Source organism: Calypte anna, chromosome 20 (genome assembly GCF_003957555.1).
Source record: "Calypte anna isolate BGI_N300 chromosome 20, bCalAnn1_v1.p, whole genome shotgun sequence".
NCBI lineage: Eukaryota > Metazoa > Chordata > Aves > Apodiformes > Trochilidae > Calypte > Calypte anna.
This window is the reverse complement of record NC_044265.1, coordinates 4990018-5111913: the sequence shown is the minus strand read 5'-3', so window position 1 is coordinate 5111913 and position 121896 is coordinate 4990018. Positions and strand designations below refer to the sequence as shown.

At 51.1% G+C, this 121896-nt stretch overlaps 4 protein-coding genes across 13 annotated transcripts; 2 read left to right on the top strand and 2 right to left on the bottom strand.

The window, feature by feature from the left end:
• Nucleotides 1-4603: 4603 nt before the first annotated feature.
• On the top strand, nt 4604-10832 carry EMILIN3 (elastin microfibril interfacer 3). Its single transcript, XM_030463222.1, has 4 exons — nt 4604-4782; nt 7504-7626; nt 8173-8408; nt 8938-10832. The coding sequence occupies exons 1-4, from the start codon at nt 4604-4606 to the stop codon at nt 10830-10832; spliced, it is 2433 nt and encodes an 810-aa protein (XP_030319082.1).
• A 3523-nt stretch (nt 10833-14355) lies between these two features.
• Nucleotides 14356-22791, bottom strand: LPIN3 (lipin 3). Its single transcript, XM_030463036.1, has 19 exons — nt 22597-22791; nt 22189-22284; nt 21192-21418; nt 20862-20969; nt 20327-20447; nt 19769-20165; nt 18852-18951; nt 18572-18741; nt 18396-18489; nt 18113-18182; nt 17462-17569; nt 17024-17079; nt 16620-16749; nt 16239-16387; nt 16006-16092; nt 15224-15376; nt 14821-14932; nt 14619-14722; nt 14356-14497 (listed from the first exon to the last, which is right to left on the bottom strand). Exons 1-19 carry the CDS (start codon nt 22786-22788, stop codon nt 14356-14358), a joined length of 2616 nt encoding a protein of 871 aa, XP_030318896.1. The 5' UTR covers nt 22789-22791.
• A 7446-nt stretch (nt 22792-30237) lies between these two features.
• ZHX3 (zinc fingers and homeoboxes 3) lies at nt 30238-75823 on the top strand. Of its 9 annotated transcripts, none has more exons than XM_030462815.1 (6): nt 30238-30323; nt 30917-30990; nt 45922-46028; nt 46831-46934; nt 65754-68683; nt 70078-75823. In XM_030462815.1, the coding sequence occupies exons 5-6, from the start codon at nt 65911-65913 to the stop codon at nt 70086-70088; spliced, it is 2784 nt and encodes a 927-aa protein (XP_030318675.1). In that variant the 5' UTR covers nt 30238-30323; nt 30917-30990; nt 45922-46028; nt 46831-46934; nt 65754-65910; the 3' UTR covers nt 70089-75823. The 9 variants fall into 9 exon arrangements, with proteins under 9 accessions (XP_030318675.1, XP_030318677.1, XP_030318674.1 ...); XM_030462817.1 differs by having other exon boundaries at nt 46804-46934; XM_030462814.1 differs by having other exon boundaries at nt 46796-46934.
• A 461-nt stretch (nt 75824-76284) lies between these two features.
• PLCG1 (phospholipase C gamma 1) lies at nt 76285-117246 on the bottom strand. Of its 2 annotated transcripts, none has more exons than XM_030463198.1 (32): nt 116990-117246; nt 101323-101475; nt 100138-100231; nt 99627-99674; nt 95159-95243; nt 94291-94374; nt 93947-93969; nt 92810-92882; nt 91682-91783; nt 90842-90960; nt 89964-90049; nt 89531-89651; nt 88944-89112; nt 88394-88516; nt 87408-87509; nt 86999-87186; nt 86510-86710; nt 85958-86077; nt 85511-85691; nt 85112-85189; nt 84543-84646; nt 84187-84283; nt 83997-84063; nt 83259-83416; nt 82648-82744; nt 81965-82189; nt 81013-81161; nt 79027-79141; nt 78678-78839; nt 78263-78351; nt 77493-77677; nt 76285-76941 (listed from the first exon to the last, which is right to left on the bottom strand). In XM_030463198.1, the coding sequence occupies exons 1-32, from the start codon at nt 117189-117191 to the stop codon at nt 76899-76901; spliced, it is 3843 nt and encodes a 1280-aa protein (XP_030319058.1). In that variant the 5' UTR covers nt 117192-117246; the 3' UTR covers nt 76285-76898. The 2 variants fall into 2 exon arrangements, with proteins under 2 accessions (XP_030319058.1, XP_008504562.1); XM_008506340.2 differs by having other exon boundaries at nt 76289-76941; nt 83997-84066; nt 116990-117191.
• Between the last annotated feature and the right edge of the window lie 4650 nt (nt 117247-121896).

The following is a 121896-nucleotide window of genomic DNA, read 5'->3' as shown; positions in this document are numbered from 1 at the left end:
CCTTGGGAGTGGGGCCAGGGTCTTGTTCAGAACAAAGCCTCAGCAACTTCCAAACAAGGCAGATGTTGTGATGTTGCCTGGGGTTCTGATGCTACTGGACCAGGACCTGCATCTCCTTCCTCTTGAGACCAGGAGAAGTGGTCCATGCCCAGCGTGGAGCTGGGATGTGGGGATCCAGCAAGATCTTCCAGCCCTGCAGCTGAGCCATGACCATAGTGGGATTTCTTGAGTTCAGTCTGACCTGAGAAGTGAAGCAACTGGAGAATTTCAGGCCCTGGGAAGGACAGTGCTCTCCTTGGGCTGGTATCTGCTGTTATATTGCTGCAGTCCTGCTGCATTTGGGACATGCACCTTGCCTGCCAGCTTGGGCAAAGTGGTGTCCCTGTTCCTTGCTGGGACCAGGGAAGCATCTTTGGGATAGCTCCAACCCCTTCTCAGGGGCTCCCAAACACCAGATCCAGCCCTGGGTGAGTCCTATTGGAATTGCACCTGGGAAAGCTGGGCTATCCAGAAATCTCCCTTCCTGGCACAGGCAGAGCCCCACTGCCAAGGGAAAAGGCCTCTGTGAGTGCCAGCTCAAGGAATGCCTTTGATCCCCTGGGAATCCTCAGGGAGAAACCCTGCCTCTAAATCGAGGTTCTCTTGCCTTGCCACTTTGGGAAATGAATTTGTACGTGGAAAAACTCAGACTGTGAGAGACTTGGGAAGACATCCAATCCATTTCCCTACCCCAAATTGGTCCTGACAGATTTTTTTTATATCTAACCTCTCCTTTAAAAATCTCCAGATGGCTCTTCCAGGGCTATATTCATCTTACTACCAGATATTATTTTTATTATTCCTATCCGTCTTATACTTCCCTTCCTGCAATCTGCTCCTACCCTGTGGCAACACAAAGGGGCAACTCTCCCTTATCATTGCACCCACTGCACCCACCTGCCCAGCCTGCCAGGTGCCTTTCCAGCAACATTATCTATTTAAAGCTCAGGAGTAGGGTGATCCTGGCTAAGAGCAAGTGGAGCTGAAGAGCCCCTGGACTGTCCTGTCACTTTTCCTCTTTCTGGGATGGCCCTCGGGAAGCTTTGGTGGTGTGAGAGCTCACATGTTCTGTTGTGAACATCCAATGTTGTGCAGGCACCAAACATTGTACCCAGGTGGGAACAGGAGATCAGGGGCTGATGGCTTGTTGACCCATGAAGGAAGGCAATTATTCATCTGATGAGGTTATGCAGGTGTTAATTAAAAAGCACGGGAAGAAGAACAGGTCACTGTTTGGTGTCACCCGCTCGTGAAATGAGCCTGGCTGGGAGTCACTCAGCCCTCTCCAGGAAACAGAGCAAGAGAAGAGCTGCTGTAGGATTTCTTCTCTTGCTCTCATCTCCCCAGCTAAGCTCCTGTTTCTGGGTACCTCCTGGGTGCTGCACAATGTCCCTGTTTTTTTGGCCAAATCTCTGCTGCAGCTTTAGTGGAGAAAAATTTCTCCCTGTTTATTCCTGGCCTGGCTTCCAGCATAGCTGGGCAGGGGTGAGAGATGGAACCAAAATAATCAACTCCTGGCAGTCCTGGTGGAGAAGCAAGCTCCCTTGTCACATGCCAAGCTGATGCAGGAGATCCTCACACGGAGGGACACAGCCTCCCAGGTCAGCCACACCTCTGGGTGTCCCTTGATTGGCTCTCAGGTTTGCCCAGCATCCAGCTTTGATCAGCAGCTCTGATCCCACCTCCTTTACTCTTCAGCCAAAGCCAGGAGGAGAAGCTGAGCTTTTCTCTGAGAAGCACCAAGGGTTGGTGTTCCGTGACCCAAAGCCAGCAGGTCTGCAGAGCCTCCCAGCTGCAGTTCAGCAGCAAGGTCCTTCCATTCTGCTTCAGAGCCTGGTGCTCAGCACATGCTGCACAGCTCTAAGGGCTGGGGCTTGGCATAGGCTCTGTTAGCCCCTGGGACATGCTCATGTCAGGAGGATGTCCTGATAGGAAGGAGTCCTCTGTTTCTTCTCCACATGAGCACTTCTCCAGAGGCAGGATTCTGTGCCAGGCTCCACATGGGCACCTTCCTGTGCCTGAACAGAGCATGGGCTGTGGTGGGGACCAGCAGCAGCAGGGCTGAGCATCAAAGAGTCAGACCCGAGCTGCTCCCTGAGAAGTGCAACTTAACGAATCCCAGTTTCCTGCCACTCTGTGTCTCATGTTTGGATTAGCTCACAGCTAATAAGGCACATGAGAGTTTTTCCCATGGTTTGGGGCACTCATAATGTCTCTCTCCTGTGTGGATTCTTTGATGTCTTATAATAGAGTTGACGAGGAATCCACTTCCTCAGTGGGGACCCAAGTTTGGCACTCTCTTGTCTACCCAGATGCCTTTTTTCTCATAAAACAATTGGACAATAGGACAACAAAATGAAATTCAGTCTCTCCAAGGATCCTGCCTCACTATGAAATCTGGCAGAAAGTGACCCAGAGGTTCAAAAGTAGGATTGGACAGCAGGGCCAGGCAGTTGGATGCACACATGCACCCACACCAGTGCAGTGGCTCCCACCTCCTTCCCTTTCACAGCCAGGCTATTAAGAATGAAGCAGCACCCTTAACTCTGCCTGTCATGCCTGTTCATCACAGCTCAGGTTTTGAGGTCAGAACCAAGGGTTCTTTCTGAAACCATGCAACACCAGATGTTTTTTCCTGAGGCCTCAGACACACATGTGCAGCACGCTGTTGTTAAAACTGGCTCATACTCCCTGTGCACAGGGGAAAAAAATTAAGGCTGTGCGGAAGGTTAGTTCTCAACTTTGGCATCCAGCATCAAACCATGCAGGCTAGGCCGACTTTTGTTTGTTTTTATAGAGCTGCTTATAGACCATCCCTCCTGCAGCATCCCAGCGGAGCGAAACAATCCCATGCACCAGCTGGATGAGCAGTGCTCCGGGTGCTACCCAGTGGACCATCTCAAGACCAGAATGCAGCAGCCACCTCTGGAGCACAGCCTGACAAGCACTGGGCAGCTCTCAGCAACACCCTGCAGCAGATTGCAGCGAGACAAGGGAGCAGCTTGAGAGGATACACTGCTGCAGTACTCAGACTTCCTCCTCTTGGTTCTCCGCCTGGTCTTTCCAGCCTGCCTCCCATGGGTTTTTCTTCTCCTGCTAATGTTTCTGTATTCGCCTCAAACTGAGCCAAAGGCTCCTTCTAGCTGAGAAAGGCCGTTTGTCTCCATATCTTATCACCTCTGTCTCAGTGTCAGCCCCAGCCTTGATGCCTCCTTCCCCCAGCAGCAGGTTTCGCTCCTGCACTTGGAATCCCTCCCAGTCACCCTTTCTCAACTGCTTCCTTTTTTTCCTCCAAAAGAGCTGGAGAAGCACTGCACACCTTGCTGTGGTGCTTCCCTGCCTAGGCTGACTTGGGGCTGGCCTCTGCCAGTTGGGGCAGGAGCTGTGTCAAACCCCTGGTGTGGACTCGGTGGGATGCCCAGGGGTGTGAGTGTTCCTGGGACAGTGGGATGCTCAGTCCAGGTTCTGCTTAGATGACAAAATCCCTTGCTCCCTAACATGGCTTCACATCTGCAGATCTGCAAGATGACCTCCACTGGGTAGCAGCAGGAATGATACTCCTCTCCCAGACTGCCCACTGCTCCTGCTGGGGGTCTTCTCCCTCTCACCCAACAGCAAAGGCCTGCTGTGGATCACGTCTTACATTACCATGGTTAATGGTGCTGTTGGGGCAGGGTAAGGTGCTCAGCACCCACTGCTGGGGGCACCTGTGGGCGGGGGCATCAGCGTGCAGGTTAACGGGGTAGGAGACCCGAACTTGCCTTCCAAAGCCACCAAAGGAAAACTGCACTTGGCTGCAGAAAATCCATGGTCTGAAGGAAAAGGCAAGGGAGTCCCCTCTCTCTCGTGGAGCCAGGAACTGGCACCCAAATCAACTCTGGGGGATGGATGTCAGCTCCAAACTAGACCTTCCTGCAAAACCCAGGTGCAGGGTTCTCTGGTCCCCCGGTAATCCTGGGTGCATCAGGCTGGTGCCAGCCAAGTGGCTGACAGCTTTCCCTCTCCAGCAGTGAAGAGATGGGGTCTCTCCAGCCTTTCCCTCAGTGGGGTGAGGTAGAGCAGTCTGGGGGGTGCATCAGTGCGGGTACTCCGCGGCTCCAACCGCCCCTGCACCTGCTCCTCCCACCCGGGGCCCGGCGAGGGCAAGTGGGAAAAGGGGCGGCTTTGGGGGTCGGTCCGGGGGGATACATGCCCCCAGTTCAAGACCCCGTCCAGCCCCTCGGGGACCAGCAGTGCTCTCCTCCCCGGGGAGGAGCGGGGGTCGAGCTTCAGCACTGCGGGGGCTGCGCGGAGGGGGGGGGTAAGGAAGCGGGTGGGGGGGTCGTCTCCCCGCCCGTGGGGCCGGGGGTCGGTGCCGGTGCCGGTGGGAGGGCGGGAGGAGGAGCGCGTCCCGCCCCCGCCGCCGCCCTACAAAAGGGGTCGGTCGAGCTGAGGAGCGGCGTGTGCTGCCGGGCAGGGCCGGGCAGGGCAGGGCAGCGGGCGGTGCTTCGGTCCCCTCCGCCGAACCGTCCCGGCGGGGCCCGCGGCCGCCCCGTCCAGCTTCGCCGCCGCCGGGCCCGGGACCATGCGCCGCCGCGGAACCCCGCTCGCCTGCCTCTGCCTGGGGACACTGCTGGCCCTCGCCGACGCCAAGGGTTCCTTCTATCCCCCCGCAGCCCCCCTGCCCTACGGCGGCAGGTACAGCCTCTACACGGCCGGCTCCAGCCCGCAGCTCGGCCCCGGCAAGCCCGTGGGCAAGCACAAGTAAGCGACCCTCTGCGCGCATCCGTCCGCGGCCGCGCAACCCACCCGGCGGGACCCCGGCTACCGGCATCAGCCCCGAGTACTGCCTGCCCGGCGGGGTTTCCTGGGCACCATCTCCCGCCGGGCATCCCCCATCCCTTGCCTGGCACAGGCCGTGAGCACCGGGTACCGGCCACACGTCTGGGCTCAGCAGACGGAATCCCCGGGGTCACCTCTTGGTGGGTACCGAGCATAGGGGTCCTCTCCCTGGGTATCTGCCGTGGGTATCCCTTGCCCCACATCTGACCAGGGACTGGTGTCCCCTCGTGTCTCGGTGCCCACCCTTGGTGTGGAACCAGTCTTGGGATCTGCTCGGTGCAGGGGAATGCGGGGTTTGTATTTCCAGGAAGGGGGGGACACGGGTGTACTGCAGAGCCGTGTGGGACGGGGCTGGGGTGGTGAGGCTGGAATGGGCTGGGATGCCCATCTGTGCGTGTGGGGGGGGGGTACACAATACCTCTCTGGTTGACATGGGCATGGCATGAAAATGCAGGTTGCTTTGGAGGGAATTTACCCATTTGCTCCTAAAGCATAGGCTTACTAGGGTTTAAATATCTTTTCAAGTAACCTGGAAAGCTCAGGCAGATGAGGAATGGATAACTAGAGACTTTTTCCATTAAATTGCAATTGGGGAAGGGAGCGGGGGGAGCTGGCTTCCCTCCCTCCTTGCTGGGTAGAACCATTTCTGTTGGGCTGCTTTGAAAAAAGGAGGATGTGGTGTTATGAACAAGCTGAAATGAATAAAGTAACGTTCGAGATGAACAATACTGGCAGTGCCAGTGAGAGCTTTCCAAAACCCGTAACATTTTCCAGCTGCTCACTCTTAAAACATCAGGCTGGAGCTATAAAACTGCTAGCCACAGGTGAGTGAGAAGGAAAGGGGTTTCTGAGAAGGAGAGTGAGCCAGAACCACCCTAAACTAAGCAGTCATGAGCAGACACTATCTATTAGTAGGGATTAATAGATCTGCCCATGTTGGCTACTAGCTTCATAAGGGTTTGCACTGTGTTTGTAATCAGATCTCAGATTTCCAAATAGACGGAGATTCTGAATTTCCACATGCACACACAATGTCACTTGCCTCCAGCTAAGAAAAGTGGCTGCCCTTCCCTCTGGTATGGCCACCTGCACAGATAAAGGACTCTCTTTTGGAGGAGCAGGGAGCAGCCTGCAGGGAGGATGTGTTGGGGGTGTGGGGTTCTGGGGGTCTCTGCTGGGAGGGATCAGGGAACACTTTGGGGTGGGAAGGAGGATGAGCCTGCTCACACCTTGCTGCTTCACCAAGGGAGTTCTTGTCCCACATGAGCTGTTGGAGGCAGAGGAGCCTGAACCAGGCACTGGAGAGGTTCTTGGTGGGCATTAACTGGGGTGAGGGGTCTCGTGTGTCTTCATGTGTTTGCTGTTTGGGTTTGTCTATCCTTCACCCATCTATCCCCATACTGGATGAGGCAGAGTCCTGCTGCTCTATCCCCAAAGACTGACAGTGAAGGTGCTGTACACACACACACACACACAGTGCATGCTCACTACCCCAAGCAGGAGACACCATGGTCCTTCTCAAACACTTCTGATCCTCTGAGACTGTCCCAGTCCTTTCCCTCACCTCCATCTGCTAGAGATGTCTGAACACCACCAGGCCATCATCATGCCAAGCCCCTGAGGCCCTGCAGCTCATTCTCTGGCCAGCCCCGAGGCTGCTCTCCTCAGGCCACACATTGGTGATGCCAGGAGAGTCCCCTGCTCCCCAGCTTGTGGCCAGGCAGCAGCTGCAGCTCACACAGAGAGAGCCAGGTTCTCCTGCCTCACTGAACACCTCCCTGCACCTGCAGCTCATGCCAGCCCATCTGGTCAGTCCTGCTGACCCTCCATCTCTGCCTCAGCTCTGCACTGTGTGCCTGTGCCCTCCTCTTCTCCCGCTCTGCCATCTGCCAGGTGCCTGTGCCCTTAATCCCTGCCTTGCCACACATCCCTGCTGTCTCTGCCCCTATGGACCAAGTCCATCTGCTCTGGCTGGCAGCTCTGCCTTCAGCTGGACCAGCCTTGGAACAGCCATCTGCTCCCACCTCCTTCCCACACAGCTTTCCTCCCAGCCAGCTCATCCTCAGTGCCCAGGTTTGCTGCGCAGTGTGGGAGAGGTTCTGTGCCTGGAGCTCATCGGTACCCTGTGGCACCAGCTGCAGGTCTGATGGCAGGAGAGAAGAGGCTCTGCTCCTTGCTTTTCCTGTCCAAGGGATCTGAAGAGGTTTCCAGCCTCCGTCCAGCTTGGCATCTGTCCCTGCCTCTGTGCTGTTGCAGCTCTGCAGAGCATCCAGCCTGCATCTCCGCTCCCTCGGCTGATCGTAGCATCACATTTCCTTCAGGTGTGACATTACCCACATCTACATTCACAGGCTTTTGGGATGGTCCTGGCAGCACTCCAGGAGCTGGAGGAGAACACACCATCCCTGCCAGGTGCTGGCTCTCTGAGCCAGTTGAGTGAAGGCAGGTGAAATCTGGGGTGAGCTGAGTGGTCCCTTCAGCTCCTGCCCTGCCAAGACCTTGCTGGCAGTGTTAGGCAGAGCAGGTAGACCTGCCTGCAGATAGCTTGATAGCTAGGTGATGATCTGGTTCAGGAGATGATCTGGTCCAGGAGATGATGGTCCTGGGCAGGGGGTGACAGTGTCCCATCGTGCTTCTCCCTAGGAGCTACTGTGCCTACGTGGTGCAGCGCAACGTGACGTGCACGCTGCAGGACGGGGCTGAGAGCTACATCAAGGCTGAGTACCACAAGTGCAGCTGGGGACCCAAGTGCCCGGGGAAAGTGCTGTGAGTACAGGGGACACTGGGGCTCGGTTTCCTTCTCCTAGCTTCAGGTCTTGGCTCTCCTTGGGCTCCCAGCCCCCCATGCCACCCTTCTAATCATTGAGCCCTATTTTGCAGCAGGCAGTGAGAGGGACTGAGGGCTTTTCCTGGATGTGGCAGTCAGTGGGAGGGCTGGGAGAATGCAAGAGGGGATGTGGCAGGAGGGAGAGGGAGCTCTGTCCCTCATCAGAAATAAACCAGGACATGATGGGAAGCTGGGGGTTGCACACGTGCAGGGAAACATTTTGTCACAGCCCTGAAACTTAGCAGAAAGACAGCAGTTAGGTAAGAGCCTAACCAAGAGAGGGAGGGGACAGAACCTGTGGCTGGGCATGACTGAGGGCTTTCTGCCTCAGAAAAATATTTCCAAAGCTCTCTGCCATCTCACTAGTGCTGAAGGGAAACACAGCCTCACACCCAACGGGACCCATGGCCCTGCTATTCTCTTTTGCTTGACTTGGGTATTGCTTCTCTAAACTGTCTTCTCTCTTCCTCCCTTCTCCTGGAAAGGTACCGCACCTTCTTCAGACCCAAATACAAGATTGGCTACAAGACAGTGACTGAACTAGCCTGGAGGTGCTGCCCAGGCTTCATGGGAGAAGGGTGCCATGACAGCCCGACTGACCAGCCCGGCCTCCTGCCTCAACATCCCAGCCCTAAAGTGCCTCCTGGACAAAAGATGTTTCCAATCCCCAGGCTTCCTCCCCACCCTGACCTCTTCCCAGGACCAAAGAAGAATCAATATGGTGAGATCTTGCTTCTGCCTCACATCCCCAGGTTACCACACCACCAACTCAGTCTCAGTCCAATACTTTCTCCTGCAGCATGGGGCATGAATTTAACAGCCCTTCAATGGGTGACCTCCTTTCTGATCAGAGACATTTGATTGCTTTGAGGATCACTTGCTTTTCAAATCTAGTTTCTTTGAAAACATTCTGCTTGAAAATCACTTTTCCTCCTTACTTAAAAGCATTTTTACATTGATTATGGGGTCAATAGACAGTGTCTCAAGATAAAGCTTCCCTGGGCTTTTCTCATTACCTGCTGTTGCACTTGGGAGCAGAGGATTTCATCCCAAGAGGAAAGAGGGTTTCTGATCAGCATAAGAAGAGGAAAGGAGGAAGGGTGGATTGATATTTCACCGAAATAGCATTAAGAGAGAGGCAGGAGCTAATGTTAGTATGGAAAATAAGTTCCCTTGTTGGCTATCTTCTAGATTTGAGTTAAAGGAGCACCAGACCTGACTCTGCCCTCCCTGTGTCTTTCCCTGTGCAGGTAGGAAGCTGCCTGGTCTCTTTGGGGACCGCCTGGACCGCCTGGAGGAGGAGGTGAGGCGCCTTTCCCAGTCCTACGACAGCCTCCACACCATGGTGAGCAGCCTGGGGGACCGCCTGCGAATGGCCATCCAGGAGGACACCACCAAGATGATCGGCTCCTTGATGAACAGCCCAGGCACGCCTGACTCCATGGTGGGCTTTGGCATCATTCCTGACGGCCTGGTGGACGTGGCAGACAAAGCTGATATCCCCACCTACCCTCCTGTGGGGGAGATCCTGACCAAAGTGACGGAGGTGAGCGATGTGCTGAAAACCAAGGCGGATTTGCTGCACGAGGTTCGTGGAATGGTCCTGGACCACGATGGGCAGATCAAGCACCTTCTGGAGTCAGCCCGGCCCTCGCCCCTCACCTCCATCGATCTCCTGGAGGAGTACGTGGACACACGGCTGAGCAACCTGCGTGGAGAGCTGCTCGACGGCTTCGAGAAGAAGCTGGGGAAGATCCAGACCATGTGTGATTTCCGGATCCAAGAGGTGAGGCAGCAGTGTGAGGAGGAGAAAGCTGCCAACCTGCGGCTGCAGCAGACACTGGATGGAAAGGAGCTAGAGATCAAAAAAGAGATCTCCCAGCTGGAAACCCAGATCCAAGGGCTGACAGTGGTGGAAAGCTGTTGCAGCAACTTGGACTACCTCACTGATCGCATGAACATCCTTGAGAAAGGCCTTCACAGCATCTCTGAGTCTCAGAAGAACTTGCACTCAAGGCTGGATGGAGAAATCTCCACTGTCACCCTAGGGAACCTTTTTGAAGGGCGCTTTGAGGACCTGGAAGCCCGACTCAATGCTACAGAGGGAGAAATGGGAAGCTGCTGCTCCAGTATAGAGGACAGCATGAGAGGCATGGTGGTGGCAGAGGTGGATGGCATGAGGACCGCTTTCGAAGACAAAATACAGACTCTGGAGGACAGGTTCATGACCATCGTGGGAGAGCTAAACAACGTCAGTTCTCCTGTGGGCATGGATGGAGTGGTGGTGCCCGTGCTGGAGGGGGAGCTGGCCAGCATGAAGAAACGCACAGACGAGACTCTGGAGGTGTTGCAGAATCGCCTCATCACACTGGAGAGCACTTGTTCCCTGGGCTGCACCTCTGCCTCCAAAGATGTGGAGACCTTCCGGACAGAGATAGAAGATTGCCAGAACAAGAATCAGGACCTGCTCCTCCGGATGGACAGCAACTACGACCTCCTGCGCAAGCTGAACGCCACCATCCTGGAGATCCAGCGGCGAATTGAGGAGGAAGCATCGGGGGCTTTGCAAGGGGAGATCACCTTGCTAAAGATCAACCTTAACACCGTGAGCAAGTCTCTGACTGGGCTCAAGGACTCTGTCTCCCAGTACTCGGACACCGTGACACACGTCAACTCCTCACTGGATGAGCACGAGCGGAAGATCGAGGATGAGGTCCACTCCATCCAAGAGAAAGTCAACAACCAAGGCTCCCAGCTCTTCTTCAGCAACCGACGTGTCCTGAACCTTAAGGGAGATTTAGAGCGACTCAAAGCCAGAATTGTCAGTGACTTGAGTTCCTGCAAGAGCGTGGCCCATGACCTGCAGAAGGAGATCACTCACTTTGATGACCGGGTGGCACGGGTGGAGAGTGTCTGCAGCAGGTTGGGTTCTGTCACGGGGAGCCTGGATGGCATCAGGGATGAACTAGAGAAACACACAGGCAGTCTGTGGGACTACATGGACCACATGAATGGGACCCTGGCTGCCCACTCTCAGGAAATAACAGGACTGAAGGACAACCTGCTCGACTGCCAAGCCAAGGTCTCGGAGCTGGCAGAGCAGGTTGCCCACTTGGAAGAGCAGGCGGAGGGGAAGCAGCATTAGCTGTGCCCCCACATGCTTCTTCCTTCTCCTCATGAAGGACAGGATTAACTTATATCACACAAACTCGCTCCAATGTGACAACAGCTCTTGGGATAATTTTTTTTAATGAAAAGATAAATTAAAAGCTGCTACACCCTCCCCCCTTTTTATTTTTTTTAAGTCTTGGTGCTCCCACTTCTCCCTAACTTTGCCTCCCGATGCTCAGCAGCTGTCCTGACCCTGGAGCAGCAAGCTCACTGCCTCCTGCCTGGGGGTGGTGCTTTCCCAGAAAGACAATTCAGGAGGAAGCTGGAGGCAGGAAATTTTTAAATTTTATTTTTTGTGGATCTATCGCCTCTTGAAGAAAAAAACCAAAACAAAAACAACGAACACCCTGTAGTTGGCAGTTGAGGAATAGAGTTTCTCTGACCTAAAGACCTCCTGCATCTTAATCCAGGGACTGAGCAGAGCCAGGGCTCCTTACAGGGAGCAGAAACTCAAGGCAGGAACTGTGGATTTCAAAGAACACACGTATCCACACCTCCCCGTGGGACCTGCCTCCCCCTCTCTCAGACGGCAGCTTCTCATGTATGGAAAACCCATTTACACTGCTCACTGCTCCATGCAAACACACATGGCTCATGGAGCACAGGGGGATAGGCATTAGGAAAACACACATATGCATATATATTTATATATATAATGGATATTTTTTGAACAACACGTTGTTGTGGTGTTCATCCAGTTGCAGTTTCCTCTTCCTGCCCTTTGCTGTATTTTGAAGCACCTCCCTGAGCAGCATCCTACCTACTGTGCTAATCCCACCTTGCTGTGCTCTCTGGTCCCACTTGGGGTCAGAGAAAATCTGTCTTCTCCGAAGACACATGTCTGTAGGTCCCTGCAGAGACCAATCTGGCCCTGGAGCAGTCCTGTCCTCCAGCTCTGGTTCTCTCCTGGTGTTTTTGCTTAAACTGTGAATGTGGTTTCCCTGCTCCTGTCCTGGGGCAGGAGAGCTGGAGCTGGGCCAGGGGGTGACCGTGAGGATTCAATCACTTTTCCTGAGTGCTGACTTTTCCTGTCTGGCAGCAAGATCCTGTGTCCTCCTCCCTTCCTTCTGAGCCTGCTGGGATACCAACAGCCCCAGGGACTTGCACCAGCATGGAGCATGGGTGAGGAGGATGGCAGGGCACTGCTGAGAAGACCTCTCAAGACTGGTTTCCTGTGAACAAGCAGGTTGGAAAAGGCTGTATGTGTTCCTGACCAACTCCAGCCTTGCCCTGTGCAGCAGACACCTGGACCATGCACACGACCCCCTCCTCTCCTAGGGAGCCCAGGACAGACATCCTCAGCTGCTCAGCCAGTGGATGAAGAGGAAAGGATGAAGAGGAAATTCAAGAGCCTCCACCTGACCAGCTCTGGCACTTTATAGCAGAAGATATTTTTCTGTCAGCTCAGTGACCCTTCAGCTCCCACCCAGTGCCTATCCCCCTCACTGGGTCATCCTTACTTTTCTATACCATGATTCCCCCCCTGGTCCCACAGAGGAGCAGCTCCATGCTCCAACCAGCACAAAGCAGCAGCAACTCCCAGCAGAGCTACATCTGGGCAGCTTTCCTTCTCCATAAAAACTGGATGAGCTCCCTGAAACAGCAGCTTCCAGGCTGATCCCTGTGGTCCTCCCCACCGAGTCCTCCAATGGGCTGCATCCTGTTATCCTGATGAGGAATAGCTCCTTCCCCTGCCAGAGGAACGTGGGCCATTAGCAACACAAGCAGGGAGAGGGGACCAGGCTCCCCCCAACTCACTTACCCTTGCAGGCTGCTGTATGCTCACAGCCCCAGAATCTGCTCTCACTTCACTGGGCTTTACTGGTCTGGACCTCTGCTGCAGCTGCTGAGAGACTTCTCCAGCAACCTCCAGCTGCCTTTGGGCATCCTGCAAAACCTGCTGTTAGACAACAAAACCTACTTTTCTCACCTACCAGCCCACAGAAAGATTCTTATACCAGCTCTCAGTACTTTGCAATGGGTCAGGGAGCCCTCGCTCCCCCCTTTCTGTCCTCTCACAACAGGGAGAAAGAGGCTGCAGCAACCAAAGAGAAAACAAAGCCATGGGCCAGCCCCCCCCCCTGCCCAGGGCTGGGTTAGAGAGCAGCTCAGCAGCTTCCTCCAGCACAGAGGGAGCCAGGACTGGCCAGAACAGAACTAGGACAAGGAAGAAGTCTGACCTTCCAGAAAAATGGTGCTATGTTTGGACTGTTCCTGACTAGTCACTTGAAGCTACAGGCAGTTTGCATTTCAATTCTCAGCTATCCATGTTTAAAGAGTGAAAGGAACTTTGTATGAAATTGGGTTTTGGTTTTTTTGTTTGTTTGGGATTTTTTTTTTTTTTTCTTGCAGAGAGCAGGAGATGGTGCTTGCGTGGTTGTCCCTGCACAGGCAGCTTTCCCAGGCAGTTAACAACTGATCCTGTTTTGTTTTTAAAACCTTGTAAATTTGTTCAGATTTTGAAAGCTGAAAGACTGTACTGGAAAAATAAAGTATTTTTTGCTGAGGTTTCCAGGAGCAAAATGACTTGTGTGGCTTTATAGAAAGCAGCATAAGCCCAGGGTGGGGTGAAGGCAGGGAGCTAGAGCAAGGAGGCAAGTTAAAGAAGAGGGGGCAGGCAAAGTAGGGGGAGAAAGTTTACAGACACAGTGACCAGGGAAGGAAAAACTGAATGCCAGACTCCTGCCCACAGTGTTCTGTAATTAGAGCAAAGAGCTCCTGGAGCAGGGGCAGGAGCCTGCTGCACCACAGCTGCCCAGGAACAAGGTCCTGCCGTGGCACAAAGCTGTGGCAGCCTCCTGGCAGGAGAAATTCCCCCCCCCTGGGCACATACACAAAGCCAGGGTTGGCTTCTTGTGTTAAGACTGTTTTGCAGCATCACCTGAAGTCAGTAGGCAAAAAGAAAACAAAGGAAATAAAATTTTAAAAGCCACCTTGGCAGGAGGCTTTTACCCATGTTTGTAAAAGACATGGACCCTGATACCCACTTCCATGCAAAGGACAAGAGGCAGCCTAGGTGAAGACAGTTTATTGCTATTAGTGAGGAACACTCAAAACCCAAACAGGTTCCATCCACCTCAATGAGTTGTTCAGCCACAGGACAGCTTCACATCAGCTACCAAAACCTGCAGGTAGCTGGACTGTCTGGGAACACTGGTGATACTGGAGGTAGTAACAGCTATGCCAGCAGCTCATCAATAAATAAGACAGTGACCCACCATCAATCTTAAAAAGAGCATCAGACTTTAAAGATGAGGATATTAAGGAGACCCAGATTATTGCAGCTTAGTAAATGGAGCTTTTGTACAGTCAGAGCTCCCTCTTACCCCTCTTTAGCCCCCTGAGAATGGGCGTTTCTATTGCAGAACATGACCTGTATTACAAGTGCAAAATGCCTGAGCAGCAAAGAGGGAGGAGGTGCCTGGAGCATCCAGTCCTGGCAGAGGACACACAGGAGAGTCCTGAGTCAGATGTCCACAGGAAAGGGGACATCCAAGTCAGAAGACATCCAAGTCAACAGCAGGCAGTGGAGGTCTCCAGTAGGCAAAGTGGCTGTACTCTGGACACACCAAAGCAATGCTCCCACCCTGCCCCATGGGAGGGAAGATCAGCTCCACCACCTCCGACAGCCGCTCGTACCTACAGGGTTAAGAGAGAAGCCACAGTGGGGTGTAGTTTACTTTTTCTGTCCTATGAAATGCTTCCCTGGGTTAAAGCTAGTTTAACCCAAAAGGTGCAGAGGAACAAGCAGGTCACTTACGTTGACTTGTGGTTCTTTGTGAGCCCCTGGATCAGCTCTCCCTTGGGGTTGACAGTGAATATACAGCTCTCTGGCAGGCCCACCTGCTTGTAGGCATAGACATCCTGCCCCAGGAAAGCCAACAAGCTGTGAGAGCTGCAGGAAGGCACCACCACTGTCCCCAGCCTGAGCTCTCTCCCTCCTTCCCAGGAGACCCACTCACATTGGCTCTGTTCCCAAAGGCTGCATAGAAGGGCAGCTTTGGGGCAAAGAGGTTTTGGATGTCCATCAAGCAGGCAATCTTGAACACCTCTGGCTTCTTCTCAATCACCTCCCTGCAGCACAAGATACATGCACAGAGCAGCAGTCGGTGGCATCAGGGGGCCAGGACTGCCTTCAGAAGGGGTCTGAAGGGCAAAAGTGATTTTGTGCATTGCAGGAGCTTCACCATGAAGCTCCAAGGAGGGCAGGAGCTGATCTGCCTCCCTGCTGCCTCCCATGGGGGGTGTCCTGCACCAAGAAGCCTTCAACTGCTTCTGGCCTTAAGGCTGAGGCATCCCTCAGCATCCAGCTGGGAAAGGGGGCACAAGAGGTGCAGGGCTGGGCAGGAGGAGAGGACACAGTACCTGTGGACAGCAGAGAGGAGGCTGCTGGGGGCGAGCAGGATGGGGCCCTTGGGAAGGACACAGCCTTGCTCGTTGACCCATTTGAGGTAACCCTTGGTGATACTTGCCATGCCGATGGCTCTGGCTGAGCAGTAGAGGAATTTGTAGCCGTTCCTGGAGGGAGCACAGGGAACCCCTCTGAGCAGGGTCCTGGGCAAAGCATCCCTCCCTCCTCCTGATCCTCCAGACAGGAGACCTCCAGCAGCCAGCACGGCTCGATGGGCACCTCGGGCAGGGGGACACGGTGGCCGGAGGCAGCCAGGGCAGCCCCAACACCCCGGGACTGCCGTGTCGCCCCTCCCGGACCGGGCCGAGCCATCCGCGGAGCCACAGTGCCTCCTAGTGGCCACGGGTGACAAGGAGGGAACCGAAAGCCAGGCTCGGAGGGGACGTATCTGGACTCCCAGAGAGGTGACCAGCACCCAAACGCTGGTTGGACAGTCCCCCCGCCCCCCCCCGCCACAGCTGCACAGCGACCCAAAGGCATCGAGCTGTGCTTCTGGGGTGTCATCCTGTGCCATCCCATCTCCTGCTGAGCTCTGCTGCATCTCCCCAAAGCCTCCACCGACACACGGGAGGGCAGCACCAGCAGCTGCTCCCAGGGAAAGCCCGTGCCCACACATCCAGGCAGCAACTGGCAGCAGAAAACCTATTTTGGCCAACATGGGCGAGTAACAGCCCCAACCCTGTCTCTCTCTCTCTCCTCCCCACTTCCCCTTGGCCTCTGTTGATCCAATACCTACAGGTGGATTTTGTGGAAGAGTTTAGCAATCCCATGATGAGTCCAATCTTTTCCCAGATGTGGCAAGATGTGCCCAAGAGCATCTGACCTAGAAGGAATGGAGAACAGATTGGACTGACCCAATCTGGTGGGTATCCAGAAGATGATGTGGTTTATGGTCCCTCCTGGCTGCTTATGCAAGCCTTGAAAAGACTGAGGGGAGCAGGGATGTGGGGTAGGAGAAAAGCCCTTTACCTGGTGATGGTGCCATCGATGTCAGAGATCACCACTTTGTCATCCCAGTTCCATAGGTAGATGGTGGCCTCACAGCGGCAGGTGCCCTGGTACCGAGTTGTCACACTGAATGCCACCTCATTGGGGCCATCCTGCAGATTCAGCCTTCCCTGGGGCAGAACAGAAGAGGTGCAACCAGACCCAATTCACACCACTCCAAGGCTTGCCAGAGGACAGACCACCACCTGGCCAGACCAGAGACCCCTGAAAGGGTGGGCACCCAGGGCAAAACACTTGGATGGCCTAATAAAAACATGGTCAGGCACAGAGAAACCCTCGTTTAAGGGTTGTCTCACCCCTAACACATGGAAGCAGGCAGGGAAGGAGGAGTTCAGCACTCACGATTTGTTCAGAGGAGAGTCGCAGGGATTTCTTGTAGGTTGGCTGAAATTTCTGTGTGAAGGCATCCACTGCCAACGTGTCCCCAAGGTACAGGGGCTCCTCATCACTGGATGACACCTCCTCCTCCTGCCTGCATGAGGAAGGGAATAACACAATAGCTTTCCTCTGCAGACCATGGCCTTCCCCATGAGCACCAAGGGATATCTGGAGGTGACCAGGACAACAACCCACCCACACCAGGGAGCAGCCATGGGGGAGTTTGGCTGAAGTGGGGTAGGCCAGAACATTAGAGCTTTTTGCTACATTAAGTAGACTTGGGAATAGCTGGTCATTTAGGAGGAGAGGAGATTAAGAGCATGCACAGACTCCCAAAGACAGCCTGGGAGAGAGGGACTCACCTCTGCTGCACTGCAGAGTCACACTGCAGTGTCCCCACTTTGGTGTTCCCTGGCCTCAACTGCTGCAGACAGAGAGCAGTGTCATGAGCACCTCGGGGACAGGAGGGGCTGTTTGAATCAGCAATACCAGAAGAAGTGACAGTGCATACCCCTGTCCTCCTGAGGGCATCACCACATGGAAGAGCAACCACAATCTCACATTGTGGTGGGCCAGGGAGAGCAGCAAGCACATGTGGTGCTTGGGCTGTGGTAGGAGGGACACAAGGTCTACTTGACAGCATTACCAATTCTTGGTAACATCTGTTAATACTGCTTGGGTGTTACAGAAGTCATATTGCCACCAAGTCCCTTGGGGCTGCTCCCATACTCTGTTCTCAGGCCATGCCCAGGACCCTGCTGCCCACCCCTGCCAGCCACCAGAATTACTCCTGTGCCCAAAGCCACCACTGCAAACACCTCTTCTGCTGGGAATTCTCTCCTTCTCCTCCAGGAAAACCACCATTTGCTGCCTTTCTTGGGCATCTTCTCCTTCACCAGCTGGTCAATGGCACTCTGTGAATGTGGCAGAACATGGGATGTAGTCAGTCCTCAGCCCAGGGAGGTTCAGCTGCCAATAGGCTCAAAAGAGCCTTGCCTGGTAGGGTTTCCCTTGCATAATTATTCAGAGGATGTGTTGACTTCTGCCTGTGAGCCGAGATGGTTTGAGGGTGAAGGGTACAAGAGCTCATTTCCTACATACATCTTGGAAAGAAGATCTGGGATGCCTTATTTCATACAATCCCAGTCAGGTCTACAGAGCCCTGGAACAAGCTCATGCAGTCCCAAATCCTCCAGCTAACCATGGCTCTGGTTAGCTTTGTACAGATACAACCATCAGAACAGAAATTTTTTAACAAGGAAATCTCTGTTCTCCAGGTATCAGTGGTACCCAGGTATCTAAAATCCACCCTGAGGTACCTCTAGGGCAATGGAATGTTCAGCTCTGCCTCAGACTCCCTGCAAAGCCCCAGATGGACACCTTGGCCTCTTGCAGCCCCACTGCACTCTTCAAACCCTGCCAAGAAGTGTGGCCAGAAAACACATTGTGCCACTGACCTCAGAAATGTTCCTCTGGAAAGCCTGCAGGGACAGGACCATGGGAGCAGCCACTGCCCAGTTGTAATACCTGGAAGTGAGAGGGATGGAACATCACCACTCCTGGAGTGAGGGCTATTTCCAGATCACCATTCTGCACCATGACCAGAAGTTCTCCTCCCACAACTACTGTGGGATAATCACTGTTTGGGATGAAGCTTCACTCCAACAGGAATGTTTCCATAGGGAAAGTGGCCACAGTGGTCATCTTGGGATGAAGCAGCAGGGAGAGCAAGCAACTCACTTTTTGTTGAGCAGTATCACCAGGTTTGGGTCATCGATGAGTCCTGGATTCTCAGCAAACTGCTGGTAGGAGACCATGTGTTCCATGAACTTCTCTGGTAGGACAGAGGCCGTGTCATGCTACTGGTGTACATAATGGGTTACAGGACAGCAGGTTCCCCCTCCCCTCCCACCTACCCTGAGAGATCTGCCTGCTGTCCCCCAGGCCTCCACACAGAGACAGGGCAAGTGTGGGCATCAAATCTGAGCCAGAGTCCATGGAGCTGTGAGCAGGCAAGTCAGGTGGCAGCTGGACACACAGAGGGATGCTGGGGTCTACCACAGGCTTTGAACTCTGCTCTGTGTCACTGCTATCAAGGGGAGAAATAGAGGCAACATCAGACAACAGCTGTAGACATCCATCTATCCATCCTTTGCTCAAGGAGGCCTGAACTTGGCCAGCTGTGGCAATCCATACCTCCTGGGGAAATAGAGAGCTACCTGCTCCTCATCCAGGTTGGAGAGGTCTTCCAGGTAAATGTCACTGGGGCCCAAGTGAGGACTTCTCTTGGTGGATCCTCAATGCACAGACAGAAGGGAGAGAGCTTAGCTGAATCACCTTGCCAACCATCTCAGCATCTATAGAGAAAGCTAACAGCACTTTGCTCTATCATATAAGGAGGGAATCTCTTCTCCTGCTTGAAAAGCTGCCTTAAGTCAACAGCAAGAGAATGACCTCAAGACACCTGCACTGCCATGAGACCACTTGCCAAGAGGACACAAAGGACAGGCCAAAGCCCTGCCTATGTTCTGCTGTGACAATCTGAAGGTGCCATTTGAAGTTGATGCCATGCAAGACAACACTTGGATCTCACACTTCATACACTAAGGGATCCCAAACATCTCTTGTTCAGAAAAATTATTTTGTGCTGAATTTATGCCAGAAGAACGAGGTTAAGATAGGTAACAAGATGAAAGCCCTGAAATACACTACACCAAAGGAGGACACACATGCATGCTTCTCTGTTTAATTTTTCACCTGACTTCTTGTCACACCAAGGGTTGCCAAACACTTCAAGTTAAGGCATGGTCTACACTGCTGGGAAATCATCTAAGTATGCAAAAGGAGAGATGCCCAAGGATGGACTTCAGGAAATGTCAGGCAAGAAAACTTCCTGGGGAGCTGGGCAGTCACTGAAAGGAGGAAACCTGAGGAATGTCCCTTCAAAGTAAAGAAGCTGGTAGCACACGAAGAGGGCAAAGAAAACATGTCACACCTTGGGTATCCAAGAGTCATGAAGGAGTTACACTGAATGAACAACCTGGCCATTCACCCAAGTCAGAGACATCTCTGGACTCAAGCACTGCTTCCAGCAGCACCAGTCACCCTCTCACCTTGTCTCCTCTGGCTTTCCAGCTGGGGTTCAAGGCCCACTTGCTCCAGAGCAGTAGCTGCCTCAGAGGGCTCCACATCTGGCTGAACCTCTGGCTCAACAGTCCAGGCTCCCTCCCGTTTCTCCTGTGGGGCTGAGGAGCCCTTCAACAAGCTCTGTGACCCCTCAGGAAGGGGGACATCCCTCAGCCTGGGGACTCCATTCCCACCCTGGGGTTTGGGTGCTGGTTCAGCAATAGGCACAGCAGAGGAGCAAGGTGCACCCTGGTGTCCTGCTGGGCTTGGACCTCCTCCCACTCCTCCAGAGGTGGCAACAAGATGGGTTGCTGGTGTCACAGAGACAGTAGTAGCAAAGGTCTTCATGAACTTGGCTGGTTCAACTTGTTCCAATTTATTCATCTCAAAGGAAGCAGAAGAACAGGTCTGAGGATGAGAGGTTGCCCAAAGCATCAGGCAGAAGAGAATAACTCCTCCACGACTGCCATAGCCTTCTCCATTTTCTGCAGGGCTTTCAGATCCCCCCTTTCCCACCAGCTACTAGAGAAAAGTAAGAGACTCACCTGAGGGAGCCTTCCCCAGTTCCATTGCATGTGAGCTTCAGCCCCAAGAGCAAAGCCCTCCTGAGATCTGACCTCCAGCTCAGAGTCACTTTTGGGAGAAGATGGATGGCTCAGGGTGAGGCTACAGGAAGAGAAGGGAACATTGGACCTTATCTACCCCGCAGGCCCATTCTTTCCCATCACTGCAGGGACATTTAGTGCCAAGAACCCTGTAAGGTTGTTTTCCCATAGGGTTGTTCTGCCCCATAGGTCTGGCTTACAAATGAGCAAGATCTGAAGTTGAGATCTAAGGAAGCCAATGCCATCAGCTGCCCAGAAGCAGCTCAGAAGCAGAGACAGGAGATCCCTGTGCACACAGGCTTCTTGCATCTGTGACCATGGCCAGAAGTGTCCCCCACTGGCTCTCGTCTTTTCTTCAGCCACATCAGGTCAGGTCAACCCTCCTCTCCCAACACTCCCAAATCCCTTTCCAGCCACAGGGCACGTCCCCTGCTCTCACCAAAGCCAAGCAGATGGCCTTGGCTCTGTCGCTCACCTGTTCACAGAGGTCAGCTCCCCATCAGAGTAAGGGTGCATCACTGGGGACTGCAATGACCCAATTTCTTCTTTGGGGAGATCAGCAAAGGAGAAATACTCAGGATGGCTGCAAAGGAGGAAGGAGATCAGTTACACTGCTCTTGGGCACCAGCATCCTCACCTGCAGAGCTGGCAGTACCCAATGTCACCATTTCCACTGGGGTTCTGCTCCCCAGGAGATTGGCCTCCAACTCAAAATACTTTCCCAGGGTTCAGTACTGCTAAACATCCCCAAGTGAACCTACAGGCTTGACCCACCACATCTCCCTCCCCAGACCAAGCTGCTCACCTGGTCGTTGGCAGCTTGCATGGCTCCTCCATGGACACCTCACTTTTGGTGTCCCCACAGCATTCCAGTTCAGAGTCTGACACCTCCTTTCTCTTGGGCTTCCTCCTGTGTCTCCTCCTCTTGCGTAGGGTGGTTTCAGGGCTAGAGGGCTCCTGCCTATGAGAGGCATCCTCCAGGCTCTCCTCCCTGGGGATGGGGGATGTACAGAGGTGGGAGGGGATGCTCCTCTGAAACAGGGATGGAAGAGCCCCTCAGCTCCAGCATCCTCCTTTCCAAGCTGGCAGCTCACAGGTGCCTCCTGTGCAACATAAGCCACCAGTGCTACCACCACCACCACCAAATCCTCAGCTTGTGGAGGATTTTGTGGCTAAGCCCAAAAGGAGAGGCTTTTTATGTGCAGCATGCTAGTAAAAAACCCAACAAAACCAAAACCATTCACAGGCTAAAGATTTCTTTAACATGGACAAGGAGAGGCAGGCAGGAGGTGGCACCATGAGACCAGAATTGCAAAGGTTGCAAATGGGATTTGTCTCTAGAGTCCTCTCTCTGCTCTCAAACCCAGCCCAAGCTAGCAACAACCACAAGTCAGCCTGGGAGAGAGCTGCCAAGATTTCTGGAAGACACAACTGGTCTCATCCTGCTTCCCAGTAGAGCAGGCAGCCTGCCACAGCATCTGGCTTGTGCTCATCCCTGTCACAAGATCCCCCAAGAGGCCAAGCTCCAAGATATCTGCCTGGCTAGCCAGCAGCCATGCCCAGGGAGGGAGGACAGTCTGGGATGCAGATATTTGGTCTAATGCTCCCTCTCAGGGTGTTCCACTGCTTGGATCCTCCTGGTTTCGAGGTCCATTGAGCAGGAACCTTTGTGGACACTCAAAGCATCAGAGAGGATAATGGAGTCACTCTGGGGCAGAAGAGCAGTCCAAATCTGGTCCTTCCACCTCAATGCTGTTCTTCCATGTGGTCACAGCAAGACACAGCACCTCTACATCACCAACCTCGTGCTCTTCCAACTCCTGGACAAAGAAGGCCTCTCCGTTGTCACCCAGCTTCATGTGCAGGTCCACAGTCTCCCCATTGATTTCAATGTCAACCTGGCAAGGGGCAGAAGAAGTCACTGAACCCACTCACCTGTCAGCATTCAGGAAGGCACCTCCCCAGGGAGAGGACACAAGCCTGACAGCCATCCAGCCTTTGAGGCAAGGGACCCACTCCCAGTTGCCCTGGAAAGCACATCCCTCCCTGGAAGAGGATGGCTTCCATTTGGGTCATCCTCTCCAAAAAACTGACAAGCACCCGTTTCAGTAGAGCTCCCGTTCTTCTCAAAGTTCTTCCCAGCTTATGGAAGATCCTAGGTCTGGAGAGACCAGCGAGGAAGCACAATCCCAGGGCAGGCACCCACTCACCACCTTCTCCTTGGAGCGCAGGACACCCAACTTCCCGAAGCGGACGTGGAACGGGGAGCACTGGAAGGAGCCATTGGGCTGCCTGACCACCACCACATCAATACAGCCCGTCAGGGTGCTGGGGTTCAGGCCCTGGTACAGCTCCTTCACAGTGACAAAGACAGTCTCAGCAAGCTGCCCCATGTAGTTCATTGTTTGAGACTGCAAACAAGAAATGGGAGTAGAGTCAGAAGGAAAACAGGGCTCCAGCAGCTCAGTTCCCTGGGAGTTTATTCTAGGAGAGGCATTTCATAGCCTCCTCATGGGGGACATGTAGGCTGCTAGGGAAACTGAGGCAAGCACATGAAAGGTCTTGATGGAGACCAGCCAGGGTGCCTCTGAGCACCAGGTAACAGGGCAGAAGCCAGGACACTAGTTATTCCATCCAGCTTGGAGGAAAGAGACCTTTGTCCCTGGGAGACACCATCACATTTGCCCCAAGAGGGCAAATACTGCCTCACAGAAACACTTTGCAAGCAAGCTGTCAACATCCTCTTCAAACAAGAATTTGGCTGGCAGGAGACCTCCTGCCCTGGACAACCATTAAAAAAAAGCCTGCAGCAAGAGAGGTGGGAAGTCTGAGGAGCTGCTACACACACACACCATACGCTCATTTTCAACCAAGCACACACCCAGGGTTTCCCACTCAGAGGGGAAGACATCCCACCTAGGCACAGAGGCATTGCTGATCACCCAGACACAGCCCTTGTTCCAGAACCTCCTGGCCTTCATGGCTGAACACCTGACACCATCGTTCCCAGGGAATCCCAGGACTCTGCAATGCCATTTTCACAAGGCATTGTGAGGCATTCTGAGGCTGCACAGCTCCTGGTTTTCATTAGCAAGAACCCATGGAAGGAAAGCCCTGCCTGCTTCCTGCTCATCCTCTAACATTCTCCAGCTACTTACACAGTTCCTCTCCACTGTGCTGGACTCACAGCACAGCCATGCCTCTGGCCACATGAGGTGGCACAGGGACTCCAAACAGTTCTTTGCAGCCCACCACTGGCAGATGCCTCCTGCTCAATGCAACCAAATCCCAGGAGCATTTTCTTAAGGACCTGTGTCTGGGTTTTGGTGTTTCTCCTGTCCTCATTGCTCCATGCCCATCACTTGGCATCAGCAGGACAAGGTTCTTGGTGTCTGCATCACACCAGAGGCTGGGCCCAGCACCCAGAGAGAGGGTGAGAACACAAGGTGACCACTTCAGAAAGACCACAGGTGAAGTCAAGGTAACCTCTTGTGCCAGCACCATGATCATCCCTGGGGGCTCTCAGCATAGCCCCCACCACACACCCAACACAAGGGGTGGTCATGAGAGTCACTTCCTTACCCAAAGGGACAAAGGGCAGGTGCCACCTGACGAGCCCTCAGCTCCAGCAGGCACCAAGCCTCTCCCATCCTTTTTGCAGGAGCCCAGCCCCATCCCATTCCCAGACATTCTTCTGGGCAGGCTGTCTGCATGGGGAGACAGTCTCAGCTCCACACTGCATCCCCCCCTGCCTCTCCCCGAGACCTGGGATTGAGCCCAAAATCCAGACATCCAGGGGAAGGGGGGGGGGGGGGCAGGGAAGTTCTGCCCAGCTCCCGAACCTTCGGTGCTTCCATTAGCTCCGCTGCCAGTGGGACCAGGGTCACGGGGCTGCTTCCCAGCCTGCTGAGCCCAGCATTCCCAGGCATGGCTGCCCTCCAGCTGCCTTCCCCACCATGCTACAGGGGCTGGCAGCGAACAGGAGAGAGCTCCTGGCTGGAAAGGGGTGGGGATTTTCAGAGAAGAGAAACCATCCAGCTGGCCCTGATACTCCCAGAGCAGCAGTGAAGGGCTCCTGGCTGGGGTGGACATTGAGACAAACCTGAAAAAGTGCATAGGGAAACTCCCAGGCAGGAGGAAGAGCGTGGCTCTGGGAGAGCTTTCAGCTCAGGGATTGTGAGTCCATGGGGGGTTGACCCAGGACAGCTGGACGAAAAAGCTCAGACTTCTCCCAACTCAGTCCCCTCACAGATGAAGCAGGACTGTTATGGAGGTGAAGGGTAAGTTACACTCTAGAGAGAGATTAATAGGTGGAGTGGCAGGAGAAAGGGTTTTCAAATACACCTCAGGGACACAACGCCATATTCAACAAATAAACCCTATAGAGGAATAGGGGGTGCCCTCCCCTGAGCGCAGACACAGCAGGATCACCAGAGACCTTCACCCCCCCAAAACAGCAATCCTGCCCCAGGGAGGCAGCACAGCTCACACCCACCTCTCCAGCTAAAAGCCTCCCAAAATACACCAGACCTTTCACTAACACCACGCTGCTCTGCTCAGAGGTGGCACAAGCCCCCGGAGCAGGATGCCCTCCCCCCTCTGCACAGCCCCACTCCCCATCCACCACCTCCCCCAGGACTTTCCCCATTACCTGGGCAGCTGCAGAACCCCAGAACCTCTTCAGCCCAGAAGCTGCTCTCTGGCAGCAGTAACACTGGCTCACCCTCAGCTCCTCCTCTCCTTCCAGCTTCCTTCCTCTCACCTGAGCAAGGGGAGGTGTCCCAAAGAGCACCCATCACCACCCCTGCCTCTTGCTGAGCCTATGAGGGCTCCTGGATGGGTGGATCTGGGGAGGGAGGTGACACCTGCAGGGAGCAGCTGGGTCTCATTACAGCCACCTTATTTGCTCCCAGCACCTCCCAGTAGAGCTGCTCACTGGTGGAGACCCTTCCTTCCTCCCTCCCTCTTCTCCAGCCCCCCATTCTGCAAGGCCACTGCAGCCTGACCCAGCAGGCAGGAATTTCCAGACAGTCCTTGCATTTCCCAGACCAGATCTCAGGGTACAAACTCTACGAAGCTCCAGCTCTCAGGACCCCAGGGGAGATTGAGCCCTCTGGAAAAGGGGCCTGCAGAGGCTGAGTGTGTAGCTCTGGGAAAGATTTGCCCTTTAAAAGCTGCCTTGCAAAAGCTGGAGAGCATCCTCATGTGGCCTTGGTGGAGCTGAGCCGAGGCCAGAGGGGGAAGTGTCCTGCTAGGAAGCCTCTGCCTGCTTATTTTTCCCTCCTCCAGAGGGCTATATAGACTTCTACAGGTTCATATGGACTAGGACCACGAAGGGTGGGTAGGGTGATAATTGCTGTGTTGCTCACTTAATTGCTCCTGGATGTAAGATTGCATGCACCTTGGCCAGATTTTGACTGAGAGGGATGTGGAAGTTACTGGTGTACAATGAGTGGGGCAATAATGGCTGGGACACAGCTAATATCACCCACTCTCCTGCAAAATCCTCCAACGTGGCTGCTGTGCCACGCTGTACACCCCAGGGAGCTGTCTGCTGCACCCACCCTGGGCATCCCCCAACCAGAACTCTCCCACCCATTCCATTTTTCATCCCCAAGGGGAAAGGTCCAAAGCACTCAGGCTGGTCAGAGCTCCTTCCCAGGTCTTACCTCCTTTGTGCCTCAGTTTCCTCAGCTGTGCCATACCAGTGAGGCTGATAGCAGTGGGAGGCACAGAGATCCCCCTGTGCCAAGCACAGCCTGGACACCAGGTCCCAGACCCAATATGGGAACTTCCCTAAAGACTGTGACAAATCAATTAAGGAAGGAAGCCTGTTTTCCAGCAGCTTAATATTTCTGAGAGCTCTACCCCTGGGTGAAATTGGACCAAAAGCAGCTATTGTGGGTGGCCAGGCACAGCTGCAGTCCCCAAGGAGGGTGGGCTGGCACCAGGCAGCACTTGCTGCTGACCCCAGAGGGGCTCATGGGAAGCCTGGGGTGGGTGGCTGCCACCATGGTGTCACCATGGTCAGGTCACCAGACACTCACACCCTGTGGGGAAGGAGCCTGCTGGAGTCTAGACACCTCAGAATGTTACATCCCAGGTGCTTTGTCCTTGTCACAGCATCAGGTTAGTGCTGAGGGATGCCACTGGCATGGGTCTCACTCAGAGCAGTGGTTTATACCTTGCAAACCCCGAGGCTGGAACAAAGACCTCAGGGCTGGAACACAAAAGCAAGGGCTGGAGATGCCTGGTATAAAATGCCACAGAGGACATCTGAGCAGAGGGTATTTTCTTCCTTAGCCAGTTGAATGCCCCCTCAGCTGAGCACAGAGAAGGAAGGCAAAGTTCGCAGGTGCACATGTAGCTGACTCAGGTAGCTCAGCCCCACTGTGGCTCCAACCCCTCACCCTCCAGACATGGGTGAGCACTCGGCTCTCCAGCACCCTGCAGAAGGAGCATTCCCCATCAGCTCCCTCTGGGGCTGACTTTTCCCACTGGCCCTTATGCTCAGCTCTGGACAAACCAGGCTTTGCTTGTCCCCCCAGCAGTATGGTGACTTCCATGCCTCTCCTTACTAACCTACAATCCAGCCCCAGGGTGTTTTACTTACCTCTCCTTTCCATTTTTCTCATCCAAAAAAACTTAAGACACTTTTAACTGCAAAGCCACACAACTCTTCTGATGCCCCTCTTGATCCCCCTTCTTTTCTTTTGGAAGCTGAGCCCTGCAGATCCATCACCCCCTGGGTTTGTAGCACTGAACACTCCAATTTCTCTGTGCATCCTCCCCCCCAGGAGCTGCTCCAACAGGGAGAGGTTTCTCCCCGTTTGGGAACTCCCCAACCCACAGATGGTTGCAATGAGCCTTTGCAAAACGAGACTGCTTGTTTTATTGGCCAACTGAGAGGCAACACTTTCAGCTCCTTGCATTCCAATGGAAAAGCCAAGCTCACACCCGTGGGCTGCATCCCTGGTGCTCCCCACCCCTTCGGGTGGCAGCCTGTGTCCCACACCAGGTACTGGTACCAGCATGGCCCCCCAGCTCTGCCCCTGGTGCTGTCTGGCAAGCTCTGCCGTGCCTCCTCCCTGGCAGTGCTGCAAGCCACGATCCCAGCATTTCCAGTGCCTCTCCAGAAAAACTCCATCACACTTGGCAGTTGGGAGCACCCCAGGCACTGGCTGCCCAGAAGACTCCTAAATTTTCCTCTGTCCCACAAAAACAAGTCGTGTCTTCAGTCTCAGGGTGGGAGAGGGGACAAGCTGTGTCAAAGACAGGCTTGTTTTTCCCCCTCTCTGTAATTCAACAGCTGCTGCAGATGAGCCAGGACACAGCCAAGTCTTCAGCTGCCTCCAAGGTGGGGGTTGATGTAGGTTTTGCCTCCTCCCTCGGTCATCAGATTATTTCTCTGGGATTTTCCCAGCTCTTAAGCGTGCCTTTGAGAGGCCTAACAGTCCCCCAGGACACTTCTTGAATCAGCCCTTGCTCTCTGCTTCTTCATTGGCCTGGGGTGAAATGTCTGGAGGGAGGATGGATGACCCATCTGCTAGAGAGACCCAAGAAGCCAGCAAACCCTCCTGCCTCCATGCTGGCTGAGACCTGACACAGCTCAGCTCATCAGAGGTGCCCCAGAGGAGCAAGAACCTCTCCCAGACAAGAGAGGAACTGATTCCACAGGAAGGGTCTTGCTTTGCTGTGCTGACAAGCAAAGCTGGGGCTGGGCTGGGAGCAATCCTTCCAGCCATGGGGCTCAGCTGGAAGCTGGGGACACCAGCACTGTGGATGGGTGAAGCCCACCTGCCAAATCCTCTTGATTTGATCCACAGTGAGCTGTGTTCTCCTGCTTTCCCAGACTAGAAGGATGCTCCAGGATCTCATTGCTGTGGGGCACAATCTGACAGCCATTCACTAGGCTCATTTGTGAGTCTTCCCATCCTTTAACTTCACCACTGACCCCCTTATGCTGGGGTTTTCCCTAAGATGCCATCAGAACCCAAGGCCGTGATGCAAAAGGTAAAAAGGCAGGAAGGCTGGTGGAGCTTCCTGCCCCTCTCAGCTGGCCAGGCAAAGGCTCCCGTTTTCTTCTTTGTCAAAAAAGAGCTCCAGAGTCTTGGGAAAGGATTGATTCAGCAAAACAGGACAAGAGGCAGAAACACTGAGTCAGCACAGCTGGGTGGGGTGAAATTCCCATCCCTTTTAAGCCACAGGGAGCATAGCCCAGGTGTCCTGCTCCCTCAGGGATGGTGACAATTCCTGGAGGTCCAGCTGGTCCGAGTGCTGGCCCTGGAGCCAGGAAGACAACAGGAAAACAGCGGTGCTGGGATTTTTTATTTTTGCTTTGTTCCCATTCCCAGAAAGATGGGCCTGGCTTGTGATGGAGTGGGTGGGAAGCCATTTTGCCTGCAGAGGAGGAAATGCCATCCTCAGTCACCAGTCCCAAGCATAGAAAAAATTGAATTACAGCTGCAGAACCAGTGGAAAACCATCCGTTCTGGTCTATAAACACTCTCTGCTGATTCGGCTCCTAGTTTCTGATCTGTTAAAAGTTCACATTTCTTCTGTAAACACAGCGGATTCAAGGTTGATTAAGAAGAAAAACCAGAAAGCTACAATTCCCACACAGAACCACGGCTCACAGAGAAAGCCAGCCAGGCTCTAAAACTGGGAGAGCTGATAGCCTTGAGCACTAAATGGTCCTGAAAAAAAGAGTCTCCGAACTGAGAGCCCTCATCTTTTTTGTCCAAGTTGCCAATAATCCCGCCAAGACCAACACTTTCAAACCAACAACTTCAGATAAATGTCACCATATTTACACCAACGTAACTGTGAGCTGGGTCTGACCATTAGCTCCAAATCCAGGAAAAGCAGAATGACGTTCACATTTAGGCAGCTGGAAAATCTTTTATCTTTTGTCCAAAGCTGGAGTCTTATTTCAAGACAGACAATGTTTCCAAGCCACACATTTTTATTTTTTAAAAAAATATTTGGTGCTCTATTTGATCCCAAACCTGTTCATCACATGCTACATACTAAATACAGCCAAAGCCCTGGGGTGCCATGGTTTGGCCATCCTAAGTGCATCTCCCCAGCCCGGGGAGCACAGCAGCGCCTGGAGAGGTTCCCCCCGCAGCTGGAGCCCCGGAGGCGCAGCAGCTTCCGTCCCGCACCGGCTGGAACAAACCCGCACCCCGGGGAGCCAAGGACGTGGAGCAGGAAGGGGCCGGGAGCTGCAGGGAAGGGGCAGGGTGTCCGTGGGTGCTGGGACACAGCGCAGAGCTGCCCACCCGCGGGCTGTCCACACCCGGGAGGGTCTTCCTTGGCTTTTTTACGAGCACCCCCTGCACCCTACCCCGCGTCTGGGTGCACACTCATTGTCGCCCCCCCCGGCGCAGGGTGCGTGCAGCCGGCTCGGACGGACGGACGGACGGACGGACAGACAGACACCTGCTGACCACCGCCGAGCTGCCGCTCCGCGCACACTCGCAGTGCACACCCGCACACCGCACACCCGCGGTGCACACCCCACACCCGCAGTGCACACCTCCACTGCCCTCTGCCCCCTCCCCACCGCCCCGGGTGCCCTCCCGCCCCCCCCCCGCCTCTCCCCTGCCCGCACCCCGCGCGCGCCACCCCGCCACCAACCGAGCCCCGCGCAAGCGCGTGCACCGCCCCGCACTGGTGACGTCACCGCCCCCCCTCCCTCCCCGCGATGGATCCCGGCTAATGCCGGTGTGTGTCGCGCCCGCCCGCCCCACGCTCCCCACCCCCTAGCCCCCCCCTCCCTCCCGCCCCCCGTCGATGCCTGGGCCCGGCGGCGCCCGCCCGGCCGCCCCGCTGCGCCCACAGCCCCGCCCGCCCCGCGCTCGCCGCCGGGGTCGGGGCCTCCGCCGGACCGTACCGAGCTCAGCCGCCACGGCGTCCCGGGGACCTGCCGCGGGTGAGTGCCGACAGCCCAGAGCGGCGGGGAAGGGTCCCTCGCCGCCTCTCCACCCTCACCTCCCCGCACCGCCGAGGTCCCGCCCGCACTCTCTCCCCTCGTCCCGCAAGGTCTGCTCCCGGTGACCGCGGACACCGGGCAGGTGCCAGGGGCTGGGCGGAGGGACGAGGCGCTTCCACAGCCCTCCCCCGCGCTGCTAGGCACCCACCCGGGGGTCGGTACACGCGTGTGTGTCCCACCCCACTCCGCTCCAGCCCTGCCGCGGGCCGGGGGCTGTCGGGCTGAGGTACGCTGCCCTTCGCTGCTGTCGGCTCGCCGGCGATTAATATTTGCTTTCAAATAATTTAAATTAAAAATCTGCCGGCCGGCCCGGAGCTGTGCCAGGGCTGCCCGAGCCCGGCCGCCTCTTCTTCGGGCCGGTCTAGGCTTTTGTTTTTATTTTACTCGGGGTGCTCAGAGGAAGCCAAGTCTGGTTTTCCAGCTCTCGCTGGCAGCTTGCTGCGAGGAGCGGCAAACCTCACTGGCGTCGCGGGTGAGGATCAAGGGGTTGGTCACGGCTTTTTTTTTTCTTTTTGTGGCTCCCGGTGTTGCAGCGATACTGGGGTGAACGTGCCCGACCTTGGGGTGCAGCGGGCTGGGAGCAGACGGCATCTCCCTCATCACACAGGTAGGAGCAGCCAGCGGCTCCCTGCTAAGGGACGTGCCCGAGGAAGGCCGTGGCGGAGCTGGGGCTGAACCCCAGATCGCTCCATCCCGATTTCCCCTTCGGTGCTTTTCTTGCCTGGCTGGGGATGGAGGTTTAACCTCGCACCCAGGGGCTGCCGGGGTAAAGTCCTGCCTGGGCTGTGCCAGCTCCTAATCAGGGCTCTTGGGGTGGCAGCCAGGCGTGTGGCCAGGTGCCAGTGGGCTGAGGCCCGGAGGGTGCTGAGCGGTGGCTTTGGAGAGTTTGGAGAGCAGAGACGTTTGGGTAAAGGGGATGTGGGCACAAGCCCCTCGGGTATGGGGCTTCTGTGGCTGTATCTGAGGAGGGACTGCACAGCTCGGGGCTTGAAACCTCATCCTTGGGTTTTGGGCTGAGGGGATGTGTAGTTTGTGCCCTCAAAACTCAAGCAATAAGGTTTTTCTCCAAGGGGTCCTCTTCTGGTTATGAGATGGGAAACGTTCAGGGGAGAGGTAGGTGGGATCTTGTTAGGTGCTCTGATGTGCCTGAGAAAAAAAGCAAAATACAAGTTCTAGTTGAGGTGGGTTTTCCCATTTTTGCTCCCCCAAGGAAGTGGTCTCTGCCCGGCCATGGGTTTTGCCTGGTGTGGGAAGATGGTTCTGGCAGGGCAGGGAGAGTTTTGCTGCTCTTCTGCCTTGCCACCTACTCTGGCTGCAGCCAAGTGTCCTGATTCTCCACGGATAGGAAGCCAGAAGTTTGTTTAATTATGTGGAACAGCTTATTTTAAACTATTTTCTCTTTAAGAGATGAGGAGGAAGAAAAAAAAAAACACACAAAAAAACCACCAAACCAAAAAACCCTACAACCAGAAGATCAAAGCATTTTATTTACCATAGAAGAAAACAGCAATTTAATGATAACTTGTATTAAATGTGTTGGGTTGATGACCTTGATGTATTTTACAACTCGGGCTGCATAGTTGAGAAGAGGGAGCAGGCTGTTGCAGTCTGTTTATTGTTTCCTCTTAGTTCATCCCAGTAACTCGCAGCGCACGGATGCCCACGCAGTTTTAGAGCCCTGACCCACCTTTGGGGGTGGGAAAGATGAGGCCGTTGGATTTCATTTTGCTTCAGATAGAGCCTAATCTGTAGCTTGTGTTAATTGCATTATTGAGGGGGTTTAGCAGAGCTTTTTCTGACAGGGCTCAGCCTCCACAACTCTTGCTACTGTAAGAAAGCCATAGTAACTTGAAGCCCTGAAGTGTCTCTCAGGAGTCTCTGTCAATAGCATCCTTGTTTCAAAGCCAGCCCTGGGAGGGCTGCTGGCTTTTGTTGGGGAGATACAAGGAGTGATGCTGGCAGCCTGGAGAGGGGGTGCCTGGAGCAGGTGAGCTGGGATGGTGATAAGAGCCATCTGGGTTGTCAGTGGGGGGAGATTTAAACAGCTCCAGTTCTCCTTTATACAAATGAGTCCCTGTGCTCTGCAGGAAGGTTTTCTTTCTATTTATTCCTTCTCTTCCTCCCCTCCAAAAATGTGGTGCCCTTGTGTATGCAAGCTTTATCATCTGGGTTACTATGGTGTTACTATGTAAAAGCAGCTTGTCTGATAGCTCCTGGAATTATCCACAACTTGGGTTTACAGACCAGCCCAGGGGCACAGGTCAGTGTTTGTCCCTTGTCAAGCAGTTTGTGTGGTGGGACAGGTCTGGAGGCAGCATTGCTCTCAGGGCATGGCTGTGGCTTGGTCCTCCTGGGACCCTCCTCTGGGTTGCCACCCTCTGCTCTGTGTGGGGCTGTCACACTCGTGTGTCACTTGTAATCCTCAATGTGGGGCCATATCCCAGGCAATGAGTCCTGGAAGACCCACCGGGGTTCATCCCTCCCAAAGGACTGGGCTGCCTGCACCCTGCCGAGCTCACCTGGAAAAAGTGCTGGGAGCAGTAACAAATAATTGTGGGTCTGTGGAAATCTGTGCAAGCAAAAGATGGGAGCAGATTTCATCCCCCGCACCACTGTCCTGCTTGCCCCCTGCCTCCCATCTTCTGCAAGCAATCCCTCGTGGGCTGGCTTGTTGCTGCTCACTCTCCCTTGTTCCCCATCTCCTGGTGGGTTTGTTTGGTTTGGGGTTTATTTTTTGTTTGGTTTTGTGGTTTTGGTTTTTATTTTTTTTTAATTTTTGTTTTTTCCTTTATGTCCTTACCACCTGATTTGCATGTATAGAAGCACGAGGGAGACTCATTCTGTGGAGAGGTCCTTGGCTTGTACACTGTTAATGTAAATTACTGTCACTCTTGTTTTTGCAGGGAGCTGGCATGGCTCTGAAATAGGGAGTTTGCTTGAGGGAGCTGAGCCCAGGGCAAGGTCCAGGTTCTCACTTTGATGATTTTCCCCTTGTGTTCTTTGAATCATTCTCAGAGGTGCCTCACTCCTTGCATTAACCAAAGAGGAAGCAAGCTCTGAATGATAGTTTGTAACTTGGGCACCTGTTCCAGGTGGAATGAATCTACAGAAGCTAATTTGGAGATCCTGCTTGCTGGTGCTTGAGATCAGGTAGTTGTGGTGAAGGTCTTCAGCATCTCTCCCTTTTGCAGCTGTGATGACTTTTCTGCTTCCTTGAGTAGGAGTGGGGTGATGTTTCTAATCAAAAAGAAAAACGTCTTGTACCTCTCTCTCTCTTTGGTTTTTAATTTTTGCACTTTTTCACTTTCTGGACAAAGAAAAAGAGAAGCCTTGGTAGGGTAAGGACTGCAGTGGAGTTAAGAGGGACTGGTGATGACACAGAGCACAGGAGCAGAGCTGGTGTGGTGGGGTTGTCACCAGATGCAGCTGTGGCTCATCTCTGCATGGAGGACGTTCTCATGGGTTTCAAAGGTTTTGTCCCTTCCTTTCAGAGGGACACTCTGTGAAGGTACCCTCTCCTTTTTCTACATGCATGATAAGGAGACATTTAACTGAACTCCCTTTTCATCTGCATATGCTTCACTGCTTATTCCTGCTTGGGATTTTTTTAGAAATAAAAGAATTGGAGAAGGAGCCTTCTGAACTGCATTCAGTTCTGGTGATGGCTCTTGTAATGTTCCTCCTACTGAAGGCGAGTGCAGCCCTTGCCTCTCCAGCCAGGCCCCCCATGTGTTTTAGCACTGGCTTGGGGGAGAAAAAAACCCAAAACAAACAAACCATGGTGTTAAGGTTGCAAAAGTTTCCATTATAGCTCCACCCAAATGCTCCTGCCCAGCAAAAGAAAATTGGGTGATGGGGCATCCTTGCCTCCTGTGCCACCAGGCTGCTCAGGGGAAGGGAAAGAGATTTTTGAGTTTTTTCTTTAAATAGGGAAATGCTTGAACGGGCCATCTCAGGCATAGGGTGGGGAGTAAAACCTTGAATTTGTCTGGCAGAGTGTGCTTAATAAAGAGCCTGGGTAGGACAGGTTTATATAGTGAATGCTTTAAAATTCACCGAAGTAAGAGGCAGATGAATCAGTTGAAAGAGGCTTCCAGTGAGGCCAGGTGGCTCTTTGCTCTTTGTGTCAGCATCTTTTGACTCTTTTTCTCTTGTATAAATGTCTTGAGGTTGTTTTCAGGCTGTTTTGTCCTAGGGATATCATGGGGATCACTTTTCTCCCATGGGAAGGACTAGAAGTGAGGTAGTCCCTCCTGGAGCCCAGCTTGTTGTGCGGGAAACTCACACGTCCTTTGCTCTCATGCTGCCATAAATTAAGACATTTTCGTGTAACATTTATAAAACTTCTCTTTTGGAAAAAGGCGAAACAAATATTGATTTCCCTAAGGTGTCATACTGGTATTGCACGAATACTTCTTGAATTGGTAGTAATTTTTTTTCCCCTTGTTTCTTTTTAAGCGTATTTGGTGCTTTTTTCCAGTGGGATGGAGAGACACATTAAAAATTGTATATAATCAGCCCTGTTGGTCTCTCTCTTCACCAAGAGATCTGCATCTCCTGGGGATTTGTGCTTTACAATTGCAGTGCTGTAAATCAGAAGGTGTGACACTTTTTTCTGTATATCCTGCTGCTTATCAGAAATCTGGGGGATTTTTTTTTGCTCTCCAGAGGAGTTCAGGCCAACGGGGAGGTCAAGTGCCTAAATCAGTTTAAAACCGAACCCACCAGGCTTCAGCAAATCTTAACAAAATGGTCATACTGGTGGTTTGTTTTCCCGTTCTGCAGCCCCAGCCGTGGTGTTGCTGCTCTCCCTCAGAGAGGGAAGTCCAGTGGTTGTATTCTGTGTCCCCCAAGTAAATAGGAATTAGATGCTACCTGTGTGTCTTCAAAGAGAGATGGGAGCTTCTCATCTGCTCTTAAAATGTTTGAGAGAGGAAAAAATTAGGCTTGAGGCTATGGATACTTGATGCTATATCTCTTCACCTCCAGATCTCTTCAGCATAGGAGTAGCAAGTGTCTTTGCTGCTGTGCATGGGAGTATTTGTTGTATCCTTTATGTAAGAGGACATTCAGATGAGGTTGTCTTGGCTGCTTTTTGATAGGTACCATATTTAATGGTATGAGGTCCTGGGTCAAGGATTCAGCTGTATCTCTGTCTTCTAGTGCCTATGCAGAGAGCAGCCCTCAATCACTTGGAGACCTTCCTGTTGTCTCCAAGGCCTTCCTTGGAGCACTGGTGGCACAAGGGCCATTTCAGCTGCTGATGTGCTGAGCTTTCTCTTGCAGCCTGTGTCATCCCTTCTGGCCCTGGTCACTCTTGTAGAGGTGGTCACTTCTAAACCAGCACCTCAGGCATGGTGCCCATGGGCTTTGGAGACCTTGGTGGGCGGATGTGACACCAGTGAGGCTTCTTGACATGCAGTTTTTCCTAGTCCTGTCAGGATGGGTGTGTTTACTCTTTGCATTAAGGCTAATTGGCTTAATGTGTGTTCCTAGTTGTAGAGTGAACATTAGAGATGGGTCATCCTGAAGTGTGTGCAGGAGGTTATGCCAGCGTGTATTTTGTTTTGTTTAGTGGGATATAAAGCAGTCTCCTCTGAGTCGTATCCTGCTCTTTATTTCTTTGCTAGGAATCCATTTCCATGTCAGAAAATAATGTAAGACAAGAGGAGTGTCTCTGATCTGTAGAGACAGGACTACTTTAAAAACAAAAAATCAACCCTGAGCCATGCTAGCAGAGGGGAAGCAGATGTGGTCTGGCCTGAGAGCAAGCAGATGAATGTGAATATTTTATTAAAACCATAACCCACCTGCTGGGCACCTCTCCTCTGGTCCTGCGAGCACTGGGATGCTCAGTGGATGTTTTACACAGCAGCCTCTGCTCCCTGCTCCCCTGTCTGGCATTTTCCTGTTGCTTTGCAGGCAGGAAAGATGGGAGCCGAGCGTGATGTAGCAAGCACAGCAGTTTGCAGGTCCTTTGCCTTTAGCTGTTTTCCCTGCACAGCTGATGCCTGGTGGTGCTCAGCTCCCCCAGCCTGGATTCATGGTGCTGAGCCCTTTGCTGCTCTGCCAGGTGCTGGAACTGTTCCTGGAGGTTGGAGATTTGGCAGTGGCAATCACAGTAGTGCTTACAAAAAGCACTAGAAATTGAGGTGCTTTGGAGGAGGTAACTTTAGAGCCAGTGCACTGGAGGTTGCTTATACAAAACCCCTCTCCAGTAAATTGTCATTGCTGTGTCCATCTACACCTAACCCTTTCCCAAACTCTGTTTGCTGCTCCATGCTCTCCTGATTTTGCTGGTGTCTTCTTGCCAACCTTCACATTTGGGTCACAGCAGGCCCCTGATCCTCCTCTGCCTTACTGCAGGGGTGCTGGGCTGGTGGCTGTTCCAGCTGAGGGTGAGAAGGAGCCCTTGGTTTCTGGGGTACCCCCCAAGAAAGAGTGATGCGAGGCATACACAGAGCCCCTGCTCTGCTCAGTATGCATGAACCAACAAGCTTGCTCTGGTTAAATGAGGTGGTAAAAAGTATTTGAGATGAATGTAGCAAAATTAAGGATCTCTGGTACCTTCTACAGAAGGTCTCCATCAGGGACTTGTGCTTAGCTGGCAGACCTGATGACTAGAAAACCCAGTCACTGACAGTGGGTGTTGTGGAGATGTGGTGCTCTGTTCTTCTCACTCTTCTGGTGTGAGGATGAAGCCACTCAAGTCCATCAGAACTTCTGAGGGGGCTGAGGTCATTATGGGACATGTCTGCCATTGCCATCTCTGCTCCCTGTGTATGCAAACCCCTGTCTTGACCTCAGCACAGGGCAGTGTTGGCAGTGTTGGATATCTGGGCTTGGCCATGGGGCTTATTTCCTACCCATAGGGGAGTTTGCCTTCTTAGTTACAAACACTGGCTAAGTGGAAGAGGGTAGGGTTGGCATGAAGCATCAGGGGATGCTGTGGAAAACAGGGATGGTGATGAAGATGGAGATTTGCTTTGCCTTCCCAGGGTGTTGTTGCTGTTCTGCCCCTGACACATGGAAATGCTGTCTTGTGCATCTGTTCTACTGGGGTTGAGTTTGTCAGGTCCTTGTAGGCATGAAACTGGGAAAAAAATTAAAAAAAAAAACCACCAACAGAAATGTTGAATTTAAAATGGCATTGATTTTTTTTTTTGTCTTCTAATTTAATCAATTCCCTACTGTGCTGTAAATTCTAAATGTGAATGGGAAATAATCCCACCAGCACAATAATTAGCATGTAACCAGCAGATGAAGAAAACCCAAACTGCTGAGCTGATTGGTGAATGCTGACTATTTTCTGAAATAATTTCAATAATCACATCTCCCATTAAAAAGAAGACAGGGCGGGGAGGAAGTCTTAAATTTTCCTCAAGCTCAATGTAGCAAAAAATGGTATGTGCAGTGTAGCTGTTCTCCATGTGATTATAAAAGGAGATGAGGGAGGTTCTTGACACTGAATTGCAAATACAAAGTACTGTAATTTTGCAGCTGGGAAACTCAATTTCAGTTGCTTTTAGGGGGGAGAGGGGTGGAGGAAATAGAAATTGTAAGTCAAATATGCATAATTGTCTGTAGGTATTGTAACAGTAAATAGTCTATTGGAAGAAGAAAATATTCCCTTACAGTGATGCAAAAATACATCCACTGGAGGCATTGACATTTGGTTCAGCATTAGGAAAGGGGCAATTTAAGAGCAGTCCAGGAGCTGGGCACTCTCTTACCACAGGAATCTGCAGCTCTACTCTGCCCTGCCTTCTGCAGCTGCTTTTTTTGGCCAGTTCTGGTGGGCAGTCAAATAAATCCTCTCTCCATCTTGGTGCCCCCATGGTGTCATGTCCAGACAGCATCAGGAAAGGTCACCTCTGCAGAGCTGTACCTGGCAGGTGGTGTAATTACACACCTGAATTCCCATTCAGTATTAGAAGAGATGATTTCATCTCCTATTGATGTTTTTTTTTCCTTCCTTGAGCAGCCCTCTCCATCTCCTGGCCATGGCCACCTCACCCTCAGGACTTGTTTCCCAACAGCAAAGCAGAGACGATGCTGCTACCAGGTGCTGAGCCAGAGCATCACTTCAAAGATGCCTTTTCATTCCAGTTTGAAATTAATTTTAGCAACATTTGCTAAGTTGTGATGTAGCATAGTGCTTGTAGGCCTGAAGACATTTTATTTAGAAATGGAGGGGCTGGTCTGCTGACACCCAAGTGCTGCATGAGAGCTGAACATGCTGCCTGGAAAGGTGAAAAATCCCACTGGGTTTGATGGAGCAACTTTTATCTGAAGGAGTGTGCAGGATGAGGGAAAGAGGGGTGCCTGCAATGGAAAACACTCTGGCATCACTCTGGTGATCCAGTGTCCTCTGTGTTTTCAGCGTGGGGGATGAGAGCTGCCCAGAGTCACCCTGGGCTGTGAGAGCCAACAGGGAGACTGGGTCCCAGTGAGCATCCCTGATCCTCTCCCTCCCAAAAGCTCAAGATGTGGTCATGTTGTCAGGTGTTATTTAAAATGAAAAAAAAAAAAAAAGGGCCAAGTGCTTTGAAAGAGTATTTATTATCTTATAACTCCAATCTGGGGGCTCTGTGGGAAGGTATGCAAGCTGATCACCACTATATTTGCTTTGAATATTTTCCCAATGTTAGAGACAGTCCCAAAGAAGTATTGCATTGTTTCATTTCCCCTCCACACTTCATCTTTTTCTAAAAGTGAAAGCTAATGTCAACAATCCTACAATAACGAATAAGTGAATGTGCACATCCTGCACCCAATTAATTTTTTTTCTTTTTTGTTAAAAAGCAGGATTGAGCTGGTAATGAACTATAAGCTCTGGATAAAAAAAAATGTCTTTAACCACCTCACTGTTGGCTTTTTCTTTTTGCCTTTTTCAAATGTCATTAATCAAGTTATAGGCTGAAAATACTCTTGCAAAGCATAGCCCAGGAGAAAAGTCACTTGAGGTGAGTAAACAAGTTGGCTTTTTTCTTATTAAAGCCAAAAAAAAAAAAAAAAAAAAAGGCCAGCTGCTGCTATGTGTGTTAAGGGTACCTTAAATACAGAGTGTCCTTCAGTGCTGACAGGCATCCCAAACACCTTTTATAATAAACCACTAATTATAGCTTAGTGACTCCATAGGTTCTCTGGATCAGCTTGGGAATATTGCACTGAAAACCAGGGAGGATATTTATATTTTCTGTGACTGATGGATGAACCAGATTTAGAGTTGGACCTGGGGAACGTGGTACATAGTGTTGTATTTATAGAGTATTACAGAGTTGTGCTTGCTGCTGTACGATATAATTTTGGGGTTAAACTCTGCATTTTGGAAACTGTTTCCCCAATGCATCAGTGTGGATTCCAAAATCCTGGCCCCAGCTGGGCTGGTTGGAAGAGGGTTTGGCTGGTGGCCAGCTCCTGCAGCCCAGCACCATCTCCTGACATCTGACACTTGGATTAAAACCAGAACTAGGGACTTCAGTGAAAATCCCAGCTTTTTACAGAAAAAACCCAAACCTCTAGAGTTTCGTGGTTTCCAGAGAAAAGCTGGGAAATGGGAATTCTTGGGCAGAGAGGGGTGGGGAGGTCCACTCCTCTCACTACTCTGTGTTATCATGGGTGTTTCCCAGTATCCCAGTCTGGGAGCTGGGGTGTTCAGGGCTTGACTTGTAGTTTTAGAAGTTGGCATGGCTAATCCTGGCAAACTGATTCTTTTCTCCTCCGTTTGTTTATTTATTTCTTCCCTCCTTCATTTTAATACCATCTCCTGGGAGTTCCCAGCTGAAATCTATTCATTCCTGAGATGTTTCTTTTCCCTCGTGCTGTGGATGCTGGGTCTGGTTTGACTGTGGTTTGTTTCTGGCACTGCCAGGAGGAGCAGCAGGACAGAAGAGCTGGGCTTGCTGTTTGGGGGGTGTGTGTGTCCTGGCAAAGCTACCCTGTAGGTCTTAAAATCTTGCTGGTTGTGGGCTCAGCCCTGCTTCCCAGGGAATGGCAAAGCTCTCTCTGTCCCTGCCACCAGGGCTTGTCCTCCTCCATCAGGACCCTTACATCCCTCAGGCTTTGATGGACCTGGCTTGCTGGGCTTCTGAGTCACCCTGGGGTCTTATTTCCTTTTATATTTCCCTTGCAAACTTAAATTAGAGGTTTGTGAGACAGCTGATCTGGTTGGGGATAACAACAGACAGCTTCCAGCTGGTGCAGGAGCTTTTGGAAAGCTCTGGAATGTGCTAAAGGATAGGGAAGAGACTACAGGAGCAAGGACAGGGAAATGTGGGGGCTGAGGAAGGGCAGAGCAAAACTTTTTTTTTTTTTTTTTTTTGGCGGGGTTGTGTGGCTCATTCACAGACACATAACCTGTCTAGGCAAGCAAAGCATCCCTGTTCAGCTGAGCTCCAAAGTCCACCCCCAGGACCTTGCTGGCTCTGCTCCCATGTGTGTAGCTGAGCCCTGGCTGAAGCCCTGATGTAGCTCCAGGGATGGCAGCTCTAATCCAGCCATTGCTAAGCATTTGTTCTGATGGTGCTTCCAGGGCTGAATTTCACAGCATCCCCTTCCAAAATATTCAGAAGTCACCAGTGGTACTGCAAAATCCTGCAGCTGGATCAAACCAAGTGGTAATCCAAGATTCCTTCTGCCTGGACCTTGAAAACTGGATCATGTTGCACTCCTGCTTGAGAATTTTCCTCCAGCATCATGTTTAGACACTTACCTTTCTTTCTTCTATTTCTCCCAGATGAAATCTGAGATTTTCACAACCCCAAGAACTGAGGCTTCTCTTACCTGTTGCTCTCAGCAGAAGCATCTTTTCTTTCTCCAAATATTTTGGAGCTCGTGATAAAATTGTGAGGCTTTGGCAGCGCCACTTTGGGTGCTATTTGTGTGCCAAGCCCTGCTGAATGCCTCTTTTATCGCAGATTTGTAACAGTAGCTGTTGGAGGGGGAGCTTCACAGGAGAAGTGCTTTCAGAAGAATGCTTTTATAAAGGAACACTGTCCTGGAAAAAAAAAAAAAGTGCTTTATGGGGGGGAATAAAACCCAAACAACAAGCCCAACATTTTTCTTGTGTTCGTGTTGAAAAATTTTCCCATTAATTGGAAGAATAAGGTTTTGCTTCCATTTCTAGATGGTTTTGTTTCTCCTCTGTACAATTGAGCACCAGGCATTTATTATTTTTTTTTTTTCAAGGGAAAAAAAAAAGAAAAGACACTTCAATTCTGAGTAAGAAATGCTGAAATCCTTGTTCTGTGTAACTCTCCTCAGCTTGAGCCCCAGTCAGGTCCCTGCAGGACATGGGATGGGGACCCAGTTTGCTCAGCCAGGGCTCAACTGTAGCAGGAAGAGCAGTGATGGGGCTGCTCATCCCTTCCACCTCAAGCAGAAGGAGACTTTAGAGAGAAGACAAGGGGGGGGTTCTGAACAGCAAAAGTAGTGGTAAGAGATCCCACTGACCCTTTGTGCCCACTGTTGAGTCGAGCTCTTTCTGTAAGAGAGAGGGGTGTTTCTCAATGGCAGAAACACAAAATTTGTCCCCCTGCACAATTCCCTCACAATTGAAAAAAAAAATTCATGGGGAAAACCTGGTTTAAAATGTTTTAAATGACACTGATGTCTGAAAGTGTTTTGGCTGCTGTGTTACAGCCAGCACCCAAGGGTGCTCTTGCTGAGCATCCCCCACAAGGAGAGGGGGTGTGTGCAGCAGTTTCCTTTATTTTCAGTTTTGGTTTGGATCATCAGTCTCTGTTCTGAAGTAGTCCTTGCTCTCTTTCCCATCTCTTTGGCACAAAAGCAAGAGAATAAAATATTAGAAGAAGAATGTGATTATAATCCTTCAGAAATTGACAGAGGAATTTGGCAGTGGTTGTTGCAGGCCGTGAGTGCAATATATAATATTTTATTCATTTTTTTAAATTATTAGATTTCAAGCTGACACTTTTAAATGACAAATCACCTTAAGAAGATAACTGTGTAACAACTGTCAGTGTGGTTTTTCTTTGCTAACTGTGCGAGGTCCATGCATCCAAAGAAATAATGATCCTTTGGCTTCAGCCAAGCTGTGTGCAAAGCTGAGAGCAGTGAGGTCCCTTGTGCTGATAATTTGTATTATAATAGTATTATTACTGCTCCTTCTTAGGCTTTTTTATTACCTGAGTTAACAGCAGTGCTGCCTGTCCCAGTGTGCTCAAGGGAATTTCTTGGTTAAAGAGAATTTTCTTTTTTTAAAAACTGTTTTTCTGCTTTTGTTGTCCCCTTGCTCCCACAAATCCATTGGGAATGGGAAGAGTAATTGCAGCTGCATGAGACTTGAGATGAGGGCAGGGAAACTCTTCAGATAAGTTATTGAATGTATTAAATTTGAATGCATTATTCAGCATGGAAGGCAGGTCCCAGGGGCCTGACAGAGTTCCCCACCCCAGAATATCCCAGTTCTGGAGTTGAGGCTGCAAAACCCTGCAGGGAATGCAGGAATGGAGCTGCAGCTTCCCACCTCCCATGGGACCTGGAGACTTGTGAGTTCTGGATGAAAGGGAAGATTTTTTTTTTTTCCACCCTTTTTTCTTTATATCCACACAAATCAACTCGGGTATCAAGCTATCAGTGAGCCTTTTGCTCTTTGCTAGATGTAACTAGAACTTTAATCAACTTCAAGACAATCCATGAGAGCTGCTAACTCCTATCTTGGAAACAGGGCTGCAGCCCTCATTGAAGGGAACTCAAATGTTTTCTTGTGGGTGTTGGGATGTCTTTTTCCATACCATTTTGCTCTTCTGGACCCTGACCTGTGGCAGGGCAGAGTGCTGAGAGCCAGGCTTGGGGCTTCCTTCTCTGCTTGTGCAAGTGTCAGGTTGGACCAGGCTTTGCTCTGCAAGGAGGCTTTGTTCCAGCCATGTGAAAAAAACACCCCAAAAAAGAGCTAGAAGAGACCTAGCAGCTATTAAAAAAAAAAAAAAAAAGAAGTCTGAGATGGGGTTACCAGATGAAAGGCAAACAGAAAAAATTCCTTCTTACAGTTTTGAATGTCTAAATGCTGTATGTGTTCAGCCCCCACAGAGGTGCTGCTGGGAGACTTTGTAGGAGCTTCCTGTCCCAGCTGGTTCAGGCACCACAGTTTTAAACCCCCAGGTTGGTAAGGATGATTTGCTCTCTGTGTTGAGTCTGATATTTGGGGAAAACATCCACCATTCCTGACCTGTGTGCAGGGTTTGAGCTGCTCAGCCCAGCCTGAGGACCCCGAAGGTGTGAGAAGGATGGTGGTGGGGTGGCAGTGCTGATCAGGGGCTCTGCAGACAGTGGAAATCCCCAAGACAGAAGGACCTGAGTGTGTCGTGGCTATCAGGTGCTGGGGTTTCCATATCTGAAAGAAGATAGGGAAGAAAGCATTCCTTGGTTGTCCTTGTTGCTGTTCCCATTTCAGTGTTAAGCTCTGTGTGTGCTGCTTAGAGGAGACCCCAACCCTGCCCCCAGCTCATGCCTGGGTTATTTAATTTGAAGCAGCAGCTTTGGGCAATTCAGGGAGGAGCTGCCAAGGTAATAGTGGCTCACAGTGCCAAATTTGCAGGGTTTATGCTTTGTGCTTTCAGAACCAGCTTTCAGGAAAATCAAATTTTTCTTTGCCTCCAGCTTGAGTTTCTATTTAAACCATCTTTAATTTTGGGAAGTGTGAAGCTGCTGTGACTGCTGTGACCAAGGTCACTCCTCTTAATTTAGGTACTCCTAAGGATCATGAAACCTTGTTTGTTAAAGTCCAAGGCATGTGTTGAATCCCTAAAGGAAGGTGTGAATGCTATTAAACCTGCCATAGTGGATGGGACTTGGGAATGGCAGGCAAGCAGCTGGAGCCGTGCTGTTATCACTTCATTTGGGAGTCTGAAGTATTGTGCAAGTCATTACAGGATATTTACACAAATTGCTGGACTAAAATCCCTCTCCATCAGCAGTCTAATATTTGTTTCTTATTATATGTTAAACTTTTTTCTGGCACAGAAAAGTTGTCACCTGTTCGGTCAAGGTCCCGGCATTCAGCACTGAGTTCCTTCCAAGTGTGTTGAAACCTAATTGGTTCAGAATAAGCCTTCCCTTCGTTTTGGGGGAGGAAACAAAAGAAAAGAAAGGAAAAAAGGAAAAAGCTGTGGCATCTAGCAGGCATTTAAAGCATTTTTTTCTTGTTCTCTGAACTCTTGTGATTTGCCAGACTTGGGGCTGAGTTTTTCCTCAGTTTTCTGCTCACGTTACATTTGTCGTGAATTTAATCTGGAAAATAATATACAGCAAATACCATAGAGAAACTGTGTGGCTTTATACCAGGGAAATAATGAATTAAAGTATACATTCTTCAACAACTAGTCCAATTCTTTTACTTTTTTGTTTTTTTGGTTTTTTTTAAACTCTAGTTCCTGTTCAGTTGGTACTGTTACAGCCAGAGTGGGTGCTCCTGTCTGCAGCATTTTCAGACAGGGTTAGGAAGCACCTTCCCAAAGACTAATGAGTCTGTTCTCGTTATTTGGTTAGATCTGTCCCTGACAATTATTTGGTTATTTATTTTAATCAAAGAAACTGGCTGGTTGTGAGCAAAGGGTATGGTCAGCAGGATGCAGCAGTTCTGTGAGGCTTTGGCAGGGGACTGCAGCCTGAGCACACACTCTGGCTGAAGCAAAGAGCCACTTGGGACATCTTGCTGGGGGAGGAGAACCTGTTGCTGGACCATGTTCTAGCAGGACCAGCAAACGAGCCTCAGTTTTCCTTTACTCAGGAGTCACAACATAATTTTCCTATTTTCCATCCTTGTTACAAGCTCTGGCTCACCTTTTTCCAGGGTGACTTTTTGTTTTTCAGCATGCTGTTTTCTTCCCTAGTCTGAACTTAATCCCAGAAATCCACTTGGCTGGTGATCCCTTTAGACAGTTAAGTTTAGAAATTATGAAATACATCGGGCAGGCTCTGCTGCTTCTCCAGGGATGAGGGAACAGGGACTGGACAACAGCAGAGGAAAACAGAAGGGAGAGAAGAAGCCCACAGCTAAAAGGGAAACTGCAGATTATATATAGCTGCAGGCTGCAGTGGTGTTGGTCAGGGTGCTGTGACTGCTGCTTTAAATATGTTTTCAGCCAGTGCAGTTTCCAGTCCTGTTAACAAACTGAGTCCTTGAGTTGTGGCCAAGAACCAGGGACCAGCAGGTCTTGTTTCCAGCATGCTGCAACTGGGAGGTGTTTTACTGTTACTGGGCTGAGAGCAGCCCAGTTGAGTGCTTGGTGATTAATTCAGCAAACTTTGTTAACCTCTGCTAAATTATGTCTTTGCTAATTGAGCGCAGAAAAAAAAAAAAAAGGAAAAAAATCAAATAGGTGCATTTTGGGATGCTTCAGTGAAGATATATAGTACAGCTTTGCTGGTGGTGGGCAGCAAGGTGGATGGGCTGAGCTGGGAGACACCTTAAACTGGTGGATGTTTTATTTTTCCTTTTAGCCTTTACTAGCCAATGGTCCTGAGGTCTTCAGAGGTGCAGCAGTAATTGTTGGTGTGACATTTTCCCTTCCAGCCCCAAATCCCAGCGCAGCTGAAGCGACTGCAGGCACTTTAAAGATGTACACGAGCACGGAGGAGGAGCTGGAGAAGGACAGGCCAAGGATGTGGTCCCCCATGCAGGTAGGTCGCCACTGCCACCCCAGGCTCCGGGTGCCACATGTACCTTTCTGTCTCATCCTGCACAAGGAGCTGTGGTGTACTTCAGTGGATTGCAGGGTTCTGCTATGAAGGCTGAAACAAGTGGTCAGGCAATGGTTTGCTCTGTTAACCTTTGAGCCCTGCTCTGCTCCATGGTTGGTACAGGTCTCAGGTTGTAGTCCCAGGAGTCCCTGAGAAGGGGTAATTTTGTTTGGCTTTGTCACGCACTGGACAGGACAGGGTTCAGGTGTCCTCTGCATTTGTCCTCTTCTCCTGGCTGGTGCTTCTCATCTTTGTGCTGTATCACTCATGTGTTCTCCCCCCACCCCTAAGAATCCATATAACTTCATGTTCATCTGTCCCATTGTGTGGATAAGGGGTCAGGAGAGAGACATTTTCTCTGTGCCTTCTGTTAATGGAAGTGTTCTTGGAAATAAGACTCTTTTTCCATCACACAATTCCAGATTTGTTAAGACATTTGGTTTCATATGAGAGCAAGGCCATTTCATTTGTAAGAAATGAAGCTCTATGGTTAAGCACTAGTGAGCAGCCTGGTGGGGAATTCATTCACCCAGTTCATGGCTTTGTGATAAATGACAGTGTCCCCACAGAAATGGGAATTTTAAAACCCCAGAGTGATGTCTACCCGGCTTGTGGCATGTCTGGAGACAGTTTGTTCCTAGACTTTTATTAAATAATGAGCAACTGGACTGATGCTGTTTGCTGGAGCTTTCCTGACACACTTCTAGTTCTGCAGGCTAAATCCAGTCTGTTAAACTGGTAGGAATAAAGGAGCAGACCTTGCTGTAGCACGTGCAGTGCTGGGATCCATGAGCACCCTCCTGAGAGCTGTCCTCCTTCAAGCTGCCTCCATTCCTTGCACACTAGGTAGGTCCCTCAATACCTTGTGGTAATAACCTTGCAAACACAGCCAACGTTGTTGCTTTCTGGGTTGTCTTTCCCTCGAGATGGAGAATTGGGCAGGAGGAAGAGGGTAAAGGTTTTATAGCTTCGTTCTGCCTTTGTAACCAAGGTCAGGGCCTCTTGGGAGGCACAGTAGCGAAAGGGAATTAAATTTTCTATCCTTTGGTATTTGCCAGGGAAAGATAGGAATAAAGCATTTGGATGCTTTGTGCAGAAGGTCACTGGGTAAGTGGGAAGGATTCCTTTGTGTTACATCTCCAGAAACTAATGTCATTTGTTACTCAAGGCCTTGCACCCACAGACAGATGGTGGCATTGTGGCAACCTGTGTCACCTTCCCTGCGTGCTGGCACGTAGAGCCTTTTCAATATCTTCTCAGGCAGCTTTAAGAATCAAACTCTGGATCCCTGCTCTTGGAGTTGGCCCTTTTCTCTCCACTCCTCCTTCCCCCAACCCTCCTCTGGTGTCCTTTCCCTCCCAGTTCATTTGTTTTTAAAATGATTGTGCTATTGTGTGCATCAATGTGCACATAGCCTGTCTTGTTTTTCTCTTGGACTGAAAGTGCAAAGCAAATCTGTTTATGGTTTTGGTGAGCTAATTCTTCCCCACCCTAGATTTTTAAAGAGACTCTTTCTTTACCAAGCTTGCAGAACTTGTAGGATGTATTGGAGTAATGGGTAAAATATGTTGTGTGTTAACCTTCCTAGTTTGTAAGACTTTGTTTACAGCACCCTATTCCTAAGCAGTGCATTTGGGATGTGCATATCTGGGTGCTGAAGCAAGTAGAAGTCTTTGAAATAAGAAAATGGGGATTTAAGGCATTCAGGGAGGAAATGTTTTGTGTTTTCAACTTTCGGTGCCGGGGTTGTGGAGCAATATCTAGTGAACTGTGCTTGGTTGTCTCTTCAATTATTTAACTTCCCTTCCTGCAAATCCCAGTTCTTGGGCTTGGCTGTTCCCTGAGCTGCCTGTTGCCTTCAGACAGGCTCCTCCAAAGCCATTGCTGACTTGGACCTTAGAGATGAAGGTAGGAGCAGCAAGGAATGTTCTTGGCCTGTAAATTTGCTGCTGGATTAAGGGCTCTATGTCATTGGTGTGTTGGAAATGTTATTTTTACTTCTTGATTTCATCCTTCGTACGAATCAATCTTAGAGCTGTCTGTTTAGGTTAGCAACCTTTTCTACATCCTTCCACGGGTTTGCAGAGCACAGACCTGCTCCATGCATGGTGTTTTCACCAGGGTCTTTTGGCTGATGAGAGGCAGAGCTTAGCTTTGCTATGGGAGCAGTAGAAAAGCCCCAGGGACACCAGTGTCCAGGGTGCCTGACCAGGGGCTTCGCTCTCAACACTTGTGCAGGAGCTGCAGCCTGCCCACCCTGCTGCTGCACATCCTCTCCTCCAAACCTGGCTGGTTTTTATTTGTTTTAACTGCAAAACTGAGTTGCTCATGACTGGCCACAGGGTGGGAGCTCTACGTGGAGGTGGCCATTAGATGTGCAAATGCACTTCTCCAGCTGGAGTTTTGTAGGGCAGATGCTGCCTTAGCTGCAGCCTCTGGGTACTCCTGTAACATAAATAAGCAGGAGTAGGATTTCAAAGCAAGCAAATTTTTGACATAGTTGATGTCACGCCTCCTCAGCCTTCTGTTTGGACTCATGGATCTGGAGGCCACTGCTGCTTGTTTGGTCTTGTTGCTAGTGACCTACTGAAGGTTCTGCTGAGCTGATTCTTGCAGAGGGCTGAGGAGTTCATCCTGATGATTGTACTGAAGACAGCACCCATGGCATGAAACATGCTTGTACACAGAAAACGAGGTCACTGAGTGCTTAAACACTTCATAAACTTCTTGGCTAGACTCACAGTAGTTGTTTTGACTCACCCCTCTGTGCAGCCCAGATTGTATTGTGTGAAAGGCAAATTCTGTCCTGCATGGTCTTTTCCAGACCTGTCACCAGACACTTGGAGTGTTTGTGATCAACTGAGAATTATCTGAGCACTGTAGGTATCCAGGGACGTGGTTTGATCGTCAGTTGTATTAAAAACTGCATCTGATTATTGGAGAGATTTTGGAGCTTTTCCCCATGATGGAGGTCAGAGGGATTTGGGGCATGAAATGATGGAGAGTGGAGACTCTAGAAAAGGCCATTTCTAGTTTTTGTGAGTGGACTGAAAGATTCTGTAGGCAGATTTTCTTTAGGAAGGCAGAGAACTGTGTCCATGGCCCATGAGAGCATGGGTAAAGTCCATTTGTTTGGTTTTGTAGCAGCACAAACTGGAGGCACACCAGGTTCAAGGAGAGGCTGTGTGTGAAGGGAAAGGTGTTTTTCTTGATGTCTGGCTCAGTGCTATGGATGAAATCCTCTATTTCATCCAGAGGTATTTATGAATGAAGATGCAAATCCAAGGTGAAACCCAGGAACTGGTAAATTTTTACTCACTGGAGGCCACCCTTCAAAGCAGCAGGATTAACCATGGAGGTAAAACACCTCCTTATCTCCCAGCTTGATTTGGAGCCTTCCGAGCACTTTGGTGGTTCAGCTGTCTGCAATGCTCAGGAGCTGTCTGTTCCAGCACATGCTGCAAGTTTTATTTCCAAAACAAGTCTTTGAGCATATTGGGCTGGAAGGGAAACTCGTAATAATTCTCTGTGCTGACAGAATTCAGCATAATCTCTTGGCAGTGCTGCTGGGTCCAAACTGGGAGGGTTTCTGACTAAAGGTGACCCGTTCAAAGGATTGTCCCTGGTAAACAACTGGACTGGGACTCACTGGGTTCAATTCCTTGCTTTGCTGTAAGCTTCCTGTAACCTTGGGTGAGTTTCTTAAAATTGCTGCGTGCCTCATTTCCCTTTCTGTAGCATGGTGGTGACAACATTTCCCTTCCAGCCAGGAGCTGTGGCAGTGGGAAGGCAACGTGAGCCCTTTCCATAGTGAGTGTCTGAAGAGCCTGGACAGAGTAGGAAGCATGACCACCTCATGGACCTTTCTTCTGTTTTTCTGGGGAAAACAACAGGATGATCCATTTAAATGGTTTTATAGGTGCCCAGAGCTCTTGATCTACGAGATCCTGGGGCTCCCTGCACACTGCAGACAGGCATTAATAAGGTGGGTGCTCCTGGAGCTGAGAAGCCTCCCATGGCATCACTTCCAGTCCTTCCTTTAGCTGGAAATCAGTGGGTGCTTTGGGTCAGACAGGTTTCTGGTGCTCCTTTGGTGTGAAGTTTTCTTTCAGTGTATGCTTCTGTGTTTGCTTCTGTGCTGGTTTTGGTTTGCTTCACACCTGGGTGGATGCTGGGGAGAGGTCGTGGCTTTGTGAATAGAGATGCTGGTAAGTGGATGTATCCCAAGCAGATTGTTTCATCTGTCCCTGCTTTGATTTCCAGACTGAGTGAAAGTATAGATACCTGTATTTTCCTCTGGTTCTTATAGTGGGATACAATAGCTCATGCAGGCTGTTAAGAACAGCAAAGCAGCTTAGGGGCCAGATCTTTCATCTTTGGTGTGAGTATTTGTTATAAGAAGTTTTAATCATCTGTGCAAGAGGTGTGGCCCAGCAGTTGGGAAAATCCATCCCTGTTGGAGCTTTGCTTTCATCTACCCTTCCCACAAAACAAAACCCCAAACTCCCTTCACTTCATGGTATCTTGAGTTATTTGACAGGGTGCTGGGGGGATGCTGCAAGGCTGGGCAGCTGGCTGCATGTGCTCTCCAGGGCAGGAGAACAGGCTGGGGCTGCTTGTAGACCAGGGGTTGTAAACCCCTGCTTTCAGGTAGGTCTGCCAGCTATTCCCTCTGACTCTGCCTGTAGCTGGGAGCCCTCTCAAAACTGTGTCTTTAACAGCAAGATGGACTAAATGGAAAGAAATGGAATTGTCATTATAGGGGATGTGGTATCTTCAAGTACTTCTGTTGTCTAACTTTCTGGTTTTCCCCTTGCATGGTTTGTGTGATCCTCATGGTGGGACAGTGCACATTTAAGGCCATAGATTTTTCCCTAATTGTGGGTTTTTTAATTGTTCAAGGTGCTTTGTGCGTTGTCGAGGGTGAGCTCCAGACTGGAGTGCATGGGTATGGCAGATCATATGGAAGTGTGATTTCTGAGAACCTTCAGAGCTGTCTGGTGGAGAATGCTAAAAAGAGAAGCTCTGGGGAGTGGCTCAGTAAGCATCCCTTGGGGATGATCTAGAATGCCATGGAAATAACTGCTGGCAGAGGAAGGTGAGATGAGAAGATGCCAGGCAACAAGAAGGAGGCTAGCAACAATTTCCTAACATAGATAATACCTGGTGAAGGTTTCAGAACACCTGTATTCCCTGGGGGGAGGTGGGTGGTGTGTTGCTCACTGTAACTTGAATATCCTCTTACAAGCAAGGCTTGGTGGGGAGCTGCAGTCTCATGGGACCTTGCCCAGGATGGCAACTTGTGTAACCTAAAAGGTGAGGGTATCTTCTGTCCTAACAGCTTTTCACCACTAACCAGTATTTGCCAGGTGGTTATGAGACTTGTGCCTGATTTTAGAAGGAAGGAGAGGATGAAAAGTACTGATAGGGGCAGCTGGCCTTGAATTTTGAGTGCTGCCTGCCTGCCTCCAGTGACTGCTGATCTGAAAGCATCAAGAGGGTGGAGAAGAACCTCAAACCAGTAGCCGTAAAGCTCCTCAGTGGTATGGGCAGTGTTGCAAACTACTTTTCCAGCTGTTGCTGGAAGGTAGGTACAGTTTTACAGCATTAATCCAGGGAGAGGTCACTTAACAAACCCTCTTGCTCAGCTGCTCTGCCTGATCCTGGCCACTTGGGTAAGCAGCTTGAGGCAGGGATTTGTGTGATTGATCTTAAGAGCATTACCCTTGTGGGGCTCCAGGGTGAAGCTACCTGCCCTGCTTCTGACTTGACTGAGGTCTGTGAACACTTCTCCCCCTTTCTCCCCTGACTCTGCAGACGTCTATTTGCTTAATCTTTTGTTGCCAGGTGATTACAGGCTTGTGTATGGAGGGAGTTGGGCTGTCCTGAGCTTTACCCACTGTGACACGCTGTCATTTTGGTGCAATATCACTGAGAGGCAGCCAAGCCTGCTCTCTCCCAGCCCAAGGAGGAAAGCAGGTGCCTGGAGGACCATGTTCTGTTAACATGGCTACGATTTGGAGTGCTGCCCTGGAAAGGAAAGGCTCCAGCATGCTGTTACCAAACCCCTGAGCCAGCCACTCATCCCCATTCCTGTATTTGCAGACTGCCTGCTGACACAGCAGAAATGTTATTTTTACATTATCGTCCCCTGTGCTGACTCCTCCTGCAATTTAATTCATCCTGTTGTTTTCTTAGTTATGTTAAGCAGAGTTAATGATGTATACTCTGTCATTCACCTTAGTGATGATAAATGCCTTAGACTGGTGTAATGAGACCACCCTTCATTTCCCCCTGAAAAAGGAGGAGGCAGTCTTGGTCTCTGTTTCTCTGAGGTTCCTGCACAGGCTGTGATGTTTTTGGTGGTGTAAATCAGGAATATTTCTGTTACCCATGGCAGACTTTGCATGGGTACGTTCAGTTGAAGGGCTGGGAAATTTTAGATTCCTGGAAGACAGCTCTTCTCTGAAGGCTTCAAATTAAATCATCTCTAATGAAATGAGAGCCTTCAAATAGGCAAACTGATTTTTTTTTATTATTTTATTGACTCATTTCATTTCGTCCATTCCTTGATTATTCCCTTATTCCCATGAAGGATGTTATTCCATCCTTCCAGTCCTGCATCCAGTCTCATCTAACTCATACAATTGTTTGCAGAGGGTGGGATGATTTCAAGAAGGCAAAATGCAGCAGTCTGCTCTCCTTTAAGCAGCCTGAAATTTAAGCAGAAATCCTTTCCCTTTTTTATCCTGTCCTTTCCTTTTCTGTCACAACTCCACACATCTGATTTGGGCAAATAAAGCAGCTATTAGTAAACTCTCTTTGCTGATATCAAAGGAAGGGGCAAAAAGTCCTGGAACCTTCTACACTTATGATTTAGGTTGGGGTTTTTTTTGTTTGTTTTGTTTGGGTTTTTTTGTTTGTTTGTTTTAGGTTTTGGTTTTTTGAGCAATGTGGAGTTTTGAACGAAATATTAAAATATTATTCAGTGGTCTTTACATGACACAAGTAGCCAGGAAGCTGTTCTGTATCCATGCACCAACAGGTTATAGGAAACAAGAGCTTGGTACTGATAAGGCAGCTTCACCTGCCTGGTGAAGAATTGATGGAAGCTCTTTGCTGGGAGTGGGATTGGCCCAGATGTCCCCCAGCAGTTCCTCCCAGCTGGAGCTGTTCTGTGTTTCTGTGGCACCCACATCAGTCCCAAATTAGGACACAGGGGAGCCAAGCCAGGAATGCAGCTCAGCAGCAGCCTTAATTCTGCAAAGGGGGCTGCACAGAGCTCTTTGGAAAAAGCAAGTGGTGCTATTCCTTCAAGGGGAGCCAGCACCTTCTTGAGGGGATGGGACTGAGGTTTCTCCCATGTGGGCTGAGAAAATGGGAGCAAGACCCAAACCTTTTGCAGGGGGGTTGGCACATCACTGTCCTCAGCCAGAGCTGCCACGCTCCTTGGTGGCACTGAGCTGGGGCAGCAAGGAGGCAGCAAGGCTCTTTGCACGTGTGTAAACACACAAAATATTTAGAAAGCTCATCTAAGAAAGCTGTTGGGAGTGTACTGAACTTCACCCCTGTCTGTGCACACAGAAAGCAGGGATTTCATCAAGTTTTAATTTCTACAGGTGTATTTTTGAAGCCTCTGGCCAGGGCCTGAGGATAGGTTTGGTATGGCTTGGCAGGAATTGGGCAGCCAATTCCTGTGATAGTAATTGCCTTGTTCTTATTTCCCACATTTGGTTTACACAATGGTGCTGCAACGTGACTTAAAGCTGTAAGCATTTGTCAGTGTTAACAGTTGGAAATGTAGTGTTAGCTGTGAGTCTGTCTGCAGAAATAAGTGCTCATTGTTGGAGCTAAATTGAATAATATGATAGTGTTCGTATCTTAGTCTTTCTAATATCATGGTTAAGTTTGCTGCACTGATGTTTGAAAGGTTTAAAAATAATAAACTATTGTATGGAGTTGCTGGCAGTTCATGGGCAGCCTCGCTAGCACATGGCAAGGCAGCAATTCTCCCAGTGAGGCTGAAGTTTTTAAAGGGATCTTTTCATATCCTTGTGATCCAGAAATGGATGAGTACATCAATATTTTGAATATAGGCTTGCAGGAGATCTCGGTCCTGAACTCTTTACTTGGGCCATCATAAACACCTCCTCATCAGCGTGCTGAAAGCAGGCTCCAGGGTGGGTGGGCTGGGCTGGTGAGCTCATCTTCCAGCCAGCAAGAAGAAACCTAAAGTCCTGAGCCCCTATCCCCTCTCAGAAGGTAACAACCCAACTCCCAACCTTTCACTTTCAATAGGGTGGGAAAAAAAAAAGTACTTCTTGGTGGTTTGGGTTTTTTTAAACGTTGTTAAAAAAATGGAGGTCCCTGGGGTCAAAAGGAAAACTCAGAAAGCAGGGATTTGGTTTGGCTGATATTTTTTCAGGAGATGTCTGTAGTTCTTCTGCGTCTTTGAGTTTCAAATGAGGAGTTGCGAAGGCTGCTAAGGAAAAGGCTGGTTGGACCATCAGGCATGATTTAAAAAACAAACAAACTGAAAACCAGGAGAGGGAAAAGAGAACATAATTTGTTAATCACAACTGTACTTGAAGCTAATTTTAAATGCCTGTCTTCTGAGAGTAAGGAAATTCTTTTAGCTCTCAGCAGTAAATAACTGGGATGTTTTCAGCTCATAGCTGACCTACAGAGGATGGTGAGTTTTCAACTAAAAAAATACTTGACCCTTCATTAAGGACACCCCATTCCAAGTGTCACTGAACAGCTGGAGAAGAGTCCTGACAAGCATGGTTCACAAAATAACCCTTGAACTTTGTTCCGTATCTCTGCATACTGTCCAGGGTAGCTTGACAAATATGTGAACAAATAGAGTTTTCAAACTAGAGAGCAGATGACAAGGATTGCATTTGGCTGGCAGGTGCACATTTTGCACGCTTGGATCTTGCCCATGGAGATCTCAAATGAGATCCCAAATCCATTTTTTCTCTCACCATCAATACTAAGAGGAATGGTGACTATTTCAGAGAATGGGAGGAGGCTGTCCCCTGGGAGCTCTCAGGGGTCAGTGGATGAAGGTTTGGTGGTAGGGATGATGTTCTTGCCAAAAAGTGGTGGAGCATCTAATGTTGACTGTGGGAGGAGGACTCCTGAAGCTTGGCTTCTCCTGCAATGTATCTCAGCAAAGGGTTTGGCCATTAGGATGTTGAACTTTCTTAACAAGAGCCCTACTCGGTGCTGGCAGGACCTGTTGGGAAGCAGGGACCTTGGGAAGTCTGTCACTTATGTAGGTAGTAAAAAGAAGCTGGACTTCTTTGGGAAATGATGTTCCAGTTGAAACTTGCCAGTCTGACCCTATGCTTCTGAAGCTCTTGTGGTTCAGCACTTCAAGCCAGGGAATTGTCTATTTAAGGCAATGGAAGAAAGCCCTGTGCCATTCTTGCAGAGTAGGTATGTAAACTGTAAGCATCAGGACCAAATGGTAGTTCTAGAATTAGGTGATGTCCCTAATTTCCCTCTTCATTTTTAAGTGGATGCAGCATTCTTCACTTACAGTCTCAACTGTTGTGTTGCATTGTTGTATGGGGTTGAACATCTGCCCCTTCTAGCCACAAAAGTGGCTGTGCTCCAGTGGTGGGTGGTTTCTTTCTATTCAGGGATCCTCTGAGGCCTGGAAAAGCTTGAATATTAGGCATGACATGTTGTTAACTTCAGATCCCCTTGGCTCCCCTCCTTCCAACATCTGCAAGGCTGGAGTTGGCCATCTTGGTTTGTCCATGCATAGAATGGAAAGACCCTGACCCTACCAGCTGCTGAACAGGGAGAGGGGCCAAACCTGTCCATCCAACACCAGAAACATCAGTGGTCCCAGCCTCTGGAAGAGGAGAGGGAAGATCTGTCATCAGTTCCCGAGGGAGAGCTGTGTTGCTGGGACCACAGTGCTTGATCCTTGCCCACCCATAGCCCCCTTGCCAGTGGATGCTCATCCTCTGGGCAGCAGCTCCTCTCCAGAGGTCTTGTCCTGCTGTGTGGCAGGGAAAGGAGCAGGCAGAGCAGCTGTGGCACCCAGCAAACCTCTGCAGGAATACCTTGGCCCCATATTGCAAATGGTTGGGATGGTAGAGCTGAGCGAGGGAGAGGACAGGGTGCTGGTCCCAGGCAGGTCTCTCAGCCCAGGATTTCTTTCCCCCAGCATTGTGCTGGTGATTGACTGGCGTTCCCTTGGCAAGAGCCTTTTGAATATTCATTTGGCTGAGGGAGATGAGAGGTAGCTCCTTGAAATCAGCTTGGGGAAGGGAAGCAAAGAAGTGCCTTCTTCTTGCTGCTAGTACTACTTGAACTCTTAAATGTGTACTTCACATGGATAAATGATTGCAGGGACCTAGCCTACCTAACAAGCCTGCTCTTGTAAAGCAGAAGTTATAGTGCCTGCATGCTTGCCATCCCCATTCAAAAGCCCATTCCTCATTAGTATCACTTTATATATATTACTGCAGCTCAAAATGCCATTCCTCTTCTCCCCACCCATTTCCTTGACTGGCTGTGACATACAGGAACTACACCCAGTGCTCCACTCGCCTCTCCTGACCTTTTGTAACTTGGCTCCAAACTCCTTTTTTTGGGTCTTTTGCAAAACACTGTCAGAAGGGAAAAATCCTTTGTTAAAACACAGCCAACTCCTGCCTCAACGTGGAACAGTTTGTTCTGCTAAAAGAATGAGCCAGTTCAGTGAGCAGAAAAACATTGCCATAAACCAGTGGACTCAATAAGCTGCAAAAGCCATCGGCTGAACTCAAGGTCTGAAAGGACAACTTTGAAGCAGGATCCACAGGGAAAAAAAAAAAAAAAAAATCAGTGATCCCAACCTGCCAAACCCCATTTCCTTGCTTTCAGCCAAAGTATTTTGCAGTTGTCTTTTTGGTTATAGCAACTGTAAGTGCGGGAATGGGAGCTGATGCTGAGCCAGAACGTAACGCAGCTCTTGGAATGAGCATATTGCAAAAGGGCATGGGGGATGAAGTAATCAAAAAATGCTCAGCTGGGAAGGGGCTGCAGCACTCTATTAGTGTTCAGTCTGTGCTGCAGATGGGCTCCAGTGCCCTACGCTTGCTGTCTGGTACTATTTAGTAGCTGAGTTTAGTCCTTCCCACCCACATCTTGTTTTAAAGCTCCGGATGCTTTATTTCCCTGGAAATGCTGCAAGTCTGTCCCTTATGTGACTGCTCGGTACCTGGTGATCATCCTGTCTTCTGCAAGTGTTTCTTCATTGCATGAGGGACTTGGATGCTCATGAGAAAAGAAATTTCTCATGAATTTCTCATGAGTGAGAAAATTGCTCCAGCAGGCTCTTGAGTTTGTGCTTCTGCAGCAGGATTGCTCTGCTGCTGATATTAAAGCTGATGCTGGTTTTCTTTTTACGATAAGTGCTGTTGTAGCATCTAGAGGTGTGGTTCTTAAATTTGGGGTGATGGCCCCAAAAAAAGGGTACCCATATGGAGGTGGATGTGTGGGGTTGTGAACAGAAGTGCTTCAGAAACAAGGGCATGGAGGCTTTGCCCAAAATGACTCCTTGGGACTGGGCAGGCTGCAGCAGTGCTGGAGCACAGTGGGCTTCTTCACTTTGTGTGCTCAGCTGCCATGGGATGCTCATACCTGTGAACTTCTTGACAGCTTGCCCAATGGTTCCTGCTGATTTAAAAGACTGAAATTCCCTTGTTAGAGATGTAACACAGACTGAGATCTACCTCTGGTTCTCATTTTGCTTTGGCAATTGGGAATCTTTACTCTGAGCTCCTCAATATTTTTTTTTTGGCTTGAAGTTCAGCAGTTTCAGATAATAAAAATACAAAGAAGTCTATTTTTGTAGTGTAATAGACCCCTTTTCACATGCATTGCAAAGGGCTGTGACTGCTGAAGCTGATGTTGCCCTACCCAAGTGGTGATGCTCCCTACTAAACTCTAAGCATGGAATCACAAGCCATGTTGCAAGTCCCAACGTGGTGTGGCAAAATATCACTGACTGGTCTGTGGCCATCTGAGGTGTTGGTGATCAAGCAGCAGTCAGAAAAAGGTCTCCCTGATAATTCAACCAAAAAGAAAACCTCTTAGAAAAATCACAAGGGGCCGAAATGGGAACTCCTGTGCATTTATAAACATCACTGATGTTTTTGTAGTGACCTGTCCAGGAACAAACCCCAACCCATTGGTATTCACTGGCTGAGTGTGAGGTGATGGGAGACCCAGATTCTGATGAGCTGAGGGATTTCTTGAAGCTCCATTAATGCTATCTGGTGTCTTCTGCTGGTAGCATTAACCTCAGAGCTTGCTCTGCCCAGAGATGATTATCTGTCTGCTGGACCTTTTCCTTTGGGGGAATGCCAGGAATGTTTTGCTACATGGGCAGATTGTGAGGACTGAAGCTATGGAGGTGGGCCCCTGGGAGGCTGGGATTGCTAAGGTAGTGTAACTCAGAGCAAATCTGTAATGAAGCCTCTATGCCAAAAGAGGGGGTTTTTTTTGTTTTTTTTTCATTAAGGATGTTAATGGCATGATTGCATAATATGTATTATGTGCTCAATCAAATGGATGAGGGCAGAGGAAAAGGAGTGAGTGAATTAATGTTAGTGATGTTCAAACAGAAGCACGCAAAGCTCTGAGGGCTGATCAGTGGTTTTGTTTTGATGTGTGTTTTGGGTTTTATTCCTGACGTTTTCCTGAAATATAGCACGCAGGCTTGTCTCTGAGGGGGGCACCTTGCCAATAGTGTAAAGGTTATATTATCCTAGTGACCTATTTTTATACTCTAATCATGTTCTATTTCAGCCACCCCATTCCAGCCTTCCATCTTGCTTGATTTTGTGGTCATCTGAAAAGAAAAATTAGAGATAATTACTGCAAGTCCCTGGGTGCTAAGGCAGCAAACTAGCCTCTGCCCAGGTAATGATGACAAAGGGGAGTTGCTGCTGGTATGGAGGCAGGAGAGCAATCTGAAAATACAGCTCATAAATGGGAGATGGCTTGAAACAGAGAGATGAGAAGTTGCGGGTTAGAGGAGAGAGGTCTTGTCTTAAAGTCAAAATTAAATGGAGGAGTACAGCAGTTTGTAGAAGGGCAAAATTTTAATGAATAGCTCTGTTTAACCAGCATAAAGGGGAAAGATGCTTTTGTACTCTAGGCCTTCCAAGCAATGGAGAATGAATACGATTGTTGGGTCAGCGGCTGCCACTGCCTTTAGACTGCACACGCATTTTCAAAGCCAGGCTTAAGCTCCAAAGCACCCTGACCAGTTGACATAAAGAGAAATTGTTCCTTAGTACAAATGTTGACTATTTGATGCTCTTGAAGCTCGAAACTGCTGAAATCTGGGTGTGTGTTTGTACATTTGTGCAGTGCAGAATCATCAGATGCAGAGGCTTTTCTTGCCCGCGTGCCTTCTCTCAGGTTGCAGTTCTCTCCTTGTGGGTTGTGTTGGTTGGGATCCTGGGAGAGCACCTGACTTCTGAGTGCCTGCAGTGTTAGTACAGTAGTCATCTTCTGTGGGGAAGAAAGTCTCATTAATTGTGCATTCACGGGACCTTGCAGTCCCAAAAAGGGCTAAGCCCTAAAAGGATTAAGCGTGTCATGACCTTGGTCTGGGCTATGGACCAGGCTCTGGGTGGGGGATGCTACCTACAGGTGGGTGCCATACCTAGGCAAGGGTATGGTGTTGAGATGTGCACAGGAGCTGAGGTTATTCTCAACTGCTGGCTTTTTTAGGATGCTAGAGTTGTTCCCATACTGTGACTTTCCTTCCAGCTTCAGGCTTCTCAGTTCCTCAGGGAAGATGCTGGACCTCAGTTACCTGGTATGCACAGCAAGAGACAGAGAACAGAGGAGCTCAGCCCTGCCAAATCTTTTCTTCTCTGTAGCAGAACTGTGCAGCCAAAAGAGAGGTCCTGTCACACCTGGGAAGTTGGGATTTGCTCTGGGGAGGTGGGCTTTTCCCTCAAACTCTGTCTGTCCTGAATTAGAGGGATGTAGCCTGGAGAGTCTTAGTCTAGTTGCTGGAGGATATCCATCCACATGGTGTGTACCTGGGATGGATTAGCATTAGCTGCACTGTTCCAGGCAGGGGACTATGACCTCAAAGCCTGTTGGTGATGCTGCTACATGCCCTCTCCTCATGCTTTTGTTATTATGTTCTTGTTTTAAGTCCACATCCGTGGTGATGAAATACAGGGCTACCATGGCTGGCAACAGGGATGGCCATGGGACTGTGCCCCACGTGTGCCTGCTCTCACTGCTTTGTGGACCTTTTTTTCCCTCCTGGCACACAGATAAATGTACCCTGTGCTGCTCAGAGCAAACTGAGGGTCTGCCATGCTGGGGGCAACTGATTGCAGATTTCCCTATCAGGTGCTTGGTGGTGGGAAGTGGAAGGCAGATCAGCTCTTGGATCTGGATGCTGCAGAGAGCACCCGCTCGTTGTTGCTGGCCATAGGGATCTTTTGTCTATTGGTCTTTACTTGCCAGTTGCTGTTTGGGAGCAGGGAAGTCATCTGGACACTTCCCAAAGATATATGTCCCTCTCTTGGACTTGCCTGCAGGTAGAGCCTAAAGGGGAGACAATAAAACCCTCAAACATCAACTTTTTTTTTCCATCTTTGTCTTTTTTTTTTCTCTCCCTCTTCCCTCCCCCACACTATGAAGAGTTTCAGCTTAAAAACAAAGCACTGTTATTTAAAGTGCCAATATTGTGCTTGGCTTTATATGAGACTGAAACATCAACTTTGTCTCTGACCTGGGGAGTGTGTCTGCCTGCCTAACAGGCACTGAAAGTGTTGAGAAAACTGCTATTTTACTTCCACTTTGGTGTTGATTTTTTAAAAAAAAAAAAATATATATATATATATATATATATTTTTTTTTTTTTTTTTTTTTTTTTTTTTTTTTTTTTTTTTGAGTAGAGCTGTATCCAACACCAGAACCCACAGCAGAGTACGTAGCCATCCTCTGTGGCTGCATGGAGCCTTCTGCCTGATGTTGAATATTGAGCACCCAGGAGTTGGCTGGGCTGGGGGCAGAGCAGGGTTATTGTCACATTGTCCCTGTGCTCGGGTGGTGGGACCAGAGCTGCTGTGTGCCAGCTGGCTAGTGAGGCTGCTTGGTGGGTTTTCTGGTGGTTGTTTCTAGGCAAGGTTTGCAAAAGGTCACAAAAATTAATCTTCTAACTGGGGACCTTGGCACTGTGTGGAATGAATGTTTTGCATTAACAACCTAACTCGTTAATTCACTGAAACATTTAAAACCAAACCAGTTATATCCAGCCAAGCTGGAAAAAAGCTGAAAGTTCATACTCAGCAGAGCAGATTTCGAAACCTCCCTTTGTTAATTTCTGCAGAAGTAATTTTTCTGAAATTGCTAAGCTCACTTTGACTGCTCTCAGCATTGTTTTCCTCAGCAGAGGCAAAGCTGCACTGCAGAGGGTTTGTGGTGTGTACCTGGATCTTCCAGTGGGAACAGGAACACTCCTGTGCTGGAGAGGAACAGGGTTGGTATGGTGAACACTGCAGAGGGGAATGCTTGTAGCAGCACTGGAGGTTTGGGCTGTCTGCAGCAGAAATGCAGCCTAACCCATAGATTGCCATCCTAAATTTCACTGTTTCCATTCTCCTCCTCTGTTACGATTTTCTGACTCGTGTTGAAATCACAGCCTCGCATGTCTTCCACTGGTCTGTGAGCTGGAGGTGGGTCACTGGTGTGTGGCATTCGTGGGCCTCCTCCATGGAGGGGAGATGGGCAGTGCAGGAGCCCTGCAGCTCCCCTGCCCTCCCTGCTGGCACCAAGTGCCTGCTTGGCACTTCAGAGCCACAACCTGTGAGAAACTGATGGGTGGCCACTGACCTCACTGTCCCTGTAGCCACAACATGGTGACAACAGCAAAAAACTGCATCTACCGGTGGAGCAGAGCTTTCCCATGGTGATTTTTTTTTTTTTTTAAAGCTGGTTTAAGCTGTGCAGAGAAGCTTACATCAAGGATGGGGAACCAGAGCCCAACTCATGCCACTCACCTGGCTTTGTGCCTGCCTTGTGCCAAGGCTGGGCTGCGTGCCCAGGTGACAGCTGCAGGGTGTGCTCAGTTTGTCTTCCTGTCCTGTCAGCTACTGCCCATCAGCCCCACGGGCAGCTCTTGGTGCTTTGGATATGAGAAAGACATAGCCCCAGGCATGTGCTGGCTGGAATCCAACTTGGCCCAATCCTTTCAGTGTTGGTTTCTCTGGGAGCGTCACTGGAGCCAAATCAGTTTGACTCAAGTCAGTTTGCCTTCAGATTTCCAACAGCTGTGGCATATGCTGAAGTGAACAGGTCACTTGAGCTGCTTCCTCTGCTACCTCACTATTAAGTTAGCCAGGTATAAATTAAATAGGAACCAAAATATAAGTGTGGTCACTTTGTCTTCCTGGCTACCTGGTGGCTGTTCCATTCAGCTAATGGTTCTTTGCTCCAGTTCATCATAAAATAATATGTAGGAAAGCAAGTTCTTCAGATGTGGCTCTATAAACTGGTCTGGGATACTGAGCTCCATTGTAATGCTGTTTTTTAACTGGGTTTTTTTTGTTGTGTTTTGGTTTTTTTTTTCTTTCTATTAATTTCCCAATCCATTAAAACAGCCTCTCTTCCTTAAATGATGGAGAAATCAGTGAATTATCCATTCTGCTGCATATTAGTGGTGTATTAAAGTATTAGTGCATTCCAGAAGGTGAGCAGTGAATAAAACATGCTCTGAACATGTGGTTATGCAACTGTTCCATGGAAATGAAATGGACAAACAGTACACTTGATTAATTTTATTTTTTTCCCTGAGTAAATTGGCAGTGAGATTCACTTCCAGCTAAATTTGCAATCTATGTTCTCAGGTGGCATTAATATTGGAGCCCCAGCAGGAGAGCTCTGGTGGCTGGGGCTGCTTTGATTGCATTTTTAGCATAATTTGTTGGAGAGAGCACAGAGCTTGATGCAAATGTTCTGCTAAATGAAATACAGAGCTTTTAGGTTCTCTGTAGGTGGGTCAGGCCATTCACATTTACCCAAAATAATAGTGGCAGCGTGCTCTGGAGAGGCACTCTGTTAATGTGACACAATGGGGGTCTTTGTGTCTCTCTGTTGCTCTGTATCAAGTTTACTCTCTTGATGGATAAAACTCCTCTTTTTGATATCTGATGGCTCCATAAACACTAGGAAAGATCCTTCTGGGACTCAAGCTGTCTCAGTAATGGAGACACTGGAACTGGATCTCTATCAGGAGTTTGCTGGAAATGAAAAAAACTCTCACAGAGCCCAGCAGTTTCTCCCTGACCTGAGGTAGAGCTGAAGAATAACATTAAATAAGAAATCACTTCTACCATTGCTTCTCTGACATGAAACTCCTTTCAGCATTTAAAGCCATATTCTGTAGCCTTCAGGCTAGTCTTATTTTTTTTTTTCCTAATTGACTTGACTTGGAAAGGTCATTGTAGATTGTGTAATATTTAACTTAGCATCAAAAATGAGGATCTTGGGATTGGTGTCAAATGGATGCTGTTCCCTGCTGAATAGCAAAGCCCATTCATAGTCATCCAAGTATTCGACTTGCAGATGAATAACTTTCTGGCCCTCTGCAGAGGGAAAGGTTAACCACGGAAAGGTGGGATGAGAGTGACATAAAGCAGGTATTGAGAGCTTGCAAGTCACACCATCTAAATCCAGGTCACAGCTCTAATACTGGGTTTTATTTATAGAATTTTTTTTAAAGGTATAATTTCTAGCTTTTCCTGATGCTTTAACATAGCAAACAGTCTCTTCTCATGCCAAGTTCAAGTGATGACTAACACTATTTACAGGACTGTTTTGTAATCTCAGACCAGCCCACATTAACGGGAAGTTACATTTTCCCATCAGCCTTTTAAATGGTGCCTGAGAGTTGCTGAGGCCAGGGTCAGCCATCCAGGCTCTCCTGTTGGAAAGCTGACATAATTTTTTCCAGAATGACTTTTTTTTTTTTTTTAATTCTAATAAAACCAGAAAGGCCAAATTTTACTTCCTCGGTTTGATTTTTTTTCTTTATTTTTTTATTTATTAGGACCTTTCATTCCTCTGTTCTAAAAGCTACTAACAAAAATAAGCAGAGGGCATATTGCATAAGCACCATGAAGTCATTTGCCGAATCTGCATTTCTCTGTGCATGAGATCAGATCAGAATATCTGATACGAGAAAGCTGCTGGTGCACAACTGTTGTAACTGATAGGAGTTACCTCTGTGAGTCATCTGGTAGGATGGTAAGTTTTTGTTCTCTTTTTATTAGTTCAACTTTTTATGAGTGTTTTTATAAAGTACTGTTACTGTAAATCCCAGGAAAATCTGGCACTGAATCTTTCTAAAACGAATCAACGCATCCTTACACTTCCAAGTGACCTCACAGTCTGGAAAAAACACCATTTTATCCCCATGTTTGAAGGGAAAAAACAAAAAAACAAACCAAAACCAGACTTTCTGTAAAAAAGGTTCACGGAGGGGTTAAGGCAGAAATGTTGGTCCCTCAGATGTGCTGCCTTCCCTGTCACCGGGACTGTCACCAGGCAAGTGACTCCTGGTGCCAGCTACAGCTTTGCTGCCCTCGGGTCGTGATCTCAGGCACGGAGCATCCACTGTGCAGATGGCAAAGCTGCATCAGGGCAGAAATAAGGCTGTGGCATCACACAGCCCTGCCTTCCACAGGCTGGAGGAGGTCAGAAACTGCTTTAGCTTCAGAAAAAAAAAAAAAAAGAAAAAAAAAAAGAAAGGTCCTTTTTTCCTTTTTATTTTAATTTGGCAGATTTTGAGTCATCTCAAGCCCAGAAAAATGAGCTTGTGTTGCAGAGAATTTGCACTTTCTTAGGAAATTACTGCAGTGCACTGAGTTGTGTCAATGTCAAAAGCTGCGAAGGTGGCAGGAGGGACAGGCAGGAAGCCAGGAACATGTGTGTGACAATGCCCTTGAGTTTTGCACTCTACCCTCTCTTGCAGCTCCAGCCACAGGCACAACAGATTCTGTTAAAACAGCAATGAAGGGTGCACAGGGTGGGGAGAGAAATCTCCCAAATGGTTCATGGGCTTGCTGGGTGAGGAGGACTGAAATATGTTGCCCTGGCTTCAACCTCTTTGCTCCCTGCAGCAGAGCTCAGGCATCTCTGCAGGCAGAAGCCCTTGGCATGGGCACGGTGTTTTGAGCTGATAAGAAACTTCCCAACAGTATGGTTGGAAAATGCCTATTTTGAAGAAATGAAAATGTTCTGTGCGGAATCTGATTTTTTCATCAGATTTTTTTGATGGAAAGCAGGCAGATTTCCCAGGGTAAACCTGCCTGGTATCACTCCTGCATGGAGCCCGGGCACGCAGGGAGCCCGGGCACTGCTCTCCCTGATGGGTCTTGGCATGGCAGTGAGGGGAATTTTCAGTGGTTTTGATGCAGGCAGTAAAACAGGTATGTTTGCATGTGGGTTTTTAAACAGGTAATTTATTGGTTGTATGTGAAAATAAAGTAAGTCCAAGTTCCAGTTAAATTTTTCCAGTGAAAGAGGCAGAATATGATTTATCAAGTGACACAGTTTAAGTACTAGGACAGTTGTGCTTTGATGCCAAAGCAACTAACTCCTCCTTCTTCTCCTTGTCCTCAGGTTCAGTGGCAAGTATGAACATTTGTCAACATTTGACAGCTCTTTGGGACATCATGAATTTGCTGGAATCTGGACCACAGAGCACTTGTGATAGCGCTTTTTAAATTTTAATTTCATTTAAACGGAAGAAAAATAACCATCTGGATTGACTGTAGTGATGGCCAGCAAAAGAAAATCCACAACTCCTTGCATGATACCAGTGAAAACACTGGTGCTTCAGGAGACTGAACTGGACCAGGCAGAAGATGATCGTGAAGGAACAAAACAAGATGCTCCCCCAGAAGGGCCAGCAGCGAGTGATGCTGGTGCCAGTAGCAGTAATAATGGAGCTTTGTCCAACGGGCACCGTGGTATTGCTGAGAGTGACACTTATATCTGCAAGTCTTGTGACTTTGGATCTCAAGACCTTCACCACTTCTTTGGGCACTTGGACTCTGAGCACTTAGACTTCAGCAAAGACCCCGCGTTTGCCTGTGTTGCGTGCAACTTCCTGGCAAATAGCCACGAAGGGCTCTCACACCACAATGCAGAGTCCCACACCGGTGAAACAGGCTTCATCTGGAGGGTGGCTAAGCAGGACAGTCGTACAACTGTGGAGCAAAGTCTCTGTGAGGCCACCAGCAGCCATGACCTTCCGGGAGATGTCCCTGAAGAAGGTGCAGATGGCCAGTCTGAAATTATCATTACCAAAACTCCCATCATGAAAATAATGAAAGGTAAACCAGAGGCCAAAAAAATCCATACGCTGAAGGAGAATGTGTCAAGTCAGCTGGGCAGTGAGTTGGAGGGGAAAGATGGAGAACATTCATTCCCAAATGGGTCTGCACCAGTCAGCCAGCCCACTGCAGGTTCAACAAAATCATCTCATATAGTGAATGGCTCCATCATAGGAAATGTCCCCGTTCTGCAGGCAGGTGTTGCACAACTTGTGTCACTGCAGCAGCAACCCCCATTGCATCAGCAGCTACCTACATCCAAGTCCCTTCCCAAAGTGATGATCCCCCTGAGCAGCATTCCAACGTACAATGCTGCCATGGACTCCAACAGCTTCCTCAAAAACTCTTTCCACAAGTTTCCCTACCCCACAAAAGCCGAGCTCTGCTACTTGACTGTGGTGACAAAGTACCCAGAAGAGCAGCTGAAGATCTGGTTCACTGCCCAGAGGCTGAAGCAGGGCATCAGCTGGTCACCAGAAGAGATTGAAGATGCCAGGAAGAAGATGTTCAACACTGTTATTCAGTCTGTGCCTCAACCCACCATTACAGTTTTGAACACGCCTCTGGTTGCAAGTCCTGGAACTGTCCCCCATCTTATTCAGGCGACTTTACCAGGCCATGTGGTGGGGCAGCCAGAGGGGACAGGGGGGCTGCTGGTCACACAGCCCATCATGGCAAATGGATTGAAGGGCACCAACTCCTCCTTCAGCTTGGCGGTTACTTCAGTCCCCAAGACACAGCCGGCAGCACAGCACAGCACGGTGACCTCCAGCAACACGTCGGGGGTGAAGGTGGTCAACAGCGGTCAGTCGCTGCTCAGCGCCTGCCCAGCCATCTCCTCGCAGACCTTCCTGGATCCCAACGTCTACAAAAACAAAAAGTCCCATGAGCAGCTCTCAGCCTTGAAAGGAAGCTTCTGCAGAAACCAGTTCCCTGGCCAAGCTGAAGTTGAGCGGCTGACAAAAATCACAGGCCTTTCCACCAAGGAGATTCGAAAATGGTTCAGTGACAGGAGGTACCACTACAGGAACGTGAGAGGTGGCCGGGCCATCTTCCCCGGAGACAATGCCCTGGATTCCCTGCCTGAAGTAGCCTTGGATGTCTCACCCAGGGGAGCTGAGCTGAGCCCTGTGGCAGCGGCAGCAGCAGCCTCGACAGCTCCTCACCACCCACCACGGCGGCAGTCATGGCACCAGGCACCCGACTTCACCCCAACCAAGTACAAAGAGCGGGCACCGGAGCAGCTGAAGGCTCTGGAGAGCAGTTTTGCCCAAAATCCCCTTCCTGCGGAAGAAGAGGTGAACCGCCTGAGGGGGGAGACAAAGATGACACGGAGGGAGATTGATAGCTGGTTCTCCGAGAGGAGGAAGAAGAAGGTGGCAGAAGAAAATAAGAAGGTGGAGGAGGTGGCTCGGCAGGAGGAGGAGGACGTGGAAAATGGCGGTGGGGAAGGGGAAGACTCCTCAGATGAGCTGAGGGCCATGAGCGAAAACGGTTCGGTTGATGCCTCTGGCAACCCCAGCTCACTGGAGCGAAAAGTGAGTCCCATCAAAATCAACCTGAAGAACCTCCGAGTGACCGAGTCGAACGGCAAAAACGAGTTACCAGGGGCTGGTGTGAACGAGAAAGGGGACGGCGGCTCCAGCCGGCCTCCCACCCCTCCCAAAACCAAACTGAACTTCAAAAAAACAGCCCAGCAGCGGCATCTGCTGAAGCAGATGTTTGTGCAGACCCAGCGCCCCACGAACCAGGAGTACGATGCCATCGTTTCCCAGACGGGCTTGCCGCGGGCTGAGGTCATTCGCTGGTTCGGGGACAGCCGGTACGGCTACAAGAACGGGCAGCTGAAGTGGTATGAGAACTACAGGCGGGGGGTGTTCCCCCCGGGGCTGGTGGATGTCAGCCCCTCCAGCCGGGAGGTGCTGGAGGATTACTATGAGAAGCAGAAAGGGCTGCGGGAGGAGGACCTGCCCGGCCTCTGCGAGCGCGCCCACCTCAGTGCCCAGCAGCTCAAGGCCTGGTTTGCCATGAAGGTGGAGGAAGAGGGCAAGGGCCCCGTCCCCGAGGAGGCCAGTGAGGCGGCAGGCAGCCGAAAAGGACCTTGTGAGGCCAGCTCGGAGGTGTCGGAGAGCAGCGAGTCCTGGGAGCCGGGAAGCCAGGAAGGCAACGCTGGGACCCCAGATGCTCCTGGCCCACCACCCGCTGCCCGGCTGGGTAAGCCCACACCTCGGGCAGGGTGGGCTCCGTGGGAGGGTTGGGGTGAGCAGTGCTTTGTGTAGGGAAGGGTTGAGTGTTGTCCAGTCCTGCAGCTGCTGGGATGTGAGGGGGGGTGAGGAAGCCCTGGGGAAGGAGGATGAGGGAGGAGGGTCCAGTGATGTGCAGTGGTGCCCACCCACCCTTGCCTGCCTTGGCCACTGGGTGCTGCGGATGCTCTGCAGCTGAATCCTGGCTTTATTTTAAGTTGAAGTAAAACCAGCAGGAGTGCACGGTCCTTTACCTGTCCCAGGGGAAGGTGACCCTTGGGTTTATTTATGAAGGGGATGGGTATTTGGCAAAGGAGGGGACTAGGCTGTTGTCCGCACATACTCCTTCCATGCCTTTCCCTGGCCCTGGGTAGCAGACATAACCCATGCCTGCTTGCCTAGGCAAGAACCTCTCCCCTTTCCTCTCCTGAGCATCCTCTCCTTTTTTGGTGTGGAGCAAGACTTGGATGTTGAAGATGGAGGCTGCAAGGGGGAGAAGACATGGAGAGTTGGGTTTTACCACCACTGGCCCTTCCTCCAAGACTCACTTTGGAAAGGCGTGTGTGTATAGGAGAGGAGAGGTGGTTTCCCAGCCTTTCCATGGGTTCTTCAGAAGTGCAGCTGGGGGCTGTTTCCTCCCTGGCAGGGTTCCCACCAGATGGGGATGGCCAAACACTGGCCCTGTCCTGTTAGGGGCTGCACAGCCCCTCACCTGCTCCACACACTTTGCTGACATGCTGGGATCTTCTCCCCACTGCCTTGCTCTGGAGTCCCCCACATGCTTCTCCCATGGCTGGAGGGCTTAAAAAAAATCCACTGAAAAAATCCACTAAAATTCATTACTTCCCTCCCCTATCTAAGAGCAGATGGAGTGTGGGTGTGACTGTCCCCTGTCCTTGCTGCTGGGGTCTGGGTGTTTGTTGCCACATGTGCTTGGCTGTGGCTGCAGGAGCAAGCTGAGGGGAGTTGCAGCCTGGGGGGGGGGGTGTGGGGTGGGACAGCTTTTCTGATGGCCAGGCCCCTGCTGGCACCCCCAAGTGCTTCGGCTTTAAGCCCTCCAAAGGCAAGTGGCCCCATCACCCCAGGTGGCAATGAGGAGGTGCTCAGTGAGGGTGCATGGCAGAGGGCTGTGTCCCACCTTAGCCCAGCCACTGGCCAAAGCCCAGCTCCACTCCCATGAGGATTTTGGCTTTCCTGGCTTCTCTGGATGGGTCTGGCTTTCTCTGCAGCTGACGCCTTCAAAGCTCCCAATTTTGCTCATCCCAAAGCACTCCTGAACCCCTTCCTCTCCACCAAGAATCCCTCCTGGGTTGTACACCCCTGTGGAGAGTCAAAGCATCTCTTAACACCTCTGTTCTTTTTCAGAAACAGACTGAACTAAAACCACCAGCCCTGGAGGATCCACTCTTACCCTTGAGAAGGAATTATTGGTTTTTCAGAAATCATTGGGCCGGCCTGATCCAAACCTCAGGAGCAGGACATGGTGATAAAGCACTGCCATAAATGAGACCTTTGAGCACAGCACGAGGGAGAATGTGTGCAAAAACTGGGCACTTAGTGCAGAGCTCTTGGTGGCCCAGCCAAGGAGATGGCTGAGAGCTGGCGGGGGCTCAACTTGCACCCAGGAAATAGGATGCTCATGTTTGCTTTCCAGTGGACAGACTTTCAGATTTCATATTCGTATACCGATGCCTACAGCTGCCTATACAAGCATAACAAATCTCAGACATTGTGTAAACAAGGTCATTGCTTAAATATGGACTATCATGGCACAGTACTTTTTTTTTTTTTCCTTCTGTCTGTTAAGGTGTTTGTTCTCTAAAGGTTGGCATGGCTGCATATATTCTCTCCACCCTTTCTGGTCCTTGAGCCCTGGCAGTGAAGGGCTCTGCAGGCACACAAGAGTCTATGTGTGTGTTAGGACAGGAAGAGTATCTGAGAAGACTGCCACTCTTGCATGAAAGTCCAGTGGGAGCTGAGTGAGATTTTTCATCCCTAAGGTTGAGATTAGATTTAGCAATGCATACTCTCCATTAAGTAGCAGGTTCCCAGACTCAGACAACCCAGGAGATGGAATTTGGTGTCATTTGTCCCTTACAGGCTAGAATATTTTCCCCTGAGCTCCTGGAGACAGACTGTAGCAGACTATTAAACCTCCAAGTCTCCCTTTAATCACTGAGAACTAGCACATAATAATTTTTCCATCCTGACCTGGAATCCTTTTCATTGTTCAGAGAGAACAAGCTGTTCTTCAGAGAACAAACACAGAGAATGCTCAGTGTTGCTGTGAGTGGTTCAACTCATTGTTGTCTCCAAGGGATCAGTGAGGCAGCAGCAGCTCTTCTGCAATCAGGAAGTTTTCCTCTAGCAGCCCTACATGACAGATCCTTCAGCAGCAGCACTGGAGCACTGGTAACTTCAAGTGTTTGCTCCAGACTTATTTTGGTTTTTTTCCTTTTTTCTTTTTCCAGCTCATCTGCAATAGTTCTTACAAAACAGCAAAATAAATTTCCCAGTTAACCTTCCTGCTTCCCAGTACCTGTATATTTTTAACTTTGTCTTGTGTGGTTGCTCTGTGATGCAACTACTTGAACATTTTTATAAGATTCTTTTCTAATAGCATACAAGGTCTAGAAGTGAAACTCTTGAGCAGGGAAAACTGTGCAGTTCAGCCAAATGCTGTGTCAGACCATTCTGTCACAAACTAATCAAATCCCAGCTCAAAATTGGTTCCATGTCTTGCCTTCACTTTTGTCTTGTAAGGCTATTCCAGAACTTCACTGCCTTTGAATGGTTAGAAACACTATTTAAATTTCTTGTTTGAATTAATTCATGGCTAGTTCATCCCTGGTTTGTTTTGGAGCCAACATTGTCCTTTAACTTAAATAGTTTTTGGTGTTTATCCGCTGATGTATTTATGGAGAGTAGTCACAGCTCTCTATTTTTGCCAGGCTAACTCAGCCAGGCTTTTTCAGTAGAAAATTTTTATTTAGTGAGAGCTTTTTAATGTGGGAGACTTTATTGTTGGTGGTAAATGATTTTTATTAGAAGGGTGGGTAGCAAGGCCCAAAGGATTGGAGCCAGAGATTTACAAAAAAATCTGGTTTAAACACAAAAAGGCTCTTTCAGAACCTCTTCCAAAGGTGGTGTCTGATTTCCACCTTTAATTGCCCTTGCTTTCCCACTTCATTCTTCATCCCCCCCCCTTTAAGAGGCAGCCTTGAGCAAGTACTAGGAAGGATTTTATCTGCTCAGTGCTTTGCAAGAGGCTTCCTCTCACCTGCTACATGCCTCCAAGGTAGGTGGCAGTGCCTGAGCTCATGTTGCTCCCCTGGCTCATGGTGTCACACGTGAGCATCTGCTTGAGAATGAGGTGACCCACACCCTAAAGAGAGCTGGGGCAGCTGCAGGCACCCACACTGTTACAGTCAGACAGTCCCTTAGCAGTCAGACAGACCCTGCCTTAAAAGACTGCAGGCAGGGGTGGTGGTGACCTGGAGCACCCTGCTGTCACACCAGGTTCCCTCAGTTTCTTTCTCTTTAGAAACTGGATTGCTGGTTGAGCTGTAGTTGGGAGTGTAACCAGCAGCCATCCCACCTTGGCCTCATGTTGGCTCAGGTGGGCAGCATCCCTGGGACCAGCCCCAGGGGTTCACCCTCACCAAGTGCGATCCTACACACCCCAAAATGTCACAGGTGATGGGAGAATCTGGGTGATCCTAGAGCTTGGAGGTAGCAGAGCTGGGCATGGTGTGGCCTGAGAGTATGTACAGTGTTACCTTCAGAGAACAAATACAGGTAGGTCAATTTACTCTCTAGTGTCTATGTACATGCAGGTTTATTTAAGTACACATATATACAGTTCAGATATGCCATTGATTCTTTTTTGCATTAAGCTGTACATTACAAATGTACACTTTTACTAACTACTTGCTATATAAATGTGTTGGAAGTGTAGTCTGCCCATTCAAGGTGATTTTCTGCAGGATTTTTGGTGTACACGTTTAGGCCTATGGCTAACTGGAAGAGTGTTCCCCGCTCCATCTGCAGAAATGCTTAAGGACTATGGTATGAACTGGTCCCTTTGAACCATTTTTCCATGTACTAGCTGAAATATTTTGCACTTGGATTGTAATCGACCAGTTTTCCAGAAAAATTGAAAAGAGAAGTCTTGTGAGCTGGAGGGAGAATTTCCCGGTGTACACAGAAAAAACAGCCTTGAGGGCTGGAAGCTGCTGAGGTTTTTGAGCTTTGTCTCCATGCATTCATACAAGCACAGCAGGAGTTTTCTTTCTTTGGGTCGGAGGAATTTTAAAAAGTGGTTCCATGCAGACTCCCCTTGGACACAGCGACGGGGCTGGCAAACCCCATTGCATGGGGAGGGTAAGATTTAGAGACAAAAAAAAAAATCACAAAGTATTTGCGTTCCCTAACTCCTACATTCCTTGTTATTTGCATTTTTTAAATTGACTTGAAATCTCCATGGAAGTAGAAGCTGAAGATTTTTGAGAGTTTAGCTCTGTGGTCCTCTGTTTTCCCTATTGTATCGTTTTTGAAGCTGAAGCAGGTGTCATCTCCAAACAGACTCAGGTTTTGGTGCAGGACGTGAGAAACGTGTTTGCATCTGAAACTGAAAGGAAAAATTGAGAGGTAGCTTGACAGTCCCAGCAGCAGCTCTTCTGGTGTTAAGAGGAAGTGTCACCACAATTCCACACATTGTGTGAATATTTATCATCATCTAATCAAAGATGACTCTCTTCACTTGAAAGCAAGGGTGTAAGGTAGAGGTTGTGTAGCCAGCATCGTTAAGGAGGGGAAATTGAAATCTTCACCTCCATCCCCTGTGTGTGTGTGAGCTTGGGTGTGACAGGCACCATAGTAACCATCATTTTTAATCCCCGTGAATCTTGTTACTTCTGTCTCTGAGGCTGCTTAGATTAAGGGCACAATCCAATTGCTTAAGAAGCCAAAACCCTGATCTGTGCTGTACCTGGCTCAGTCATGTAAAGGGCTGCTCGTTCCCTTGATGAAAGGAACTGAGTTACTTTATTATCAGCAGGCCATGCCATGAGTTTTCTAGACATGACACTGTATTTCATTTGGGTACTTGATTGTTCAGCTCCTTAATTGGCTTTTTTTTTTTTTTCTTTTTTAACAAAATACTAAACAAACCAAGATTTACAAGCTCCTGTTTTCCTCTTGCTGGAGAACTGAGCAGTGCTGCCCATCACAGCCACAGCCAAAGGTGCTCACTTTGATGCAGGGCATGCAGCAGTGTGCACCTGCAGAGATCCAGCCACAGGTATTCAGGGTGGCTGCATGTCCCCTCCCTACCAAGGGCTTGTGTTGGTCACCACATGAAGCTACCAGCAAAAGCAGTAGCTGCTGGCACCTGGGATAAGAAACCCTTGTAGTCAGCCCACAGCTGAATGCAGAACCTTCACCTCACACAGGTGCTGGAGCTGCAAGATACCTGCTTGGTTAATTTTTTAATTAATTCTTTTTAAATATAGTTTTTGTTTTTAAATTTTTTTAAGTGTCCCCTTTCTGCTCAGGAGGGTATAAAAGGCTGGTTTTCCATTTAGGGTTTTGGGTATATAATGAAAAGCAACAGGTTTTGGTCACATGTAGAAGTGTTGTGATCTGTCTTCCCTACAGCCCCTCTCTTAGAGACATTGCATAAGCAAGCTAATGGAAAGGTGATGGTTGAAAGCTGTACCATTGGAATCAGAAGAGAAAGATGATTTTCAGCACTTAGGCACGAATTAGATATAGTTAACATGATGCTGCACCTTCCTGTCAAGCTGATAGTATTTAAAATGCTTGTAAAGTTATCTCTCCTGTTGTCCAGGTAATTTTGGCTTCACTCTACAAATCTGTCAGTTGCCTAATGTGGTTCAGCTCACTGCAGTAACCTTATGTAATTTCTCTGTTGATCACAAAAATGACCAGGTTGAGATGAGGCAACATTAAAAATGGAGGGAAGGGGGGGGGATAAGACCCATGCAAGCTATTTGTTTTGTTTTTTTTTTTTTTTTTGAAGTTGATTTTCTGCTGTATGTTTTACTGGCAGTGGTCCCTGCCAGGAATGCTGGATTGGCATCACAAAACTTTAAAGCAGAGCAAGAAAGCTCTGTTACTTAAGCAGTGATTTACTTTATATTTTTTTGTTTTTTACTTCCTTGTTATTGCCTGTTCCAGTAAAATGTGCTCTGTTGGCTGACATTAGCCATATTTTGATGGCAGAATTAAAGCCACTTTTTCCCTGTACTGATGAAGGGTGTATTAGGTGGAGTCTTGCTTACTGGTGCTAGTGAAGGTTGGGCTAGGAATCCATGGCATAGAAAATGTCTTGCTAAAAATTGCACTTTCTCTCTGCCCCATCTGGCTCGTGGTGGTGTTATGGGTACGTGGCTGTGATTCCCCTTGCACATACTAACATTGCACTAAAAGAGAGACTTTGGGAACAGCGTGTTGATCACTTTGTTTCTCAGCAGACCACAAAGTCAGCCTAATGGGGTCTCTTTTTTTTTTTTAATTATTATTATTTAGAAATCATGCTGGTGCTGAATGATCTGGAATTTTTTGCTTGGATTTATCCAAAGGAAAATGTAATTGTAGCTGCAATGGGACCTTTCATAAGGGTGGCCGTGCAGCTAGGGAGCAGAGCAAGGGCTCTGCTGTGTTAAACGTCTTTGTACCAGGGAGGTGTGGGGGGTTCCAGTGGGGTTATTATTGTGTTTTGTTTTGTTTTTTTTTAAGACCACAATTTTAGATGGTCATCTTGGCAATCGTGTGAGACAAGAAATAGTTTTTACTTTTGGAAAAGGTATTAAATAGCAAAAAAAAAAAAAGTGAAGCTGCCTGTGATTGTGGGCTGTGGCTATTAGGCTAGGGTAGCTTGTACCTGCTATGGACTTTACCTGCTCTTATTCTGAGGGCAAGAACTCCCTGTAGCAACAATGCCACTTCTGAGAAGTGAATGGCAAGTTTCCCTTCCTTTTGTATATGTGGATGTGAGGGCGGGTGAGGGGAAGAGCTTGCTTGTACAGTTTGTTGAAATGAAACCAGACATTTTTGGTTGTTCCTAAATAAAGAGCGTAAAAGACGAGCAGGAGTTGAGTGGTGATTGCACGTGGGCTTGGGATGATGCCCATATACCTGGTGATGCCAGGCTGCCCCCTTTACCCTGGGTGCTTGGCTGGGAGTGGGGAATAACACAACAGCTTACCTGTGGGGACAGGCCAGGAGTGAGCAAGACAGAGCCCAGACCCCTCTGTCCTAGGAGCCCTTCTGCAGCCTGGAGTACCTTCTTGTCCCCAGACCAGTTCAGAAAAGCATGTGCATCTGTGGCCTATATCTTTGTTTTATCCTTTTGAGTGAGCAACACTAAACCTGGGGTTGCTCCTGGTTAATTTTTTTCCCTTGATCGCTGTGACCTTCCTAAAGCAAGGAGAAAGGTGGGATCTACACTCCAGATCTCCCTGCAAGACCAGGCAGGTATGCTGGGGGGGGGGGGGGGGGGGGGGGGGGGGGGGGCGTGCAAACCACCAAGACATCTGAGCCACCAGACGTGTAATACTGACACTTTTATTGTCATTTAAAGCTAGAGAGGCCTTGTAAATGTTTCACTACTGGACCCATAGGCAGTGGCTATACAGGTAGGTAGATGCAATACCACCAGGACAGAGATCTGTGCTGCCTTGGTCGCTGAAGTCCCTCCTTTGCCAGCGTACTGGGAACAGGTACACAAAGGATGGCTGCAAAGGTCCTCCAGGAGCTGCGGGATCTCCAGGAATACAGGTGGAGCAGCCATGGCAGAGGGCTGGTGGGGGTTTTCTTATTTTTTTTTCCCCCCAGGTCTCTTTTCTTTGCTATTATAGACAGGTCCATCTCACCTCGGCGGGTCACCATCTGCATACCCCGATGTGCTTCATTAAGGGCTTGGTGGTGAAGGCTTGGGGTTATTTTTGTTTGGGTTTGTTTTTGTTTTTGGGTTTTTTTGGTGATTTTTTTGATTGGTTTGTGTTTTTTTTTTTTAGTTCTCCACTCAAAACACACTTCAGCAGAGAAACTGGAAAAGCTGCCTGAAAGTAGGCCATAGCAGTGCCGTTTCCATAGAAACCAGTTCACAGCGTGCCGTGAGATTCACAAGCACTGGAGGTGCTTTCACCCCCCGAGATGGGCTACAGACGGTTGTCCCCGTTGACCCGGGTCCTCCGCAGTACCCTGCAGGGTGGCACAGAGAGAGGGGACATGCTCAGGCTGGGTGTGATAAAGGTCCATGCTCCGGTGTCAAGGAGGAAAGTGGGGGCTTGGCTTGTCCCCCATGCCCGGGGAAAGTGCCACGAGGTGCCAGCTCCTTGTCCCACCCCAACCCCACAGACCTTGAAGCAGTGACTCACATAGGGCTGGGCACAACTTAGCTTAAACATTGGGAATCAATTCTTTACAATGAGGGGGGTGAGACCCTGGCTCAGGTTGCCCAGGGAAGCTGTCGCTGCCCCATCCCTGGAAGTGTCCAAGGCCAGGTTGGATGGGGCTTGGAGCAACCTGGTCTAGTGGGAGATGTCTGCCCATGCAGGGGGTCGGGACTGGATGATCTTTAAGGTCATTTCCAACCCAAACCATTCTGTGATTCCATTAACTTTCATGCTGAAATTCAGGGGTTGCATGCAGCAAACAAGCTCCTCCAATGGGTTAGTGGGAGATGAGATTTCTCTGCCTCCAACATAGAGATGAGCAAGGAGGGGTCTCATGCTCACTCAGCACTGGCCTACCTTCGCTCCCGGCTCTCAAAGTGATCAGCTAACTGCTCCTGGGACACTCGGAAGTCCTCAAAGGGCTGCTGGTACCGTGCCTCAAAGGAGCCCTCTCTGCCCCTGCTGCCCAGCAGCTGAGTGGAAGCATCCCCTGCTCGGTCCCGTAGGGCTGAAGCACTGAAGAGGTTTATTTCACCATTCTCCTTGAAAAAACAAAATACAACCAGTAGTAAAGGGCTTTGGGATTGCAAAGTACATGTCCTGTTGTAAAGGCAGTCCTGGGTCAGGGGCTCACTGCCCTCTGAGCTGCCATGCAAGGTGTGCAGAGCTCAGGGGGCTTGGGGGTTGCAGTAGCTCTGTCTGTAACAAACACTGCTGTCTCCCTCCAAGATGGTTTAAAATGAAGAAACAGAAGAAACATTTGTCTCTGAAAAAGCTCTGCCTTTCGCTTATGCCAACATGGATGGCCCTGGGCCAGCCAGGCTCCGTGATACTCAGCTGTAACTTCCCTGGAGTGCAGACAGGAACTGGGATGGAGCAAATCTGCCTCTTCCAGCTTTTGCTGAAGGGATTTCCAGGCAAGTCACGTCAAGACCCTGCCTGAAATGCCTCGGCTCACTGCAGGAGGTGAGCCTGGTGCTTCCCATCCTACCAGCCCTCCCTGCAGTGCAGCAGTGACAGCTCAGCTGCCCTGTGTGTGCACAGACCAGGCACCACTGAGCTTTGCTGGGGACACAAGGCTGTGGCACTGCAGGGGTGAGCCAAGCAGGATGCCCTTATGGCCTTACCTTGCTCGGGAAAATGTCTATCTTGACAAGCAGGGAAGCCAGCTCCAGGTTCTCACTGTAGTTGTTCTTCAGGGGTACAGCTCGGAGACCTGCAGCAGAGACAGCCTGGGTGTCACTCCTGGCACAGGCAGAGACATGTTGTTCCCCTCACACATAACTCTAGGGGGTCTTCTCTAAACTTCTAGCAACCCCACAGGTGGCAGTCAGCCCTGAGAAATGTTAACAAATGGCTTCCTCCTTCCTTTATCAGGTTGGGGATATAACCTGGCACAGGGGGGACTCATCCAGCCTGGGGACTGGCAGTACCCTCCTATGACACTCAGCATCTCCTTGGTTAACAATGTGACGAGCAAGCTACTGAGGACAACCATTAGACACACCCTCACCTCCCTCCCCACTTCCCCAAGAGCTTTACCTGTCTTCAAGCCTTTCACCAAGAAGGTGGCCTGAGCCAGGAAGTTCTCATCGCTGAACATGTCCTCCTCATACACCACGAAGCGGAGGAAAGCGAAGTCAGGATTGCTGACCTGAAAGTGGAACTGCTTCGGGGTCCAGAGAGGGTTCAGGCCATTGTCCGCTGGTCAGAGAACACCATCATCAATAGGCAGCCTCCCCCCCACCCGAGCCCCATGTCCCCCATGCCTGATGTTCAGGGGCAGGGACAGCCCCCACCCCAGGGTGAGGCTTTGCTGCAGTGCCCAAGGCTCACAGCAGGGTCAGGAGTTGGGGGGGGGTGTCTCTCTCCCCCTCACTAACCCACTCACCCACAATCTCAGTTTTCTGCTTGGCATTGTCATATTCAGCTCCAGACACCTCCACCTCCACGAAAGGACAAACGATTCCCCTCCCGTTTTTGGGAAGGTGCCGGGCCCCCAAGACCTTGGCAGAGAGAAGAGACTCAGTAAGAGACAGGAGCAAAGGGAAAAAAAACCCAACAAAACAAACCAAAACGTGTTTGCAATACTAAGACATTTTCTTTCCAAATAAATCACCCTGGCTGTGCTAATTGGAGAGAGAAGAGACGCTGAAAGCCAGCCCAGCGCTGCCTGCCTCTCAGAGAAAAACAGCTCCCACCCCTGGACACTGCTGTGGTGTTACTGATCCCCCATTTGACTTGTAAGCCATAAAAAAAGGCAGCTGAGCTGCCCCAGATTCCTGTCTGCTGCCTGCACAGCCAGGCCTGGACCACAGCATCCCTCCTCCAGCCTGCCAAGCTAGAGCTGAGCTGCCAAGCCCAACCACCTTCCCTGGCCTGCAGAGCTGTGCCGGACACCCCCTCCTTTGCTGAAACTTCTCGGCCCTCCTGCTTTGGCTCGAGAACAAAAAGGAGCTGCTCTCTGTTACTGCTGCCTCCTGTTCATAGCACAGTCTGTGCTCAACTCAAATGACAACCTGCTTCCTTGCAGGAGAAAGAAATCCCAGCTCCCTCTCGCCAGTGGCCATATGTGACTCCAGCGTGCTGTCGGCACGCTGCTGGTGCAGGGGAAGGAGGCACTGCCAGGGCTGGATCATGTGCTTTGAGTCACGCTGGGCTTGAGACAGCTTCTCCATCCATGAAAGCTGGCTCTGGTGGGGACATCAGGCAGCTCTGCCAGAGGACAAAAGGCTGAGCCTGTCTCTTAAAGGAGACAGTGACAACAGGCGAGGGCACGGTGACTCTTGAGACCTGCTGGTTGCACTGCCTCCTGGGATGCAAGATGAGTTTGGGAGGCAGACAGGGATTTTTAGGGAGATGGTGGCTACAGGGGTTGATGGTGGAGATGGGACATAATGAGGTATCCCCCCTGAGCAGGGCAGGTGGCTGAGATGGGATCACTCTGAAACAGAGGTGGCCTCAGTGGAGATGCCATTTGGGCATGATGTAGAAACCTGTGAGCACCTAAAGGCAGAAACTCCACTGTCACCTCCTCGAGGCCTGCTTGAGAGAGAGAGACTTGCAGAGCACTGCTGACCCACAGATAAATGGTTAGCTCAGCTCTGAGATGACAGTGGATGCATGTACAGGTTGGTGGGACAGCCACCAGTCCAAATGTGAAAGCCATCTGGTTCAGCACAGCCACAACCTTCCCACCCCTCCATGATCTTAGTCTGGTGAGCTGTCCCACACCCCTTCAGAGCCTCTGCCATGCATCTCCATGTGAGCTGACATGGGAAAGGTCCCACCATGCAGGAAGAAATAGATTCAATGAGCATCTGCAGTCCACCTGTTCCCCCTTAGCAGCTCCTGTCCTCTCACCATCACCAGCAGTGAAACACAGAAATGGACTGAGTGGTCCTCTCTAACCTCCAGCATCTTCCTGAGAGGGAAGAGGACACAGCAATATGGGTCATGTTGAGCCAGGAGCTACTCAATGACAAGGAGATGACAAGGCACAGCTCCAGTGTTACCACCTTAGAAGCCATCCTGCACTCGGGCAATCCTGGCCAAGTTTCAGGGACGGGAATGCCACCTTTGTGGCTCATGGATGCCACCTGCCGGCCCTGAGTGGGAGTGGTCCTGGAGGGAGCACTCAGGGATGCTTCTGCTACTTCTCTCCAGGTGCCAGGGAGGTCGGTGGCACTTCCCTCGGCAGCACCCATGGGTCTCCCCCTCCGGCGAGGGGACACTTGGGGGAGGAATCTCTTAGGCAGGGGGCTCAGGGGGTTGGTGAGGAACAGCTTCAGACAGGCAAGGAAGCTGTAAAAAACCCTTTCATCACCCTAAGCTGGGTATAACCACCTGAATCTCCAGGTTGGGAGGAGGTACTGACCTCAATGGAGATGGAGAGGGGCTCCACCCCCCGCAGGGTGCTCTTGTCGAAGGGGTCGAAGATGTCATCCCGCATGTTGGTCGGCTGCAAGACGTACCCACACTGCCCACTGGACATGAACAAGGCCTGGTTCATCTGCATGGGCTTGTCTGGAGAGCACAGGCAGGAGATGGAGGGAGGAGACCCTGCTGCCCTTCCCACAAGCCATAAAGCCCTTTCCATAACCCTGGGTTATCAGTGCCCTTTGGGAAGCCCTTCACAAAGGGGACCTGGCCCATCCCTCAGCAATGCCTCATGTGCCGTGGCCTCACTGCAGTCTGTGCAGGTCCTGAGGCTGTGGGATGGCCATGTACCATCTGCCCAACTACCCAGTGCTCTACGGGTCACCCCCTTTTCCAGCCTCTCCTTTCAGCTATCCTTGTGCTGGCTCTAGCATTTGCCAAACCTCCCTATGAGATGCTTGAATTCACAAAAAGAATGAAAAAGCCAGCAGGAAAAAAGAGGCAGGTAGTCTTCTGGTGGGTTGGGTGGGCTGAAAGGACTCACAGCAGGGTTTGGCATGGGCCAGGAAAAAGCTGAACTGCATGGCAGGAGCAGGAGTGGGAACTGGGGAAAGGTGGGCAGAGCAGTGAGCTTGACACAGACCCTGCAACCAGCCAGTGCCCCAAGGCTGGGACTGCAGTGTCCCCTTTGGGACATCCCCTGCCCACTCTGCTTGATGCCAGGGACTTCAGAAGAGCTTGCACCTTCCTCTCCACTTCATCTTGTTCTCATGGCACCACAACCCCCTGAGTAAGCCTGAGTGCCTGGATGAACACCAGGTTCTGCTCCCTGACACAGAGACCCTCCCAGACCCCCTGTCTGCCAGGACAGGGTGCAGGTGGATGACTGAGACGAGGCATAGAGCGAGTACCCCAGGAGCCTGCCCACCTTCCCTGCCTGCTCTCCTTACCTGGGGTCTGGAAGTTGAGTGCTACCAGCTGGCTGCCACAGATCCACATGGGCAGAGGGTCATAGTTGGAGGAGTCAAGGCGCTGGCCCTTGGGGTAGATGCGGGAGAGCTGCAGGCGGTTGTACTGCAGGAACTTCTTGCCCTTGATCTTGTTGACATATTTTTCTGCCTTGGTCTCAGGGAAGGAGGACATGTCTCGGTAACAGGCCCTCTCTGTGCCAATCTCTGGGAGGAGACAGCACAGTGTAAGGCAGGAACATGTTCCCTTTCCAGACACTGCAACCAGCCCAGGCTCCTGATGCCATCCTCTTCCCCCTTGGCTCAGCCACCATCAGGCTGAGCAGAACTTGTTCTGACCCGGTGGGTGTTTGCTGGGTGCCCAACGCTGATGGCTGAAGGCACCAAAACTGCTCTGGGAGATGGGGCAGTTTTTCCCCAGCCCCACTCCCTCAGCAGCTGCTCTGGATGGTGACATCTCAACAACAGAGGGCTGGGGAAGGGAACTTCCACCCTCTGAAGAATGCCATTTCCAGAGCTCAAATTTAAGCTGCTTCCAACTTTCTTTGGATGCCTGCCCTCTGCTGAGACCCAGGCACAGCAGCACCTCAGGGCACACCGTGGGGTCTGCAATGCCATGGTGACTGTGGTGGCCTGTGGTGGCCACCAGACCAGCAGAAGCTCACTCTCTTCGTCAAAGGGCACAGGTCGGCAATAGACCACCAGCTCTGAAAGCTCCAGGGCAATCTTCTTCCTCCTCTCCATCATCTTCCCTTCAGAGAGCTGCCAAGAAAGGGAGAGATGTCAGGGGCAGGTGGGAGCTGTGGCACTGCATAACCCAACTGACCAACAGTGGTCAGTGGCCTGGAGTGGCAGCTCCTGCCCATGCTGATCTGCTGGGTCTGCATGGACACCACAAGAACAGCAGTGAAATGGGGTCCTTACTGGGTCCTACCATCTGCCTGGAGAAGGACTGGCACCAACCAGTACCACCACAGGGCAGCTGTGGCCTTGCAGCTGACCCTTGCCACCCTCCATGGGTGGAGTTCCCCCATCTCCTGGATGGACCAGGCTCCCCAGACATCCAGCCTGAACCTCTCAAGCCACAATGCATGCCCACCACCCTTTTGCTATATTATCAATGATTACTCTGGCTTTATCATTTTTGCAACTGCTCTGCCAGTTGTCACAGGCTGACATCTTACACTCCCCCCACCAGCCTCCATCTGCTCCTCGGTTCCTGGAAAATCCAGGCTTTGGCAAGATGTCTCCCCTACCAAGGGCTCTCCAGACTCACCCGTGCATCAGCTGTCTGGGCTGCCTCCCGGATCTTCTTCACCCAGTCCAGCAAGTCCTCGTGTGTATCAGCTGCCACATCAAGGGACAGGCGTGACACAGAGGCCATGCTAATGGAGAAGACGAAGAGGCGGTTGTTCTTCCCCTCGGGGCGGATGGCTGTGTGAGGGGAAGAAGCAGAGGGCAAGGTCACAGGCAGATGCTGAGCCAAGTTCTTCACACCACAGATGGAGGAAAGGAGGGAAGAGACACTAAGGCACTCTCATGGCTTCCCTGGATCTCTTTAGCTAAGAGAAGTTCCCATTTCTGGTCAATGAAGGCAACAAATGGAGCCCAAAAGGCAACAGGTGAGTATGCAGCATATCTTGAGGGAGCTGAGAAGCCTTGTGGGGCCTTTATATGCCCTATTCCTTCCGTTTCTGCATCTTCTTTCCATTTCTCCATCTTTCCCCCTTTCCTACATCTTCCTAGTTCTGTGCCCTGAAGCACCCAGATGGGAACAGCCACATGGAGCACAAGATAGGCTGCAGGGACACGCCTGAGCCCCAGTCCCAAGGCACTCTCTGTGCCAGGACCAGCACTGCAATGTGCCCACATGGCAGACACACACCATGGACTGATGTTCACTTGCAGCAGACACAGGAGTGCCTCAAGACAAATGGAGACCAAAGCCCTTCAGCTCAGAAGACCCATGACCAGCTGTGACACCTTTCAGTCCTCCACAGCCCCTGGCACTCACCGATCTGGCAGGAGGGCACATCCAGGACACCTCCCAGCAGGTCTCCCAAGGGGCTGTTCTCATCCAGCTGCTGCAGGGAGTGAAGCACAGGCAGATGGTGGTGGGCAGGATGGTGGTGGGCAGTGCAGCCCACCACGAGGGGTTGCACACACCTCCTCCTCCCCCCCTCCCCTCCCAGGCACAGCCTCACCTCCCTCTCTGACTCCAGGCTGCTGGGACCAATGATTTCCTCTACATAGTTGGAAGGGAACCATAACTGCTTCTTGCCACCATAATCTCCTCTCCACCTGGAAGAGAAGGAAGGGGCAAGGTCAGCACCCAACGTGGGATGTCCCCCAGAGCATCCTGACTTGGGGTCACGGGTAACAGGCAGCTCCTCCACCATCTGCTTTTAGGGCTTGTGAAGCCTCCTCCCTTTGGAGCTGTGCAGCTCATGGGCAATCCCCAAACAGGCCCAACCTTAGAGGGGACAGTCCTTTGTGTAGATGGTGACAACAAGGTTTGACTGTGTCGCCAAGGGAGAAAGAAGGCTCAGGATCAACTCACCAGCCTCCTTCCTGTTTCTCCACGTTCTGGATGATGGCATTTTTGGTGAAGGTGAGCTCATCCTCCCGCTGTGCCTTGTAGTCAAACAGGGCTTTAACAGCACACTGCAATGAGGAGGGCTCCCATGAGGCCAGGCAGCAGATGGACACATGGAAAACTAGCCAACAGGTTGAGAGATCACCTCCCACTGCAAATGTGTGTGTAGTGGGGGGCTGAGTGAGGCACACCATGTGCAGGCAGCATCCAACTCTGCTGCCAGAGGCTGCATTCCCCACAGTGACCCTTGTGGAACAAATGAAGGTCTCCATTTATGCCAAACCAGAGGCCACAGGTCTGGTGTGGCCCTGCATGAGCACCTTCCTTTGGGCTGTAACCACTGATGGGTTTAGTCTGGAGAGTTCAAACAAGAGGCAGCCCAGATTGGGAAACTGCAGGCTCAGCCTAGAGTGTGTCTCCCTGCACAGTCTAGAAATGAGTGTGCAAAATAGCATAGCTCTTGGAAACAAAAGAGACACTTGCTAAACCCTCAGGCTCTGCAAGTTGTTTCATGCCAAGAAGTCAGAACATACCTTGAAGGTGGGCATGGGGTTGGCTTCCACGTAGAACCCGGGGTGACGTCCCTCGTAAAGGGCTCCGTAGTCAGGTTCCTGCCAAAGCAAAGAGCCAGTGGTGACAACTGTGGTTCTGCAGGAGAACAGGTCTCCCACCCTGAGGGAGGTAGACAGAACACCCCAAGGATGGCACAGGACCAAGGACAATGCTGCACACAGCAAACAGATACCCAAGCCCACACCCCTTGCTGACCTCAGTCAAGCCAATAGGTGTTTCCAACAGGGCATGAAGCCCTGTGAGGTGTGGATGGTGGAGCACAGAGATGGTTGACACAACACCCATTTCAAAGCGCCAGCTCAAAACAGACCCGTCCATCTTCATTTGGCTTAGCACTTCCAACCACCACCCCCACTCACCGCTGTCCCTATCTTCTCCAGTGTCTCCTCATTGATGGGGTACCTCAGCTTCATCTTGCGGTACAGGGGGTGCTTTTCATAGTAGCTGATCAAGTCCACCAGGCTCTCAAACTCAGAGTTGCCAAGCAGCACGGTCTGGCCCTCCTGCTGTACTCGGCAGTGTTTGATCTTCCCTTCCGCCCTGGTAGGTGGAAAGACAGAGAAAAGCCACTTGGCACCTGGCAAAAGAAGATTTCTGCCCAAATAAAGACATCCAAGCAAAAGTTGCCCTTGGGCTGAGCACAGGGAGGAGAAGCAGCATCATAAAGGCTCTCATAGGGCTGTATGGTTTACCCAGGGCCATCCTGGAAGATGCTCCAGGAGGGCTCATGGCAAGCTCTCAGCCCTTCTCCTGCTCCTTCACCCACTGCAGCATCCCAACCCACCACCCTTCCCCTGGGGACACACCGGAAGGAGATGGCATAGGAGCTGGGCTCACTCCTCTTGCGCACCAGGAAGGCTCCATCGCGCGGCACCCGCATCAGCATGTGCTCAGCCTGGGCACGGGTGAGGTTGGCATGGTACCACCTTTAAGGAAAGACACATCACTGTGCACAGGTCTCCACAAATCCAGCTCACCCCACATCTCTGACATACCACATGGTTACCCTCCAGCCCACAGAAGGCTGCCTGAATCCCCAAAAGGAGGACAGGGAGCCGAGATCATTGTATACATAACAGGGCTGTCTGCTCCTTTCTGTGGGACAGGCAGGAACAGAGACACTTGGGGATATGCAGCATAAGCAAGGGAATCTCAGACAAGCTCAGTGCCTCCTTTCTCTACACTGATCCCCCAGGATAACCAGCTCCATCAACAACAGAGCTGGCCAGCATGGCTGCTGTGACCAGAGCCCCACGGGGAGCTATCAGTGACCAGAACCCCAACAAGGAAGGAATTGCTCCAAAGACCTGGGAGGGTTTCCCATCAACACAACCCACACTCCCCAAACACACACTCACTCTTTGCTCTCATGAGCATTGGTCTGTGGCACTGGCTCTGTCAGCCTCATCTCAAACTCGTTGCACCTCAGTGGCACCTCCTGGTAGTGGGTGATGAGGTCGTAGAGGCTGTCGAACACCAGGTTGTCCGTCAGGAAGAATTTGGGGCTGCCAGCATCCTGCCTCGAGTGGATGCGGCAGTGCTGCACTTTCCCATTGCGCCTGTGGAATAGGGAGGGGGTAAACCAGAGCTGTCAATGGACATTTTGCATCAGCTCCAGGCTGGATGAAGCATTTCTGCCCCACAAGAGACCTTTCATGCAATGGTCCCAAGGAACCCGACCCTTCTGCACTGGGACAGTGAGTTGATATGATGCTGAGGCACAGAACAAGGAGAGAAACCTGCTTGTGGCCCACTGAGGAATGGGACCCCACCACTGAAGATGGAGTCAAGATGAAGTCTGCCCCAGGAGAGACACAGAGCAGCGGGCTGGTGCCTGTGGTCCTCACCAGAAGGAGAGGGTGTAATCTCCAACAAAGGTCTCGCTCTCTCTGACGAGGAAGGAGCCATCGGGGGCCCCCGTCTCGATGCAGTACTCGGTCAGCAGCCGCTCCGCGATGTGCCGCCCATCCCGGCCTGCTCCCAGCTTCCCATGAAACCACTTCTCTGTGGAGTGAAGCTCCATGCTGTTGCTCACCTGGAAGGGGGAAAACCCACCAGTGTGGGTTACTGAGGACAGGCTCGTGGGGCTGGAGCCTGCTCTGCCCAGGGGACTGACAACCAGGACTGGGAAGCCTCTCACCCCAGCACAGGATCTCCCCCTGAAGTCAGATGGCATGGATGGGCTCAGCCCCTTGGGTAGCCAAGTCCTTTCTCCAGGGGAACAACTCCCCTGGAGTCACACAAGGGACCCCTCACCTCCTTTTGCTCTTCTTCATCCTCATTTCCTTGGTCATTGGTTGTCTCCCCAGAGTAATAGATCTTGCTGCTGGTCAGGACAAAGTAATGTGGATTCCACTCCTGCAAGGAAAAAAACTCTGGGCAAAGAGACCCCCATAGGAAGCACCAAGCTGGCCCACCACCCATCCATCGGATCATTCCTTCCTGGTCAGCACAAGCAGTGAGGGGGGGATCAGGTTTGTGAAGGGGAGTCACCAGCACACTGATTTCAGAAGAGTCACAGGAGCTTCCAAGACATCCCCAGATCCGAAGCACAGATTTATCAGTAGCAAAAAACCAGCATGTGACAGGTTTTACACACCAAGCAACTGGAGGTCACACTGCAGACACCCCAACATGTACTCGAAGGAGGTGACCAAATGAAGAGCAAATTAATGCCAACGGAAAACACTCTGCATGGATTCGGCACGGGGGCGACCAGAGATGTCAGAGGTGGTTTCACCACTGCACCTTCCTATTTGCCAAACCTGTGCCTTTGCCTGGCAGAGCCCCAGCAAAGCCAAGCAGCTGAAGCAGTGGGCAGTGTGTAAGGGAAGGCACACCGTGGAATGAATGCTCAGCACCCTACAAAGCAGAATGCTCCTTTGGGTGTGTTAAGTGCATGGGCACTTGGTAGGAGGCAGGTCTAGAACCGCAGGCCATGGCTAGAACTTACTGCAGCACCAGATTACACAAGAGCAGCTGCAGTGCCTCAGCCCAGAGCTCCCTCTAGCTCAGCCTTCTGCCTCTAACAAGGGCCAACAGGAGATGCCTAGGGAAGAGCACAGGAGAGAGCTAGCATAAAATCTCCCCCAGCCTTCGGAGACCCCTGAGAAACAGCACAGACCAAGGGCCTCTTAGGTCCATTGCATCACAGCCCTTCCTTCCAGCATCCCACCAGCCTTACGGAGTCACTGACAGAGCCCACAGAGCTGGGGCAGGGTGGCAGTGGTGCAGAGACATACGTGATTGATGGGGTCTTCCAGGTAGAGGATCCCATTCTTGATGGAGTTGCTGATGTCATTCTCTGAATACATTACAGATGTGGGTAACTCTTCATAGGCACTGCCCTCTGCCAGCTTCTTGTGCTGTGGGATGGGAGTGGGTCAGGCACCTTGAGGAGAGCAGGCACCCAAAAAGCAGCTTGGATTTCAACCCTACGTCTCCAGGTTCCTCCAGACTAAAGGGGTCAAGGTAAGACCTACGCCACAGAGATCACCAAATGGCACTGAAATCCCACCCTTTATTCCCAGAGGCAATTCCTGCATCAAAAGTACCAATATCCCCCAAGATCTCAAAAAAGGCAGCATCCAGCTGCTGAGCTGATTTCCCAGCAGCTCCTCTGAAGTAAGAGAATTCTTTGTCTCTATCTCTTTTTAGCATCAGATCTCCACTTCCAACCCTGCACTGCCAACCAACCCATTCCAGAGGTAAGCAGCCACCCTTGGTCCAAACACCCTCACCCCTCTGCCCCCTTCTCTCCACTCAGGAGCAGTGCTGGGAAAGGAAGTTCACCTTGATAAGAATTTTCCTCTTAAGCTGGTTTGGAGATGGAAGGCCATCGGCAGAAATATCTACTGGTTTGGTCAACAGCATATCACCAAAGACCTTCTTGAAATTCTGAGCCATGTTCCTCTGCTGAGCAATGCTGCAGTGATCCTCAATGGACAGAATGACAGGGAAACTGGGAGAAGAAAAAGAGCTATCAGAACCAGCACAGTGCCTGGATGGAACTTTGAGCTCCATTTCAAAACCTGCCCTCTGTGCCCTCAAAGAACAGTTTGAATAGACAGCAATCTGGCTTGAGTATTCACTTACAGCAAGGCATCCCCACAACTCCCTTCTCCTCCAGAATGTGGAGAAGGACTGTCAGACTACTGAGCTTTACCCAAAGTCTTCCCTCCCACAACTTTTTTCTGGTAGAAATCTCCATTTGGCTGGGAGCCACAACAATGTGATTTCTTCCCACCAAACTGCAGATGAGTGGTCTTGTGCAAGACCTCTGGATAAAGGTGGGCTTCACTTTTCTACAGCCTTGACTCCCCTCTCTTTGCCGTCCTGGCAGCTCTGTTAGCTTAAGTCCAGGTCCCAGCTGTACTCACTCAGAGGTGACAAAGGCATGCTCCTTGATAGTGACCAAGACATCAGAGAACTTGATCTTGGTGGTTAAGGTGTGTCCATGGTAGATGACTGGCATGCCATCGGGACCATCCCAGCAATCCACTGAAAGAGATCCAGATGGGAAACTTAGACCAAAGGCCAGAAAATGGGCGAGATGTGGCCATGGGACAGAATGAAGTAAGCACTGCTGGGAACCGTGCAGGATGGCAGTAAAGGACTCAGGTGACAGCCCAGATCTTCCTGAGGGACAGAAAACTCGGGCATGCACCACCCAGGTCCACAAATCCAACAACCTCAGCTGACAATCAGGCTGACAACTGTCACATCAACCTTCAGCCCTGCAAACAAAGCCATCCCTGACCCCCAGGAGCTATCATGACGATGGTGACAGGGGCTGTGTCCCGGGGTACTCACGTTCGATGCAGCGGCAGCCCATGCGCAGGCAGCGGGCATACGCCTCCAGCGAGGACTCGCTCGAGAACTGATCCCCCGTCAGGTACCTTGCAGGTGAGAGAAGACATCAGCAAAGCCACAGGCTCATGGTGGGCACGGATGTCTGCTGGGACATGGCGGCCCTGCCTCTGGCACGCAAGGAATGGGGACAGTGACATCCTCCTGGACCTTCCGTCCTCCCCAGGGCTTAAGCTCTGCTGTGGGGGCTGCGAGGTCTTGAGGTCCGGCCTTGCTGCTGGCTCTTGAGATAAGACTCAAAGAGTGATATTGGCTTTGGTGCTACAAAGAGCCTCCTGTAGCAAGCAGAAGCAGCCCCAGGGCAGGGTTAGACCAACTCCTGCAGGCAGACAGGAGCTTGCTGTCTGCTCTCCAGGGCTTTTGGTCCTTTAAATTTGCGCCAAGATGCTGCCACTGCATCCCATGAATGGAGAGCACAGACAGAGCCTGTCTGCAAAGAAAGCAGCTCCTGCAAGATTCTTCTAGCAGAAGAGAAGGCAAATGGCCAGTTTCAGCCTGCCAGGATTTTATCACACCTGTTCTCGGAGGCTGTGGAAGTTGACACTGCTGATGGTAAGAAATGGCCAGTGACAGCTCAGGGCCTGAAAGCCCAGTCTGTGCAGATGTGTGTGGTTGACAGCACCAGAGGAAAACCCTGATGGTTAAACACTGATGGAGAGAAGACTGGGGCACCAAAATGACAGTTTCTGATATACTGAACACAGCCTGGAGAAGTCTACTTGACCCATCCCTGGGCTCAGGCAGAATCAGGAGAATCCCAGCCTGGCCCTGGAGAAGAGGACACTGCAGGTAGATGGAGAGAGCCATCCCTAAGTCCTTACGTGTTGTGTGAGGAGGAGATCCAGTAATGGGAGAGGGGGTTGTTCATGTTCTCTGGATACACCATGTCCAGTTGAGAGTTCCAGATGCTGTTCTCTTTGGAAAACAGGAAGGTGAGAAACTGCTCAGGAAGAAACAGAGATGTGTTAATGATGGGTGCTGTGGTTTAGCTACACACACATCTCACCCTCTGTACCAGCAGGTGCCAACTCTTTCCATAGCTCAGCACAGACTGACCAGAGGCAGCCAAGACAGCACACAAGCTACATGATCCATCATGTAACCATAGGTTAGGCATGGCCACCCATCCTCTGAGTGTGCCGGGTATCTGGGCACAAATACTTGAACCCAACTGGAGACAAATAAATTGCTCCACATTTTATTTTGTGATTTACAAGGCAGCCAATAGCTCACTAAGGCCACATGAGTCAGGGGCCCTTTGCATGGGAGATAGCCCAGACTGAAAATGACATGGTCATCTCCAGTTTTTAATTCTTGCTTTGAAAAGATACTTCCATGCCTCAAAAGGGCATTAGGCCAAATGCAGCTCTGTTCCTCCTCCAAATGAACTGCCTGATGAGCACTCACAGCTGCATACATTCAGCACAAGAAGAAAGCCCAGAAGTCATTCTCTTTGCCAGTCAGCTCTTGTGCAATGTGGTGACCCACCACATCCATCTCCTATAGCAATGCAGCTTACATGAGCTGTAATCCTTTAAGCACTGTCACCCCACAGAGAGGACACAGACAGCAGAGCTGTCACACTGCAGCACACATCGTGCTCAGGGCATCACACCCTACTCCACCCCACTCCATACACACGAGCGTTTAAGGTTTCTTACTTCATCCAAAGAGAAATAAGGCTCATCAATCTCCCTCAAAGGGTCTCTCAGAAAGTTGAACATGAATTCCTGTACCTGAAGGGTATCTGCAGCCCAGAGCTCCTGCAAACACCAAGAGAGACATAAAAAACCCCAAACATTTCACAAAGTGTCATTCAGAACCATGTGCAGCTCATCCATCTAGAAGCTTTAACCATCAAGGAGGCAGCTTTTAATGCAAGACCATCACTGCCAGGAATTCAACTGTCAGCACAAATGCTGGATAGCACGCAACTGCAGGAAGCTGCCCTCTTTCTAAGTGGTTTTCAGTGTTCTCCATGCCATGCATTTTTCTCTCTGATAGCTCCCTTGCTCACATCTGCCAGCTCTCTCCCTTCAGCAGCAGAAGCCAGCTCAGATTCTTTCTAATCTCCCTGGGTCCCTTTCACCAGGCCACTTTTCACCACTATGCTCTTTTCACCAAGCACAGACACCTCTGCACTGGTTAACTCCCCAGAGCACAGGCAGGAGGTGGTGGGGGGAGATGGGGAGGATGGTGCCAAGCAGGAGGCCCCAGGCTCTCACAGGAGGCATGGCTGTGTTTTCATGAGCCATCCCTGTCCTCTTGGAGGAGACCAGTAACAGGACAGGAGCCTGGCAAGAGTTGAAATAAAAGGGTCAAATGTGGTGTTTGCACCTGCACGCGTGTCCGAGAGTGTGTGCTGTGCTTGCTGAATGACCCAAGAGTGCTTTTAAATGGAAAGGTCAACAATCAAAGTAATTGCTGCTCCTCAGGAGCTGCTGAGACCTCCTGAGCAGACAGGATGGACTATGACACTTTAGCTGCAATGAACCTTCCAAGCCAAGGTTACAGGGACTGAGTAGATCTCCACTGATCAGCTCCTCCCACCTGGGACCTCCACTGCTCTCAGCTTTTCTGCTCTTGGCCCCTTTCCTGACCAGGATGCATGGCTGATGCCAGGTTTACCCTCACCAGCACTCCCCCTGCATCACCTCCTGCTCCAGAAAGGAGGCACTCAGGTTTCTGGTTGTGCCCATCAGAGCACCCCATGACCACATCATCCCAGCTCCATGGCAAGCCTGCCCTTGGAGTATCAGATCTCTCCCCTGGGCCTGTGTTGAGCTCACCCTCTGGTACTCCAGCAAGAACTTCTGGAACTCCAGCAGTGACACCCTGAAGTGCTCAGACCTTTCTGCACCCCTGAAAAGAAGAGAGAAGCTTCAGTCACTCATGAGCACATCATGGCCATCATATGAGACACCAACTGCAAACACCATGGCACACGCAAGCAAGATGTGCCCTGAGCAAGCAGTGCTGCAAGAGCAGAGCAGGATGAGCAGAGAGAGATGAGGAGGGCATGAAAGCAAAACAGACAGCAGCTGAGATTACATGTCCACATCTCAGAACCATGACAACGTGAAACTTTGTTTTACTGCCCAGGGAAGGGCTGTGAAAATCATTAGAGGAAGTGATTTGTACAAAAAAAAAATAAAATCTGGTGTGTACAAGAGTGAAAAGAACTAAATAGATGCACGGCAGTCCAAGGGTGCTGTAGTCAAGACACCCAGGTATCCAGGGGACACGGACTCAAAGAGACAGGGCAAGGAATGGAGGGAATTGTTTGTAGCTGATCATCTCAAAAGACTTGTTCATGATTGGAGCAAGATGCAATGGGCAGCCAAGGGCCGTGCCAGGGACAAACACCAAATAACTCAGAAATAGCCAAGGGCAGTACTGACTGCCCCAGGCAGAGGGATGGACCAGAGGGTCTGCTGAGGTCCCTGCCATCTCTCTTTTCTATGGTTGTAGGAAAAGAGAGGAAATCATATGGAATTGCCTGGATAAGTTAACAAGTCTCTCACTCCTTAACTTCCCTGTCTAAATTCAAGCTCTTTTAACCACAGCCAGACTGAGCACAGGGCAGGGAAGGGCACAGCTGGCAGTGGCACCACAGGCTCTGTGACAGGGAGGACACTGCACCCAGCCTGCACGGCCCCTGGCATCATGCAGCCACAGGGGAAACCTTTGGGAGATGGCTCAAGGCCTGACCATTCCACATAAACCAACTGACCATTTTTGGAGGGGATGTCTGGGAGGAAGAGAGCCCTCACTGACCGGAGCTGAAGAGTCTACAGTAAAGATGCATATTCAGAGTGCAACAATGCAAGCAGCACGGTGGCAAGCAGGAGGCGTGCAGGGACCAAAGCATGTTACAGAGCAAAAGAGAACAGCCCTTTCCCCAGCAAATACAGAGAGTTATCCACCTTTCTAGGAACGGGACATCCATCTGCAAAAGAAGAAGCACAAGCATTAGGTTTGCACTCAGTCTCACTGGCACATGTGAAAGCACAGGCTGATCATGAAGGGGACAGCACTGTGCAGCTCTGCTTTCCTCCAGCCACTGCCTCCCCCATCCCCAGAAGCACCCAGCTCACCAGCCTAAAACAACAATAGGCTTATTCCCTCTCACCCCTAGCCCAGAAGGAGGAGACAAGAGTTATTAGCTGAGGGCAGCAGGGTTAAAAAGGCAATTAAGAGGGAATGCCAGTGCCCCCTCTCAAATCTGTTCTCTCCTCACCTTCCCAGCCCTGGAGAATTCAGTTCTTACCATTTTCTGGGCACTGAACATCAGGCTGCGGTAGAGCTGTGCAAACTGTCCATATGTGATATCCCCATTCCTTTGCTCCACATCCTGTGGCAAAAAAAAACCAAAACAACCCAGGTTTTTCAGGGCCCACAGACTACTCTGAAAGGCCTGAGAAGTGTCTCCCCTAACCAGGATTCCAGGAGAAAAGGAGGAGGAAAAAGGGCAAAACCTGGCCAGACTATACTCATCTCTGTTGGGGCTGGTGGGACCCATAGTGTCCAGGACACAGGCACATCCTAAACCTGGCTGAGTGATTCCCCAAGCCCACCCCCCCATAAAGGCATCAGAGTGCTCCTTAAAAAGCATCATCATTTAATCGAGTCATTACAAAAGGCTCATTTTAATCTTTGTTTGCAGAGAGCAACTGAAGTGCCTGGAAACTGCAAGACCCAAAGCCTGTGCTCCCTTTTGGATACTCTGCCCTTCAGCCAGGTGGAAAGAGTTGGTCATCCCTAGATGAGCCTTCATTCCTGGGTCTGCAGTGGGATGCAGACCAGGGATGGGATTCATTTCCTCTCCTCCTGCACTCTACCCCAGCGGGGCAAAACCCCAGCCCAGAGCCAGGAGCAATGTGGGGCATGGGGCAGGCAGGGTGAGGCGAGGAGAGGGTGCTGGCCACAAATGGGTCGGGGTGCGGCACCCAGTGGGTGCTGGCACCTCTTCAGTCACCACCGTGGGTGGGGGCCCTCCCGGGAAAGGCTGGGAGCTGTTGCAATATGCAAACACCCCGTGGGAGTTCAACCACCACTAGGTTTCGCTCAAAGGCAGGCAACAGGCTGCTGGGGGTCCCCAGCCTGAAATGAGGGGAGCGGAGGGGTCACCCACTCACCGTGAGTCTCTCCCGCAGGAACCTCATGTTGGGGACCCGGTAGTTGACCTGAGACAACATGTTCTTCAGATCCTTGGCAGAGATCCTGGCTCGTCAGAGGAAAGAGAGGATACACATTCAGCACCTCTGGGATGGAGGGGTCTCACACTGAGGGGCACACCACCCGAAGAGGGACGTGGGACTCCAGAAGGATGCCAGGGTTGGGAACAAAGGGAGAACACAAGAAAGTTTTCCAGCTCTCCATCTGTGCTGTATGTCGGGAGCAGAGACCCTTGCATCCCAACTGGAATTCTAAATGCTCCTCCTGCAAGCTCCCAGTACTGCAGGGTGAGTCCCAACACTCTCATCCCATGGGACTTGATGCTGTGACAGGCAGGTATGCCCCCTCCTTCATAGGAATGTCCATGGAGATGCATTTTCCAAGTATCTATGCCCCAACATGGACACTGGGTGATCAAATCCCTTCCAAAACCCACTCTTCGGCCTGTGCAGGGAGCTGGAGGAGGTCAGGCTCTGCAAGTGGTTTAGACCCTGCTAATTTTATCCTAAAGAGAGGAGAAGGCCACCTTCAGCCTCTAGCCACAGGCACAGCACTGCCATGTTGTGCCCATCTGTGCTCACCCCACCACTGCCACAGGAACCACCAACACCCCCACCCCCCAGACCTTCACACACCAACAGGGTGGTTCCTGGAATGGGGAAGGCTCCAGTGCCAACCTGAGAGCATCCCACACCATGCAGGCAGCGACAGGCAGTAAGGAGCCCTGGGCCACCCCTGCCTGCTCTGGTGTCATTGCCCCATGGGGCAATGGCCCTGCAGCAAGAAAAAATGTGGATGTCTCCCATCTGGAGGATTTAAGAAGATAAGAGGTCTGTGTAATCATTTTCTGGCAGCTCTTGCCTTAAAAGCAAGTCCTCTGAATCTGTCCCAGTGATCACAGATGCTGCTTTTCACCCCTCCTGCCAAGAAAGTGGGGGCCCAAGACCCTCCAAGGTGCCCCCCATCCTGCCAAGCCCAGGGCAGAGCTGGGGAGCACTCACAGATCTGGGGAGCAAACACCAACGTGGCAGAGGAGATGTCCTGTGCAGCCACCACACCTGGGTCAGCACCACCCACATCTCATTTTCCCTGGAAATGGGGTGATCTCAAATGACACAGAGGGACAGAGGGAGCCCCAAGGAGAGGAAGAAATCATCTGGTGTCAGGCAGTGCAGAGGTCAGGGCTGCCACAGCCCTGGGGGCACACAGAGAGCTTTTGCCCATGGGCTCAGGGCTGCAGGGGGCCAGGATGCACCCAGGGATAGAGCAGGACCTGGCCTTGCTCCCGTGGCCATGGCTGAGGACAGAGCAGGCAATGCCCTTGCCAATGGCACCCACCTCCCCTTCTCTCCTGGCTGTGTCAGCTACAAAGCCAGCAGCAGCCCTAGGACATCACCTTCACCTCCATATCCCAAGTCATGAGAAATGACCCCTGTGGACCAGGGTGAGGTCAACACCCCCCAGCATCCATAGCCATGTGCAGGGTGCTGTCCCTCAGGGTAGGGGGTCCCATCTATGGGAAATGGGGTGATGCGGGGGGGGCCCACCAGGAGTGCAGTGATGGCTGGTGAGGGATGCCCCATACATCAAGGACCACAAGTTGCAGCAGGTCTCATGGGACCCCTTCCTGGTCCACCCAAAGTCCCCAGGGCCGGCCAGCAGCAATCCTTCCCTGATGAGAGGGTGAGATAGCAAAAAAGCTCTTGAAAAAAAAAAGCAGGAGGGGCTGCAGCAGGAGCAAGAATCAAAGCTGGAGACCCACTGGAGCCAGTGCCTGGCTCTGGAGATGCTGGGCACGTTCAGAGGCAGGTGTGGGATCACAGCACTGCTCAGCAATGTAAAAGCACCAGGAGAGCTGAGAGCAAAACCTGGAAAAGCTGTGATCAGAATTTCTCCCTTTGCTTCAGTAGGAGGATGGAATATGGAAGGATTTTATGTACTGTGTTATTAATACTGTCAAAGCGTTGGAGGCCTTGGATAAAAAGCGTGGTAATATTTTGAGACTAGAAAGTAAAAATCAAGTAAATAAACTAATTTGTTCCACAGAAGCTTTTTAAGGTTTCATGAAAAACAGGCAAAGGACAGAGCCAGCCCTCTCACAGGGGATGAAAACATTTTCCCCCTTGGCCTCTTCTGCCCCCAGACATGGGCAGCTCTCCTAGCCAGAGGTGAAACAGTCTCCTTCACCACAGTTAGGAAAAGAAAAACAACAAACCAGCATCCTGTTATCCTCCTCTTTTCACCTAACCTTCCTTGGAAAAACAAATACCCAAAGGCCCAGCAGCCAGTGAAAACAGCCAACATCTGCCAGTGTGCTGGAAGGTCTGCACAGGCACCCAGCTGGGAGAAGGCAGAAAGGGAACCAGAGCATGAGGATGGGGCACGGGGTGAGCATGAGGTACACAAATGTTGGGAATGATTTCTTTAGCAGACAAAAAGTTGCCCATTTTGGAAAGGACTAAGGATGGTTTGCAAACAAAACTTGCTGAACCCTTTTCAAACCTATTTCCAGGCTGCAAAGCAAAAGCAACACTGAAGTTAATGATGAAACACCTCATAAAGGCAAAGATTTCACCCAAGGGTGCACACATCCTGTAAGTGTTGCCTCTACTTTGCAGAAAACACACAGATGGTTGAAAAATGGGGAGACCCAAAATCTTTCCACATTCCCCTGTACTGCTGTTTTACTCCTTTTGCTGCCGCAATTCTAATGAAGTGGTTCACACTGAAACTTCTCCCCTTGGGGAAGTAAGGAATATATTGTATTTTTGCTGCCTTAATTTTATATTTTAAGAGAAAGGCAGTATTAAGAAGAACAACAAGAGAGATGCAACAGGCTGGCTTTCAGCTCCACTGACCATGCCTTGGGCAGGGAAATCTATCCGTGCAATCTCTTTTGTCCTGTCCAGATGCCATTTCATCCGTTTTATTGTATAACCAGATGAGAAAAAGAACCATTTTTTTCAATTTCTACTACTTTCAACCCCAAACCTCTACTGCACCATCCTCAGTGCTCTCCATTGCTGAAGTAGGAAATATTACGCCCAGTCTCTGCTGAAAACCAATACACTGGGTATAAAACCCAAGCCTGGGTTTGAAAGGTGTGTGGCATTTGCAGAGCAGCTGCAACAGATTAAAGAGTCCTCTCCTTCCCTCTCCACCTCCCTGAAGGTTGGTCCCTCCCTTCACAAAATCCCTGTGCACCCACCACGCCACAATATAAATGACTGCAAAGGCAAAAGTGCCCAATACAGTTGGATTTCCCCAATGCAGTCTCCTGAGCTGGGTTAAATTTAACCTGTGACTGTCTGACAGCAGGGCTGTCTGCCTGTTCCAGAGCAGGGAGAGACACAGTAGAAGGGACCAAAGAGGGGTGAGAGGACCTGCTGCTTCTCCTGATAAATACTGAGCTGTGATTTTCCCCCCTGTCATGCCACAGGACCGACCTGTCTGATGGTGATCACCCGAGAGGAGGATGCTCTGGAGCTCTCAGATCTGCTCAGTGCTCTGCAGTGAGCCCTGCTTAGGCACCTGAGAACACAGAGGGGGAAGATGGGGCCCCCCAGGGGCTCCACCATAGCTGGGGGCCATGGGCTGATGTGTGGGTGATGGCTCCAGCACCTGGGAGGAACACCCCTACCCCAGGGGTAATGTGGAAATCAATGCTGGAAGGATAATGGGCTCAGTTCACATCATGGGGGAAAAGTGTGTCCCAGGAAGGAAAGGGGGCAAACAACAGCACCCCAGGAAGAGAAGATGCAGCCAGCATGTGGCCAGGGATAGGAGGTGATAGCAGCAGCAGAGAGCAGAACATCATGGAGCTTTGCTTCTCAACAGGGAAACATCCCTTCCCTTATCTCCTCACAACCCAATTCCCCTCCCTTATCTCCTCATGACAGGTCCAAATGTGACATTTCACCTGCTAGGACATCACTAAGCATTCACCCAAGAACTCCACAAGCAGGGGCCCTGCTGCAGCCCATCAGCCTCGAGGTCAAGCAGGAGGATGCTCCAGGGCCTCACAAACCTCAGAGGAGAATAAACTAAACAGGGCAGAGAGTAAGAAACACAACCCAGTTCAGCCTTGACAGGGTGGCCACAGCTACTTATTGCTTCTTTGGTGTCTGCTTTTTTGGGTGATGCCAGCTATGGGGTCTAAAGGTGTTAGTGGGTCTAAGCAGCTAGGAAATGGAGTAGGGAAATATGACATTTTTTTAATGTTTTTGTTAATGCTGTGAAAATCTGCCAGGGAAGTATTGGGACTTAAATGAAGGATCTTTAGAAATCTGGAAAAAATAAAAAACCTAAAGAAACCAACAAGAAATCCAAAGCAAAGGCTGGGGTTTCAAATCAAAGGTAACCCTTCCCAGCTCAACCCCTCCTATGGATGTGCAGACCTGGGCAGACCAGGGGTTCCTCTCTCCTTACCTGTCCTCCCGGTTGCGATCCAGGGAGTAGAACTGCTTCCGGAGCCACCTGAGCAGAGAGGCACAAACACAGACACTGAGCCCCAGCTCAACAACCAGCCCATCAGGTTTGCTCCTGTCTCTGGAAGATGCCCTATGCCATGCTGTCCACTTCCCCAGCCCTCCTTCCCCCCTTGGCTCTGTTCTCCCTCAGAGGCAGCAGAGCTGCTTGAAAAACATCTCTGCCTGAAAGTGATAAATAAGACAAAAAAAAAAAATACCAAAGGTGTTCCCTTCTACATGCTACACTGGAATGGTACAGATGATGCAGGCCATGCATGCATAAACCCATCAGGTTGGTGGTAATTCTTTTCCCTCCACACACAGGAGACCAAACTCCGGTCAGAGATGACGCAGCATGGAGAAGGCATCAGTGCCAGGTCAGCACAACTCACAGAGGGGTGAGATGCTATCACTGTGCACACCTTCTGCTGTCAAAGAAAGCAAGTGCAGGAAAAGGACAAGCTCCTCACCTTTCGATCTGCAGGGGGGTGGGAGCCCTTAGTGTGTCTGCCACCAGCCAGTTCAGCCCCTTGATCCACATGTTGACTTCATCCTCAGAAGTGGCTGGGGAAAAGTGCACAGGAGAAATGTGAAGGAGGGACACAGAAGCTGCTCACCAACCTAAACCTCTTCAGACTATCCCAAGCATCTTATATCCCTGACTCTTTCCTTCATCTCCTTTCTGATAACTGCAGATGCTCTGGCCAACTCCCCACCAAGCTTCTGCTCCCCTCCCATGGGGTGTCCATAGATGGCTGGAGTCCCTGCCCCAGCATTGTCACACTCTCACCTCCCTCCAATTCCCAAGCTCTGCCTGGCCTGGGTGACAAACCAGCATCTACTTCTGTCAGCTCCTCCATAACCTCCCTGCCTGCACCTCCATCTTTTCTGAGGGCAGAAGTGCTATTTCTGTCCCTGTGTCCCACAGCACTGTCCCACAGTGTCCCCACTGTCCCACAGAAGGCAGATTCACCACCATGTTAAGGAGCCAACGTGATTGCTTCCATCAGTGCTCCTCTGCATGGGTTTAAACAAGACACAAGACTGCATCCTGCTAGCAGGAAAAGATCTCATCTGCCAGCTGAACTGCAGCCAGTGATTACAAACCTGTCCCCCATCTCAACAGGAGACTCACCAGCACAAACCTCCCCTCTTCCAATAGCAAAACATAAAGTTGGGTGCTGCAAGTCCAGCTTAAATCAACAGAGAAAGCTGAGATCAACACCTCAGGATACTGAGCCTTCATTTGCCACCAGCAATGTTTTCTTGCTCAGAATTGCAAAGCAGAGGGCAGGGAGATTTTACCACTTCAGGCACAGGGCTGGTTACCACAACACAGCTGATAAACACCAAGACACCAAGCTGAGATAAAATACTTGATTTCAAGCCCACATTTGACCTAGGGGCTTTGGTTTAGCCAAATTTTAGGTTTACAGGGCAAATCAACTGACTTCACTAGGGGTTGAATGTGTACCCTTCAGAGAACTGGTGTCACCTTCTTCCAAAGACACCTTTGCTTATGGTGGAAATCCCACCTGCCCAGGGAAACGTTCCAGCTCACTCATGGAAGGATGCCTCAGAAGTTTGGGTTCCGTGGTGATGAGATGCCTGCCCAACCCTGCCCTGGCACAGCCCCAGGGCCATGAGTGCTTTACCTTGCAAGCTGAGGGTCTTCAGACGGAATTCTGTGCCATAGAGGACAACAAAGCAGTGAGACTGATCCAGTCGGAAACACGGATCCTCCTGGTACCGGTCAAAATCCCGCGAGTTTTTTCCTGGACGAATCTCTTTGATTTCACGAATATCCACTAAGAGAAGAGGAAAACAAAAGGGGAGTTGAGCAAATAACTTTGAAATTCCCATGAAGGTGGAGGAAAAGGAAAGAGAAGTTTTAGTCATGTGAAGACCTGGATTACCACCCAGATGGTGCAGGTCAGGATGGCACCAGGCATGCGTATGGCATGGAGGAAACAGGTTCTAAAGAGCACACTGCATTTCCCTTATTACACTGGAAACAGGGATGGGACGGCCACCCCAGCCCAGGAATTGCTGCCAGACATTCAAGAACAGCAGGCAGGTGCTGGAGATGCTGTCTTGCAGCAGGACTCACTACATTCAGGCCACAAGTGACCACCACAACAGCCTTCCAGTCCCCTCCTGCCACCACTGATGGCACAAGATGAAGAGGGACCCAGAGCTCTCAAATGCCAAGTGAGAAGGAGCTGAAGAGACTCTGGTAAGGCAGCATCACACAGGCTCCCTCCTTGGAGTACATTTTGGGAAAGGACTCTTATTTTCATAAAACAAAGAGAAAATAATCACAGCAACAACAAAAAAACCAAAAAACGACAACAAAAAAACAAACCAAAGAAACCAAAAACCCCACACAAATCCAACAATCTTTGCTTCCTGGAAAAACAGTTTCTTACATGCTCTGGGGAATCAAATAACATTTCTGAGTCACGTTTCCAAAGCAGATGATGCTTCTGAGCAATGTGGGACGGAGATTACTGCAAACCTGGCGTGTAATTCATCCCAATTAAACTCCACTTACTGCACTCAGTGTGGATCAGCTCGCCTTTCAGTTCCATTTACTGCAGTTTAAAACCAGACAGAAATGTGACCTGCTCATCACCCACAGCAGCAGCCGACTGCATCATGAGAGATGATGCTGGCTCCACATGAGCCCCACAGCAAGCCAGGCACTGGCTTTGACTTCAGGGAGACTCAGAAACCCTACCCAAGGAACATGGAAGCATCTCCTGGCAGGATACACCGTGCAGCACCGTGGGTGTGCATCTGGAGGTGATGGCAGCCTACTCACTGCCTGACACAGGATGGTTCTGACCATTCCAATAAGCCTCCAAAGCTCACCAACTCAGGACAAGAGGACAGAAGGACCCCATTCCCTGGGGCTGCAGAGGAAGGACAGACAAGGACTCTAAAACGATCAAGGATGCAACTTTTTAAAGGTACCCTTTAGATGGCTAGAAGCTCAAAAGTAATCTGTCCACATGCCCACATCCTTAGTGACACAGCAAGTTATTTTAGCCCTTAAAAAACAACATCATGGTTAAGGTCTTTTCATCCAGGACATGCCCAGCAAGGCTGAAGACCAACCCTATCTTTGAAGGATGCAGGGCTTACCCTGTGCAGTGAGAAGGAGCTGGCGAGCTGGGTTTTTGTGGTACTTTACAATAACCACTGAAGGAAGGACCAAAGCATTAATGGCCTCTCTTTGCATCACGCTGCCTTGGGATGCAGCAGCACGCTGTGCCCTGCTTTCACCCCTCACTGCACAGAGCACCAGGGGGTTAGTAAGTAAGGAGTAAGGCAGAACTATTGTTACAACCTGCATACCCAAAATCCAGGCAACGGGGAGAGCCCTGGAGCAAACCAGGCAGGTATCAAAGACAAGAGGCAGGCCGGGAACTCCCAGAGTGAAGGGCACCCCCTGAGAGGGCCGCACACCCGCGGGGAGCAGGGCAGGAATCTCCAGCCCACGCCTGCTTGCAGCTGCTTGCTCATCTCTCTCATCCTCCCAAACATGCCCGTGTGTGCTGGGCAGAAGGAGGGTTAGGGTTTGGTTTGCTCAGCCCTCTCCTTGCCACAGAGCAGCCTCACACCCCACAGGCTCTACCAACTCAACCACATTCTCAGCTCCCTTGCAGTGTGAGGAACTGACTCCAGGCAGGAAGCACAGAACATACAAATGTCACCATCCTAACCAAACATCTGCCAAAACGCTGCTTCCCTGCACCAGCCCCTGCCTCTGTCCCACTCCAGGTTCTCCCTCGAGCATCTTTCTGCCAGAACACGACCAACCGTCACCCCATGCAGACAGTGACAAGAGGAGGAAGAACTGGGTGCCACAGCCATGGCAGAGGCAGAGGGAAGCTCTGCTGGAATAGAAACCCCACTGCATTCTGACAGGGCTGAGATGTCTGAGAGTAGGGACGAGCAGCAAGCAGAGACAGAGGAGCAGCAGATGAGATAGGAGGCCTGGAGCAAGCTGGCTCTCCTCCAGCCCTCCCAGGCAGGCATGAAGGCAGCAGCCAGGAGAGGCTCTGGGAAGGAGGCAGCAAAGCCCATCCAGCCCTGAGATGCTCTGAGCTCCTCACACGGTTCCACGTTGTACACTGGACTATGCCACAGCTGTGCAAACAGGTTGTGCCTCCAAAACTTCCTTCCAGTCTACCACCAGCAGAAAGGCCTGGCCCTCAACTTGCCTCCAGCAATTAAAAACAGCACATGGTCACATTTCTGGGCAAAAAGCCTTCCCTTCAGCAGGAGCGGGTTGCATCAGAAAGAAAAAGCTGACCCCAGATCCATCCCCCGCACCATTTAAGAAAAACAAAAAACAAAAAAAAACCCAAACCCAAATTACCCTCTGGTTACATGAACACCAGATCCACCCTTAAAGTTATTTAAAACTGAAACTTGGTCCAAGCCTCATTTAACCACTGAAGGACTGGGTGTCGTCATGTGTAAGGATCAGGACACCCTGGGCTGGGCTTCAAGGGTTGCTAAATCTCCACCTCCAGAGGATTTTTCAAAAGATGTAAAATTGACTAAATAAAATTAAGAAGAAAAAAAAAAGCTGACAGAAAGAAGGTTCAGCCCAGACTACATTTCAGGATGAATTTAACAGGACAGCCTCCAGAAAACCATCCACCCCCTCAACAAACATCACTTGGAGCATCACATCTCCCCAGGCACAAACAGTTCAGTGACAGCCACATGGTCACTCACAGCCCCACTTGTCCTCAGCTGGTCAACATGGACTGATCCTGCCCCAGGGCAGCAGCAAAACATCCGGGCTACTCACTCTGGGGAAAAAAAAAATAAAGAAAAAACAAAAAGAAAAAACCGAAGTGTTTAAAACAAAACAATTTTCCAGTTTTCCTGTTATTCAATAGTGTGTATCCCACTGAGTTCCCCCTGTGGTCATCCCTAGGCTTCCCATCACTGGAAGGGGAACTGGATGGTCAGGCCCTCAGGGAAAGGCTACCAAGGGAGAAATAGGAAAAAAAAAGATGACTCATGTGCGTGCAGATAAAAATACAAGAAACCTATTATGCAACAAGATGGAGAGTAAAGTCTGCATATCCCTCTTAATATTGCAATGGAAGCTCCCTGAAATGGATATTCAGGCCCACACTAGGTACACCAGGAGCTGCAGGAGCCTGGAAAAGGACTGCAGCCAACTTCCTCCTGCTGGGCTTCACCAGCTGGTTTATCCCCCCACCAGCATCCCTGCCCAGCCCAACACCACCCAGACACACACACACACAATTCAACCCAAAATCCCCCATGATTTCAGGGGAACGGTCGAGTGTGTGCTAAGTGCTTTGCTGGAGACGGGCCAGAGCTGTCAGCACCTGGCAGTCTGCAGCCCCATCACTATTTATCAAGCCCTGCAGAGCTCCAGGGGAGCCGGGTGTCTGTCCCTGCACAGACCCATCCCCACCTCCATGGGAATGCCAGAGGGATGGGGCAGACAGTAATTGCCTGAGCTGGGATTTGGCCAGGCTGCAAAAAAATGACTGTGGCTTGTACAAAGCACAGACTGCACCTCCAACGAGGGTAAAAACATGGGGTCCTGCACTTCACACACCCCTGAATAGAAGCAGAACAATGACTTCAACCTGTCAGAAACAGGAGAGGAGAGCCATGGGTTTCTCATTAGAACAGGTTTTCAGAGTGATGATGCTCAAACCTCAGAATCCCACAAGCTTCCCCTACTAAAGGGTGTTAGGGCAGAGGGTGTAAGGGTGAGTTACAGCTCTCTGCACAGAGATGCAGTGATGGGGCCAGTGCATCCTCCCCCCTGCTTCCCTCCCTCCCCCGGCTGCCCCTCCCATCAGCACTGCTCTGCACCCGCTATCAGGTTTCTGAAGGACAATCTCATGCCATTAACAGATGGCTTACCCAGATAGGACAAGAAACCAGCCTCTAATTTGACCTTCCTGCTTTTTCAGAGGGCAGGAGGCACGGCTGAGGCATCCCAAGAGGCCAACACAAACACCAACCCAGCAGCACCCTCTGCCCCAGCAAATCCCTCATCCTCTGGGAGCTAAAACTACTGTCCCAAGGAGGGCCACGGCCACCCTGCTGCTCAAGGGTCTGTTGGGACCCACTGCTCCTGTGGCTGCAACACCCCAGTACTTCTGCCTCAGGAGAAGATGCAGGTAAAAGTCTTTTCCCCTGCAGACCTGGCTCAGTTGTGTCTCAGGTTGCTCCAGCAATCTGCTTCATCTCACCTGCTACATGCATCAGCAATTTTCACTCCAAGACACTGCATTTTGCTATGAAGCAACAGTCACATGAGGTCAGCAACACCCATGCAGGGAGCACCTTGGGAATGGAGACGCTGGGGAAAAAATAGCTCAGTTGGCTGGAGCTGGGACAACAGGGGGTTCCCAGTTAGCCAGGATGACTGGGACTAGCCTCAACCCCAGCTCAGATCCTGGCTCACCTCTCAGCAACCTCCATCGATCCCTGGGGAGCAGGACAATTCAGCTGGGAGCTTCAACACTGCCCTGGCAGCCAACACCTCTGCCCAGGAACCCCCACGGGCAGGCAGAGACACATGGGCTGCTTGGTGGGTCTGTTCTGCAGGCACCCACATTTCCTGCCCAAGCCTCAGGCTGCTGCTGCTGCCACTGCTGTGCCTCCAAACCACGTGTCCTGTGGCTTCTGAGCTCCAGCTCCTCCCTCCCCTGTCCCCCCACCCAAAATCCTTATCAAGTGCAGAGGAAGCTAGAGGAGATGTGCAGGGAGATTAGGAGATGCTGAGCTGCTGCCTCGCTCTGCAAGTGGGAGGACAGGAGGTAAGGATCCATCCTTCTCTCCTCCATCCCATGCACCCACGTTAGGAGCTGGAGCAGGGAGGCAAAGCCCTGCCCAGACACCACCCTGCTCCCACAGGGTGCCATGGACCTCCCTCCCCAGGCTGACCCAGACTTTGCTGCTCCACTAGCTCTAGCCTCAGGCAGGTGGCCTTGGGGAGCTGACAAACATCCTCCTGATGCTAGAAACGGAGGTAGCTGTGGGCTGGCAGCTGCCTATCCTGTATCATCAGCACATCTCTCCTGCTCGCTCTCAGCTGCAAGAAAATACAAGCTAAAAACCCAAAGGTGATGCCCCAAGTGAGTGAAGCAGGATGCTGGTACCACAGCTTCTACTCCCAGCCCAGCACAGACCAGGGGACATAGAGGCTGGCAGTTTCCACTCTGCTGGCATCAGCCTCCCAGGGACAACTCCCACCTGGCCTGAGCCACCTCCTTCCCAGTGCTGCCACTGTGTCCATCACCACCACTAAGTCCCCTCCTTGGGGCCCACGCTTGCCCTCTATGGAAACTTTTCATCAAGTTATGGGGATTTGCACCAGGATTTCTGGGATGTGCTGAGCACCCAGGGCTGCTGACTGGATCCACTCCCACGAGCAAGGCTGGTGCCCACAAGAGCCCAGGACTCGTTGCATCTTCACCATGTAGGACACAGGAGCACGATTCCACCCCAAATACAGGCAGAACTACTCCAGGTAGGGAAAACTCCACTTTTTGCTTGCATAGACACTGCTCTGAAGAAGCCTGTGTCCCTTCCCCAGATGAAATAAGGCCAGTGGCAGCCTGCAGAGCCACCCTTCAGTCCTCAGCCTGGTCTCTTTGAGAGGCACAAGCTTCCACTGACTCATCTGGAAAGGGGAAGCTCAGCACTGATGCTTCTGGGCAGAGGGCCTGCCTAGGGATGGCTCCATAAGCCACCCCCCCAAGGTGACCTTTTTCCTGAGCAGTATCAAAGCCTCCAACTCCTCAGCCCTGCCTGGGCTAGAACTGCAATAGTCTTACAGGAGCAGCACAAAAGGTAGGGAGGATGAGGGAAGCTGCAGATCTGTAAGCACAGCTCCTCCAGCCTGCCTCTCCTGCTCTCTGGCAATGGAGGCAAGAGTGACCACACACTGTCCCCTGGATGGGGCACAGAGGTGAGGAGTGAAACCTGAGGGACAGAAAAAATTTGTCATGGGGATGTGCAGATGCCATGAGTCAGTCCTCACCCGTCCCACCAGCTGATGCAATCAAGTTTCCGTGGCAGCAAATTAACAGCAAAGATGACTGAGTCTAGCCAGGACATTCCAATCCTTCCTATCCCTGCCAGGCCTTGGGATCTTCAGGGTAAGGGTAAAGTTGGGAAGCAAAGAATAGGACGAGGATCCCATCTGCTGCTGAGCCATTTGATGTCACCACAACAGCCTGACCTCTTCCCCCACCATGCTCAACACAAAAGCTGTTTTGAGACAGCAAGGACTGCACACTCAGCAAAGCACAGATGTGATTTCCAGATGTGAGCCCTCTCCTACATCTCCCTGTGTGCCATTATCTGTGGGAGAGATCCAGAGGGCTGTAACCATCTCCACCAATAATGCAGGGAGTAGCTGAGGCACCTCCTTATGTCACCTCCTGGTCCTCAGCCTCTTTGTGCAAGTCCCTTCCAGCCACTGCAGCATAAAGAACAATTTTTGCTGCTTCGCTGGGATGTAAATCCAAGCTGTGTCCCAGCAGAGCCAACTCCTCACTGTCCAGCAAGCCTGGGGAGCCTGGGACACTCTGGGTCAGCTTTTTGGTCCTCTGAAGTTGAGGAAGGCTGTGATCTGAAGGCATTAGCAGGACAAGGACTGCAGGCTTGAATGAGAGGGGGGTATCCAAGGTACCCCCAGATCCAGAGGCACCAAAGCTGGACAGAGGCACCCATGGGACAGGTGCTGGCAGAGGCACCCAAGACGGGAGAGATGAGGCAGAAGGTTTTGCTTCTGCTCTGATGCAGCCCAGGACCATGAGAGCTTTGTCCCTCCACTCACACTGAGAAGGACCATGTCAAGCAGTGCCCAAACACTCAGCAAATGAACTGACCCCGTTATGGGGTGTGGATAAACAGGGCAGGATGTCACAGGGGTTAAAGTCTTCTTGGACATCCTGTGCTCCTGACACAGCCAAGCCCACACTCCCATTACCTGACCTGGCTTAGGAGCTGGGGATTGAGGAGGGATGATGGACACAGCAGCACAGGCAGGAGGGATGTTCTTTAACTACCACAGCACCTGGCTGTAAACAGGAAAAAGACTCTCAAGCAGCTGCTCTACCCATCACCCCCCCAGGGCACAGCCTCCCTTGATGTTCCCTCTTGGTGACAATGACTTCCAAGCCTGACCTGTCCTGCCCTCACATGGAGAGATGCTCATGGAGAGCAGGATGGGGCCCTGCACAGCAAAGGCTTGGGAGAAGAGGAGCAAGACACACCACAGGGTGAGTCAAAGGAGCTCCAGCCAAGATGGAAAGCAGGACAGCACCACGATGGAGCAGCTCCTGTCAGGAGGCAGCAGAGCAGCTGCAGCATCACTGAGTGCCACCAACAGCACAGCACCCTCCTGCACCCATCCCTCCAGGTGCCACAACCCCGGCAGTACAGTGAGATGTAGGGGTGCTGTAGGGTGACTGCACATCTGGCTCCTGGGGGATGAGTTTTGAAGCCAGAGGCTTCAAAAGCAACCCCAAGCTTTTTTTCCTCTGTTCCTGAGAGGAAATCACCTGATGGGTCACTTCCCCATGGGCCAAGTGACCACGTCTGGGAGATGGCAGCAGTCCTGCATGTGGCCCTGACTCGGGGGGACAGAGAGGCTGAGCTGCAAACATGAGGCAGCACAGCACCCAGTGTGATGATGCTGAGAGCCAAGGAAGAAAAAAAATAGTTGCATTCCAAGAAAAAGAAAGTAAACACATTTGTAATGGCTTGGAGAGAAAAATACAACCCATACGGCACAGTTCTGCCCCTCAGCCACTTCATCATCAAGGCCTGTGGATGAAGTCAGCTCAGCAACACATCCCAGCAGTGGAATATCATGTGCTGGACCACGACCTCATTGGGACAATTTTGAAACAACAATATGGGTTTGTGTGCCTCTGTGCAGCCAGGTGTGCATCAGGGCACCCTGTTAACAGCACAAGAAGATAATTGCCCAAACCCTCAGAACCACAAGTGCTGGCAAACAGAAGGCAGGAGCTGCAGAGGAAAGCAAGGGAGAGATCCACTCTCAGCTCTGAGAGGCTCTCCAGCCAGCTCAGCCCAGGACTCTCAGCTCCATTTTGGGCTGAAAAGCCACCAGACCTCACAAGGAGCTGAAAAGCAAACTGAAAAACACAAAGATTTTTCCAAGTATGGGTTGTCAGCATCATAAAACTCTGCTGATTGCTACAGATTTCCAGCTGTCATCTGCTGCTAGTGACACCAGCCCCTGGCCTGCTGCTTTTTAGGTGCTCTGCATGAGCAGTCTGGTGTCCTTCTCCTGTCTGACATATCAAGGTGTCTGGGGATATATCAAGAGGCAGCAAAGTGCCCAGAGATAAGGAAAGCTGGGACAGAAGGCACTAACCTGCCCCAGCCACCAGGCAGACACAGACAGCCCTGCCTGCAGCTCCAAGTGCTGGGGGATCTTCAGAAAAGCAGAGAATTCTCAGAAATGAGGCAGTTTCTCATTTTTACCCACTTCAAAAAGCTTTCTCCATGTGAAACAAGCTCTTTGTGCAAGATGGATATCCTCAAAACTTTTGAACCTGGTCTGGAACACCCTCCCACCACCTCCTGATGTAACACCTCTGGTAGGAACAGATGAGCAGGGACTTGGGAGAGGAGGAAAAGCCATGAAATCACCCACCCACCCCCCTGCATGGCAGGACAGAGTCACTGCAGAGGATGTGCTGGATGTCAAACCCACCTGGTACATGGCATGGACAGGAGGGACCCAGGAGCAGCAACCACTGCACCCAAGTGAACCAACAAATGTTACAGAGAGGTGTTCACTGGGACTGCCACGGGTTTCTGTGAGCATCCCTGGCTGTCAGATATGGAATCATTCTCTCCATACAGTTGCAGGTATCTGCATAACACATAAATCTTTCTTCTTTTATCCTTCCCTAGGCAGGTATCCCTTTGGTAGCTCTAGCTCAGCACCATCTTCCACCACCCACTGCTCAAGTTTGGCCAAGGGGAAGAAGGGAGATGTGGGAGGTAAATTATCATAGAATCAGACTGGGTTGGGTTGGAAGGGACCTTAAAGGTCATCTAGTTCCACTCCCAGCTAACTAGACCAGATTGCTCAAAGTCCTGTCAATCTGGCCTTGAACACTTCTTCCAGGGATGGGGCACCCACAGTTTCCCTCGTCAACCTGTGCCAGTGTCTCACCACCCTCACAGTAAAGAATCATCAGAACTATTGCAGCAACTTCAAAATTCAAACCCCTCTAATCTAAGGGACTTCCAGTGCCCTTAAACCTCAGAGCACACGAGTAAAAAGAAAAAGCCTTCTCCACTCACTTCAGATGTCTACTTTTATTGTCCAACAAGGTTCAGCTGAACTGCTCAGAGCTGCACAGGGGGGGTTTGTGCTGGGAGCTCCACACCTCCTCACCATGAGCTGCAAGCACTTCCTGGGCTCCCTGCACCCCTCCTTCATCACAGGCTTTGTACCAGCTCCTACCACACCTGCAGCAGTTTGAGAGCAGGGACAGAGCCCCAGGAGCTGGCTGCAGCCCCAGCCAGGCCACCTGGCTCTGAGAAGCACTGTCACACACCTCCAAACCCACCCAAACCACCATCCCAGCTTTAGGCTGACCTGCCACTAAACAGAGACCATCTCTGCTGGCTTCTTCATCCAAGGAGCTGTGGTCCTGCTGCCTTTCTGCAGCCACGCAGGACTGGCAATCAGCATGGCTGACAGCAGGATGATCAGGGAGAAGCCTCACAGCTCACAGTTTCATGGCCTGGATAAGATGCTCAGCACCACCTTTTGCAATGCAGACCCCAGCAAGATCCCACTGTGGCAGAGACAAAGAGGAGATGGATGCACAACCAAAGGTTCTCCACTTCCAGAGCTTCACAAGTTACCAAGCACAGGCTGAGCTGCTGCAGCTGGTCACAAGGACACAAGCAGAAGCTTGGGTGATGGAGCCAGAATTGTAGGGCAGTCTCTGTGCACTTGTACTCATGGAGCTCCTGCTCCATCCCAAGCATTGGCAAGTGTTGCATCCCAGACAGGCTGCCCATCAGGGGGGAATGGTGTCACCTGGGTCACTTCCCAAGGGACACAACAGTCCTGGTGCTCTCTGGAAGGGAAGGTCCCAGCAATGTGACATCTTCCCAGGAGCACACAAGTGAGATGAAGGCTGCACCCGGGGGTCAAAGCACAAACTCAGGGGTCAAAGGACACACACAGTGTTTGGGACAGAGACCTTCACTGCTCAGGGACAAGGACTTTAGCACCCAGTGCCCCCCAGCCTCCTGCTGAGACTGCCAGCAAGACTTTTCTCCTCCATCTTCAATCTCTAAGATATGCAGCAGGTCACACGCCTGCTGGTGCAGGGACAGACCAGGGGCAGAGCTGACAGGCAGCAGGGCTGGGGTGTGCTGGCAGCACACATCACCTCGATGAGATAACAGAGCCCAGCAAATGCTTCACTGATAAGAAACAACCACCCCTGCTGAGCTGAAACAAAGAGCAGTAAAAACATCACAGATTGCATTGGGTGACTGCTGGCCCAGCACAGAGATGGGGCACCTTGAAAGCCCTGTTTGAAATCCTGTGACAAAACTCCTGGAGATGGGAGGTGACAGCACCCAGAACACTGAGCTGCTCCTCTGCAAGCCAGATGTTGAGATCCAGCTTGCTCAGAGATGATCCTCTCACCACACATGGTGTCCAGCCTTGGTGACTGCCAAACAACATCACTTCTGCCCCCATAAGCCTGGGAGTGCTCATGAGGGGATGAGAAGCGATCAGCCCAGCACTACACAAAACCTCTCCAACATGTTTTTAATTAGTGGGTTAAAACTCCTGCAGCAATACTGCCCATGTGGCCAACTGGCACAGGAAGGAACCAAATGGACCATGTAGGGGCAGGTTTCCCAGAGAAGCAGAGCTCTGCTTAACATCGAGCTGCTCTCCAGGCTGCAGAGAAGCTGCTGAGATGCCAAGGGAGGAGGTAATTTGTGACATGTCCTACTACTGCATGAGGAGGGGTCTTCCAACCTGTACCTCCTGGGAGATGCTACCAAGAAGATGACAAGGGGATGTAAAGTGAAGGGAAGAGGCTGTTTCACCTTGGAGGTGAAGGAAGAGCAGAGCTTGTCCATTTCCCCCAGTTTAACAGCAATAAGCTGCTCTGTAAGCAGGAAGGGGACTGGTAACAACACAAAAAAACCCCTTCAATCAAGAAACTCCCACAGCAGAGCTTCAGCTGGGGAAGCCTGAGCCAGTGTGACAGTCACAAGCCACACTCCCACCTTCCCACACCAACACTTTCTGCACCTCCCTGCTCGAGGCACTGCTGGAGCAAGCTCCCAACCTCCCAGCCCTGAGGGTCACATCCTGCAGCCACGGGGGTGCTGGAGCAGGAGGAGACCCACCAGTGCAGGAGACATCCTGCACCCCAAGGGGATCCAACCCCCAGGGTATTTTATCCTTGAAAGCCCTTTGTGACTTGCTTCTCAAGAGCTCCAAAGCCCCTCAGCTTATTCAGATGGCCTCAAAAAAAAAAAAAATTAAAAAAATGCTGTGCCTCAGCAGACTTGGACAAGGTGAGTACAAGCCAGAGTCACTTTGTATTAATATTTTACAGTTCCTGCCTTCTCTTTTACACAGGCAACAGCTTTTCTCTACCTCCACAGGACTAAGCTCTTTTCATTGAAAGCAAGAACACAACCAGGGCTTCGAGGTGGTTCTTCCACCCCCCCCACCCCCCCATCCCCTATAAAAGAAACATCTGCTCCAAATTTTCAGCTCTCTCTCTGAGCAAACTCTCTGAAATTTCTGACGTGTTTCAAGGCAAACAGATCAATTAGAATCTGGCCTCTAACCCCCCCAGCATGTGAAGTTATGAATTTAAGACCCTTTTATATTAAAAAAAGAGAATTATGTAACACAGGAAGTTTGAAAAAAATAAGAAATGCATAAAAGACAGAGTGGAAGGATTAGCCCTACTCTGCTTTGGGTGATTAACAAAAAGAACAGAAAATTATTAGAGCTCTTCCCCTCGTAACAGCCAGGCCCACTGCAGAGTTGATTAGGAAGAAGCAAGGTGTTGGTAATGAGAGCTGCCTGAAACCCTTATGGATAAAAACAAACATTAACTGAATTAAAAAAATAAATAAAAAAAACAATTACAAGGCTGTCTGGTTGCGTGTAGATTGACAGCACTTCTGGTCAACTAACTCAAACAGAAGCTACTGCCCAGTCAGCATCCCTCTGGCCCAACCTTACCTCCTTGGAATACACACCTCATTCTGGAAAACCCACCAGTGCAGGAAAAAGAGCACCAGACCCTCCATGCTGGGGTCTTCACAGAAACAAATACCTCTAGAAGACATGGGCATCTACACAACATGTCCCGAGTCTGAAACCTCCATATGTGAAATACTATGGATACTCACCTGTTCCAAAATGGATAAAAGACCCAGGATCACAACTACTTAGACAACTAACTTGTGTCTGGGGGGTTGTGAAGCTCCTTGGTGGTCTCCATATCTCAAGAAACACAAGAACATTCATTCCTGATCCAGGCACACAGCAGCCTTTGACCTGCAGACCCCCAGACATTGTCCAGTGAAGGTGCTGTCCCATGTGAAGGAATAGCTCAGCTCCTGTTCTCCTCTGCTCGTGGTCTCAACTCATTGTAAGTCAGAGCCAAACCAGTACCAGCATGAAAAGCAACCCCAGTTTTCCTGCCAGCCCGTCTCCTGCTCCCCAGGCGAGCATGGTTTGTCTCCACGTGGAGAAGAGTCAGTCACTGCTTGTGGAGAAACCTGTCCTGCACTGACTGTGATCAGCTTGACTCCAGATCACCTTCCCCTCTGCTTCCCACCACGCTGTGTGAATCCTGTGCCAGTCAGGGTTGGTCGTTAAGAGGGGGATGAGCCAGGAGGGGAATACACCCGTGTAATCTGCCACGTGAAGTGGAGTTGTCACACACCTGAGTTTCCCCAGGCATCCTTTTTCCGTCCAGAAAGCACATCCAGACAAAAATAGGGAAACTGGCCAACAACCCAGTCTTGCTGGCCATTGGTGGTGTGGCTCTGCCTCACCTGCCTAAATACACAGTCACTATTTGTGTACGCAAGCTGATATTTCCACCTGGAGCTCCCACGCTTCTGTCCAGGAAGTGTTAAAGCAAAGCTCAACTTCTCAGCTCTGAGAAGGAAGAGGGGTGAGAAGATGGGTGGTGCTGAGGAGACTGAGGACAGGGTGAGATGCTCGGGTGCAGAGAGGAGGCCATGGGGAAAAGCATAAGAGATGGGGCTGAAGATACTGCAGCTCTTCAGGCTACTGTTCTCTCTCTCCTGCATTGCCCCTCGTGCCTCTTGGCACACACTGGGAACACCAGGTGTGCTGGGAGCCCATGGCCACCAGCTGGACAACTTGCCTGCAGCACAGCAGCGTAGCTTTAAGTCATTTTCCACTGTTATATTTAAAGGAACACAAGGGAACTATCTGTCCTGTGTTCCCCAACTCTTGCTTTTCTTTCCATTTTGTTTGTTTGTTTGGTTTTTGTTGGGTTTTTTTAAAATATATTTTTAATTGATCATCTTGGTCTCTGCTTTCACCAGTCTGCTCTTGGCTGTCAGCATAGCACAAGAAGTCCTCACACAATGTTACCATCACTGTTACCACTCCAGTCATGGTACAGAAGTTAGAAGTTCTCTAAATTTCCCTGAAGTTAAGGTCCCAGCCTTACAAAGGCTGCATGCTTAGGTGTGCCCACAGGAACAATCACCTGTGCAGACATCTGTGTGGATCTCCATCCTACCACAGGCATAGCTCCATGAGGTCTGTAGACACTGCCAGAAAGCAGGGCTATGCCAGCAAAGCAAAAGGGTTCTTTGCCTTAGTTTAAGAACAACTTAAACCCAGGGCCCTCAGAGTGTAGCACTCTCCTCCCTCTGCCCCCACCTCAAAGTTCCTAGAACTGGGAAGAGTACAGGGGAGCTGCACATCCCAGTGATGCTAACAGAGACCAGATCAGCCTGGAGTCACCACTGGGCAAACCCTAGAGGACTCCAAAAGTCTTCAGGCAAAGCTAAGCCCCAGACTGAAAGCACCAACATTTTTAGGTCCTGTCAGAGAGATGTGACCATCACAGACACCTCCTTTCTTCACCTGAGCCCCCTGAAAAAACACTAACAGAATCCAACCTTTCATCTCTGGGTCAGGAGAGATGACAACCTCTCCATGGCCTGGATGTGCCCCAGTTGCATCCCTTACCACAGGAAGGCTGGTGTGAACATGCCACCATGCCACAGACAGCACTAGGACCTGTGTCACAACTCTCATATCACCTTCACACGTGTCCCCTCCTCCTCCTCACCTGCAGCATCGAAAAGAGACACCATCCTTGAGCTGGTGTGCGTGGGGGTGAGAAAGGTAATTTAAGAGAAATAAGAGTAACCAAGGAAACCAGCGCTGAGGTTAAAAGTTTCCCAGCACGGGGCCTCCTTGCTCTCTCCCCATTCCCACCCATCTTGGTGGTTTCACGCTTATATTTCTTACACATCTTTCCCCCTGCGCTTCTGCTGCAAGAGGTCCTGCCTGGGACACTGAACCCAGCAGCTGCTCTGCCCAGAACTGGGTTTGCAGGACCCGGCCCTATGCTGACCCCCCTCCACCTGACCCCAGGCCCTGGTGCAAAGGGAAGAGCCAGGAACCCCATTACAATATTTTGGTTTGCGTTTTCTCCTGCTTTTTTTTTTTTTTTTACTTTTTTTTTTTTTTTCGTTCCATCTGTTGCTCCCAGATGCAGCCATTAAAAGGGCTCAAACTAATCCTGCCTCCTTTGGAGGCTTCTTACAGCTTCCAGATGCTGTTAACCAAGGCAGCACCACTCAGGGGAAGGTGCTGCTCTACCGCAGGCGAAGTCTGATACCAGAGTGATGGAGAAAGTTGGGAGGCGGCGCCGGGGGTGGCCATGGCGGTACCCGGCCCGCGCATCTCCGGGGACAGGGACACCGGACACCTCCTCCGCCATCCCGGACGGCTGTGCGGGGAGATGCCGGGCACAGGGAGATCGGGAGGGGGTGGATGTCGGTATTTTGCGTTCTCCTCCATCCGCTCCATCGAGCCTCACGCCGCTTCCCGAGCCGGCCAGCGGCGGCTCCCCGGGACGGCTCCGGCCAGGGCCGCCCCGCACCCATCTCTCCGAGAGACCGGAGCCCTTTCCCTCCCCTTCCCGTCCCTCTTTCCCGGCCTTTCCCTCCCTCCTCCACACCCTCGCAACTCACCGGCTCCCTCGATCTTCTCGGATCCGCGGCTCCAGGTAACCTGCCGCGTTTCCAGCTTCACCTGGAAAGTTTTCCGTTCGGGTCGCTGCGACTTTTTCGAATAAAAAAGAGTCATGACGGTGCCCATCTCCAGGCTGCGGCAGAGGTGCACGGCCTCCTCCTCGCTGGGGGCCCCGGGGCCGCTCCCCGGCCCGGCCGCCATCGGCCCCGCGAACAAAGGGGAGCGGGAGCGCCCGGAGCCCTCGGCGCCGCGCCCCGAGCCCGCCCGCCCGCCGGCTGCGGGAGGAGGAGGAGGAGCGAGGAAGGAGGAGGAGGATGGAGGAAAGGAAGGGAAGGGAAAGGGGCGGAGCGCGGAGGGACGAGCCGGGGACGCGGCGCCGCGGCTGGGGCCCGGGAGGGGTCGGCGGGGATGTGAGCCCCCGGCACGGCCCCGGGGGGGAGGGGGGAGAAGGGGAGGGTCCAGCACCCCCTGCTTGGATGGAGCTGAGGAGCCTCGGGGTACTGCGGTGTAGGGGGCCGTGGAGTGCAGCCCTCCCGCGGGTCCGGTACTACATAACCCGCAGCATGTGTGGGGTACTGGGGTAGCAGGGGAACGCTGAACCCCACCGCACTCTTGGAGTACCGGAGTACCCTGCACCCAGATGCATGGGACACACAGGTCCCCGGTGTGCCCCCCCACCCCACGGCACAGGACACGATGAAGCCCTGGTCCTGGGCGTGGGTGCCACCTCCCCCAACGCTGCGAGCCACGGGCCATCACCTCTGCGCACCCGTCGGGCTGAGGGGCCCGACCACACCTCGTGGGGGCTCTGCAGGGCAAGCGGGCACAGGGCAGGGACACAGCCGTGAGCTGGGAATGGGCCAGGCTGGCAGCCGGCCCTGGGAGCTGCTCACTCTCCCTGCTTTGCCGGGGACATCCCCAGCCCTGCTGCACTGAGACAGGCCAAGCCGGGTGGCTTTTCCTGGGGACAGTCCCCTCAATCTGGCTGCTGCTGGCACCGTGGCAATGGCTTCTTGCCATGGCCACAGTTTCCTCCCTGTAAATTACTGCCAGGCCTGTGCTGCTGGGCAAGTGGGATGGGGTCCCGAAGGCAGCCAGTGGCATCCTGTTCCTGGGGGATGTATACGGAGCTGGAAGTCACAGGAGGCTCTTCAGAACCCCGTACAAAGCAGGAATTAAGTGGCTTAGTTGGGAAGTGTTTCAGGGTGGTCTGCTCCATCCACGTGGCTGAAGCCTGTGATTTCCCTTTCTGCCCTGCTGGCCTTCCTCCCTGCCACCTCACACCCTGCTTCACATCAGGGTACCCCAAGGTGGGCTGGGTGCCCCAGGGGCTGCCCTGGGCTGGGAACAGTGTCCCAGGTCTGATGCAAACATCAAGGTGTGGTGGTGCCTGTGTGGTCCAGGATCCTGCCTGCCCCAGGGTGAGCACAGCTCCACTGCAGGTAGGAGTATCCTACAGGGAGAGGTTGGAGGGGATGTAACCCATGTGTAAATGCATGTATATATGTACACAGATACACACACACAGGCACGTGTGTTTGCAGGCCATGGCAAGCAGCTCTTATCTCACCCTCCAGCACATGGATGGGTCTGGAGGGGGCACCATTTGCTAAGTGAGGCCCTTACCTCTGAGCACATCCCAAATCCAAGCAGTACCCTCTGTCCCACTGCTCAGCCTGTCTGTAAAGGGACATGCACAACCACACGTGTGTGTCCACACATGCAAAGTTCAGGGTTGTTTAGGGTGTCCCCCCCCCCAATGTCTGGGCATTAAAAAAGCCAACAAGGACAAACACACCAAGGTAAGAACCTAAACCTGCTCTTACAGAAATTGCCAGTGTGTGATAGCACTGCAAGGAGTGACAGGACACTGGGGACCTGCTCAGGCCAGGTAGGGCTGTTGGGATCCTGCTGCTGGGAGCCTTAAGGTGGCCAGATAAGCCCCAGCCATCAGCACGGGACCCCCTACCCCTCTCCCCCTGGGCTGAGCCATTGCTGCTGCCCCCAGGAAAGCAGCTCCAGGCTTGTGTAACGGAACCAGAAGGAAGCAGCCAGCTCCCAGTGGTCTTAAAATAGCTGAACATTATGGGCACACCCTTGTTTTTTGAGGGCAAGACCTGAGAAGGGAGCGTGGCCATTGAAGAAACAAAAAAGGTAACTCCCTCACTCCCAAACACTGCCTGGTCATGGTGTTGGAGAGAACCCACCAGAGCATCACCCTGGAACCCTGGGTGGCCAGGCTGTGGTGTGATGGTTTGCAGTGATGAGTCTGTGGTGGGTATATTTCCTTCTCCAAGTTTGACTCATCATTTTTAAGCCTTGTATTAACTCTCCATGTCCCTGATGCTGCAGGCCAAGAAATTTCACAGTTTAATTTGACCTCATGCAAAACCCTTCTGTCTGCCTGCTGTCTGCCAGCTTGGTCACTGGTCCTGGCTCCTGAATGGTACAGGCTGAGGGGGAATTTCCCCCCAGCCCATCAGGGAGGCAGAAACTTCCACTCTATTCCTGTTCTTCTGTCCCACCCTACCCTGCTGGAGCTTTGGTCCACAGTAGGATAAACAACTTCATTCTTGAAGAAAATCCCTGGATCACATTCATCATCTGGCTGCAAAGGGGGTGGGCTCTGCAAGTCTCCCCTTGTGACCACCACTGGGAGCAGCGGTTTCCCCCTCTGCCCTGAAGTCTGGGGTTCAGAGCCCCAGTATCCTGCAGGATTTGTGCAGCAGCTGCATCCTGTTGGGAACAGGCAGCAGGCTAACAGCCAGGTGACCTCTGGCTTAAAGAGGGCCCCTGGCCCTGCTCATGGGCTGGGAAGCAAAATCCAGGGAAACAAAACCCTGAGGCCACCCCAGGAGTGAGGGCAGGGGGTTCCTGCAGCCCAGCATCTCTCTTACACCAGTGTCTGGGAATGGACACGTCCCCCTCCCACCCTGGAGACTGTGCATTAATGGAGAGAAGGTGCCCAAACCTCACCCAAGGGAGCTCCTCAGCATTTTGCAGTTCCTAGGGGGATGTGCCACTCCAGGTTATTTATTCATTCCCTTCTACACAGCCTGGGGCAGGTAAACCAGAACCCATCCCACAGGGTTCTGAGAAAATCACTATTGAGGAAGAGCTTCCTCCAGCCTTGCAGCGAGCAGGAAAGCCCGCAGGGAACGTTGTGCCAAGCTACCTCCCACCCTGGTGTGGTGTTAGCAGATGTAGAGCAGCACAAGGAGGTTTTTTTTTTGCTGGGGATGGAAAGCAGACGTGCCTGGGGCCCAGAGCTGCTGTGGATGCTGGCATGGTGCCTGCTGTGTGCATAGCATCCTCACCGGGGCCGAGCCTGCAGGCAGAGCTGCCCACCCCCAGCAGCCTCCTGCCCCTTCCAAGGCATGGCAAGATCCCTCTGGTTTATAAAATGGCACCTGATGGGAAACCTGCTGCAGGTCCAGTTCTCTGTCCCCCCCCTTGATGTTCCTGGGGGAGCACACACTTTTGGTGTGTACAAGATTCACCTGGTTTCAATTTCCAGCCCCTGAGTCCAGCAAGACTTCAAGGGGATGGGGGCTGCATCCAGCAGAGTTTGCAGCCTCCTCTTGGCCACGGGCCCCCTGTCCATTAGCTTACAACACACAAGATCCAGTTTCAACCTAAATTTTGACTCTGCTGGTCATGTCACTACTGCCTCAGTTTCCCTCACTTCCAAACAGAAGCCCTATTGCAGGGCAGGAAAGCTGTGGTGGCACTGGGGTGGGACCAGGCATTGCAGTGGTGGGATAAAAATAGGACATGGCACATTTCATGGCACCTTTCATGGCCATTCCTTTGTGTGCACAGTGAGTCAACAGGATCTGGGAATTCTTCATTTGAAATGTGGGATGTGTGGTCCTGATCCTGCTATACTATGTGTATACACATTAAATACAAATTAAATCCTCCTCAACTCCCTGCCTAGGACAGAGCCTCGGGAGGAGCACCCACGCTCCCTGGTGTTCAGAGGGAGCCAGGTGCCTTGTCAAGGGCTGGTTTTTAACCAGCACACTTGTCCCTTCCACTGACAGGGACAACACACCCCAACCTGGGACATCGCCCTTGCAGGACTCAAGAGCCCCCAGCCTGGCCATGCCTGGGGAGAAGGGGAATTTGGCAGCAATGGTGCTGGGGGGGGGGGAATTTCCCCTTCTGTGGGAGCACATCCCTTCCCACTGCATCCACGGGAGAAGCACATTTCCCTGCTCAGCAGTGTAGGGTAGTGTAGGGTACAGGAATTCAATTCAGCCAAGACTGAATGCAGGGAAGGGGGGGGGCTATAAAAATAGAAAGGATATTTTTATGGGCTGCATTGTTCCAGGCATGGGCAGGTCAGGAGCACAATGAGCCCCCTTTCCCTCTCCTCTGGCATTTTCTCCTCTGCACCTTGGAAAGGCCCCAGAGAGCACACGGTAACTGCTGCCAAACCCCGAGTTTCTGCAGCCACAACAAAGCTCCTGAAAATCTGCCGGGGGGTGGTGAGGAGCAGGAAGCCTTCCTCAGGGTTCCTGCAGGAGCCTGGCCTCACAGACACCCTCTGAGGGTTTGGGAGCCCCGAGTGTTACATTGGGGTGCCAGGGAGATGCTCCTGGAGGAGCCAGTGCCTGCTCCAGGCTCCCCAGGGACACTGCCCTGGGCTGCTCTCCAGAGCCAGGGAGGACACGGATCATTCCTCCAGGATGGGGAAGGAGCAGGTGCTGCTCTCACTCCGTCCTCTGCCCCACAGAGGCTTGTGGAATAGTAAAAAGCAGCTGAGAAACCACACCAGGAAGAGCAGCTTGGGTCTCACCACATCCCCTGCACCGGGCAGGCCTTTCCCTGGCGCATGAGAGGCAAAGCAGAACCAGTGCTGCTGGCATGGGAATACAGTGACCACTGCTCCCTTTGGGGT

Bases quoted from the DNA above. Each gene is read 5' to 3' on its own strand.
- EMILIN3 (XM_030463222.1), top strand. From the start codon at position 4,604: ATGCGCCGCCGCGGAACCCCGCTCGCCTGCCTCTGCCTGGGGACACTG. The intron at 4,783-7,503 runs GTAAGCGACCCT...GCTTCTCCCTAG, and splicing joins AAGCCCGTGGGCAAGCACAA to GAGCTACTGTGCCTACGTGG. The intron at 7,627-8,172 runs GTGAGTACAGGG...TCTCCTGGAAAG, and splicing joins AAGTGCCCGGGGAAAGTGCT to GTACCGCACCTTCTTCAGAC.
- LPIN3 (XM_030463036.1), bottom strand. From the start codon at position 22,788: ATGAACTACATGGGGCAGCTTGCTGAGACTGTCTTTGTCACTGTGAAG. The intron at 22,285-22,596 runs GTGAGTGGGTGC...GCCCCTTGCCAG, and splicing joins TGCGCTCCAAGGAGAAGGTG to GTTGACATTGAAATCAATGG. The intron at 20,166-20,326 runs GTGAGTCTCTTA...GCTTCCTTTGAG, and splicing joins ACTGGGGAAGGCTCCCTCAG to ATGAATAAATTGGAACAAGT.
- ZHX3 (XM_030462821.1), top strand. From the start codon at position 65,911: ATGGCCAGCAAAAGAAAATCCACAACTCCTTGCATGATACCAGTGAAA.
- PLCG1 (XM_008506340.2), bottom strand. From the start codon at position 117,191: ATGGCGGCCGGGCCGGGGAGCGGCCCCGGGGCCCCCAGCGAGGAGGAG. The intron at 101,476-116,989 runs GTGAGTTGCGAG...CTCTTCTCTTAG, and splicing joins CGAGAAGATCGAGGGAGCCG to TGGATATTCGTGAAATCAAA. The intron at 99,675-100,137 runs GTGAGGAGCTTG...CTCTCTGCTCAG, and splicing joins ACCCCCCTGCAGATCGAAAG to GTGGCTCCGGAAGCAGTTCT.